The 144,179-nt window shown below is 36.0% G+C and overlaps 4 protein-coding genes, 3 non-coding genes and 3 pseudogenes across 13 annotated transcripts in view; 3 read left to right on the forward strand and 7 right to left on the reverse strand.

The window, feature by feature from the left end:
* Window positions 1-1,513: 1,513 nt before the first annotated feature.
* MSH4 (mutS homolog 4) lies at window positions 1,514-99,670 on the reverse strand. Of its 3 annotated transcripts, none has more exons than XM_025872040.2 (20): window positions 99,381-99,670; window positions 89,747-89,929; window positions 85,250-85,410; window positions 83,607-83,717; window positions 81,581-81,696; window positions 80,343-80,516; window positions 75,857-76,029; window positions 69,094-69,161; window positions 44,315-44,389; window positions 31,562-31,626; window positions 30,234-30,403; window positions 27,847-27,983; window positions 26,747-26,850; window positions 25,276-25,400; window positions 23,183-23,383; window positions 18,005-18,123; window positions 16,532-16,660; window positions 9,087-9,261; window positions 7,640-7,728; window positions 1,514-1,900 (listed from the first exon to the last, which is right to left on the reverse strand). In XM_025872040.2, the coding sequence occupies exons 1-20, from the start codon at window positions 99,613-99,615 to the stop codon at window positions 1,709-1,711; spliced, it is 2,802 nt and encodes a 933-aa protein (XP_025727825.2). In that variant the 5' UTR covers window positions 99,616-99,670; the 3' UTR covers window positions 1,514-1,708. The 3 variants fall into 3 exon arrangements, with proteins under 3 accessions (XP_025727825.2, XP_073752594.1, XP_073752595.1); XM_073896493.1 differs by lacking the exon at window positions 99,381-99,670 and adding an exon at window positions 90,385-90,616; XM_073896494.1 differs by lacking the exons at window positions 44,315-44,389; window positions 99,381-99,670 and adding an exon at window positions 90,385-90,616.
* LOC112824255 (reactive oxygen species modulator 1-like) lies at window positions 10,392-10,819 on the forward strand. Its single transcript, XM_025872060.2, has one exon. The coding sequence runs from the start codon at window positions 10,421-10,423 to the stop codon at window positions 10,658-10,660; it is 240 nt and encodes a 79-aa protein (XP_025727845.1). The 5' UTR covers window positions 10,392-10,420; the 3' UTR covers window positions 10,661-10,819.
* Window positions 11,682-14,032, forward strand: LOC112824227 (endoplasmic reticulum membrane-associated RNA degradation protein-like; annotated as a pseudogene).
* LOC112824249 (chromobox protein homolog 3 pseudogene) lies at window positions 18,271-19,097 on the forward strand (annotated as a pseudogene).
* Window positions 42,800-44,305, reverse strand: LOC112824251 (large ribosomal subunit protein eL42-like; annotated as a pseudogene).
* Window positions 99,671-101,238: 1,568 nt separating the features above from the next.
* Window positions 101,239-109,532, reverse strand: RABGGTB (Rab geranylgeranyltransferase subunit beta). 5 transcript variants are annotated; one of them, XM_073896495.1, is made up of 9 exons: window positions 109,408-109,532; window positions 108,282-108,389; window positions 106,975-107,172; window positions 106,268-106,373; window positions 105,364-105,416; window positions 105,169-105,279; window positions 104,111-104,236; window positions 102,194-102,347; window positions 101,239-101,821 (listed from the first exon to the last, which is right to left on the reverse strand). In XM_073896495.1, the coding sequence occupies exons 1-9, from the start codon at window positions 109,474-109,476 to the stop codon at window positions 101,685-101,687; spliced, it is 1,062 nt and encodes a 353-aa protein (XP_073752596.1). In that variant the 5' UTR covers window positions 109,477-109,532; the 3' UTR covers window positions 101,239-101,684. The 5 variants fall into 5 exon arrangements, with proteins under 5 accessions (XP_073752596.1, XP_025727823.1, XP_025727824.1 ...); XM_025872038.2 differs by having other exon boundaries at window positions 101,239-101,825; window positions 102,198-102,347; window positions 109,408-109,531; XM_025872039.2 differs by lacking the exon at window positions 109,408-109,532 and adding an exon at window positions 109,367-109,403 and having other exon boundaries at window positions 101,239-101,825; window positions 102,198-102,347.
* Window positions 106,754-106,825, reverse strand: LOC112824242 (small nucleolar RNA SNORD45). The gene has a single exon (XR_003208377.1). It is a non-coding gene; the product is annotated as a small nucleolar RNA SNORD45 (small nucleolar RNA).
* Window positions 107,904-107,987, reverse strand: LOC112824241 (small nucleolar RNA SNORD45). Its single transcript, XR_003208376.1, has one exon. It is a non-coding gene; the product is annotated as a small nucleolar RNA SNORD45 (small nucleolar RNA).
* Window positions 108,586-108,664, reverse strand: LOC112824237 (small nucleolar RNA SNORD45). The gene has a single exon (XR_003208373.1). It is a non-coding gene; the product is annotated as a small nucleolar RNA SNORD45 (small nucleolar RNA).
* Window positions 109,533-124,546: 15,014 nt separating the features above from the next.
* Window positions 124,547-144,179, reverse strand: part of ACADM (acyl-CoA dehydrogenase medium chain) — a 22,862-nt gene continuing 3,229 nt past the window's right edge. Inside the window, exons 2-12 of the mRNA XM_025872052.2 lie at window positions 143,806-143,893; window positions 141,475-141,572; window positions 141,286-141,355; window positions 140,621-140,721; window positions 139,715-139,795; window positions 137,729-137,859; window positions 134,973-135,081; window positions 130,621-130,761; window positions 129,955-130,050; window positions 126,696-126,944; window positions 124,547-125,370 (exon numbers count right to left, since the gene is read on the reverse strand). Coding sequence (XP_025727837.1) covers window positions 125,299-125,370; window positions 126,696-126,944; window positions 129,955-130,050; window positions 130,621-130,761; window positions 134,973-135,081; window positions 137,729-137,859; window positions 139,715-139,795; window positions 140,621-140,721; window positions 141,286-141,355; window positions 141,475-141,572; window positions 143,806-143,893 — 1,236 coding nt within the window. The 3' untranslated portion in view covers window positions 124,547-125,298. The remainder of the gene's footprint in view (window positions 125,371-126,695; window positions 126,945-129,954; window positions 130,051-130,620; window positions 130,762-134,972; window positions 135,082-137,728; window positions 137,860-139,714; window positions 139,796-140,620; window positions 140,722-141,285; window positions 141,356-141,474; window positions 141,573-143,805; window positions 143,894-144,179) is intronic.

Below are 144,179 nucleotides of genomic sequence, written 5' to 3' on the forward strand. Positions count from 1 at the left end.
GAAAAAGTAATTTAATTTTAAGAAGACATAAATTTATTTTTATTTCAGTATTCTAAACCTAAAATAAAAGGGATTAATCAGTTGGCTACAGTTTGTGCATCAAAAGATCTAAATCATGAAAAATTTCTTAAAAGTCTGGTGGAATCTAATATTAGGATTAAACCTAAAGGGAAATTAATATATTTAAGGAAATGATATTCTACATATTTAATACTTTGCACTTATCTCTGCTTGCCTGTTTTTCTCCCACTGCATACTCCCCTTCTGCCTTTTATTGCTCCTTCCCTTTTCTTCCCAAACAATCTGCCACGCCCTTTTCATCCTCAGTTCCTTTTAGAAATTTGCTGCAAACCTAAATTATCTAACTGCTCTTAGGAATGCCTACATAAATATAATTCATTTCAAAGCCTGTGAATTAAAAAAATGGCTAATGGTCAAATATTGTGGTGCTCTCTTTCTAAAACATGACAACAGGGAATGTAAGTAGTCTAATGGGATGTTTAATATGTATCAAACTAAAATATGAACACTAATTTACATTGACATTTATAAAAGTATGTATGTCATTCAAATTATAACTTTTCCAATATATCTACTAAGAATTTAAAAAAGTAAAAAAGATTGGATTTTATAAAATATGCATACATTAACAAAAAATAGAGCCCTAACCAGTCTGTGAATATATTTTTTTGGCCAAATTACTATGAATTCTACAGTTTATTGAATGTATACCCTGAGTTCCAGATACTTAATTGTCCAAGAAAAGAATAACTTCCCCTTCTTGGGCCTTTGTGCTGAGATTATGTAAGATGGAATTGTAGAAATACGGTTTGGAGAAGACAACAGCCCTGCTCTTTACAGGTAATGACCAATTGATTGTCTTCCTTTTTTTTTTGTCCATTTATGAAACAGGAATGACCTTCGGGTAAATTCTGAAATGATGGTGTAAGCCACATGCCTACGGAAACAGTTCTATAAAATGCTCCCTGAGGCAAATCAATTAATATACCTTTCTGCTGCTTTGGTTACTCACCTAAAAAAGATGGCCAAAAATGCAAATTGGAAAAGAGGTTGGTGAGTAGAAAAGAAAATTTGGAAAACTGAAAGGGTAGGTGATGGCAACTCCCCCTTCCAAAAACATTCTCTGCATTACAAAATATCTATTTGTTTATTTTCACCCTTTAGAAGTATACTCAATGTCAAAAAAATACTTTAAAATTTCCAGTATCATTCTAACAAACTCCATAAGCATCCAGTGTTGGAATTTGGGGTACTAAGTAACTATTAAGTCATAGGGTCTTATTGCTTCAGAAGAGAGTGTAAAAGAACTCACATAAGTTTCCAGGCTGGAAAAAAAAGGCTTTTATTCCCACAAACTAAGGTATTTACAATAACATTTTAAACCATAACTTGTAAGTATAAATACACCTAAGACTTAATAACATGAATTTTCATAAATGAGAAAAAACTGTAATGTTATATTAACATTTTTCTAACATAAAAAACAGTCCTTTCAATGGTTTTCATATGTTAAGGTAACAAATATTTTCTTATAGACAATATATAGATGATAATTCTGAGGTTAGTATAATGCAATTTTCCATTAAGACATAAAATTTAGCAAATATTTTCTTTTGCTCTTAGGAAAAATGAATTCTAGTTTCCCCATATTAAGATACATTATTTTATTAGTACATGATGTGAATTATTATTCTTCAGTCTTTCCTGAAACTTGTTCAGCCCTGGAAAAATCTGTTTCATACTTCTTTTTGAGATTACTTAAATACATTCGTAAACTGTCTGGATCCAATTTAGAGTTTCGAGCAGTTTGAACAAGCCTAGTAGCTAGATGGTACACAGCTCTCTGTCTTTCCATCTCAGGGGTACTCCTTTGGTTTTGCTGTTATTGAAAAAATATAGATAAAAATTAAAATATGATTACTATGACTTTGTTTTAAAATTTTGGCAATTTTCTCTTTCTTTTCATAGAAATACAGAACCCAAAGGTAACTAATTCCCTTGGATAAGTCAGTTCCATTCAACTAGCAAAGAATGTACCAGAAAATATAAAGAAATATTGTTTTGAAAGAATAAAACTTTCCATGAGTATTTACTACTTTATGACAGATTCTTATATTCTTGAAAATCACTTTTCAATGAAAAAGAATCTGCTAAAAGGTAAATTTCTCACTCAACATAATCGATCATTGCTATGCAGTATTCATTTTAAATGTCACCCAGAGTACTACTCTGCTATCTCCTACTTTAATTCCCCAATAGATAAACTGGTAGACAGAATGGGTCAACAGTAAATTGCTTGTCTCTCAAGAGATTTCATATATAGAAACTGCTAGAGTCTAAGACATACATTGCCTGAGGAGTAAATTACATTTTGAAAATAAGTGCCATAAATAGCTACTTGAAATTATGCCAATTCTTAACAATCTATAGTTAGGATACCCAAGAAACAATGTTTAAAACAGGAATTTTCCAATATTTTAGAAGGCCTTTAGATATTCAGTCTTTGAATAGTACTTCAGGGATGGGAGTACAGCTGGAAAATTCTTCATCCACCTCATTTCCCGAGCTAGATAGAAGAATTAGCATTTTTGATCTTAACTGTTAATGTAAAGTCAGTGAATTTCCCTTTACTAAGGGAAATAAAATCCCTCTATCTCTTTCTCAATAGAAAGCAATTCAAGATATTTTTCTTCTTTCACTGTAAGAAAAATGAATCCAACTCCATGAGGTAAATTAAGATTATCATGTATTCACCTATTTGATACATTGAATGATCAACTATCAGTTTATTATCTAAATAATAAACACTGAATATCTATTATCATCTATATTCAGGCCCCAAACCTTGTGTTTATGTCTAAGGGGGATACAAAAATGTCTACCTGACATGACAATGGAACTCAAGAGGCTCAATGAAAGAGACATATTATACTGAAAGAGACATATTCATAAGCAACTGATTTAGGTAATTATGATAAGTCTCATGAGAGAGATTCAAAATTCAGAGGAAGGAGAACTCATTTCCAGCTCAGGTCAAGAAAAGCATAAGTAGGATGGAATATTTGAAATGACTCTTGATGGATAGAAGAACACAGAAGTAAGGGCATTCTGGATGGAGGAAACAGCTAGAGCAGACACATTAGAAATCCTGGTACACAGGTCAAAATGATGAAATGACTAGTAATTCAATGTGGCAGAAATGTAGGTTTTAGTTAAATTGAGAAATGTTATCTAAGGTTGGGGTAATAAACAAAGGAAGACCATAAAGCAGCAGTTAACAAATTTCAGTGTGTTTAAGAATCATCAGAAGACTGGTTAAAAATGTAAATTCCTAAGCCATAGGAAATCTTCAAAAATCTAGGATGGGCCCTGATATCACAGGTGATTCTAATGTAGGTAATTCTAAGACTGTATTTTGAGAAATAATCATAGAAAATGTTTAACAGTAGGGTAAGGAGTTTCACTTTAATTTGGTAAGAAACAACCAAAAGTTTCTGAACAGGGAAACATGATAAAAGTTACGCTTAAGAGACAATCTGGTGAGCGCTGTGAATTGTGTAAGACTGTTGAATCACAGACCTGTACCTCTGAAACAAATAATACATTATATGTTAAAAAAAAAAGAAGAAGAAGATAGTAGGAAGGGAGAAATGAAGGGGGGGAAATTGGAGGGGGAGATGAACCATGAGAGAGTATGGACTCTGAGAAACAAACTGAGAGTTCTAGAGGGGAGGGGGGTGGAGGATGGGTTAGCCTGGTGATGGGTATTAAAGAGGGAACGTATTGAATGGAGCACTGGGTGTTATATGCAAACAGTGAATCATGGAACACTACATCAAAAACTAATGATGTAATGTATGGTGATTAACATAACATAATAAAAAAAAGTAAACAATGCCAAAAAAAAAAAGACAATCTGGTAGATGTAGGTAGGATGGATTGAAAAAGAGAGTGAATCTACTGCATAGTCCTAATGACAGGTGATTAAGAAGGATTCAAAGATTATTCTAATGGGTCACTGGGAAATTTGGAAGCAAAGAAATGAGATTTTTCATATGATTAATTTTGGTCCTATGAAAGAGTGAAAACGTAAGTTGAGATTTCAAGAAGAAATATGGAGAAAAATATACAGATTCAAGGTCAAAAAGAAGTGAAAAGGGAAGCTAAGGAAAGGATGAGCTCACCAAGAATATAGTTCTAAACACAGAAGGAAGGGCAAAATCTTAGGAAAACTTTCATTTAATAAGTGGGAATGATAGAAAGCACTGGTCAAATACACAAAAATAAATTCAAAATGGATGAAAGACCTAAATGTGAAACAGGAAACCATCAAAATCCTAGAGAAGAACACAGGCAGCAGTCTCTTTGACCTGGGCTGCAGCAACTTCTTGCTAGACATGTCTTCAAAGGCAAGGGAAACAAAGGCAAAAATGAGCTACTGGGACTTCATTAGGATAAAAAGCTTCTGCACAGCCAAGGAAACAATCAACAAAACTAAAAGGCAGCCTACAGAATGGGAGAAGATATTTGCCAATGACATATCTGATAATAGGTCAACATCCAAAATCTATAAAGAACTTACTAAACTCAACACCAGAAAAACAAATAATCCAGTTAAGAATTGGGCAGAAGACATGAATAGACATTTCTCCAAAGAAGACAACCAGATGGCTAACAGACACATGAAAAGATGCTCAACATCACTCATCATCAGGGAAATACAAATCAAAACCACAATGAGATACCACCTCACACCAGTCAGAATGGCTAAAATTAACAACACAGGAAACAACAGATGTTGGCAAGGATGCAGAGAAAAGGGAATCCTCTTGCACTGTTGGTGGAAATGCAAACTGGTGCAGCCACTCTAGAAACAGTATGGAGGTTCCTCAAAAAGTTAAAAATAGAAGTACCCTATGACCCAGCAATTACACTACTAGGTATTTACCCAAGGGATACAAAAACACAGATTCGAAGGGCTACATGCATTATCAATAATAGCCAACTATGGAAAGAGCCCATATGTCCATCAACAGAAGAATGGATAAAGAAGAATTGGTATATATATATACAATGGAATATTACTCAGCCAAGAATGAAATCTTGCCATTTGCAAGATGGATGGATGGATTAAATCAGTCAGAGAAAGACAAATACCATACGATTTCACTCATATGTGGAATTAAAGAAACAAAACAAATGAATATATGGGAGGGAGGGGAAAAAAAGAGAAGGAAACAAACCATAAGAGACTAGTCACAATAGAGTACAAACTGACAGCTGATTGAGGGAGGTGGGGGCGGTGGGCTAGATGGGTGATGGGTATTAGGAGGGTGCTTGTTATAATGAGCACTGGGTATTGTATCTAAGTGATGAATCACTGAATTCTACTCCTGAAACCAATATTGAACTGTATAATTAACTAGAATTTAAATACAAATTTGAAAAAAAAAAGCACTGGTAAAGAAAGAAAAAAAAGGGTAATCAGAGGTAGGAAAATGAAGACATCCAGGTGAGGACAATTTCACAGTAGCCAAGACAGGGAAGAATTATGAAATGCTAAAGAAGGGTAGTATCAAATACCACGGAGAGACCAGGGAAGATGAGAAGTGAAAAAGAGGTCATAAGAGTTTATCATTAGTTGGTATTTTACAAAGAAAGTTTCAGTGGCATGATGACAAGATCTAGTTTGCAAGTGGAAAATGGAAGAAGTAGTTACTACTCTTAAGAAGTTGGCAGTAAAAAAAAAAAGAGAGAGAGAAATATCTTTTGAGAAGTAAGGAAATAAAGAAGGATTTCTTAGGAAAAACCTAAGCATATTCATAGGAAAAAGAAAAGCCAGTGAATAAACACTAAGGATGCAAAGAGAAGAATGGGAACAAGGGGTGCCTGGCTGGCTCAGTTGGTAGAGCATATGACTCTTGATCTCAGGGTTGTAAGCTCAAGCCCCACGTTCAGTATAGAAATTACTTTAAAAAAAATCTGAAAAAAAATGGAGCACCTGACTGGCTCAGTCAGTAGAACATGTGACTCTTGCCCTCAGGGTTGTGAGTTCGAGCACCATGTTGGGTGTAGAGTTTATTTAAAAAATAAAATCTTTTAAAAAAGAGAGAAAAAAAGAGAGAGAGAAGAAAGGAAACTTATGAAGTTATATCTTATTGGAGATGGAAAGAAGGTAGAAAAGTTAACCACAAATAAGTTGAAAGGTAATCTCTTCCTCTGAGATAGAAAGGAAGAGAACTGAGTGAAAAACAGAAATCCCAAAATAGAGTTTTTAAGGAGAAAAAGTTCAAGGATTCATCATGATAACCTCAAGTCTCTCAAAAAATATAGGAAGTGAATTTTCTGTAGAGTGAGGACATTGAGGGTTTAGGAAGAGTAGAAATGTTTTGAAAGAGTTAAAGAAACTATACAGATCAATAAAAGGGGAAAAAACTATCCAGTAAAATATTTGACTAAAGGTAGAATATATGAATTGACAGTAGATAAGATTAGCTTGTCTTGAATATATTTTGAGAATCATTATTAGGAAAGCCAAAGCCTGGAAGGCAACTGGAGAAGGCTTGCCATAATTGGAATTTGGCAAGATGAAGTCTGAGGAACTAGGTAATGAGAGAATCTTCAGAAGCACGACACAGCCAAAATTGTTGAAGAGATTCAAATGGAGGATTAGGCAAGTAAAGTCATATAGTCTAGAAGCTCAAGAGACTGAAGGGATACAATAAAAATTAAAAGCAGGTTAAGAAAGAGGGAAAGACAAAGGAAACCATTACTCTGAAGAAAATTTCATAATGCACCTAGCTTAGTTTACTGAACACACTGTGTTCTTAAAACATAAAGCAACCTTATATTAAAAAAAGACTTCCAAATTTTGAATCAACATGAGTTCAGAGATAAATCTACTGCTTCCTAGCAAAACACTTAACCTCTGTGAACCTCAGCTGTAAAAACAGAGTAAAAATAACAGCTTTATTATTAATCTTATATTAGAAAGACCTAACTACTTCATGAAGAGTTATGAGGCTTATATATGATAATGGATAAGAGTTTTAAAAACTATTTTAAAAGATATGAAAGTGTGCTGCATAGTAATTTTTGCATTTTTATTTATTTTTTAGAGAGAACAAACATGAGTGGGGTTGGGGGGAGAGGAAGAGAGAGAATCTTAAGCAGGCTCTATACCCAGCACAGAGCATAGAGCCCAACTCGGGGCTTGATCTCACGACCCTGAAATCACAACCTAAATCAAAATCAAGAGTCAGACACTTAACTGACTGAGCCACCCAGGCAATATGTGATTTTTATTTGTAATGCTTACTTTATATAGACTTATTTTCTCATCATAAAGTTAGTGTAGCATAAGTATTATAGGAACGGAACTGTTTAACCTTTGTCTACTATCTTATTAGTTGATTTGTTGGGAAAGGTTGAAATAGACCAAACCAAAAAAATTGTGAAAAATAAAAAAAGATTTGCCTTATTTAGAATTAGGTTTTTATTTAAATGTTTTAATTATTAATATTATTATATACTTAGATATAACACCATTATAAAAATGTACATTAAAAGTATTTTCTTGAATTGGAAAACCAATTCTTATTGCTAAGAAATTTCTTACCAAAATTTGTCTGGTAATTTGAGTTGTGATTTCTTTGGCATCCAAGACAATTGATGGTGGGAGTGATGACACTTCTGCAGCTTTTAATCCTAAAATTAATACAATGGGGCTTCAATGTTGTTATAGCAGGTATTATGTTTATTTTAAGCAGTAATAATCCTTTCTTCACAGATTTAGACTTCTATTCTACAGGCATTTCTGAACAACTTAGCAATTCTCAAAATTAAGTTTTCCAAAGTTCTGGATGACAATTTACCAATTATAAGATTTAATTACTTGTCCAAGACATATGACAAATTAGAATATCAATTAGCTCTCAAGATACATCTGAGACAGTCAGGAAAACATGATAGGGAAAAGAAAAGGGGTAACTAGAAAACTTAATAATAACAATGAAATTCCAACTACAAATGCAGTTGGTTAATAGAAGGTCAAAGAATATGAGCTTTGCAAGGGAGGAGAGATAACCCTAGTCACAGAGATAACCGTACAGCTGAATGTTCATCTGTCTAGTAGATCACCTCACAAGATATAACTATAGATGACTATTGCTCATGCAAATTCAAAGTACTATCTAGTATTCTCCCCTGAGCCTAATTTTGTTGTATAAATGCCACATAGGCTTTCCACTGTGTGCTAATAGTTTATTGTATGTACTATTTTAGAGGCAATAGAACAACACTAACACATTTACTGAGAAGTTACTAATTGGTAGGTACTATATTAAACAGTTCATACTTGATAATTCATTTAATCTTCATAATCCCTACATATATGGAAAATTATCCCCATTTACTAGATGAAATTAAAGCTTATAAAAATTAAATATCTGATACAAATTAAGTTATGCAGTTGATTTCTCATTTCAAATAGCAAAACAAAGATGCTTTCCCCCCCTCAAAGGGTCACATTCATAGCTAAAATAATTTTAGGAACTTATATGTATAGATCAATTAAAAATTTCTGAATTCACGAGATTTTATAATGTCACATAATGATTTAGATAGAAAATATCTAATCAAGTTTACAAGTATCATATGGTTTGATAATACATTCCCTTTTAAGACTTTAGATTATGAAGTTCCCTGCATCTGAAGAAAATAGATGTTACTGAAAAAGTATGTAAGAAATATACAATTTTCAATTCATTTATAACTTGCAAATATAAGCTAAATTACATTTTTCTAAGAATAGAAACTAATGCTTCTGGCACTTTCATGTGTTGTAATTCTACATAAGTACTGATTGATATAACTTTAAATATAAGCTTAATATACGTAAAATGTGAGCTTGACATAGAAAATACAGTCTTAGAGCATAAGCACTCAAAAGAATTCTTTGACAGGAAAAGCTGTTTAGATTGACAGCCAAGTAAAGGGGAGAAGAATTATGAGACTATGTAGTGTTTCAATAGATATTATATAGATATAATTTCCATATGCAATACCATAATTTTTTTCTTCTGTGAGTCCCTTACAAATTTTGTAGGTATACAAGATTGCTTCTTTATTTCTTGAAGTATTCTTTACATGCTGAACTTCAAAATGCATGTTTTCTACATTAGGATACAGGACCTCTATATGACATAGTTCCAGGAAATGTGTAGCAAACAGTGTAAATGCCTAGAATATATAATAATGAATGTCAGTATTTTTAAAATGAACTAGAAAAAAATTTTAGTTTGATTTCCCAAGTAGCTTGGCAGAGGTGTAGGAATGAAACTAATAATGGTCAATTCATTTCAAAATGTTTTGCAAATTTATATTCAATGAAAGAAACATGTTTATTAGTTTACACATCACATGTATGTTACATTATAGGAAAGAGAACAAATTTAAAAATAAAATCTTAAAAAAAATCTGAAGATATTCAAAAGATGAGGTTTACCAGAAATAAAGCTGTTAAATGAGGTAATCATTTATTAGAAAAGTAATCTACAAACAAAATCATAACAATTCCCTCAGCTTTTAAAAAAATTTTACTTTAAAAGCAGCTTCCCTCCATATAACTATTTTTTGGAAAGTGGAATCAATGGTTTGTCTTAGGTATTCGAAATCACAAAGGATTTTAGTTTTTAGATTTGCCTTGTGTTTGGGTTAGGTACTTAAAGGGAAGAAAGAAAAGATGGAGAATAATGTTTAGAACAATGATTCTCAAACTTTAGTAATCCCCTGGGGAGCTTGTTAAAGATGCAAATTCTTGGTACGTAGACCCCCAAAATTCTCAATCAGTAGTTGTAATGTGGAGTGCCAGGAAACTCCATTTTCTAGAAGTATTTTAGGTTATATTGATGCAAATGGTTCTAGTGACTTATGACCAGCACGTGGTTTCCAGTTGTGAGTTACTAAGCTAGACAGAGATTTGAATAATTGGTTATGTTCTTAAGATATTACCAGGAAAAAGTATAAATATGTGATTAATGGAAAAATAAAATGTTAAGACATTAAATAGAAAATATTTGGGCTGGCAAATGGCATCAACCATGTAAGGGGGATGGGAAGAGGTACAGGACAGAAAAATGAAAAAAACTCAACTACTTACTCAATAAATCAAAAGGGGTATAAAACCAAATTTATAAAGTAACAGAAAAATATTTAGAAGTCCAGTAAACTATTTAGAAGCTAAGGACCATGTTCATAAACATTAATGTCCTCAAAATTTATGTATCAAACCAACCTATTACTCTTCACTACTAGAAATAGAGTTGTTAGTATCTTTAAAACTAATCATATTAGAGGTGAGGTGGGGGCACCATGGTGCAGGGACTTGAATGCTGAGAGGATGCCAGTGGCTGTGGGGCCATACAGACAGTCCCAGCCAAGCTGCTTCAACCACGTGAAGATGGGCTTCATGATGGGCTATGCAGTGGGCATGGCAGCTGGGATGCTCTTGGGTACTTTTTCCTGTCTCAGGATTGGAATGTGGTGTTGGGAGCTGATGGGTGGCATCAGGAAAACCATGATGCAGAGTGGTGGCATCTTTAACATATTCGTGGCCATCAGGATGGGCATCCAATACTAATCAGGGCCATGGTTCCCCACTACATCTACCCTTCCCATCAGTCCCAGCCCATTTACTATAATAAAACCAGTCTTTGAGTTAAATAATAAAAACAAAATAAAATAAATCTAATCAAAGAGTCAATTCCAGAAACCCCAGAACCAATTCAGAAAACTCATCCTTAAAATTCTGTTGCTCTAGAACCACTCTCAATACCAAAATCTGTAATAGTCAGGCTTCTCCAGGGAAATAGAATTGGGTGTGTGTATGTGTGTGTAGAGAAAGAGAGAGAGAGAGAACTTGATTTATTATTAGGAATTGGCTCATATGATTATGGAGATTGAAGAATCCCCAGGTCTGCAATCAGCAAGCTGGAGACCCAGGAGAGCTGATGCTGTAGTTCCAGTCTGAGTCTAAAGGCCTGGGAACCAGGAGAGCAAATGTTGTCATTCCAGTCCAAATGCTGGCAGGCTCAAGATCCAAAAAGAGCTGATGTTTCAATTCTAGTCCAAAGGCAGGAAAAATGATTCTAGGTTGAAGGAAGTAACCCTCTCACTCCCAGTGGGGGCAGCTTTTTTGTTCTATTCAGGTATTCAACTGGGTCCCACTCAAAGCTGATTGAATGGGAGGAGCTGGAAGTCATGGAGGTAGAGCAGATGGGAGCCAGGGTGCCTATGCACATGTGAGCACGCTCCTGGTGTGCTCAGGCCCACTACAGTAAGAGCTGGAGGAGGCGCAGCATTGGGCACACTCTTCTGGCAGCCCTGGCGGTGTGCTGGAAGGCATGCCCTGATGTGGGCTCTAGGACACCATTCCTGAGCCTCCACTGTGACTGCGTCACTGCAGAAGCAGGTCAGCCCTACCAGACCCTAGTGAGCAACTAGAGAAGATGGGCACCTGACCCTGACCCCAAAGACTCACCCTTTGCCCTCCCTCTCCTTGGGGCTGTATTTATCCCCAGATTGTTCCAGGGGCCAGTTTCCTTACCTCCCAGGTCCCAGGCTGAAATTCCCAAATACATAGTATGCTAACAGAGGATCCTATTACCACTTGTCTTTCTCCCTGAGTCCTATGATATGATCTGTAAACTCAGGTTTGAAGTCAGAGAAAACTGTGATATCAATGGCACTATAACTCAGAGGGGTGAAGTATGCTGGAAGACAATCACAGACTGTGTGACTTACACAGAATCAGCCCAGAATCTGGATTACGGGGGGAAGCACGAGGCTACTGCGCCCTGTGTGTGAGGCTGTCCACTCACATTTGTTATCTCTGACCAAGGGGCAGTTTGAAATTCAATATACACCATCGCTGCAGTGGACAGCTTTTTCAGAGTTATTTCCTGAAATATTTGATGTTTTGGAAAGTCTTCAATCTCCTGATATTTCTTTTAGCTTAATGAAACTGACAGCGTGTCTAGAACAGACTTCGGGCAATATATTTTTACAGGATGGGAAGGAATGCCCCTTTTATTTTATTTTTAAGAGAGAGAGGGCGTACAACAGGGCGTGCGGGGGAGGAGAGTAGGGGCAGAGGGAGAGGGAAAGAATCCCAAGCACATGCGGGGCTCTACCCCAGGACCTTAAGATCATGACCTGAGCCAAAATCAAGTCAGATGCTCAATGACCCAGGTACCCCAGGAAAGCCCCTTTCTTTTGAGATCGGCTTGCATCTAAGGAGCTTGCTAGTATGTGGTAGACATACTAAAAGTCTTCACTGGATCTCCATGTGGACTCAATCTACATAATATCTTATGGCATGTGTTTGTGTCCCCTCAAGAAATCCCTCCAAACTACTGTTCAATGATGATACTGTTGACAGCAGTACTGGGTCAGCTGTTGAAGAGTTATTTGCAACAAACTAAATTTGCATTGGCACGCCGACCTTTCAGAGCTCTTACAAACCTTGAGGATTTGGCTCTTTTCCTGCTGTTACTTCTGAGGTACTTTCAGTATTAGAAGAAGTAATGAAGAAATACAGTGTTATATTAAAAGTCATGTTCCTATACTGAGAAGTTGCATTAATCAAGTTCAAGTCACACAGATTTGCCAGCTGTGCCATGTTGTTATTGACACAGCTAGAGACAGGACTTAGGAGAGTTTTGCCATTAACAAATGTCCACAAAGACTTTTGACTGTTGAGTCAACAGCTCTTTATACCACATGTGAAGAAATATTGGCAAAACACTTGAATGATGGTAAAAATCAATCAAATTCCTCTTTTCCTTGGAGAGCCTGCAATAGAATTTCTTTGGGATTTCCTGAACCATCAGGAGATTTCCCATATAAGAGATCATTTAAGCCATGGGGAAATCAGCTTATCTAAATTTCCAAAAGAAGCAACAAATCAGTAACTTGCATTTTCCATTGTACTTTTACTCAGATTCATTGACGAAGATCTGTTATCAATGGTTAAGGAAAAAGCAGTAATAAAATCATTGGTTGGTCTTGCAGAAGGCTACAGTGTTCCCTTCCACCCAGTTTCTCAACTTAAAAAAAACTTTCTGAGCTGTGAGAAGAGCATCATAAGGGTTTGGTCCCTCCTGCCTTTGACTGAAGAAGCTGAGGAGGCAGCCAAATTAGAAGTAATTCTGAAACAAATGCTTGCAGCTCTTTACAAAAATCATATATGATGGGGCACCTGGGTGGCTTAGTCATTAAGTGTCTGCCTTCAGCTTGGGTCATGGTCTCAGGATCCTGGGATCGAGCCCCGTGTCGGGCTCCCTGCTCAGCGGGAGGCCTGCTTCTCCCTCTCCCGCTCCCCCTGCTTGTGTTCCCTCTCTCACTGTCTCTCTCTGTCAAATAAATAAATAACATCTTTTTAAAAAAATCATGTTTGAGCTGCATTACCACCTACCTGAGAATCACTGTGTTGTTAGTGACTTGGGACAATTTTCCTGCTGAGAAGTGGCCCCAGGTAATCTGTGAACTCTGTGGCACCCCCATCCTAACTCTGTTCTGTCCCAGAACCATTCTGGAAGTGCTCATCATGCTTCGAAACATCAGCACACATTGCACCCGCATGTCCAGCCAGGTTGCTGCCTCCATGGAGTTGAGACACTAGCAATGGGTAGACAGAATGTTGTGTTCCAGGCAAAGGAAGTAGTATTAAGTTTCTGTCTCCTGTGCTTTACCCAATTTTATCACAGATTGTACTGGAATTGGTCAACATTCATGTGGTTCATGGAAAAAAGTCTTATGAGTATCTAAAGTTCTTAAAGTTGTTCTTGCAGTACGCAGAGAACCTGGTGGCTTACATCAGCCAACAGAAGAACAAATGGAACAAAACTATCAATCTTACATGGACAGCCACGTTGAAAATTTGACTTTTAGGAAGAAGAAACAAAAGTTAATACATTTAGCCAAGAAATCCACAAGTAAAAGAGTCTTATGAATAAGTCAAGATGCTTTTGGCTACATCCAAAAACCTAGCCTGAATAGGCTTTACCAACATGGAAATTGAAAATCCAAACGTAGGGTGGATTCCAAGGTCTGTGTGACAAAGGATCAAGTTCCATTTCTCTGTAGCCTTCTCATTTGCTGTTCCTGAGTTTGTGTGGACCTCAGGCTGGGTCCTCAAGTGGCCACAGCAGTTTGGTCCCTCCACCATGACATAGTGTCCAGAGGAAGGGGAAATTTTCACCTGGTTGTCACCCAGAAAGTTCTTGAAAACTGTCACTGTGGCCAGGACCCTCCTCCTGTACTCACTGGCCAGCCTGGGGAGGCATACACTCCTGAGCCACCACTGGGGCATGGAGAGAGCTTGGATCAGTCTGGGCTCATCCCTGAAACTGAGAATAAGATTGGATGATCTAGATCCCATGGGACAGAGTTGAAGAGGAACAGCTCCTAGAAGGTATGGTGGGCAGACATGGTGCCAGGCAGCAGGTTTGCTGGTCAGTGTGTAGCCAGGAAAGCAGGAGCCCTGGCACATGTCTGGATATGGAGGGTTATGTATGGGAGCAGGGAGAGCTAGAGGAGTGAGGGTCAGGGATGCAGCTGCCTCAGTCCAGCTCGGAGAGCCAAAGTCTGTGATTCTCAAGAGCTCACTGGACCACTGCAATTGTCTAGAACATCTGGGAAGGCCCTGACATCTGTCTCAGATGGCAGCAACAAAGCCAGCAGCTCTCAGGAATCCCTCTGAGGCTGTCCTGGACCCCAGGACTGTGTATGTGCTTGGCTGCACACAGTGAATTATGGCCCCTTCTCCACCTTCCAAACCTCCCTGGCAGGTTCTAGCCCACAGCCCTCCAAGGAAGCACATTCACCATGTGTGTTTCTGGCTTCTCTGCTGTCAGAGGACAGTGCCAAGGAGACCTCAAAGGGAAGGGGTAGCGCTGTGGGATGACAGACATTCCAGCACATTCCAAACATCCCTTTGCCAACTCAACACTCACCACCCCCTATTAAACTAAACTCTTGGGTAAAAACAGAGCACCAAGCTTCTGCCCCTGTGATGTAGCATTCTCTCATGCAAGCATAGACCCCCATTCTCACATGTCGTGTTTCTGCTCCTGGGACATGTTCTTTGGCAGTGTCTCCCTTGGACTCTAATTTATATGATGATTTATAGGATTAATTACTCTTAACCCTTCTTTTGTTGGAGCTGGAATGCAATAGAGGAAATAAAAGAACTGATATTTACCAAGCCCATGAAAACAAACAAACAAACAAACAAACAAACAAACAAAAAAACTGATTGGATGGGACCCACCCCCACTAGGGAGGGCAATCTGCTTTACTTAGTCTACCAGTTCAAATACAAATCTCATTCAGAAACCCTCATAGATGCACCCAAAATACTGCTTGACCTAATGTCCAGTACTCTGTAGTCCAGTCAGGCTGACATATAAAATTAACTATCACAGATACTAATTAGCTTTTAATCCTAACAAGTAATATATATATCTTATTTTTAGGAGAAATTCTGATCAACTGACATAGGTTCAGTATTACAAAGACTAATGTTATCTCTTAACATTATTTTTGATTTATCACATACCTATCACAAAAATAAGATTTTTCTTTCTTTATAGTAAATTATGGACTGTCATTTAAGGTAAAGAACATCATCTTAGGGATATTTCAAGGTACTTTAAATATGGAAAAATATTTTTAAGTTTTTTCATACCTGTATAATATTCTGAGTGATCATCTAAAGAGATATTTGACAAATTAGCTTAATAATAGAACAAAAATCATAGTCTGTTTTACTTGATTTGTGAAAACCTGTTTTCTTTAAAGGAATGAAATCTTAGTCGGGTAAGTAAAATAATTTTCCATAAAGTGACCTCGGATGCCTAGTTTTTCACTTCATGCTGTGACATCACAGTCAATGTTATTATCAGTCGAGACAATTATTGAAATGCTTTCATGTTTTGACTTTTAATTTGATTAAATTAAAGCCAAGTGACTACTTTTGATATTATTTGTATTTCTTGATTTCCTTCTTTCCTTGTCTACATCATGACTATCATACTAGCTGTTCCTGTTTCCATCAGAAATGAATGAAGAAAAATATAAATGCTATGGTACACTTTTATTACCTAAAATTGTTTAAGGAGCTATTTGTAGGTACCTGTAAAATCCAGTCATGATAAATATACAAAGGATACATAAGGGGCGCCTGGGTGGCTCAGTTAGTTGAGCATTGGACTTTTGGTTTCCACTCGGGTCATGATCTCACAGCTGTGAGATCAAGCCCCATATAACAGTTCTGTGCTCAGCGGGGAGTCTGCAGGAGATTTCTCTCTCCCTCTCCCTCTCCCTTTCCCTCTCTTCCCCTCCTCTGCTCAGGAGTGTGTGAGCTCTCTCTCGCCCTCTCTCTCTCAAATAAATCTTTAAGAAAAAAAGGACTCAAAATTAATACACTTAAAAGAATAGAGAAGAATACCTTTAAGTTCAGCAGATATTCACAAACAGCATAACAAATGCCAATACCTTCTTCTGTATTAGTACCTCTGCCAAGTTCATCAATTAATATGAGTGATTTGTTATTAGCATTATGTAGAATATAAGCTATCTGAAAAATATAATTTTAATATTATTTATTGTAACCAAACAGCTGTCATTACCATTTTAAAAAATGCGGAAAAATCCAGTCTCTTTATTAGTTCATCCGAAACGTATTTTTATAAAGATATCGTGCTGAGTAGAAACTAACACATTGCTTTTCTTCTAAAAATTCTCATGACTAATAATTTCAGTAGAACAGCTGATATGTATATAAATAGACACATGAATATGTGTATGAGACAACAAAGAGAAAATAACCATTATCTAAAATAGTAATGTTTTAGATACAGTGAAATAAAACTAAGCAATGAATTAAATGTTTAAATAATGCACAAAGATGGTCATTTTCTTCTCCACAAATGACTAATCAATTGTCATAAAATACTCAAAACTATTTCTCAAGTTTATTTTAACATAGATAGCCAGTAAACATAGAAAAAAAAATGAGGGAAAAGTATCCAAGTCCATTGATTCCTATTTAAACAAATAAATGTAAATCCACGCGCCACAAAGACCAAGACTTTAATTGACAGAAATCCTCCTTCCCCACTGAAGAGTATTAGCCTCTTTCCCAAAAATTATAATTACACCCACATTATGTACTGACACAATAGTAAATGTTATGGCCTTTTACCTTTCTATAGGACTAAGCTTCTTGAGAGCTGGGACCATTTAAAAATACACCTCGAGCACCTAGTACATTGCTATATTCTCCCACAGATACTCAATACATACTAAATAATTATGTAAAAGTCACATACAGTAGCACAGATAATAACTATTCTCCCCCTATTTATGAAAATTATCCAACTCTACAGTGATCCATTAATTCCTACCTCCTGAAGATAGCTCAAGAGCTATACTGAATACCTTTAGCCCTTCAAGTCTATTTGATATTTGCTCAGATCAGAAAAAGGTGATGACACATACTTTGTTACAGAAAGTGAAAATTCTAAAGGGGCACACAAGAGGATGATTTTTAAAAGCATTCTAACACAGTGATCTATTATTTTAAAATCAAACCTAATAAGAGCAATAGATACAATGCAAAATGGTCCTGAACAGGTCATTGTTTTCTGACAGTCTTTTATATATCCCATACAAAAACATGAAATTATGTTTTTTGTTCAATACTAGCTTTTTCTTTAAAACTGTTTTTTTCAATAAAACCTTCTCTTCCATTTCCACATAAGACAGAATTAGAAGCTGTCTTTGACTGCCCTCTGGCTCTTGTAGAGGAATATAAGCACATCTGCATGTTTTAGAATAAGGATATTTTCATACATAGTAATTGACCATTAGTGGAAGAATTTAACATATGTTTAACATAAGGAAACGTTAGTTTGGGTACCTCTTTCATTTCCTTCATGAATGTTGATGAATTTGTTTCAATATCATCGTCAGTACTGATTCTTGTAAATATCTGTTCAGCAATTCTAAAGGAAGAATATTCTGCTGGAACATATGATCCTGTAAAATATAAAGTAAACGTAAATTGAGGTGCCACCCCCCACCCCTCCTCCAGCGGCTGCCTGGCGCGCAGCAACCCAGCCCCCTCCTCCTCGGATGTGGCTGGAGCTTGAGGCGCGCAGGGCCAGAGACGCCGCAGACCCGGGACCCGGGACCCGGAGCAGCTCGGAGGCGGTGAATAATATCTCTTCAAGTCTGCAATAAAAAATGGCCTCCAATAAAACTACATTGCAAAAAATAGGAAAGAAACAAAATGGAAAGAGTAAAAAAGTAGAAGAGGCAGAGCCTGAAGAATTTGTGGTGGAAAAAGTACTGGACCGACATGTAGTGAATGGGAAGGTAGAGTATTTCCTGAAGTGGAAGGGATCTACAGATGCTGACAATACTTGGGAACCTGAAGAAAATTTAGATTGTTCAGAGTTAATTGAAGCATTTCTTAATTCTCAAAAAGCTGGTAAAGAAAAAGATGGTACAAAAAGAAAATCTTTATCTGACAGTGAATCTGATGATAGCAAATCAAAGAAGAAAAGAGATGCTGCTGATAAACCAAGAGGCTTTGCCAGAGGTCTTGATCCTGAACGAATAATTGGTGCCAAGGACAGCAGTGGAGAATTAATGTTTCTCATGAAGTGGAAAGATTCAGATGAGGCAGACTTGGTGCTGGCAAAAGAGGCAAATATGAAGTGTCCTCAGATTGTAATTGCTTTTTATGAAGAGAGACTAACTTGGCATTCTTGTCCAGAAGATGAAGCTCAATAATTGTTTGCATTGCTTTTTATATATATATATATATATATAAAATCCGGGTCTTTGTTTTTTGATTTATTAGTGTGAAGAAATAACATTCTAATGAAAATCAAGTTCGATATGTTTGTTTTGAAGTAGTATTGGGGGAGTTGTTGGGGTTTTTTTTTGCATCTATAGCACTGGTTACTTTGAACAAATAAAAGCTTTCTGTAGTTGCTTCCTTTATCAGAAAAAAAATATTTGAGACCATGGTATATTATCCCCCTGCATTAGAGAACACCTTTTCTAAATGCTGGGGGAAATCTCATAGTCGTTACTCAGTCAAGAATTTGTGTTTAATTCCTATATGCCTAAGGACCATTCTGGATTTTTTGTTTATTTAGGGGGTTTTTGTGTGTATACTTAAAATACATACATAAATGGTTTTCGTTTTTTAACATTCACCAAAACAAAAACAGCATTTATAACCATGGATAAGCCCGTGTTTCTGGGATGCTATCATTTTAAGCAACTTAAGAAGTAAATCACTTAAAGTTAAACTGAAGTTTTTCCTGAAGCCTTAACCTTTCAGATTTTTAAATTGGACAATTTAAAAGCAGCCATATCAGAATCTGTATTCATATCTACAGTCATAAATGCAAGTTCATTTGTAAGATCCCTGAAAGGAAAATTTTATCACCACCAACAACCTCCCCACCCAAATGACAAAACTAGACAAGTCCTGGTGTGTTTTAATTAGGTAAGCAAAACTTAGTTAAATGGACATTTAAAGGTTCCTTCTAGTGAACCATTCCTTTTCAAGAAGTTGAAATCTCTGTGCTGTATTGACTAAAAGATCATGATTCATGGAATGTCTAAGACTTTGTTCATGGAAACCTAATCATAATCAGATGGTTAGAGATGTTGGCAATTTAGCACCTGTTGGAATAAATGGGTGGACAGACTTTTATAATCCAAATTCTTAACCTGCATGTATTTTCTTTACCCCAACTCGTTCCTGACATGTAGGCTCAGTCTTCTCAGTATTTGAGTTACTGGTTCAGCAGAAACCAGGAAAAACAGTAACTTTGTAGTCAGAATGTTATCCAACTGTATTATTTACTTTATTGTAAATACTGGTAAACAGTGGTCAATAAATAGTTTTATATTAAAAAAACGTAAATTGAAATGCTTTTATAAAATGTAAGTACTAATATTTTGCACTTTTCACCAACTCAGATTATTTATTAACCTAGCTAAGGATTATGTAGTGGAAAGATCACTGGATATACAGTTAGACAACATGGCCCCAGCTCTGTCACTTACCATATATCCTTGGGCAGCAATTAGACTCTCCCAGTCTCATCTTTCTCACGTATAAACGTAAGACAGCATAAATTCAAGTACATTAGAAAGATTATAAACTTCACAAAAATGTTAAATAATACAGTTATATAAAAAAATTCAAAATAGGAAAATTTGGAGGAAATGATTATGAAGCTCAAGTTGATAAAATTGTTACAGAAAGAAGTATTAGGAAATATCTGTTATTAGAAATGTATAGAAATACCCAGAATTAGAATGAAAGCAAGACATTTAATTTTTTTTAAAGGTGAGTTTTCATCCCTGAGACTTTTTCTGCCTGAGAATTTATCATGCTAAATAATCTAAAATATTCACCTTTTGAAAGCAAATCAATCTGATTAATGCAACTACCTCTATATGGAATGGGACATAAAAGGCATTCTAAAATCATAAAAGGATAAAAATATACAAATAGTTGAATGGGAAAAGTATCAAGCATATAGAACAAAATGGTGAAATAAAGGGAGTGAAGAAACAAACTCCTGATTATTCCATGATTTAAAACCAAGATAAGGATGAAGAATAGCATCAATCTCTAAGGAAAAAGGACTAGCAGGAAAAGAAGGCAAAAGTCAGGATAATACTAACAAAAATAAAAGTAACAATAATAACAATAGAGACAGAGAGACAAACCAAGAAACAGACTTTTAACTATAGAGAACAAATTGGTGGTTGCCAGAGGGGAGGTGGGTGAAGGGGTGGGTAAAATAGGTGAAGGGGATTAAGAGCACACTTATCATGATGAGCTCTGAGCAGTGTATAGAATTGTTGAATAACTATACTGTACACCTGAAACTTATAGAGCACTGTATGTCATCTATACCGGAATTAAAATTGAAAACAATAAAAAATAAATAAATAAATAACAATAGTAATTATAATGATCGCACCTCAAAAGCAGATCTCTTAAATACAACTTTCTCACAGGATTTCTGGAAGGATTAAATGGGAAAATAAATGTGAAAGTACCAAGGAGAGGATATAGCATACATGGTATATGTTCATACTTTCTCCTTAGTCCATTTGTATTTACCTCCACCAAAAAGGCTAACATTCTTAGGTCTAAAAATTACTACAGAAGCTCCCCACTGATATTTTGCTTCTGGTCTGGCTCTCTTCCAACAATACATCAGCCAGAATGATCTATGTGAAAGGCAAATCCAATCATGTGATTCTCTTACTTAAATTTCAATAGTTCCCTACAGATTTCTGGATAAAGTTTAATCTCTTCAGTGAGTACCTAAGACCCTTCATGATTTGGCTCTTGCCCAGTCTCTAGCTTTATATCCTACACTCCTCACAGCTACTGTTTGCTCTACAAAGGAATCTGGACTTCTTGTACTTCCTTGGGCACATCATACTGTTTTTTTTTTGTTTTGTTTTTTTGCTTTAGAATATGTTCTTACCTCTGCCTGGAAAGTCTCTTTCTTTCTCATACCTTTCCCTACATCCATAGTATTTTACATACATTATTCTCACTTAATCTTTACAACAATTCTTAGAATTAGGTACTATTAGAATTTTCATTTACAGATAAGAAAACCAAGGAAGTTAAGTGATTTGCCTTAGATCACAGAGCTAGTAACTAGACAAGCTAGGTCTAGCTCCAAAGCCTATGTTCTTTATTTCCACGCCTTTCAAATTTGTTTCCTTTATGATCAAATTATATGAGATACTGTATATACTTTTGGGTATTTTAGAGGTTTAAAATAAGTGATGGGAAGTAGAATAATTTTCCTCTAATATTTGAGGGGCTATCATCAAAAGAGATTAATATAAGAATTAGGACTAATGAATAGAAGTTATAGAAAATCAGATTTCAAGTCAGTATAATGAATGCTCTAACAATTACAGATGTCCAACAATTGCACAGCCTGTTTTTTTAAAGGACAGTGCTCCTCATAACTATTCAAATAGAAATAAAATTATCACATATGAATCAGTTTCTTTATAAAAGGAGGGAAATTAGCTAAGACATCCCTTTCATTGCAATACAACTATAAACCCAATATTTACTCTTCACTATTCACCTCTGATTTTCTTTCCCAGTAGTAAGGATAAATCCGTACTGTATCACCAGTATTATTATTGCTGTATTCTCCTTACAATTTATTACATTAGGCCAGGGTTTCTCAACCACCACACTAACATCTTGGGCTGGATAATCTTTCTTACATGTGTCAGGGGGAGGGAAGAATGTCTTGTGCATTGCAGGATGTTCAGCAACATCTATGGACTCTACACTCCCTTCAGTTGTGACAATCAAAAATGTCTCCAGATATTGCCAAATTTGGGGGCCAGGAGTACAGTGGGGGAGGGACCAAAATCATCCCTGGTTGAGAACCACTGTATTAGGACAAATCATGTCATTTCTGATTCATAGAGTTCTCAAGGAAACCTAGTTTTCAGAGCTAAGTTGTACCTTTACACCAAGAAATACATGACATTGTTGGGCCAATGACAGCCATTTATATGTGTATGTATGAACACATATATGTGTTACTGTATCAAGTGCTGTGTCTGAGTTACTGGTAGCCCTTAAATTAAGTAAAAGATGTTTTTTTCCCCAATGTTATAATTTGGGAAAAATCTTACATGAGTTACTAAAGGCAGCAGCTTATCCTACTTATTTCACTTTTTCTCACAACAAAGTTTGGTTTTGAATCAGAAATAATATAACTCAGTTTAGTAATAATTGATACATTAATCATTATAGTAAGGTAGTTTTTACTTCTGTTACGTTGTACAAAATTTTTAGTACAATGCAATCCAAATTGGACGGAGCTTAATCAATACCAAATAGTAAAAGTTATGGTCTACATAATAAACACTATTATACTTTTAGGTAAGAAAACCTACTCCAAACTCTTTTGGGGTTAATTAGGCACCTGGATCTAAAATATTAGGCACAAAACATTTTAAATGGGAGCAGAAGAATTGCTAAGTATGAAATAAAGCCATAACTTACCAATCTGGGCCATAATCTGACAAAGAGCAATCTGTTTTAAATACGTGGATTTCCCACTCATATTAGGTCCAGTTATGATCAAAAAATTACTTCCTTCTGTAATATAGGTATTGTTGGCAATAGGTTTTTCCACAGATATTTTTTCAAGAATGGGATGCCATCCCTGTTTGATTGCTAAAGTATCAGTAAATTCTGGCCGAACTAAAAAAAGAAAGAAAGGTTTGGTGAGATTAATATATTTATGTTTAATGGTCTGCATGGTGTATATGTGTGATTTTACTAGGGTCAATTTGGGACAAAGTATTAAGGTATTATTTTATCCTAAATCCCTACAAAATCCCTCTAGATTGTAATTGATGCATTCTAATCACCATCACAACTTTTATTCACTTCCAGGGAACCCTAGGATTTAGTTCTTTGTCATTGTCCTGAGCTCCTTTAACAGTCTGTAACATTTTCAGATTTATACAGATTAAAAAGAGTCAACTAGCCATTGATAATACTTTTTTTTTTTTTAGAGAAAGAAAGAGAGTGTGAGGTGGGGGTAGGGGGAGAGGGAGAGAGAGAATCTCAAGCACACTCCCCACTGAGTGTGGAGCCCAACAAGGGGCTCAATCTCATGACCCTAAGATTATGGTCTGAGCCGAAATCAAGAGTTGGACGCTTATCAACTGAGCCACCCAGGTACCTCAATAATACCTTAAAAAACAATTAATTACCAGTACTACAAAATTGTACATTTACTTAATTCCCACCTTAAGCTTTATTTCAAATTTGGCATACTTAGCTTTTCAAATGACATATGGATATAAAGTAGAACCAAATACAATTTTATGTCCAGAAACTTACAGAAATTTTGTCTAAAAAGAATACCCAGATGATAGACAAAACAGACACAAAATATATTGTTAATTTATAGAAACAAATAATGATCAGGTCTCTATGAATACCTTCCAAGGGAAAGGGAGGAAGACAGGGCATGGGGACAAGTAAACACTAAACTCCTACATGCCTCCAGAATAAACGCATTCAAAACCATTCATTATAAAAGAGGTTGGTTAGAAAATAATTTTTAAACTACTTTCAAAGCATTTTTAACACCAAAAGTCATTATTTATAGGTTTGGAGTTTCAGGATGATCCCTCTCAAATTAAAATGGAGCAACATCAAATATCTTAATAGCTAAGAAAACTATTAAAATAGCTGATCCCTAAGGTATGGTTTTGACCCCAGAGGAGATCTAAAAGATTGAAACCTTTTGGCTTATAAAATACCAATTGAAAGAGTTAACCTTTCCATAAGAAATATAAAAATAAGAAAAAAAATCTTCATAAAATACTTATTTCCCATCAAAAAAATAAATTTACATAGTATTTGGGGAATTCTAGTGATTTTAACTAGAAATTTCAATGTTATTAATGATACTAAGTCCATAATTACTCAAACTTTTTTATCACGTACTAGGTTCCATAAATTTGTATATGGGAGTGTGGTTATTACTGATAAGTTGGATAAGAAATTTCAAGGGGTTAATCTGAAGTATTCACTTCACTTAATATTAGAAAATTACTTAATATTTATATTCAAGATCTTGGGTTACAAAAGATTTGTGATACAAAAATATATGATATAATACCTGATCTTTTTTTTTTTATATAATCCTTGATCTTGAAATGCTTATATCTAAGGAGCTAGTTTAGAAAATGTTCACTTTGGAGATTTCATTTCTCTCATCTGCTTCTGTCACACTGTTTTGAGTGAGTCTTCAGATTTGAACTCTATCAATTTGGATCATTGTCATTTCCACCAAGGAGGAAGCTTTTCAGTCTTTCCTATTTGGGGAAACTTTAAAGTTTCTTGCAGTATTTTCTTTCTCATTTGTCAATTTCTCAGTAAACAATTTTCTGACATTTAAAACAAATTTTAAGAGTAATTTTACTTTTTCTATTTTAAGTCTTAGTCTAAGACCATAGGCAAGAGACCATATATTTCAGGTAAAAAAATGTAAAACATTCATAATTGTTATATAAAATTGCTTGGATGGAATACAAATTTCAGTACGCAACATATTTATTCCAAAGAAAGTAACTTACCATAGTCAGAAAGAGTGCAGGCATGAGCAAATGACAGGAGCATATCCAGCATTGAGACAGTGTCAGATAGTTTATATAAGCAATGAATATGTTCATAAATCTCACTAAGCAGTTTGCACACTATCCTGAAAGTACATGTTTGGAAGTCAGGTAATGCTTTTAAAGAGGGACATACAATATAATTGTAAAATAATATCAAATTCATTGCCTAAGGTAAAATAACATTCACAGTTCAGTTGTATTCTACAAGTAAAGTCTATTGTTCTTTTGCCTCATTCTAGAGATTAGGAAATTGAAGTTCTTTGAGTTCAAGGAACTTGTAGCAAGAATGCATCTTCTGGTATGTTAACACCATGTTTTTGAAATGACTGCTGTTATTAAATACTAATAAAATTAATTTTCATTAATAAAATTATTTTTATAGGTCAAACAAGACCTCACTATGCTTCAATAGATCCCATCTGCTAATAGTTTTGTTTTTTGCAAATGTTAAATTCAACACAAAATTTAATATGTTCTTTCTTTCACACACACACCTTAACATAATTATTGAAGCTTTTACATAGCAGAGGTATTACACTGTGACATAATAAAAAAGGTTTTCCTTGGAGCACCTGGCTGGCTCAGTTGGTAGAACATGTGACTCTTGGTCTCTGAGTTGTGAGTTCATGCCCTACATTGGGTATAGAGATTACTTAAAAAATAAAATCTTAAGGGGTGCCTGGGTGGCTCAGCTGGTTAAGCACCTGACTCTTGATCCTAGCTCAAGGTCTTGGTTTTTTCCCTTATGAGGAGAAATATGTCCCCCAAACCTATCATATCTCATAATCTCTGTGGTCTATGCCCTGAAATTGTTTTGAAAGTCTAACATTTGTCTTTATCATCTCAGCTCATCGATTATGAATGATTTTTTTTTTTGCCGGGCCCCCCTTCACCCCGCCCATGAATGACCTATTTCTTATTTCCAGCTGTACTGCTACAGTTTCATGACCAGCAAAAGATTGGCATTATTGTAATGATATGCTCATATATATATATATGTGATATGACGTACACATATCACATACACACTTAATGATATATGAGCATATCATTACCATAAATATATGCCATGAGAAGTTGAGGGCTTACATACCATAAGAAAAGAATAAACTGAATGAATCCCAAGATGTGCCAAATTCTACATCATGGTGGAATGTATACTACAGAAATATCAGGTATAATGATGTTTTTTTGTTTTTGTTTCTGTTTTTGTTTTTGTAATTAGATTTGCCCTGAATCTTCTGTGAGGCTGAGCAATTCCAATCACAATGACAGACTTTAAAAGCTTTCATTTTCTTCCATGAAATGTTCTTTCTTTGCTAACATTCATAATTTTATCATTTTCTGCAGACAAAAAGCCAATTAGTGAAATTTATTATAATGCTTCAAATTGAACCAATTTAATATTCAAAATTTTAAATGTGCTTACATATAAGTCATGTGATAGATTTCTCTCAAAGATTCTTGACATCTTTCATTCATTTTAATTAAGTCTGCTGATGTAAAGGTGTAAGAACTTTTCACTTTAGATATCTGTTAGGAAATTAACAAACAAAATTAACAAAATGTCAAGATGGGTGTACACTCCTATAAAATCAAACATAAAGATTTTAAACAGCATAGATATTTAGGTTAATTTTGGAGATAAAGCATCACAAATAAAGTCTCAAATAATGTCTGCAAAAAAGAAAAGATCACTTCTAAAATTAAAGCACTTAAAGTTAACCTACGGTATTCTGGCACAACTATTTGAACAGGTCTTAAAATAGCTCTGTAGAAATGTCAGACAGTACATCTTATTACCCAGTAATATGCATGACAGATATCAGTAATTTCTGACCCATCTTAGCCCTTGTCCCATATCTGAAACTCACTCAATTTCTAATCCCATTATTATGTCTCAACCAATTCTTTTCTTTTTCCATCCCCCATCACCTGGTAATACAGTGTGTATTTAAAAACCCTAAGTGTTAAATGGTTTTTTGTTGTTGTTGTTGAAAGCTACCCTCTGAGAGCAGAGAAAGCAAAATTAGATGGGGTTAGACTTTCCCAAACTGGTATATCATGAAGATGTTAATAAGTATTTAAGAAAAAATATTTCTCTGGTCCAAAGGTTTGGGAATATTGGATTTTAAAAAGTTAACAGATTTCTTTATTTCAGGACTTTTAAACCTTTAATAGGCAAATGTACATAGAGAACTACCTAAAACAGGAGATGGTACAGTATTTTCCAAATTCCTTGGATCAAAAATACCTTTTGGACTTTTTTTTTTCCATTGCCTTTTTTTTACACATACCAAGCTTCCAGAACAATGGGATGCACTGTTTGGTGTTTCTCCAAAAAAATAAAAAAATAAAAAATTTCTACCTCACTCTTAGATTATTATAACTATTAGGTAGGTTGATAGGAATAGGAAAGAAATATACAGAACAATTAGAAATTTGGCATGTAAAATTCAAGGAATGTCTGAAAAAATGTAAAATGTAATTCAGAAATAATAATTTCCAAACCAGAACTCTAAAATGAACCTTAATAAATTCTGAAGGAAGTTGATTATTGGGTAAGGCTGTACAATCAGTAGTCATCTGGATGAAAAATCCTCGAGCAGAGCTAAAACTTGTCCTTAAAGGAAGACTGTATTTTTCTGCGAGCTGCGATATCATTCCTAGCGACCAGAAATAAGAAAAACAAAAATAATTTTAATGAGAAAATTACTCTTTCTGTTTAAAAAAAAAATCAGTATTTTTTTTTGTTGTTGTTATTTTATACATAAATAGTAAGGTCTAACACATATGATGGTCAAGTATCCTTTTAAGAAAAGAACTGGTAGGGGCGTCTGGGTGGGTCAGTCCTTAAACGTCTGCCTTCGGCTCAGGTAATGATCCCAGGGTCCTGGGATAGAGCCCCGCTGGGATCGAGCCCCACTGGGATGGAGCCCTGCATCAGGTTCCCTGCTCCGCGGGAAGCCTGCTTCTCCCTCTCCCAGTCCCCCTGCTTGTGTTCCCTCTCTCACTGTGTCTCTGTCAAATAAATAAAATCTTAAAAAAAAAAAAAAATTGGTAGTACAAAGATAGTCATTTCAATAGGTAGTTTGAAAGTAAAAAAAACTGTAAAAATTAATATAAACTAAATTAAGACTATTTTATACTCTATTGGAATATTAGTTTTCATTTGTTATTCATTCAACTTTTTTGAAATCGTATAAATTATTATAATCAATAGTTCAGAATAATTCTCTCTACAAGACATATATTTTGCAAAACAAAATATTCCAAAAAGAAAATGGGGATACAACAAATACCTAAAAAATCCAAATTTTCCTATCAACTTCAAACTTACTACAGAGTTCTAAATTTTTATTTTTAACTTGATGATCATTAATGCTTTGAACATTACTTGTGAAAATCAACATCTTTATTCCTCGAAATAGTTCCTCCAACAATTTTCCTGCTTCTCTCAGTGATACCACCACTCTCAGGCTAGAAATTTCAATTAGCACCAATACCTACGTTTCCCTTTACCATGGCCATAACTACTCTATTATTAACTCATCATTTCTTCCTTCAACCTTTGCTTTCTCTCTTCTCATATACATTGCTATCACTCAAATGCTTTAACTTGTAATAGTTTAAAATGGTTTCCTTGTCTCCAGTGCTCTACTCAAATTCATTCAATCATCTTGATCAATTTCACTCCACAGAGAAAAATATCTCAGTGCCTCTGCATTCTCTTAGGGAAAAAAAATCCAAACTCCCAGCCTTCAAAGACTAAATTCTGGTCCCCAGTCTACATTTCCAATCTTACCTCTTACAAGTTCTGTCAGGGAATGCCCTATTCTATCCTAACCAATTTCCTTCTTCGCCCAGTGAGGTTTCCTTAGCCTTTGTGCTTCGGTCTGTACCATTGCCAGTATGTGGAATTCCTTTCTAGGCTATTCTATCTACTAAAAACATTCCCATCCTCTATGGTTCCACACCCAATCACTCTCTGACCCCTATAACCTGCTATATTTTTCATCATATATCTTATACCCATGTGATATTATATGATCTATGTGATCGATATACACATCTATCTACCTCTCTATACCTATAAACACACACACACACGTTTCTTTTTTGTCTGTCTTCCCTACTATAACATAAGCTCCACGAGGACAGGGACTTTGTCTTGTTCACTATATATTACTAGTACCCAAAACAGTGTCTATATTTACAAGAAACTCCATAAATTTGTTAAATCAATTACTGTACTTGCTCAAATGCTACCTCTTCTCGACAAATATATTTCTTCTTCTGAAATCACTTAGTACTGATAACTGCATTTTGCATCTAATTTATATACAATATTATATGAAGGTAAACAAACATCTCCGGACCTTCAGGTAACTCTAAGTTTGAAGAAACTCTATATTTAAGTTGGGAGAAAAAAATAGACACATTATAACATTTAGAGATATTTTTTATTTTTAAAATCATATTTTAATATATTTTTTATTATTTTATGTTAATTACCATACATTCCATCATTAGTTTTTGATATTTAATCTATTTTAAATGACAGTATGTGTTAACCTTATCTCTTTTGGTAACAAAAATTTAATTAAAAATATGCATGGCTAGTTATCAAGCAAAAAAGCACATGTTCTAAAAAGGTTTAATTTTGGGGTGCCTGGGTGGCTCAGTCATTAAGCGTCTGCCTTCGGCTCAGGTCATGATCCCAGGGTCCTGGGATCAAGCCCCACATCGGGTTCCTGGCTCAGTGGGAAGCCTGCTTCTCCCTCTCCCTCTCCCCTTGCTTGTGGTTCCCTCTCTCACTGTCTCTGTCAAATAAGTAAAATCTTTTATTAAATAAATACATAAAAAGGCTTAATCTAAAAAAAAACCAGAAAAATACACTGAAGTAATTAAATTACCTGCTATGTCATCTACAATCTCTGTATATGTTCTTCTAGCTATGTCAAGGAATTCATTTATGTTGGATCTCACTGCATAGCACTTCTGAGTCCTCATGTTCAGGCATCCTTTCATGTATCTTGCATCATCATTAATTATGGTTTTAATCTTTTCAAGTATGATTCCAAACCTAAAAAAGAACAGTATAGGCAATAAGTCAACAATTATTTTAATTTGTAATCTGAGTCACAGTAAATGATATATTTTCTTAGAATATAATTTTAAATATAACAAATAACTTTTTCTTGAAATTTATTGAAAATTATTTTGAAAATAAATAATTTAGCAATATTTATATATTTTACATTACATAAATTAGAACTGTGACTATATCAATTTTAAAATATTTTGTCAATCAGGACTAGTCTCTTAAAGTAACATGAAGCCACCAAGAACGATTCTGTAACTGCTAATTAAAAGATCTCCCAAATTATACCCTCTGACTGTGCCTATGAGTATAAAATATCTCTCTGAAAAACTGTTATAAAAATTCTGGCTTCATGTTCATTGACTCAATCAACATTTACTTATACCATGTATGATCACTGTGTTAGGTGCACAGATCTAAAGAAGGATTAAATGTATGGTTCTTGCCTTCAGGTGGGGCCAGACAAACTAAACGCATACTGTAAAACAGTGGTAAAAAAAACCTCCCAATAATCAGTAATTAAGTACAGTGATCATGTAAAATGAAAGTCTGGTAACACCTATTTTCATAAACTTGTTTTATTCTGTTCTGTATTTTATTTGTAATTCTGTTTTATTATTAACCTCAACTTGTGGCTCACAAAAGATGTGAATCCTGAATCAATAAACTAACAGTTCTTAAGCATCACAAGTTTTGTTGGTTAAAAATCAAGGTGCCATTGCTAAAAACAATATTAAAATTAAACTGTATTTAGATCTCTTATTCAATATTTATACCTACTATTTTTTGGTTTTATTAGGCCCTTTATGATTTACAAAAGAGAAATATATGCTTTTATATTTGCAAGTCTTTCCATGAGGAATGGCTAAAAAAAGAAATATTAAAATTGTGTATGATTTCAATTTTTAATACTATTCTAATTGCCTATTAACACAAAAATTCAATGTGCTGTTACCCTATTTATGGGTATTTATAAGATGTAATGTATAATTAGGACTTTGATGAATAGTTTAAACGTTGTTAACCAGAGTCCAAGTAATTGTTCTATTGATTACAGTTAAGAGTACTTAAAATCATTTATGATCAGGGAGAAAGGAATAATTAGCAGGGTTATTTTATTCACAGTTGAGTGACAAAGACCTCTTATCTTCCAATGAACCACAGTAAGCTCTTAATAAAGGTGTGCTACAGTTCCTCAAAGCAATCTGTTAAAAAATAAAATAAAGTTAGTTAAAAATAATAAACTATAACACTATTCAAATATAGCATTTTACATTTATTTAATACTTTACAGTTTACCCAGGGTTTTCTTGCTTCATCTTCTCATTTGTATACTCATAAAAGATATTTTAGGTATATAGGTGAGGACAGATGGTACCTTTGCCATTTTCCAGATAAACAGCACTTGGCTAATAAAGGACATCCACTGCTTTATTATTATGACTTTAATTTTTCTTGTGTCTCAAATAATTGTTAGCATTCAACTACTTATTAGAGGTAGGTACTTAAATAGCTATCATTGTACATTTAGAGTACTCTACATATAATTCCAAAATTTGGGTTTTAAATATGCATTAAACTAAGAAAGTGCTTTGCATATTTATAAATAGAGCAATTTCTCCATTCTTATATGCAAAAATAGAGGTTTAATTTTGCTTAATGGAAACTATGAGTGGTCACTATTTCAATAAATAGAAAAAAGAGGAAAACACAGTTTACCTAACTTTTTTTAACAAACTTTTTTCATTTATTTAAAATCAATTAAAATATACAGTGTATTATTAGTTTCAGAGGTAGAGTTTAGTGATTCATCAGTTGCATATAACACCCAGTGCTCATTACATCAAGTGCCCTCCTTAATGCCCATCACCCAATTATTCCTTCCCCCCACACACCTCCCCTCCAGTAACCCTTGGTTTGTTTCCTATAGTTAAGAGTCTCTTATGGTTTGCTTCACTCTCCTTTTTCATCTTATTTTATTTTTCCTTCCCTTCCACTATTTTCATGTTTTGTTTCTTAAATTCCACATATGAGTGAAATTATATGATATTTGTCCTTCTCTGACTTATTTCACTTAGTGTAATACCCTCTAATTCCATCCACATGGTTGCAAATGGCAAGATTTCATTCTTTCTGATGGCTAAGTAATATTCATGTGTGTGTGTGTGTGTGTGTGTGTGTGTGTTGTGTGTGTGTACACACCACCTCTTCTTTATCCATTTATCTGTCAATGGACATCTGGGCTCTTTCCATAGTTTGGCTATTGTGGACATTGCTGCTATAAACATCAGGTGCATGGGCCCCTTTGAATCACTGTTTGTATCCTTTGGAAAAATACCTAGTGATACAATTGCTGGGTCATAGGGTAGCTCTATTTTTAACACCTCAAGGAACCTCCATACTGTTTTCCAGAGTGGCTGTACCAGCTTGCATTCCCACCAACAGTGTAAGAGAGTTCCCCTTTCTCTGCATTCTCACCAACATCTGTAGTTTCTTGGCTTGTTAATTTTAGCCATCCTGACTGGTGTGAGGTGGTATCTCATTGTGGTTTTGATTTGTATTTCCCTGATGCCGAGTGATGTGGAACATATTTTCATGTGTCTGTGGGCCATTTGTATGTCTTCTTTGGAGATGTCTGTTCATGTCTTCTGCCCATTTCTTGACTGGATTATTTGGGTTTTGGGTGTTGAATTTGATAAGTTCTTTATAGATCTTGGATACTAGACCTTTATCTGATATGTCATTTGCAAACATCTTCTCCCATTCTGAAGGCTGTCTTTTGGTTTTGTTGACTGTTTCCTTTGCTGTGCAAAAGCTTTTTATCTTGATGAAGTCCTAATAGTTCATTTTTGCCTTTGTTTTCCTTGCCTTTGGAGACATGTCTAGCAAGAAGTTGCTGCAGCCGAGGTCAAAGAGACTGCTGCCTGTGTTCTCCTCTAGGATTCTGATGGATTCCTGTCTCACACGTAGGTGTTTCATCCATTTTGAGTTTATTTTTGTGTATGGTGTACGAAAATGGCCCAGTTTCATTCTTTTGCATGTGGCTGTCCAATTTTCCCAACACCATTTGTTGAAGAGACTGTCTTTTTTGCATTGGACATTCTTTCCTGCTTTGTCGAAGATTAGTTGACCATAGAGTAGAAGGCCCATTTCTAGGTTTTCTATTCTGTTCCATCGATCTATGTATCTGTTTTTGTGCCAGTTCCATACTGTCTTGATCACTACGTGATCAAGCTTTGTAATACAGCTTGAAGTCTAGAAATGTAATGGCACCAGCTTTGGTTTTCTTTTTCAACATTCCTTTGGCTATCTGGGACCTTTTTGGTTCCATACAAATTTTAGGATTATTTGTTCCAGCCTGTGAAAAATGTTTGATAGTATCTTGATAGGGATTGCACTGAATGTGTAGATTACTTTGGGTAGCACAGATATTTTAACAATATTTGTTCTTCCAATCCATGAGCCAGGGAATGTTTTTCCATTTCTTTGTGTCTTCTTCAATTTCTTTCATAAATGTTCTATAGTTTTCAGAGTACAGATCTTTGGTTAGGTTTATTCCTAGGTATCTTATGATTTTTGGTGCAGTTGTAAATGGGATCAGTTCCTTGATTTCTCTTTCTTCTGCCTCATTGTTAGTGTATAGAAATGCAACTAACTTCTGTGCATTGATTTTATATCCTGTGACTTTGCTGAATTCATATATGAGGTTCTAGTGATTTTTGGGTGGAGTCTTCTGGGTTTTCAACATAGAGTATCATGTCATCTGCAAAGAGTGAAAGTTTGACTTCTTCTTTGACAATTTGGATGCCTTTCACTTCTTTTTGTTGTCTTAGCTGAGGCTATGACTTCCAGTGCCATGTTGAACAACAGTAATGAGAGTGGACGTCCCTCTCATGTTGCTGACCTTAGGGGAAAAGCTTTTAGTTTTTCCCCGTTGAGAATGATATTCATTCATTGTGGGTTTTTCATATATACAGTTAACCTGACTTTTACGTGCTATTTTAGTTTGCTATGAGGCAATGGCAATAATATTTTTTTCTTATGAGTAGAAAATATTTAAATATGAATAAAAGTATAAATTCATAAAAGCATAAAGAAAAACATTTAAATTGCTTAAAATTCTACCACCCTCCCAAATAAATTATCTAAATATTATGGTATATTTCCTGTCACTTCCTCAAATCCAAAAAATTTTTTTATCATTGCATATTTTTTCTCTCCTACTTAATACATCACAAGCATTAGAAACTTTTAATAGCATAAATTTTTAATATGTCATAATATTTTACCCTCTAGAAAACAAATAGTTTCTTCCCTTATTAGAGGTCTAGACTACTTAGAATTTCTCACTAATATAAATAACACTGCAAAGACCATAACTGGGGATAAATCTTGGTAGTATTTCTTAAGACTTCTTTTGGACAGATTTCTAGTAACATAACACTGTCAAAAGATAGATGTTGTAAAACTTCCCTGTGAAGTATGTGCAATTTGTACTCCTACCAGCGGTCTCTGAGGTTGTCTCTCTCACTGTTCTCTCATTAGCAGTAAGTTGTGTCCGTTAAGGGAAAAAAAAAAAACAAAAAACTTTGCTTCTTTTATATATAAAAAAATGACTTTAATTTGTATTTCTTTGACTAATAGTAAGGCTGAATATTTATGGTATTATTTATTAACCTCTTTCCATTTTGGGGGCATTTTCCATATTTCTATTGGTATTCCAACAGTGTCTTATGAAATTACAGAAGTTTTATGACAGAAGTTAATATTTTATCTATCAAATGCTATAAATTTCCCTAATTTTCTTTGGCCTTTATTTTGCCTCTGACATTGAAATTTGTCTTATCGAATCTATCAATTTTGGGGGATGATTTATTATACCTTTTTCATTCTAAGAAGATGACACTTTTTACATCTTTTGCCAAATTGCTTTCATTATATATATTTATTACAATGAACTCTAAAACAAAATTCTTCCAGATTTTTCATTACATTTTTTTTCAATGTGGACTTTGAGAAACTTTTTTTTCATTTATTATTATGTTAATCACCATACATTACATCATTAGTTTTTGATGTAGTGTTCCATGATTCATTGTTTGTGCATAACACCCAGTGCTCCACGCAGAATGTGCCCTCCTTTATACCCATCACCAGAGTAACCCATCCCCCCACCCCCCTCCCCTCTAGAACCCTCAGTTTGTTTCTCAGAGTCCATTGTCTCTCATGGTTCGTCTCCCCATCCGACTTACTCCCCTTCATTCTTCCCCTCCTGCTATCTTCTGTTTCTTTTTTAACATATATTGCATTATTTGTTTCAGAAGTACAGATCTGTGATTCAACAGTCTTGCACAATTCACAGCGCTCATCATAGCACATACCCTCCCAACTGTCTATCACCCAGCCACCCCATCCTCCCACCCCCCACCACTCCAGCATCCTCAGTTTGTTTCCTGAGATTAAGAATTCCTCATATCAGTGATATCATATGATACACGTCCTTCTCTGATTGACTTATTTCACTCAGCATAACACCCTCCAGTTCCATCCACGTCATTGCAAATGGCAAGATCTCATTCCTTTTGATGGCTGCATAATATTCCATTGTGTATATATACCACACCTTCTTTATCCATTCATCTGTCGATGGACATCTTGGCTCTTTCCACGGTTTGGCTATTGTGGACATTGCTGCTATAAACATGGGGGTGGAAGTACCCCTTCAGATCCCTACATTTGTATCTTTGGGGTAAACACCCAGAAGTGCAATTGCTGGATCATATGGTAGCTCTATTTTCAACTGTTTGAGGAACCTCCATACTGTTTTCCAGAGTGGTTGCACCAGCTTGCATTCCCACCAACAGTGTAGGAGGGTTCCCCTTTCTCGGCATCCCTGCCAACATCTGTCGTTTCCTGACTTGTTAATTTTAGCCATTCTGACTGGTGTGAGGTGGTATCTCATTGAGGTTTTGATTTGGATTTCCCTGATGCCGAGCGATGTTGAGCACTTTTTCATGTGTCTGTTGGCCATTTGGATGTCTTCTTTGGAAAAATGTCTGTTCATGTCTTCTGCCCATTTCTTGATTGGATCATTTGTTCTTTGGGTGTTGAGTTTGATAAATTCTTTATAGATTTTAGATACTAGCCCTTTATCTAATATGTCATTTGCAAATATCTTCTTCCATTCTGTCGGTTGTCTTTTGGTTTTGTGGACTGTTTCTTTTGCTGTGCAAAAGCTTTTTATCTTGATGAAATCCCAAGAGTTCATTTTTGCCCTTGTTTCCCTTGCCTTTGGGGATGTTTCTAGGAAGAAGTTGCTGCAGCTGAGGTCGAAGAGGTTGCTGCCTGTGTTCTCCTTCAGGATTTTGATGGACTCCTGTGTCAGGTTTAGGTCTTTCAACCATTTGGAGTCTATTTTTGTGTGTGGTGGAAGGAAATGCTCCAGTTTCATTCTTCTGCATGTGGCTGTCCAATTTTCCCAACACCATTTGTTGAAGAGACTGTCTTTTTTCCATTGGACATTCTTTCCTGCTTTGTCAAAGATGAGTTGACCATAGAGTTGAGGGTCCATTTCTGGGCTCTCTATTCTGTTCCATTGAACTATATGTCTGTTTTTGTGCCAGTACCATACTGTCTTGATGATGACAGCTTTGTAATAGAGCTGGAAGTCCGGAATTGTGATGCCGCCAGCTTTGCTTTTCATTTTCAACATTCTTATGGCTATCCAGGGTCTCTTCTGGTTCCAAACAAATTTTAAAATTATTTATTCCATTTCTTTGAAAAATGTGGATGGTATTTTGATGGGGATTGCATTGAATGTGTAGATTGCTCTAGGTAGCATTGACATCTTCACAATGTTTGTTCTTCCAATCCATGAGCATGGAACATTTTTCCATTTCTTTGTGTCTTCCTCAATTACTTTCATGAGTATTTTATAGTTTTCTGAGTACAGATCCTTTGCCTCTTTGGTTAAATTTATTCCTAGGTATCTTATGGTTTTGGGTGCAGTTGTAAATAGGATTGACTCCTTGATTTGTCTCTCTTCTGTCTTGTTGTTGGTGTATAGGAATGCCACTGATTTCTGTGCACTGATTTTATATCCTGCTACTTTACTGAATTCCTGTATGAGTTCTAGCAGTTTTGGGGTGGAGTCTTTTGGGTTTTGCACATACAGTATCATATCATCTGCAAAGAGTGAGAGTTTGACTTCTTCTTTGGTGATTTGGATGCCTTTGATTTCTTTTTGTTGTCTGCTGTGGCTAGGACTTCTAATACTATGTTGAATAGCAGTGGTGATAGTGGACAAACCTGCCGCGTTCCTGACCTTGGGGGAAAAGCTCTCAGCTTTTCCCTATTGAGAATGATATTCACTGTAGGTTTTTCATAGATGGCTTTTATGATATTGAGGTATGTACCCTCTATCCCGATACTCTGAAGAGTTTTGATCAAGAAAGGATGCTGTACCTTGTCAAATGCTTTTTCTGCATCTATGAGAGGATCATATGATTCTTGTTCTTTCTTTTGTTAATATGTTCTATCACGCTGATTGATTTGTGGATGTTGAACCAAACTGGCAGCCCAGGGATAAATCCCACTTGGTCATGGTGAATAATCCTTTTAATGTACTGTTGGATCCTATTCGCTAGGATTTCGGTGAGAATTTTTGCATCCATGTTCATCAAGGATATTGGTCTGTAATTCTCCTTTTTGATGGGTTCTTTGTCTGGTTTTGGGATCAAGGTAATGCTGGCCTCATAAAATGAGTTTGGAAGTTTTCCTTCCATTTCTATTTTTTGGAACGGTTTCAGGAGAATAGGTATTAATTCTTCTTTAAATGTTTGATAGAATTCCCCTGGGAAGCCATCTGGCCCTGGGCTTTTGTTTGTTGGGAGATTTTTGATGACTGTTTCAATTTCCTTAGTGGTTATAGGTCTGTTCAGGTTTTCTATTTCTTCCTGGTTCAATTTTGGTAGTTGATACATCTCTAAGAATGTACCCATTTCTTTCAGGGTATCTAATTTGCTGGCATAGAGTTGCTCATAATATGTTCTTATAATTGTTTGTATGTCTTTGGTGTTGGTTGTGATCTCTCCTCTTTCATTCATGATTTTGTTGATTTGAGTCATTTCTCTTTCTTTTTGATAAGTCTCGCCAGGGGTTTATCAATCTTGTTAATTCTTTCAAAGAATCAGCTCCCAGTTTTGTTGATCTGTTCTACTGTTCTTTTGGTTTCTATTTCATTGATTTCTGCTCTGATCTTTATTATTTCTCTTCTCCTGCTGGGTTTAGACTTTATTTGCTCTTTTTTTGTCTAGCTCCTTTAGGTGTAGGGTTAGGTTGTGTATTTGAGACCTTTCTTGTTTCTTGAGAAAGGCTTGTATTGCTATATACTTTCCTCTCAGGACTGCCTTTGCTGTATCCCAAAGATTTTGAACTGTTGTGTTTTCATTTTCATTGGTTTCCATGAATTTTTTAATTCTTCTTTAATTTCCTGGTTGACCCATTCATTCTTTAGTAGGATGCTCTTTAGCCTCCATGTATTTGAGTTCTTTCCGACTTTCCTCTTGTGATTGAGTTCTAGTTTCAAAGCACTGTGGTCTGAAAATATGCAGGGAATAATTCCAATCTTTTGGTAGCGGTTGAGACCTGATTTGTGACCTAGGATGTGATCAATTCTGGAGAATGTTCCATGGGCACTAGAGAAGAATGTGTATTCCGTTCCTTTGGGATGGAATGTTCTGAATATGTCTGTGAAGTCCATTTGGTCCAGTTTTTCATTTAAAGTCTTTATTTCCTTGTTGATTTTTTGCTTAGATGATCTGTCCATTTCAGTCAGGGGGGTGTTAAAGTCCCCCACTATTATTGTATTGTTTTCAATGTGTTTCTTTGCTTTTGTTATTAAATGCCTTATATAATTGGCTGCTCTCATGTTAGGGGCATAAATATTTACAATTGTTAGATCTTCTTGTTGGATAGACCCTTTAAGTAGGATATAGTGTCCTTCTTCATCTCTTATTGCAGTCTTTGTTTTAAAATCTAATTTGTCTGATATAAGGATTGCCACCCCAGCTTTCTTTTGGTGTCCATTAGCATGGTAAATGGTTTTCCACCCCCTCACTTTCAATCTGGGGGTGTCTTTGGGTCAAAAATGAGTCTCTTGCAGACAGCATATCGATGGGTCTTGTTTTTTAATCCAATCTGATAGCCTGTGTCTTTTGATTGGGGCATTGAGCCCATTTACATTCAGGGTAGCTATTGAAAGATATGAATTTAGTGCCACTGTATTGCCTGTAAGGTGACAAAGACTGTATATTGTCTCTGTTCCTTTCTGATCTATGCTGCTTTTAGGCTCTCTCTTTGCTTAGAGGACCCCTTTCAATATTTCTTGGAGGGCTGGTTTCGTGTTTGCAAATTCCTTTAGTTTTTGTTTGTCCTGGAAGCTTTTTATCTCTCCTTCTATTTTCAATGACAGCCTAGCTGGATATAGTATTCTTGGCTGCATATTTTTCTCATTTAGTGCTCTGAAGATATCATGCCAGTCCTTTCTGGCCTGCCAGGTCTCTGTGGATAGGTCTGTTGCCAATCTAATATTTCTACCATTGTAGGTTACATATCTCTTCTCCCGAGCTGCTCTCAGGATTTTCTCTTTGTCTCTGAGACTCATAAGTTTTACTATTAGAATTCGGGGTGTTGACCTATTTTTATTCATTTTGAGAGGGATTCTCTGTGCCTCCTGGATTTTGATGCCTGTTTCCTTCCTCACATTAGGGAAGTTCTCTGCTATTATTTGCTCCAATATACCTTCTGCCCCTCTCTCTCTTTCTTCTTCTTCTGGGATCCCAATTATTCTAATGTGTTTCGTCTTATTGTATCGCTTATCTCTTGAATTCTGCCCTCGTGATCCTGTAGTTGTTTCTCTCTCTTTTTCTCAGCCTCTTTATTTTCCATCATTTGGTCTTCTACATCACTGATTCTCTCTTCTGCCTCATTTATCCTAGCAGTTAGTGCCCCCATTTTTGATTGCACCTCATTAATAGCCTTTTTGATTTCGACTTGGTTAGATTTAATTCATTTATCCAGAAAGGGTTTCTCTAATAATTTCCATGCTTTTTTCAAGCCTAGCTAGTATCTTTAAAGTCATGATTCTGAACTCTAGGTCTGACATCGTACTAATGTCCGTATTGAGTAGTCCCTGGCAGATGGTACTACCTCTTGTTCTTTTTGCTGAGGTGATTTTTTTCATCTTGTCATTTTGTCCAGAGGAGAATAGATGAATGAGATAACAAAATGCTAACAGGTTAACAATATCCCCAGCAAATATACTCTATACAAATCAGAAAAGACCTGAAACCAGGGGAAAAGAAAGGGAAAGAGAGAAAAAAGAAAAAGAAAAAAGAAAAAGATAAAAACAAACAACAGAACAAAACAAAACAAAAAAACAGAATATGATTAAATATGATCAGACTAGTGTATAGATCAGTGCCACACACTAGATTTTGGGCATATTTTGGTCTGTTAGAAGAAAGTGCCTCCTAATATTTTAAAGGAAGAAAGACTTATATATGCACAAAATAAGGGTTGATACAATGAAGGGATGGAAGATGAGTGTAAAGATGAAAATTATAAAAGATTTTATAAAAGGAATTGATAAGATAAGTTGTTTAAAAAAAGAAAGAAGAAGATCAAGAAACAAAGAAGAAAAAGAAAAAAGAAAAGGGAGAGAATGTGATCAGGCAGGAGACTAGAACAAAGCCATACACTAGTGATTTAGGGTATATTTTGATCTGTTAGAAGAAACTGTATCTCAAAATTTTAAAGAGAGAACAACTTATATATATATGCCAAAAATAAGGGTAACTACTATGAAGGGATAAAATATGACTCTAAAAAATGAAAAATAAAAAAATATTTTTAAAAAAAGGGATTGATAAGATGTTGGTTGAAAAAAGGAAAATGAAAAATTCAAAAAAAGAAAAAAACAGTTAAAAAAATCAACTTTGAAAAACTAATGAATCATGGTAAAAAAGCCATGAGTTCTATGTGCAGTATTCCCCTAGCGCTGGGGAGTTCTCCCGTTCTCCTTGATCGGTAAACTTGGTCTTGGCTTGCTGGCTGTTCCTGCTGATCTTCTGGGGGAGGGGACTGTTGCCGTGGTTCCCAAATGTCTTTGCCAGAGGCGGAATTGCCCCACCCTTGTTGGTCCAGGCTAAGGAATCTGCCCAGGTTTGCTGCTCTCCGATGCTTTTGTTCCCTCCAAGCTCTCGGTACAGCTTTGGAGGACCAGAGTGAAAATGGTGGCCTCCCAAAATCTGCCTGGAGGAGCTGAGAACTTGGGGCCCCACTCCTCAGTGCACCCCCCAAAGAAAAGCAGTCACTCTCATGTCCCCAGTCTCCGGCCGCACTCCGTGCTCACCCAGCCTGTGACCGAGTGTTTCTATCCCTGGCACCCGACCCCATGTGGAGTCTCCAAACCCAGCAGATTCCTGCAGTGAGCTCCCGCGCCGCTCCTCCCAGGGAAGGAAGGGGAGTCTCCCCGGCTTTGCTGCTTGTTGGGTCCCTGCTGGAGGAGCAGTGGCCCGACTGGGTCACGGATCACCGTTTATGGCAACCACGAGCTGAGAGCCCATGCCTCGACTCCGTCTCTGCAGCCGGCTTCCCCGCTCCAATCCCTGGGAGCTCTGCTGCACTCAGGCACCCCCGGTCTTTCTGTGACCCCAAGGATCCTGAGATCACATTGTCCCACAAGGGTTCCACCCCCCACTTAGCCGCTGGAGTGACGTCCCTCAGCAGAGCCGACTTCTGAAAGTTCCGATTTTGTGCTCCGCGGCTCTATCACTTGCTAGAACCGGCCGACGGAGTCCCCCTCCCCCGCCGTCTCTCCTCCCGAATATCGCCTCGGATTCACTTCTCCGCACGTCCTACCTTCCAGTAAGTGGTTGCTTTTCTGTTCAGAGAGTTGTTGCTATTCTTCTCTTCGATCTCCTTTTGAGTTCGTAGGTGTTCAAAATGGTTTGATCCCTATCCAGCTGAATTCCTGAGACCAGACGAAACCCAGGTCTCCTACTCCTCTGCCATCTTGCTCCCTTAGTCTCTCATTACTTTTTTTTTTTAAGATTTTTATTTATTTATTTGACAGAGAGGGTGAGAGAGCACAAGCAGGGGGAACAGTAGAGGGAGAGGGAGAAATAGGCTCCAGGCCAAGCAGGGAGACCGATGCGGGACTCGATCCCAGGACCCTGAGATCATGACCTGAGTCGAAGGTAGATGCTTAACCATCTGAGCCACCCAGGCACCCCTTTTTCTTTTAAAAAAGCAGTTCTTCTTTGTCACTTTTTTTTTTAAGTGAACATAACCTCAAGATTTTGTCTTCATAATATTAACAAAATATAAAGCTTAGAACTGGATCACTTGGCCCTTCCTCTTCTTATCTTCTCCCAGTTCAAAATGCTTGCATCTCTTAATAGCCAGCATTCTCTTAGATCTGCAGTTGAGCTCAACACATTCAAGCCTCAGCACAATCTTCTTTGTAGTTTTAGCCTTTTTCCGGAAAATTGGCTTAGTCTGCCCACGATAGCCACTCTGCTTCCTGTCATAATGCTGCTTTCCCTGGGCATAAAGAGAATCTTTGCCCTTCTTGTACTGTGTCACTTTGTGGGGCTGGTGCTTCCACACTTCTTGCAGAAAGTCCAGCAGGTTTTAGGAACGTTCACCCTGTTTGCGAGAGCACTATCAGCACAGAAAAAGCTGTCACCTTAAGTTTTAAAAATGTTTTGCACAGGGGTTCCTGGTTGGCTCAGTCAGCAGAGCATGGGACTCTTGATCTCAGGGTTGTGAGTTGGAGCTCCATGTTGGGTATAGAGATTACTTAAATAAATAAATGTTTTTAAAAAAGTTTTGCGCAGTAGAGTATTTAAAAATATATTAGAAAATCACATCAGAGATATTTCAGGTAAGAGTCATCAATGAATATTTAAATCATTGAGTGAAGGTTTAATGAGGAGCAGGATATTTACACAAAGTATCTCTCCACAGATTATTTAATAACTTTACAGTGAAGAGATTGATCAAAGTTAATATCACCAGAATGGGAAATGACATAATGTGCCTCCTGATGTGATGTACTGAAAAAGATACAATATTGCTCATAGAGTATTACTGCTAAATAAGGTGAATTTAATCATGAGAAAATAAACTGAGGAATATTCTATAAAACAACACTCTTCACGATGTTAATATCATGAAAGACAAAGAAAGGATGAGAAACTAAGTTGAAAAGTGGTATAAAGAAACATGACATTAGGGACACCAGGGTGGCTCAGTTAAGCATCTGCCTTCTGCTTAGATCATGATCCCAGGGTCCTGGGACTGGGTTTCCAGCTCAGCAGGGAGTCTGATTCTCCTTCTCCCTCTGCCCCTCCCCCTGCTCATGCTCTCTCTCGCTCATTCTCTCTCTCAAATAAATAAAATCTTTTAAAAAAAAATGACATTAAATACAATGTATGGTCCTGGACTGGACCCTGTATCAAGAAAAAAAAATCTATAAAAGACATTAGTAAAACAATTAGAAAATTTTGAGTATGGACTACAGATAATAGTACTGGATCAATGTTAAATATCCTCAATTTTTAAATTATATTGTGGTTATGTAAAAGAACAGCTTTGTTCTTAGGATATACACACATTAGTCTTTAGGTACTGCAATTTTCAAATAGTTTAGTAAGAGTAAAAATAAGGATATAATACATAGTGTGTGCTGTGTGTATTCAGAGAATTTGGGAATTCATTATACTATTCCTGTAACTTTATCTAAATTTGATATTTTTTTGAAACAAAAAAGTTTTTTAAAAATTGATGCTAGACATGTTTTGTACAATATATACCCATATAAATTACCTTTAAAGGATCCACAAGTTCCAAGGTATGTTTTAGGTATATTAAATTTGTTATCTTTGATTCAGCTGCATTAACCTGTTAAAATAAAGACCCAAATGTAGACACCATAAATATACAAGAATGGATTTTCTCTTAAAATTCTACACTTACCATATCCATACATTTTTATTTATCAACCTACCCAGAATAGACAATAGTTACAACTACTGACCCATCATAATAAGCCTAGTGCACTAGTTTTCTGAAAGTCTGACAATGAGAAGAGTTCACCTCATTGTGTCCAACTTCCATTTCTACTTCAGCCACTCGGGTCCAGCTTAACCTACAGTAGTGATAGGAGATACAGTTCAATCCTGAGCAGTACTAACAGACTAACATTTACTGAAAAAGGCACAAATGGTATTTGTGAAAGATGATATTTGAAAAGCTGAGTCCAAACCTCCCAGATAGTTACAGAAAAACAAAAATTTCCCTCATTGGTTCCTCTTTGTGCGAGTAAAACAATTTTCATAATTCCAGTTGTCCAAATTAACTATAGTTTTTCAAAATAAAGCAACATCAACATTCAAAATTTTATAAATAAACTTTTTAAAATTAAATTATACTATCTCTAGAACCAAACAATGGTATTAAACCTTGAGAAATGAAGAATGTTTTGTGAATGGACAAATTTACCAATATTGACAAAGAGTTTTAGGATATTACATTATGATATAATGTATTTGATATAGTGCTCTTTCTTTTGGAAGTCGCCTGACCTATATCCCTATTGCACAATACCTGGACTGTTTGTTGACTACATGAGCCAATTTAGAAGAAATACTAAAATGAATGTTGTTGGCCCCAAAACAAGTTACTGCAGGCTCTCACAATGGATCTCTGAAACTGGAAGATTAAAAATAAATAATATTCACCAAACAGAAGACAACTATCATCCCTGTTACCAAAGGAGAATTTCTTCAAAAATACCAATTTACCCTTGAAGAAGAAGAAGGTAGAAGGAATAACTCTAATGAATAACAGCCTAAAATAAAGTTGGAGTAATTAAGAAACTTTAGCATCAGCACAAGGACAGACAGAGCAACCAATGGAACAGAATAAGGAATCTAGAAACAGACTCAAACATATGATTTAACCCAAACATTTCATTTATGACAAAGGTTGACTACAGAGTAATAGGGAAAGGACAGTTTTTTCTATAAATGGTGCCAATAAGATTATGAATCTGTATGAAAAAAAGGAAATGTGGCCCCTTCCTCACACCACATACAAATATCAATTCCATATGGATTATAGGTCTAAATATAAGAAGTAAAACAATAAAACATCTGGAATATTACAAAGAAGGTATCTTCACTACCCTGTTCTAACCAACTTCTATAAATTTGATAATTAATGATCTGACATACATTAATCATAGGGCCAAACTAATGGCCAAAGTTGTTTATATTTCCCCCATGGTCTGGCTTTTGTGGGTGAACATATTATCATATTACAAACCCTGCAACCACAAACTCTTAATATCTGTGTTTTGCTTCCTACTCAGTAGGGGACATTCCCACCTAATACTACCCACTACAGTAGTAACGAAGGCTTCTGTGATGTTTTCTCCTCACTCCTTCTGGCTCCTGACCATGTGACCCTGTGTGGCATGATCTCTCCTCTCAGAAATTTTAAGTAATACAAATCTTTAAATGGCCTTAGCCCCTCCATGTCATCACTTAGTCATCTCCATAAATTAAAATCCCATGGGTACAATCAAGACATTGGGGTAGGTAAAGACTTCCTATGTAGGATACAACAACCACTATAAAGGAAAAAACATAAACTAAGCTACATTTAAATTAAGAACTTCTAATAAGGCAGAGAAAGACAATGAGGATCTCACTTATATGTAGAATCTAAAAACAAAAAATCAAGCTCATAGATACAGAGAACAGAATGGGAGCTGCCAGAAGCAGGGTTAGGGGGTGGGTAAAATGGAAGAAGGAGGTCAAACCTCCAGTTATAAAATAAAAAAGTCATGAGGATGTAATGGACAGCATGGTGACTACAGTTAATAATACTGTATTGCATATTTGAAAGTTGCTGAGAATAGATCTTAAAAGTCTTCATCACTAGGGGAAAAATTAAGTGTGTATGAGGATGGATGTTAACTAGACTTATTGTGGTGATCATTTTGCAATACATACAAATACCAAATCATAAAAAAAAAATAACTTCTATTCATCAAAAGGCACCACTGACCTAGGACAGGTTCTCCAAAAGCCAACTCTGAGAAATTAGAATTTGAGGACAAATAATTTATTTGAAAAGGCAAGAGAATAGGAAAGGGCAGCAATACAGGATACACTGATGATCAGGGTATCTCTGCTTGGTACTGTGGCTCATTCCTGATGGAGACCTCTCAGAAACAGTGTAGAGTAAGCTTCAGAAGCTGTCTCCAGAGGTAAGGAAAATGGTGTATTTATTAATCTGGTTAAGACCTATTGCTGGGCAGTCACTTCCTGATTACCCTCCAGTTTCTCATGTGGCTAGATAAAGTTCTCAGGCAGAAAGTTTCAGCTGCTTGCAGTAAGAAGCCTTCCCTGTACAAAAGTGAATGGCAAGGGATGCAGGTGGCACAGCAACAGCATCTACTCCACAATACTGAGTAAGAAAGCCACCCAAAGTGGGAAAAGATAGAATACAGAGGCCAGTAAAAGAATTATTTGGTCCAAATTATTCGGTCAATCATATCTAGGTTGAGAAATTCTGCTACAGAGGAGCTGTCTTGCTACAAGTATATAGGTACTCACTTACCCTCTTACATCACTGGTGATTTCCTCCCTATTTATTCCTTCTCTGTATCCCTCTCTCCAATCTCTCTATACCTTGCCAGCTTTGAAGAAATAAACTGCCACGAATTCTCCAGTTGCAAGAAACTAAATGTTGCCAACACCATGAGTGGGGAGGCAGATCCTTCCCTAGTTGAGTACTCCACATGAGTATTCAGCCCTGGATAACATTTACCTGGACTTTGGGAGACCCAAAGCAGAGAATCAAGCTAGAATGTTCACAGACTCCTGACTCACAGGAACTGTGAGATAATAAATATGTGCAGTTTTAAGCTGCTATGGTCGTGGTAATTTATTATGCAGCAATAGACAACTAATATAGAATCTCTTTGCAACTTGCTTCTTCAAAGCAATTTGGGAGATAATTCTCTACTGGCCTTTTGCATTTTTGCACATCTTCTGGGAAGAGGCACTGACTGCCTTTGTTCTGGATAGTCTTTTCAAAGATGTTAGTATAGTGAATAGCCTTGAAAAATATGGTGTCTCCTAGAGCAAAGTGTGAGTATGCTTACAGTTTTGGAGGCTAAGAAGTCCAAGATCAAGGTGACAGCCAATTCAGTTCTTGGTGAGAACCCTGTTCTTGCTTTGCAGGCTCTCTCCTTCTTGTTATGTGCTCCCATGATAGAGAAAGAAAGATCTCTGCTCTCATCCTCCTCTTATAAGGGCACTAATCCCATAATGGGAGCCTCACTTACATGACCTCATCTAAACCTAATCATCTCCCAAAGGCCACTCCCCCACCTCCTAATACCATCACATCCAGGGTTAGGACTTCAACATATGAATTTGGAAAGGGAGGGGCACACAATCATTCAGTTCATAGCAGAGGCTATGTTTTCAAATTCATCCTTCTCTTGACGAGGGGCTCTGTCACGATCTTGAGATGAACAACCTGGTAGAACTCCCTGTGAAAAGAAACCCCAACTAGTACATACTCTGTTTCTCACGTGCCAGGCACAATGCTGAGCATCTTACATTAAGATGGTATCTCCCTCCAGAACAGCAGGCAAACATACTTATTGTCCAATATAAAAGATTCAAGTTCCCTAAGCTCTGCAATTCTCTCCTGCAACACACTGCATGTGCAGGTTTCACCTGGTCCTCTTCACAACACCCTGTGGGAAATGGAGTTTGGGGAATCAGTCTAAGAAAATGCTAATAATCTAGCTGCTGCTTGTTCTAAACACTAAAGTCCTGTCTCTCTGACCCAGGAGTCTTGTGTCTTCTATTAGTATTTATGAAATTGGCAGGCTAATTTGTTAGCTTGCAAGTAGGGTAGAATATAAGATCCCTTGGAGTTTCTGCAATACTATGCTGTAATTGGTTATTTTTTTTTTACCCAAATCTCACACTGGATTATAAATTCCTTTGGATTAGAGACTTATTTCTTACTATATCCTTACCACTTGTCACAATGATTAGTAAAATAACTTGGTAAATGAATTAAAGGAATAGCCATGTACTAGATACTCTATATGGCAGTCTGGAAATCAATGGGAAAAAAATTAAAAGTTATTCAAAATAAAGCAAAGAGGGGTACCTGGGTGACTCAGTCATTTGAGTGACCGACTCTTGGTTTCATTTAGGTCACGATCTCATGGGTTGTGAGATTGAGCCCCACAGTGAGCTCCACGCTCAGCGGGTAGTCATCTGCTTGAAGATTCTCTCCCTCTACCCCTCCCCACTTGCACATGTGCTCTCTCTCTCCCTCTCTCTCTAAAATAAATAAATAAATTTTTAAAACAAAACAAATCAAAGAAATTGGGGTAAAAGCTTAGAAAAACTTTTTTTTGTTTGTTTTAAAAGGGTTTAAACTTTTTTTTTAATTAAGTGAGCTCTATATCCAATGTGGGGCTTGAACCCATAACCCTGAGATCAAGAGTGGTATGCTCTGACTGAACAAGCCAGATGCCCCAGAAAAACCTGTTTAATAAAATTTTCAAATGTTGGGGGATGTATTTTGAATGCTTATTAATAGAAAACATAAGTATTCTTAATGCAACATATTAAAAGTAAGGTTATAAATATACATAAAGAAAGATTAATCAAAATAAGAAATTTAAGTTTTATTCTCAGAGAAAATTTATGATCTAGAAAACATCATTTCCTAAAATCAATATTCTTAAGAAGAAAGTATAAGAACTCATCTTAGGCAAACAATTCCATACTGGAAATTTTCAGAGAAAATTTAGTTCATTTAGAAGTTTGAGATAGCCATATAATTCAGCCAACAGAACATTTAGTACATTCACAAGTTTTAGCAAATCATGCAATTTAACCAGCACAAGTCTGAACTAATTTAGTAAATACTGTGTTTAATTAAGAGATATATATTTATATCAAATGAGGAAAGAGCCCAATTTAAAGTATAACTCCAGATGGTTAAGAAAAGAGCAACTAAGAAACAGTACCAGGAATTCTGAAATTCATGAATCATGTATGAAGTCAGTATATTGCTTAGGGTTCCTCAAAAGTTAGTAAATCTGAAAAGTATTTTAAAAGCCTCCACAAAAGACAGATGTGCTAACCAGGAAAGTATTTACAGCTATGACTAGTCCCTCCAAAACTAAAAAGGATGAGAAGTTCATAGACTATCAGCTATGGATCAGTTATGACTGATCCTTAAAAACCTTATGGAACTAGCTATAGATCATCTTTTCTGGACAGGAAAAAGGATTCCAAATTTTCAGCTTATAGAATTACCTTAAACCTGGCCCAGATGACTTTTCTAAAGTCTGAGAGTCAAAGTGATTACAGAAGCTGGCTAATCACAGATATTTCTGGAGAGCTAATTGGCCAAACTGATGTTTCCTTCTCAATATAACCAGAAAAAGTCTAATGCAAAAAACATGTATGTTACTAATTCTTATAGCTAGTGACACTAAATTATGAAGCTGTATAACTATATAATACTAAACATTACACGGCTTGACAACAGAGACTGCTCTCAGGTGTAATCTCATGATTCTTTCCTATAATAAAAGTGAAAGAAAGTCTTAACATACCGTTAAGGGTTGAACTGTATCCCCCCAAAAATATTTGTTGAAGTCTAAACACTCAGTACTTAAAAATGTGATCTTATTTGCAAATAGGGTCATTGCAGAGGTAATTAGTTAAGATGATATCATACTGTAGTAGGGTAGACTCCTAATTCAATATGACTGGTGTCATGTAAAGATAGCCATGTGAAGACAGAGACACACAGGGAGACTGCATGTTATGCAGCAGCAAGCCAAGGAACATTAAAGACTGCCAACAAACCACCAAAAGCTAGGAAGAGGCAAGAAAGGATTCCCCTACAGGTTTCAGAGGAAACATGGCCCAATCAGTATCTTGATTTCAGACTTCTAGCATCCAGAACTGTGAGACAATATATTTATCTTGTTTTAAGCCACACAGTGCATAGTATTTTGTTTCAGAAGCAGTAGGGAACTATTACACATACTAATTATCAGTATAGAGTGGCCATGTCCTATTCCTATACTGCATTGCATTTTTCTGTGTAAAACATGTCATTCATAAGTAAAACTATTCCTCAAGTTATTTAAGGTATTTTTCATTTGAAAACATCATTCAAGGGGTGACGGGGTGGCTCAGTCATTAAGTGTCTGCCTTCGGCTCAGGTCATGATCCCAGGATCCTGGGATCGAGCCCCATATCTGGCTCCCTGCTCAGCGGGAAGCCTGCTTCTCCCTCTCCCTCTGCTTCTGCTTGCCACTCTGCCTACTTGTGCTCTCTGTCAAATAAATAAATAAATAATGTTTAAAAAAATATGAAACCAGGAGTCCATAGAGATTAAATAAATAAAATGAAAATTTGATAAGAAATAGTATATTTACATGCTCTCAAATCACATCCCCAGGGAATACTTATTAATTACATAAGGAAAAGAGTAATTTTATAGTAGAGAAGCCTAGAGAACCCCACTTTAATCAAGTGCACAAAGTTAACATCATCATAATGGGACAAATCAAAATCATGAGCCATCTGATAAGATGTAATAAGAACACTGCCTCATTTCTGTGATATTCCTACCAAAGATACATTACCAGAATATAATGACGAGGAAAAACATCAGATAAATCCAAACTGAAAGAAAATAAGACAGACCTGTACTTTTCAAATGTCAAGGTCATGACTGAAGACTAAATAGATACAAAAACTAAAGGTGGTGCTTGATTCTCAACTGAATCATTTTTCTATAAAGGATTATTGGCACAACTGGCTAAACTTGAATGGGATCTGAGGATTAAATGGTATTATCATTGCTAATTTCCTCACTTTGAAGGTTTATTGTGGTTGAATAGAAGAATATCCTTGTTTGTAAGAAATCCTAATTTTGGGGAGTGATAGAGCATCATGTTGGTAACTTACTCTTAAAAAAAAAAAAAATAGGGGCACCTGGGTGGCTCACTTGTTAAGCGTCTGCCTTTGGCTCAGGCCAGGGTCCTGGGTTTGAACCTGATTCTCCCTCTCCCACTACCCCTGCTTGTGTTCCCTCTCTCGCTGTCTCTCTCTCTCTGTCAAATAAATAAATAAAATCTTTAAAAAAAATAAGTTCTTTGTAATATACTTGCAAGTGTTCTGAAGGTTTGAGATTTCATTTAATTTTTATTTTCACTTTTTTAAAAGGTTGAAACCAAAAGATCTTACATGCTTCCAGAGAATGGAGGGGCGGGGAAAGTCAGTCATATCTAAAATTCAGGAAATCTCTATGGTTTCAGCTTCTCAACAGGAACATTACAAGCTACAAGACAGTGGAGAAGTGCCTCCCAAATTCTGAAGGAAAATTCTTTCCTTTCAGCTAAGCTATCCATCAATTATGAGAGACTAATAAAACATTTCAGAAATGCAGTCTTACTCTTTCTCAGAAAGTTACTAGAAAATGTGCTCCACAAAAAGAAGAGAGTAAGCCAAAACAGAAGATGACTAGGGACAGAAAAAATAAGAGATCCAACATAAGAGAGACAAGGAAAAATGCTGAAGAGAAACCTGGAGTCACAGCTGTATACTAAACAAAGAGGGGCAAACAATCCAGATTGGAACAGGTCAGAAGCTTATGGGAGAAACATCTTCAAGAGGTTGAATTTGATTATCTGCAGTGAATAAATATACTGAGAGCATATTTTAAATATACTGAGAGGATATTTAGATAATTGGTGGAAATATCTATGCCTGAATTAGTGAAAGCACACAGTAAACCATACAAATAGAAAAACACACTGGGGAAAAAAACATACAAAAAGTTGTGCAAGCTCAACTCTGTGTAGCATGAATAATCATAATAATTTTGATCTAACTAAAATTATATTGTAACTCTACTGGGTGATGAGAGGTAAGGAAATGTCCATGTTTATGGGAGAAGAGAAGAAAGAGAGCTAAATATTCATCCTTCTGCCAGGAAATTAACACAAAATGTCAAAGGATTATCATCAAGAAAGTAAAAAAAAAAAAAAATCTAAAGAATGACAGAAAACATTTGCTAATCATATATCCCAAAATAAGGGACTTGTATCTAGAATATATAAAGAACTCTTACAACTCAATACTAAAAAGACAACCCAATTAAAATTTGGAAAAGTGGGGTGTCTGCGTGGCTCAGCCGGTTGAGTGTCCAACTCTTGATTTTTGGCTTGGGTCATGATTTCTGGCCGGGTCATGATCTCAGGGTCATGAAATCGAGCCCCACATCAGGCTCCAGGCTCAGCACAGAGCCTGTTTGAGATTCTCTCCTTCTCCCTCTGCCCCTCCCTGCACCCTCTCTCTCTAAAATAAATACATAAATAAGTAAATAAAATATTTTTAAAAATTGGAAAAGGATATGAATAAACAATTCTCCAAGGAACATATACAAATGGCCAACAAGCACACAAAAAGAGGCTCAACATCATTAATCATTAGGGAAATGAAAATAAAAAATGAGAGATATTACTTTACACCCAATAGGATGCCTAGAATCAAAAAGTCAGATAATAACAAGTGTGGACAGGATGTGGAGACATCAGAAACCTCATAGACTGCTTGGTGGGAATACACAATGATATGGTCATTTTAGAAAACAGTCTGGCAGTTGTTCAAACAATTAAACAGAGAGTTATCATATGACCCAGCAATTCCATTCCTATGTATATACCCACAATAAATGAAAACTTACATCCAAACAGAAGCTTGTACATAAATATTCATAACAATGTATTCATGATAATCAAAAGGAGAAAGAACTCAAATGTTCAACTGATGAATAGATAAATGAAATGTGTTATATCTATACAATGGAATATCATTTGTCAATAAAAATAATCAAGTATTAATATATATTACAATGTGAATTAACCTAAAAACATTATGCTAAATTAAATAGCCAGTCACAAAAGACTACATATTGTAGGATTCCATTTATATGAAATGTCCAGAATGAACAAATCTGTAGGGACAGATAGATTAGTAAAAGCCAAGAAATGGGCAGGGAAGAAGTTTGAGAGGAACGGGAAGTAACTGCTAATGGATCCAGTGTTGCTTTTTAGGGTGATGAAGATGTTCGAAAATTGACTGTAGTAATTGTGATACAACTCTGTGAACATACTAAAAATGACTGAATTTTAAACTTTAAATCGGTGAAGTATATGCTTTGTGAATTCTAAATAAAGCTGTTATATTTTAAAAAATAATGAACTACGTGATATTTGTAGAAGTAAAATGTATGACAACAAGAGCCCAATGAGAAGGGAGAAAGGCAGCATACTACTGTAAAGTTCTTTTCATTTCAGCTTTATTAAGGAATAATTAACATACAAAATTGTAAGATATTTAAAGTATACATTGTGGTGATTTGGTACTCACATACATTGCAAGAATTCCCCCCAATTAGTTAATTAACACATCCATCTCCTCAATTTTTTTTTGTGAGAACTTTTAATCTACTCTTTTAACAAATATAAATTATACAAGATAGTGTTACCAGCTACATTCACCATGTTTTATATTAGATCCTCAGACCTTATTCATCTTATAGTTGAAAGTTTATACTTTACCAACTTCTCCCTATTTCCCCCACACCCCAGTCCCTGGCAATCACCTTTCTAGTCTCTGTATCTGTGAGTTCGGTCTTTGCGTTTGTGTGTGCCATACACATGTATGTATGTACCTATGAATGCATGTATGTATATACATATTCAGATTTCATATGTAACCGATACCATGCAATTAAATTTCCCTACCTATAATTGATACTATGCAGTATTTATCTTTTTCTGTCTGGCTTATTTCACTTAGCATAATGCCCTCAAGGTCCATCCACGTTGCTACAAGTGGCAGGGTTTCCTTCTTTCTCGTGGTTGCATAATATTCCATTATCTGTATGTGTACGCGCATGTGTATGTATGTGTGTGTGTGTGTGTGTGTGTGTGTGTGTATTACATTTTCTCTATCCATTCATACATCAGTGAACACTTAGGTTGTTTCTGTATCTTGAATAACACTAAAATGAACATGGGAATTATCTCTTTGAGAGCCTGTTTTCATTTTCTCTAGGTATATACCTAAAAGTGGGACTGCTGGATCATATGGTAGTGTTATTTTTAATTTTTTGAAGAACCTCCATATTGTTTTCCATGTTGGCTGTACCAATTTACATTCCTACCAAGAGTACACAAGGTTTCCCTTTTCTCTGCATCCTCATCAACACTTGTTATTTCTTGTCTTTTTGATGACAGCCATTCTAACAAGTTTGAGGTGATATCCCACTAGAGTAAATTTGCATTTTCCTGATGATTATTGATGTTGGGCACCTTTTCATGTACCTATTGGCCATTTGCATGTCTGCTTTGTCAGTTCTTCTGCCCATTTTAAAATCAGATTGTTTGTTTTCTTGCTATTGAGTTGTAAGAGTTCTTTACATATTTTGAATATTATCTCCTTATCAGATATATGAGTTGCAAATATTTTCTCCAATTCTGTAGTTGCCTTTTCATTTTGTTGATCATTCCTTTGCTGTGAAAAAGATTTTTAGTTTATTTTTGCTTTTGCTGCCAATAGTGTATGGTTTTTATACCATATGTGAATATTATTTGAAGGTGTACTGAATTCAGCTGTAAGTCCTAAAGCAACCATTAAAATACCAAAATAATGAATTCTATCTAATAAATCAACAAAGGATACAAAATGGGGTCATAAAAAATAATCCAAAAGAAGGCAGAAAAAAAGGAAAAAGGGAACAGATAAGTAGAAAAAGAAGTAATATAATAGCAGATTTAATAAAAACATAATAATCTGAGTGTAAATGAAATAAACACCCCAATTAAAAATAAGATATTTTCTGATTGTATACAAAAAACAAGAGCCAAATATATGTTGTCTATAAGAAACCCACTTTAAATATAAAGACACAAAGGGCGCCTGGGTGGCTCAGTTGGTTAAGCGACTGCCTTCGGCTCAGGTCATGATCCTGGAGTCCCGGGATCGAGTCCCACATCGGGCTCCCTGCTCAGCAGGGAGTCTGCTTCTCCCTCTGACCCTCTTCCCTCTCGTGCTCTCTATCTCTCATTCTCTCTCTCTCAAATAAATAAATAAAATCTTTTAAAAAAATAAAAAATAAATACAAAGACACAAAGAAGTTAAAAGAATAGTAAAAGCTATATCATGCCAACTCATCAAAAAGAAAGCTGGAGTGGATATATTAATATTAAACACAGATTTCAAGCAAAATAATATTACTAGGGAAAAAGGGCCATTTTATAATGATAAAGCCGAAGACACAGCAATCTTAAATGTTTATGTACCCAATAACAGAGCTCCAAAACACTTTATTTTTTTATTTAAATTCAATTAGCCAACATATAGTACATCAATTAATTTCAAATGTAGAGTTCAATAACTCATCAGTTGCATATAACACCCAGTGCTCATCACATCACCTGCCTTCTTAATGCCCATCACACAATTACCCCATCCCCCTACCCAACTCCCCTCCAGGAACCTTTAGTTTGTTTCCTATAGTTAAGACTTTCTCATGATTTTTCTCCCTCTCTGATGACTTCCCTTTCAGTCTTCCCTCCATTCCTCTATGATCCTCTGTGCTGCTTGTTATATTCCACATATGAGTGATATATAAACATATGATAATTGTCTTTCCCTGGATTTTTCCCCTCAGCATAATACCCTCAAGTTCCATCCATGTTGATGTAAATAGTTAAGTATTCATCCTTTCTGATGGCTGAGTAATACTCCATTGTGTATATACACCACATCTTCTTTATCCATTCATCTGTCGATGGACACCTGGGCTCTTTCCATAGTTTGACTATTGTGGACATTGCTGCTATGAACACTGGGGGTACATGTGCCCTTCAGATTCTACATTTGTATCTTTGGGGTAAATACCTAATAGTGTAATTGCTGAGTCATAGGGTAGCTCTATTTTTCACATCTTGAGGAACCTCCATACTGTTTTCGAGAGTGACCCTTGCCAACACTTGTTTTTCCTGACTTGTTAATTTTAGCCATTCTGACTGGTGTGAGGTGGTATCTCATTGTGGTTTTGATTTATATTTCCCTGATCCTGAGGGATGTTGAGCATTTTTTCATGTGTCTGTTGGGCATTTGGAAGTCTTCTTTGGAGAAATGTCTGTTCATGTCTTCTGCCTATTTCTTGACTAGATTATTTGATTTTTCAGTGTTGAGTGTGATAAATTCTTTATAGATATTGGATACTAACCCTTTATCAAATATGTCATTTGCAAATATCTTCTCCCATTCTGTAAGTTGTCTTTTAGTTTTGTTGACTGCTTCCTTTGCTTTTTATCTTGACTAAATCCCAAAACTACATTTTTGCCTTTGTTTCCCTTGCCTCAGGAGATATAACTAGCAAGAAGTTGCTATGGTCAAGGTCAAAGAGGTTGCTGCCTGTGTTCTCCTCTAGGATTTTGATGGATTCCTGTCTCACATTTAGGTCTTTCATCCATTCTGAGTTTATCTTTGTGTATGGTGTAAGAAAGTGGCCCAGTTTCATTCTTTTGCATGTGGCTGTCCAGTTTTCCCAACATCATTTGTTGAAGAGACTTTTTCCATTGGATATACTTTACTGCTTTGCTGAAGCTTGGTTGACCATAGAGTTCAGAGTCACTTCTGGGTTCTCTATTCTGTTCCAGTGATCTATGTGTCTGTTTTTGTGCCAGTTCCATACCATTTTGATCACTACAGCTTTGTAATATAGCTTGAAGTCCAGATTTGTGATGCCACCAGCTTTGGTTTTCTTTTTCAACATTCCTTTGGCTATTTGGGGTCTTTGTGTTTCCATACAAATTTTAGGATTGTTCTAGTTCTGTGAAAAATGTTGATAGTATTCTGACAGGGATTGCATCAAATGTGTAGATTGCTCTGGGTACTATAGTCATTATAAAATATTTATTCTTTCAATCCATGAGCATGGAATGTTTTTCCATTTCTTTGTGTCTTCCTCAATTTCCTTCATAGGTATTCTGTAGTTTTTAGAGTACAGATACTTTATCTCTTTCATTAGGTTTATTCCAAAGCTCTTAGTTTTCCCCCATTGAGGACGATATTAGCCGTGGGTTTTTTGTATATGGCCTTTATTATGTTGAGGTATGTTCCCTCTATTCCTACTTTGTTGAGAGTTTTTATCATGAATGGATGTTATTCTTTTTTTTTAAATTTTATTATGCTTTGTTAGTCATCATACAATACATCATTAGTTTTTGATGTGGTGATCCACAATCCATTGTTTTCGTATAACACCCAGTGCTCCATGCAGTACATGCCCTCCTGAATACCTATCACCGGGCTAACCCCTCCCCTCTCCCCCCTCCCCTCTAAAACCCTGTTTGTTTCTCAGAGTCCATCGTCTCTCATGGTTCATCTCTCCCTTCAATTTCCTCCCCCTTAATTTTTCCCTTCCTTCTGCTAATGTCCTCCATGCTATTCCTTATGTTCCACAAATAACTGAAACCATATGATAATTGACTTTCTCTGCTTGACTTATTTCACTTAGCGTAATCTCCTCCAGTCCCATCCATGTTGATGTAAAAGTTGGGTATTCATCCTTTCTGATGGCTGAGTAATATTCCACTGTATATATGGGCCACATCTTTAACCATTCATCTGTTGAAGGGCATCTCAGCTCTTTCCACAGTTTGGCTATTGCAGACATTGCTGCTATGAACATTGGGGTGCATATGGCCCTTCTTTTCACTACATCTGTGTCTTTGGGGTAAATACCCAGGAGTACAATTGCTGGGTCATAGGGTAGCTCTATTTTTAAATTTTTGAGGCACCTCCACACTGTTTTCCAAAGTGGCTGTACCAACTTGCATTCGACCAACAGTGTAAGAGGGTTCCCCTTTCTCCCCAACCTCTCCAACATTTGTTGTTTCTTTCCCTGTCCATTTTTGCCATTCTAACTGGTGTAGGTAGTATCTCAGTGTGGTTTTGATTTGAATTTCCCTGATGGCTATGACACAATGTCCCATGTGTGCTTTTTTCATGTGTCTGTTAGCCTATTAGTTTTCTCTATGACAAACCCACAGCAGATATTATCCTCAATGGGGAAAAGCTGAGAGCCTTTCCCTTAAGATCAGGAACACGTCAGGGATGCCCACTCTTGCCATTACTATTATTCAACATAGTACTACAAGTCCTAGCAACAGCAATCAGACAAAAAAAAAGAAATAAAAGTATTCAAATTGGGAAAAGAAGAAGTCAAACTCTCTCTTTGCAGATGACATGATACTTTATGTGGAAAACCCAAAAGACCACCCCCAAATTACTAGAACTCATACAGCAATTCAGTAATGTGGCAGGATACAAATCAATGCACAGAAATCAGCTGCTTTCTTATACACTAACAATGCAACTGTAGAAAGAGGAATTAGAGAAACAATTCCATTTACAATAGCACCAAAAACCGTAAGATACCTCAGAATAAACCTAACCAAAGAGGTAAAGGATCTATACTCTAGGAACTACAGAACACTCATGAAAGAAATTGAAGAAGACACAAAAAGATGGAAAAACATTCCATGCTCATGGATCGGAAGAATAAACATTATTAAAATGTCTATGCTACCCAGAGCAATCTATACCTTCAATGCCATCCCGATCAAAATTCCAATGACATTTTCAAAGTGCTGGAACATACAATCCTAAAATTTGTATGGAATCAGAAAAGACCCCGAATTGCCAAGGAGATGTTGAAAGAGAAAAAGAAAGCTGGGGGCATCACATTGCCCAATTTCAAGCTATATTACAAAGCTGTGATCACCAAGAAGGCATGGTACTGGCACAAAAACAGACATAAAGACCAGTAGAACAGAATAGAGAACCCAGATATGGACCCTCCACTCTATGGTCAAATAATCCTCGACAAAGCAGGAAAAAGCATGCAATGGAAAAAAGACAGTCTCTTCAATAAATGGTGTTGGGAAAATTGGACAGCCACATGCAGAAGAATGAAACTCGACCATTCTCTAACACCATGAATGGATGTTATTCTTTGTCAGATGTTTTTTCTGAATCAACTGAGAGGACCATATGGTTCTTATCCTTTATTAATGTGGCATATCATGTTGATTGATTTGCAAATATTGAACCACCCTTGAAAGCCAGGAGTAAATCCCCCTTGATAGTGGTTAGTGATTCTTTTAACATACTGTTGGATTCAATTTGGTAGTATTTTATTGAGGATTTTTGCATCTGTATTCATCAGGCATATTGGCCTATAGTTCTCTTTTTTAGTGGAGTCTTTGTCTGGTTTTGGAATCAAGATAATGCTGACCTCATAAAATGAGTTTGGAAGTTCTCCTTCCATTTCTATTTTTTGGAATTGTTTGATAATAGGTATTAACTCTTCTTTAAATGTTTGACAGAATTCCTCTGTGAAGCCAGCTGGCCCTAGACTTTTGCTTGTTGGGAGATTTTTGATTACTGGTTCAATTTCTTTGCTGGTTATCAGTCTGTTGAAGTTTTCTATTTCTTCCTGTTTCAGTTTTGGTAGTTTATACATTTCTAGGAATTTATCCATTTCTTCCAGATTGTCCAATTTGTTGGCATGTAATTTTTCATAATATTATAATTTCTGTGGTGTTGGTTGTGATCTCTCCTCCTTCATTTGTGATTTTATTTATTTGGGTCATTTCTCTTTTCTTTCTAACAAGTCTGGCTGAGTACTTATTAATTTTATTAATTCATTCAAAGAACTAGCTCTTAGCTTTGTTGATCTGTTCTATTTTTTTCTATATCATTTATTTCTCCTCTAATATTTATTATTTCCCTTCTTCCGTTGGCTCTAGGCTTCATTTGTTGTTCTTTGTCAACCTCCTTTAGGCGTAAAGTTAGGTTGTTTGAGATTTTGCTTGCTTCTTGAAGCACGCCTGTATTGCTATATACTTCCATCTCATGACCACTTTTGCTGCATCCCAAAGGCTTTGTGTTTTCATTTTCATTTGTTTCCATGTATTTTTTAATTTCTTCTTTAATTTCCTGGTTGACCCATTCATTCTTTAGTAGGATGTTCTTTAACCTCCATGTGTTTGTGGTCTTTCCAAATATTTTCTTGTGGTTGACTTCAAGGTTCATAGCATTTTGGTCAGAAAACATGCATTATATGGTCTCTTATCTTTTTGTACTTGTTGAGGCCTGATTTGTGACCTAGTGTGTGATCTCTTCTGGAGAATGTCCCATGTGTGCTTGAAAAGAATGTGTATTCTGCTGCTTTAGGATGAAACGTTCTGAATATATTTGTTAAGTTCATCTGGCCCAGTGTGTCATTCAAAGCCATTGTTTCCTTGTTTATTTTTTTTGCTTAAATGATCTGTCCATTGATGTAAGTGGGGTGTGAAAGTCCCCTACTATTATTGTATATTATCAATGAGTTCCTTTATGTTTGTTATTAATGGTTTTGTATATTTGGGTGCTCCCAAGTTGAGGGCATAAATGTTTACAATTGTTAGATATTCTTGTTGGGGAATAGACCCCTTTATTATGATATAGTGTCCTTCTTCATCTCTTGTTACAGTCTTTGGCTGAAAATCTAGTTTGTCTGATATAAGTATGGCTACTCTGACTTTTTTTGACATCCATTTGTGTGATAAATGTTTCTCCATCCCCTCACTTTCAATATGCAGATGTTTTTAGATCTTAAATGAGTCTCTTGTAGGCAACACATAGATGGATTTTGTTTTTTTATCCGTTCTGACACACTATGTCTTCTGATTGGAGCATTTAGTCCATTTACATTCAGAGTAATTATTGACAGATATGTATTTAGTGCATTTTATTATTTGTTTTGTTGTTGTTTCCGGAAATTTTCTCCGTTCTTTTCTAGTCTTCATTGTTTTTGTCCTTTCCTTCCCACTCAGAGTCCCCTTTAATATTTCTTATGAGGCTGGTCTAGTGGTAACAAACTCCTTCAGTTTTTATTTGTCTGGGAAACTGTCTATCCTTCTATTCTGAATGACAGCCTTGTGAGACAGAGTATTCTTGGCTGCATATTTTTCCCATTGAGCACATTGAATATATCATGTCACTCCCTTCTTGCCTGCCAGGTTTCTGTAGAAGACATGTTGATAACCTTATTGGTCTTCCCTTGTAAGTTAGGGACTTCTTTTCTTATGTCTTGCTGCTTTTAGGGTTTTTTCTTTATTAGTATATTTTGCAAATTTAACTACAATGTGTCTTGGTGTTGGCCTGCTTTTGTTAATTCTGATGGGAGTCTCTGTGCCTCGTGGATTTGGATGTCTGCTTCCTTCCCCAGATTAGGGAAGTTTTCAGCTATAATTTCTTCAAATAAACCTTCTGCTCCCTTTCCTCTCTCTTCTTCTTCTGGGACTCCTTTGATATGAATGTTATTACGTTTGATGGAGTCACTGAGTTTCCTACATCTACTTTCGTTATCAAAAATTTTTTTCTCTTTTGTTCAGCTTCATTACTTTCCATAATTCTATATCATATTCTATTTCCACTAGAACTGAAGCTTTGCAGAGCTTTTGTAGTCAGTAGACATGGTGTGTGTGGAGGTTTGAGCTGGTCTTCTGGGGGAGGGTTGTTAGGCACACTTGCCTGAGAAAAACAGTCCCAGCAGAGCGCAGTGGGGTAGGACTTGGGGTAAGCAGGTTAGGCAGCCGTTGTTGGTGCTGTGCTGTTTACTGAAGTTGGTTTATGCTGAAGGGCTGGTGGTGGGAAATGGTGCCAATCTGCTCCTTTGTCTTTGGAGAGAGGAGTCCATGCTTACTGCTTTCAGAGGAGCAAGTAATTTCCCCTTGTGTGTCATGGGTATTTTTTAGATCACTGATTTCACACTGTCAGTCTTTGGGTCACTTGCCTGCCTGGAGCAGCCCAGCACACCTTGGCTCTACCCTAGCCAGGCCTGCTGAATTTTAAAATTCCAAACTTCAGGTACAGAGATCTTCACTTTTCCTGTGGGAAAAGGTCTCACCGTGGTGGGACTGACCCTGAAGGGCAGTTATGCCAGAGTGCAGGAGTGTGGATTTTGGAGTAAAGCACAGCAAAGAGCCAGTGTCGAGGTTAGGCACCCTCAGCAGGTGCCTCTGCACCTATGCTTAAGGATGGGAGAGGAAAATGGTGCCTGCTGGTTCTTTTGTCCCCAGAGAAGCAATGCTGCCTCTCACAGATGCTCTCCAAAAAGTACAAGCAATCTCTCCCCAGACTCCTTAGGCACTCCTCAGATTATGCACTTTGTCCCTGGGTTGTTTGCATGCCTCTTCTCTAGGACTAGGACAGCTTCCTCGGGTCTCTATCCCACCCAAAACGGGGAACCTCTAAAACTCCAGTCTTTGAGCCCTGCTAGTGGCAAAAACTCATGAAATTCAGCCCCTTTCGTTTTCCCAGCCAATGGCTTTGGGGAAGTGTTCTCTTTGTGTTTATCCCTGTGCACTCCACTGTCTCTTAACTTTTTGTGACAAGGACTCCCTTCCCTCCACAGCACCTGCGATCTTTTTCTCCCCCAAACAATGGTTCCGTACTTCCTACCTTCCTCGAAGGAGCTTCTTCCCTCCATCCAGTTGTGCAGTATGTTCTATCAGTCCTCAGATCGATTGCTGGAGTATTCAGAATGATTTGATAGATATGTAGTTGTGTTCGAAGGACAAGGAAAGCCTAGGGTCCTCCTACTACATTGCCATTTTAATTCATTATCCCTTCTCTTTGAAGTTCTAACAGTTTTTATCTAAAGTGTTTTGGACTCACCAAGATACTAGCCAATAGGATCCAACAGTATATTAAAAGGATTATTCACCATGACCAAGTGGGATTTATTTCCGAGATGCAACGGTGGTTTGATATCCCCAAATCAATCAAATCAATCAACAACATTAATAAAAGAAAGGACAAGAACCATATGATCTTCTCGATAGATGCAGAAAAAGCATTTGACGAAGTACAGCATTCCTTCTTGATTAAAACTCTCTACAGTGTAGGGATGGAGAGAGAACATACCTCAATATCATAAAAGCCATATAATGAAAAGCCCACAGTGAATATCATTCTCAATGGGGAAAAAAATGAGAGCTTTTCCGCTATGACCAGGAACATGACAGAGATGCCCATTCTCACCTGTTGTTCAACATAGTACTAGAAGCCCTAGCCTCAGCAATCAGACAAGAAGAATAAATAAAATGCATCAAATTGGCAAAAAAGAAGTCCAACTCTCACTCTTCACAGACAATATGATTCTCTATCATGTAGAAAACCCAAACATCCAAAAGACTCCACCCAAAAATTACTAGAACTCATATAAGAATTCAGCAAAGTCACAGGATATAAAATCAATGCACAGAAGTTAGTTGCATTTCTATACACTAACAGTGAGGCAGAAGAAAGAGAAATCAAGGAACTGATCCCATTTACAACTGCACCAAAAACCATAAGATACCCAGGAATAAACCTAACCAAAAGGTAAAGGATTGTACTCTGAAAACTATGAAACACTGATGAAAGACACATAGAATTGGAAAAACATTCCCTGGCTCATGGATTGGAAGAATAAATATTGTTAAAATGTCTATACTACCAAAGCAATCTACACATTTAATGCAATTCCTATCAAAATACTATTAACATTTTTCACAGAGCTAGAACAAACAATCCTAAAATTTGTATGGAAACACAAAGACCCCAAATAGCCAAGGGAATGTTGAAAAAGAAAACCAAAGCTGGTGGCATCACCATTCTGGACTTCAAGCTGTATTACAAAGTTGTAGTGATCAAGATGGTATGGAACTGGCACAAAAACAGACACATAGATCACTGGAACAGAATAGAGAACCCATGGGTGCCTGGGTGGCTCAGTCGTTGGGCATCTGCCTTCAGCTCAGGTAATGATCCCAGGGTCCTGGGATCAAGTCCCGCATCGGACTCCCTGCTTAGTGGGAAGCCTGCTTCTCCCTCTCCCACTCCCCCTGCTTGTGTTCCTGCTCTCACTGTCTCTCTCTGTCAAATAAATAATTAAATAAATCTTAAAAAAAAAAAAAAGAAAGAATAGAGAACCCAGAAGTGGACTCTGAACTCTCTTGTCAACCAAGCTTCAGCAAAGCAGGAAAGAATATGTTTATAGCTGCAATGTCCACAATAGCCGAACTGTGGAAAGAGCCAAGATGTCCATTGACAGATGAATGGATAAAGAAGATGTGGTATATATATGCAATGGAATGTTATGCAGCCATCAAAAGGAATGAAATCTTGCCATTTGCAACAATGTGGATGGAACTGGAGGATATTATGCTGAGTGAAATAAGTCAATCAGAGAAAGACATGTATCATATGACCTCACTAATATGAGGAATTCTTAATCTCAGGAAACAAACTGAGTGTTGCTGGAGTGGTGGGGGGTGGGAGGGATGGAGTGGCTGGCTGGGTGATAGACATTGGGGAGGATATGTGCTATGGTGAGTGCTGTGAATTGTTCAAGACTGCTGAATCACAGACCTGTACCTCTGAAACAAATAATACATTATATGTTAAAAAAAAAAAAGAAGAAGAAGAAGATAACAGGAGGGGAAGAATGAAGAGGGGGAAATCGGAGGGGGAGATGAACCATTAGAGACTATGGACTCTGAAAAACAAACTGAGGGTTCTAGAGGGGAGGGGGGTGGAGGGATAGGTTAGCTTGGTGATGGGTATTAAAGAGGGCACGTTCTGCATGTAGCACTGGGTGTTATACATAAACAATGAATCATGGAACACTACATCAAAAAGTAATGATGTAATGTATGGTGATTAACATAACATAATAATAAAAAAAAAGAAGAGTTGGTATATATATGTGTATATATATACACATACACAGTAGAATATTACTCAGCCATAAAAAAAGAAGAAAATCTTGCCATTTACAACAACACGGTTGGAGCTAGAGTGTATTATGCTAAGTGAAATAGAGAAAGACAAATACTGTATGACTTCACTCTTATGTGAAATTTAAGAAACAAAACAGATGAACACAGAGAGGAAAAAAAAAGAGAGGCAAACCATAAAACAGATGCTTAACTATAGAGAAAAAACTGAGAGTTACTAGAGGGGAGGTAGGCAGGGGGATGAGTTAAATGGGTGGTGGGTATTAAGGAAGGCACTTGTGATAAGCACTAGGTATTGTATGTAAGTGATGAATCATTAAATTCAACACCTGAAACTAATACTACACTGTATGTTAACTAACTGGAATTTAAATAAAAACTTGAGGAAAAAGAAAAAAAAATGAATGAGGGAGGAGGAAAATGATTTTGAACTTTATGTATGCAAATGATTTTGAACTTATGTATGCCAATTAGTATACACACAGTGTCCACTATTAAAAAGAGAACTTCTAAGAGAAATAGACAAATCCACAATTATAGTTGGAATTGTCAGCATCCCTCTTTCAATAATTGATAGAATAAATAGACAAGAAAACAATAAAAATATAGAAGACTTGAAGAGGGGCACCTGGATGGCTCAGTCGGTTAAATGTCTGACTCTTGATTTTGGCTCAAGTCACGATCTCAGGGTTGTCAGACTGAGACCCACAACCGGCTCTGCGCTCAGCAGGAAATGTGCTTGAGATTCTCTCTCCCTCTCCCTTGCCCCTCCCCTCATTCGTACTCTCTTGCTCTCTCTCTCTCTAAAATAAATAAAATGGGGCTCCTGGCTGGCTCAGGTGGTTAAGTGACCAACTCTTGATTTCAGCTCAGGTCATGATCTTGGGGTCGTGGGATTGAGCCCCTCACTGGGCTCTGTGCTCAGTAGGGAGTCTGCTTCTCTCCCCCTCCCCCAACTCATGCACTCTCTCTCCGGCCCCCTCTCTAAACTAAATAAATAAATCTTTAAAAATAATTAAATAAATAAATAAATCTTAAAAGAAATAAAAAGACTTGAAGAATATTATCAATCAACTTAAACTAACTGATATTCATGGAAAATTCCATGCAACAACAGTAAAATATACATTGTTTTCAAGTATACATGGAACATTTCCAAGATAGATCATATTCTGGACCATAAAAACAAGAGTCAATACAGCTCAAAGGATCCATATCAGACAACATATGTCCTTGACCATAATGGAATTAAATTAGAGATTTGTAATAGAAAGATATCTGGAAAATTCCCTAATACTGGAAACTAAGTAACACACTTCTAAATAACCCAGGTCAAAGAAGAAATTAAAAATGAAATTAGAAGGTATTTTTAACTTTTTTGAATGACAAACACAACATATCGAAAATTGTGAAATATAGGGGTGCTTGAGTGGCTCAGTCAGTTAAGCATCTTCCTTCGGCTCAAGTCATGATCCCAGGGTCCTGGGATGGAGCCCCACATTGGGCTCTCTGCTCAGTGGGGAGTCTACTTTTGCCCTTCCCCCTGTTTGTGCTCTCTCTCTCTCTCTCTTTCATTTGCTCATTCTCTCTCAAATAAATTAGTTTTAAAAAATTGTGTAATATAGCTAAAGCATTACTCAGAGGGAAATTTATAGCACTAAATGACTATATTAGAAAAGAAAAAAGGTCTCAAATCGATCATCTCAGATTCTACCTTCAGAATCCTGAGAAAGAAGAGCAAACTAAGCACAGAGTAAGCAGAAGAAAGAAAGAGAGAGAGAGAGAGAGAGAGAGAGAAGCAAACCAGAAAACAGACTCTTAACTATAGAGACCTGAGGATTACTGGAGGGGAGGTTGGTGGGTAATGGGTTAAATGGGTGATGGGGATTAAGGAGTGCACTTGTGATGAGCACTGGGGGTTGTACAGAAGTGTTGAATCATTATATTGCACACCTGAAACTAATATCACACTGTATATTAACTGGAATTGAAATAAAAACTTGGAAGACAACAAGCAAACAAATATTTGCTCAAAAAAAAAAAGACTGATAAAAGCAGAAATTCATGAAATGGAGAACAAGAAAAGACAAAATCAATTAAATCAAAAATTGGTTTCTTGAAAACACCAATAAAATTGATAACCTCTAGCCAGAATGACTAAGAAAAAAAGAGAATATTCAATTACCAACATCAAGAATAAGAATATATCACTGCAAACTTTACAAATATAAAAAGAATAATAAGGAGGTCATTAGGAACAATGTAATGTCAATAAATTCAAGTTGGGTGAAATGACAAATTCTTTGAAAGACCCATCTACCAAAGCTCATTCAACAAGAAAGAGGTAATCTGAATAGTACCATATCTGTTTAATAAGGTGGATTTACAGTCAAAAACCTTCCTAGAAAGAAAATCCCACATTCTAATGGCTTCATTTGTGAATTCTACCAAACATTTAAGGGATAAATAAAACCAGTTCTACACAAACTGTTCTAGCAAGTTAAAGAGGAGGGAATACTTTCAAACTCATGTTAAGAACGTAATTAATTTTGTTCCAGACATCAGTTATTTTTGGCTAATTCCCACTTGTATATATTGAATTACTATAAGGTATTTCAATTATTTAAGAAAATTTCTAGTTCTGTGCCTATCCAACAGCCAAAGCTTTTCCATCCATTGGATGATGTTTTTATTATAAATGAACCTAAAGAGTGTTATCTCTACAATAAAGAGTTCTGAAACATAGATTTCAATGGATTTGCAAAGTAATCAAATTTTAAATCAAACTCTACTGATGTACAAAACTCTTTTCCTTTTTAAGCATATGAGCAAAAATATGTATTTCATTAAAGTAAATATTTTTCAATTCACCTTAAAGAGAAGAATAAAAACCATCTATCACTTTTTTTTTACAGGATGTGCCTATAAGCACTAAGTATTTAATTTTGAAAAATATCCAAAGACACTGTTTCATCTTAAAGTTCAAGCATATTTGGGCGCCTGGGTGGCTCAGTTGGTTAAGCGACTGCCTTCGGCTCAGGTCACGATCCTGGAGTCCCGGGATCAAGTCCCGCATCGGGCTCCCTGCTCGGCGGGGAGCCTGCTTCTCCCTCTGACCTTCTTCCCTCTCATGCTCTCTCTCTACCATTCTCTCTCTCTCTCTCAATAAATAAATAAAATCTTTAAAAAACATAAAAAAAAAATAAAAACCAAATGCTCCATTAAAAAAAAAAAAGTTCAAGCATATTTGAAGGCTAATAAAACTTTACATAATGTTCACCTTTAAGAAGCACCCATAATCTTTGGATCTAACATAATTTTTATCTAGTTATTTATTAAGCAAAAATTAATTATAGTCTAAGTTTTAAAAAGATTATAAACTTTTTAAGTAAATATTTGATTAATGAAAATATGCCAATTCCTCAATTAAGAAACTTCATTTTTACTATAACATAGAATAGGAAATTGGGAAAAAATGTTTCCTTTAAAAGGCATAAAAATGTTCCAGGTATTAATAATGAAGTACTTTTCCAAAATATTTTTATATTTTCCAATTGTTATATCACATTAAGACAAATTATATCATATAAAGTATAATAATATATAATATATACATACATACCGTGTCTTGCTTTGGAATTTGGACTAAAACAGAAAGAAGCTGCTCTGTATCAAGAAATCTTGATATAACTGAAACAAACAAAAAACATGTGCATTTAAACTTTGTGTTACAGTTCAAAATATAAACTATGTAAAGTATTATTCTCAAATAATAAAATAGAACAGTTCTACCTACAAACATTACTTGTTTTAATCGTCTTTATCTATCTTACATGTGTCAGGAATAAAACAATGAATTTTAATGGTCTTTTCTTAATTTTATTATTTATAATCTGTCTTCAAAATCTGACACTGTTGATCATCCTTTCCTTCTAAAACCTTACTTCTCTGGCTTTTAGATGTTATTATAATTTTCTTCCCACCTTTTTGATCTATAACTTTTCTTCCTGATACTTAAGATTAGTTTAAAAACCCAGTTCAACCACTAACCATGTAGCGTACTAGAATTTACCTGTCTTCTCTGAACTTTGTTTTCATTTTTTAAATGTGGATAGTAACATCTACCTCCTAGGATTATTGTGAGGAGTAAGTGAGATAATATGTGTAAAGTACCTTGCACACACTAGAGCTCAAAACCGTTCTTTTGTTCTTCTCAACTCATTTTCCATCTTAAAGTTTTCTACAAAAATAAATTCATAGATAATTGTAATCTATCCCTTTTAAATATCTCCAGTTTTTTTTTAATTTTGCCATTTAACAGACCTTTTAAGGATGAACTCATTTCCTCACACTTAAAATACAGTAAACAATAGTAATTGTTTTTTAATAACTCATGACTATTATCATCACTGAAATATGTGACCTCAAAGCTTTTGTGTAGACTTACTGATACTTTCACAAAATGGATCCAACCTGCTACACTTTAAAAAAAAAACAACAAAAAGACAAAAATCTTATGTCACTTTCTTCCTGTTCAAACTGCCAAGTATCTTGTGGTATTTTTCAGTTTGCCTACCTCTGCAACACTGTCCCCTTCTAATTTGCTGCTTCTACAGTAATTAGCTATATTAAAACTATGTTTAAAAATCACAGTAGATTGTAATATAAATTATACTATTCAATAAGACATAATACTATTGTGACATTTTACATGTGATTCCACTAACCAGACTCTCCTAAGCCCTCATATAGATTGGCCTCTTTCTTTTTGGTCTCTTCTTCTTCCCTTCCCTAAGTCTATCATAACAACCAGAATAATGTTTCTAAAATAAGGGTTTGATCATATTACTCTCCTGATTTAAAATCATCAACTCCCTATTATTTGCAGGATAAAATCCCAAATGTCTTACCGTTATATAAAAGCCCTTCACAAGCTAGCCCCAAATCATAAGTAACTACTGGCCATGCCTTAAATACAGCAAACTCTTTCATATCAACATTAAATAAAACTGCAGAAGCTTATGTTAACTCTATCTTCCCCAACTTCCCAGAAAAACAAGAGTTCCCTAGAAAATAATGACTGCTCAAGATCACAGCCAATGGCACTCATATCAGATATTTATCCCAGCCACTACAACCAAAAAAATAGTGTTGTCGCCCTATGTGCATCAGTGTACCTTGCACAGGCATGTTCCCTTTGTCTCAAATATCATTTTTAGGATTCTCCTGTTGTCAAAATCCTACCCATTTCCTTAATATAGAACTGAAATATTATCAGCGCACACAGCTGGCTCAGTCGGCAGAGCATGCAACTCTTGATCTTGGGGTCATGAGTTCAAGCCCCACACTGAGTGCAGAGATCACATAAATAATAAATAAATGTAAAAAAAAAAGAACTGAAATATTATCCGTGGATCCTGTACTAATTATAAAACCAGGAAGGTAAGTCATATAAGGAGTCTGCTTTTCCCTCTCCCTCTGCCTGCCGCTCCCCCTGCTTGTGCTCTGTCATATAAATAAATAAAATCTTTTTTAAAAATTAAAAAAAAAAAGAATGACTTCCAGATATCTGGCTTGGTAAAGAGGTTGAATGTAGAGCTCTTCACTGGAATCAGGAAGACTGACTTAGAAGGGAAGATAGCACAGTTTGGGAACACTGAATTTGAAATGGTTGAGGAACATCTAAAAAGTGTTCAGTAGGCAATAAGATAGATGGGGCTAAAGGTCTGTAGAGATATCTGGGTATGAGATGTAGATTAGGAAGTCATGAATATGTGAGTGATAATTATAAAAGCAGGAAGGTAAGTCATATAAGAATATAGAGGGTGAAAAGACAACCTAGAATATGTCTTTGAAGAGGCTTAGCATTTAGGGACTAAGCAAAGGAATAGAAAGCTTAAAGAAGACTCAGAAGGAAAAAAAAAAAAGACTCAGAAGTCTTTTCCTTTTCCATGTGAAAGAAAGGACTCTGAAGTTTTTACTCTTACCTGGTCAGTGACAGATCTTTCTGAGGACATTCCAAGATTGTATACAGTCCTGAGGTCTATTTGGAAATCCATATAGATAACATTTCAAGGGAGATAACCAGTTGGTTCTGACTGGATATTCATGTAAACTTTTTTTTTATTATGTTAAATTAGCCAACATATAATACATCATTAGTTTTTTTTTTAATGTAGTGTTCAACGATTCATTAGTTGCGTATAACACCCAGTGCTCATATCACATGCCCTCCTTAATACCCATCACCTGGTTACCCCATCCCCTCAACCCCCCTCCCTTCTCTAACCCTCAGTTTGTTTCCTGGAGTCCAGAGTCTCTCGTGATTTGTCCCCCTCTATGATTTCTCCCCCTTCAGATTTCCCTCCCTTCCCCTGTGGTCCTCTGTGCTCTTCCTTATGTTCCACATACGAGTGAAACCATGTGATAATTGACTTTCTCTGCTTGACTTATTTCACTTAGCATAATCCCCTCCAGTCCCATCCATGTCAGTGCAAATGGTGGGTATTCCTCCTTTCTGATGGCTGAGTAATACTCCATTGTATACATGGACCACATCTTCTTTATCCATTCATCTGTTGAAGGGCATCTCGGCTCCTTCCACAGTCTGGCTATTATGGACATTGCTGCTAAGAACATTGGGGTGAATGTGCCCCTTCTTTTCACTACATCTGTATCTTTGGGGTAAATGCCTAGTAGTGCAATTGTAGGTCGTAGGGTAGCTCTATTTTTAACATCCTGAGGAACCACCATACTGTTTTCCAGAGTGGCTGTAGCAGCTTGCATTTCCATCAAGAGTGTAAAAGGGTTCCCCTTTCTCCACATCCTCACCAACATTTGTTGTTTCCTGTCCTGTAAATTTTTTAAAGAAATGAGTTTCAGAGCTAAAAAGGAAGGAAAACTCCAAAGAAGCAGGAAGAAAATCAGGAGATTTTGTAATTGCAAAAACAAAGAAAGACAGTAATTCAATAAGAAGAGATATCTAGCAGTATCATATAAGTTGGAGTTCAAATAAGAGAACTAATATGTGTCCATTAAATTTAACAACAATGATCCTGTAGGTGACTGTATTAGGCTGGGTTCTTCAGAAGCAGATCCTGACATGAGGACTGATGTGCAAGTGATTTATTAAGAATGTGCTTCCAGGGGTATCTGGGTGGCTCAGTTGCTTAAGCGTCCAACTCCTGATCTCAACTCAGGTCTTGATCTCAGGGTCATAAGTTCAAGCCCCACACTGGGCTCCACGGGATGTGGAGCCTACTTAAGAAAAAAAAAATGTGTTCCCAAATTTAAGAAACAAAATAGATGAACATATGGGAGGGGGGAAGAGAGAGAGGGAAACCAACCATAAAAGATTCTTTTAAAGATTTTATTTATTTGAAAGAGAGAGAGCACAAGCGGGGAGGGGCGGGGAGCAGCAGAGGGAGAGGGAGAAGCAGATTCCCCAGTGATGAGAAGGGAGCCTGATGCAGGGCTCCATCCCAGGACCCTGAGATCATTACCTGAGCTGAGGCAGACACTTAACCAAGTGAGCCACCCAGGCACCCAAGAGATTCTTTTTTTTTTTTTTTTTTTTTTTTAAGAGAGGGAGAAGCAGGCTCCCCACTGAGCAGGGAGCTGGATGCGGGACTCAATCCCAGGACCCTGGGATCATGACCTGAGCCGAAGGCAGATGCTTAAATGACTGAGCCACTCAGGCACCCCACCCAAGAGATTCTTAATGATAGAGAAAAACTGACAGATGATGGAGGGAGGTAGGTGGAGGGATGGGCTAGATGGTGATGGGTATTAAAGAGGGCACTTGTGATGAGCACTGGGTTTTGTACGTAAGTGATGAATCACTGAATTCTACTCCTGAAACCAATATTGCATTGTACATGAACTAAAATTTAAATAAATTTTTTAAAAATATGTTTCCAAGAGAAAATAGGAAAAGAGAGAAGGATGGGAAAGGGAAAAAAAGACAAGCCAAGTATAATTTCAGGCAAAGTCCTATAGAAGGTAAATTCAACTGATCCTATAGAAGAATCCTAGACTTTAAGTTATATTCAGGGTTTTCGCCAAACCAATATGAAAAGGGCAGGGTTTTATCTCATTGTGGTTTTGATTTGTATTTCCTGATGCCAAGAGATGTGGAGCATTTTTTCATGTGTCTATTGGCCATTTGGATGTCTTCTTTGGAGAAATGTCTGTTCATGTCTTCTGCCCATTTCTTGACTGGATTTTTTGGTCTTTGGGTGTTGAGTTTGATAAGTTCTTTAAAGATTTTGGATACTAGCCCTTTATCTGATATGTCATTTGCAAATATCTTCTCCCATTCGTAGGTTGCCTTTTAGTTTTGTTGACTGTTTCCTTTACTGTGCAAAAGTTTTTATCCTGATGAAGTCCCAATAGTTTTTGTTTTCATTTCCCTTGCCTTCAGAGACAGGTCTAGTAAGAAGTTACTGTGGTTGAGGTCAAAGAGGTTGCTGCCTGTGTTCTCCTCTAGGATTTTGATGGATTCCTGTCTCACATTTAGATCTTTCATCCATTTTGAGTGGGTGATGGGCATTAAGGAGGGCACTTGATGTAATGTAATACCCCAGTGGGGTACTATATCCAATTGATGTATCACTAAATTCTACCCACAAAACTAATAATATAATATATGTTAACTAAATAGAGTTTTAATAAAAATTTTTCAAAAAGAGCAGGGTTTTCATACTCCTACTTCATTCAGTGATTTAAGGGCTGCAAGGCACTTCTGGCACGCTGCTTGAGAGCAAAATGCTCTAACAGTCTGGGGCCAGGATTCCAATGAGATTCCAAGGGTGGGCCAGTAGAAGCAAAAGCCACACAGAGCAAGAAAAGGGGTACACAGAAAGGTAAAACAGACCCAAGAGGATCTTGACAAAGAACCAGTAACATTTGCTACAGTAACCTTGACTAGAGGAATCTCACACAGTAAGCACAGAAACAAGACTGAAGCAGACTGAAATGTTGTAAAGAGAAGAGAGTGACTACAGAAAATCTTTCAACCAGTTTACATATGAATTGGGAGAAGAGAGAAATAAGGTGGTAGCTGGAGAAGGTAAAGTCCAGCGAGATTTTTTTTTTTTTTTTTACAAAGATGGGAAAGACAGGAGGAAGAGAGAAAGGTATTAAAGATACAGGAGACAAATGAGTACAAAGACAGTATCCAGAACATAGGTGGAGCAATTAGCTATAGGCAGGAGAAGGGCAACTGCATATTTAGTAGCAGAAAGTTTAAAAAGATGACAATTATTGGAATTTGACTAACATTACATAATTAAATAACTTCATATTCTAGGCACTTATGTATTACATGGAATGCCAGGTATAGGTCGGCCAAAAAGATGTTGCTGTGAACAAGAAAAGGATTACAATTAAAAATGTCCTCTTTGTGGGGCACCTGGCTGGCTTAGTCAGGGAGCATGCAACTGTTGAGCTCAGGGCTGTGAGTTTGAACCCCATGTTGGGTGTAGAGATTACTAAAAAATAAATTTTAGGGTGCCTGGGTGGCTCAGTTGGTTAAGCAACTGCCTTCGGCTCAGGTCATGATCCTGGAGTCCCAGGATCGAGTCCCATATCGGGCTCCTTGCTCAGCAGGAAGTCTGCTTCTCCCTCTGACCCTCCCCCCTCATGTGCTCTCTCTCTCTCTCAAATAAATAAAATCTTTAAAAAAAATAAAATAAAATAAAATAAACTTAAAAAAAATGATTTCTTTGTAGCTTGCTCAAGGCCTCCTAGATTTTCATGTACCAGAACACCAGGTGGAATGGTTGGGAGAGCAAGGGTATGAAAGACAGATCGAACTGCTAGGAACCAGGAACTGGTCTAGGAACAGTACGTATCTACTGTCCTTCCACCTACAGATTTTTTTTTTAAAGAGTATTCTTTTATTTATTTATTTTTTAAGATTTTATTTATTTATTTGACAGAAAGAGACACAGTGAGAGAGGAACACAAGCAAGAGGGGGTGGGAGAGGGAGAAGCAGGCTCCCCACTGAGCAGGGAACCCGACGTGGGGCTCGATCCCAGGGGAGCCGAAGGCAGACACTTAACGACTGAACCACCCAGGCACTCCCTTCCACCTATAGATTTGAGAAGAGAACTGTATTGCCATGCGAGCGAACAGATAGCCAGATGCCAAAGGCAATTCTCTTACCTTATGTTATGGGGGTTGAATTATATCCCCAAAACATATTTTGAGTCCTAAACCCTGGTATCTGAATGTGGTCTTATTTGGAAATTAGATCTTTGCAGATGTAAGTTAAGATAATGTTATTAGGATGAGCCTTAATCCAATATGACTAGTATTCTTATAAAAAGACAGTGTATTTTTTAATAATTTGTATTCATAAAATTAGATGATATTCATTTACCTGACTGAAGTCCAAAAAAGAGTTCCTCATCTTGAAGTAGCTCTTGAACACAATCTAATCTCATGTTAATGGTTTCAATATCAACTAGAGGTTCTAATATATTAGAACGAAGTCTTCTACTTCCTCCAGGAGTCTTAGTATAATTTAGAACACCAAAGAGTGTGTGATTATTCCTTTGAAAATACAAATTGGGAAAATTTCATTAAGTATACAAGGGAAAATCAAAAAAAGTTACCATTTAACTTCCTAAATAATCCTATAATCTACAGTAGTGATTCTGAAACTTTAATGCGCATACAAATCACACAGGGAATTCTAAGTCTGAGATGAGTAAATCTGAGATGAGGCCTGAGAATATATATTTTGAATAAGCTCCCAAGTATGCTATCAATGAACAAGGCTTTAATTAACAGTATCTTCTTGCATTTAGTTAATGACTTTTTTCATAGGTCAGCTAGAATATTCAGACTAATATAAAATGTTCTAGTCGATGGCATTCCATCAATAATAGCAAGATATCAGTAATATATCTTTTACAGGGGAAAAGAGCTTTCACATTTAAAACAGTGAATATTTAATATAATTACTTTGTTCTAATTTAAGAAGTTAGAGAATTACAAATAAAAGAGAAAGAAAATAATTTCAGGTACAGAAAGTGTTAAACAGAACAGGACTGCGTAGAGAATGACCAGGAGGGTTGCTTTAGTTAAGCTGGTTGAGAGAGACCTATATATGCATTTGGTAGTTGAATTCAAAAGGTATCCATGTAAAGATGATGATGGGATGCAGATGATGATGACAATGATGGTGAGCATAGGTAACATATACTGAACGCTAAGTATGTGCCAGGCAATATTCTAAGCACTTTACATATATTAACTTATTTAATTCTAATAACCACAGTGTGAAGTAGATGCTAGATTTAACCACATTTTACAAGGGAAGGAACTGAAGTGCAAAGAAACTGTCTAAGATTTCCTAATAATTAAATAACAAAAAAAGAGTTATCAGTTAAAAAGGGCCAAGCAGAACAGTAATTTAAGCCCAGGAAGTCTTTTTGGATCTAGAACCAGAAAGAAGATCAAGTGTGATGGAACTTTGCAAGTGAAAGAAAATGGAGGGAGATGAAGAAGCTGACAGAGACCAGGACATAGAAGTCCTTGTAGGCCATGGTAAAGAGTCTGGACTCTATTCTAAATGTAATGGGAGTCACTGGAAGATTTTCAGCAGCAGAGTTCCAACATCTGATTTCTAGTTTAAAAGGATCACAGTCTGCCCACTAGATCAAGAATAGACTAAGTGTAGGAGAGTAAAAAGAAGGCAGAGGAACAAGTTAGGGGTAATTATAGTAGTACAGGCTAAAATGATGGAGGTAATGGTTAGGATTGTAGCCTTGGAAATGGTAAGATGTGATCCAGAATTGGTATGTAGTCTAAAGGTTGAGTCAAGGGGATTTACTAGTGGACTGAATCTGGGTTGAGAGAGGATAGAAAACAAGAATGACTTAATTTAGTCATCAGGCTAGCAGATTTTTGGTATATCAACTTTTTTTTAAGTAAACTTTACCCCCAATGTAGGCTTGAAGTCACAACCTTGAGACCAAATATGCTCTACTAACTGAGCCAGCCAGGTGCCCTGGTATATCAATTTAAACAAATTTTTAGAGAACTACTCAAATCAAGTCCTAGTCAGGTGTGGGAGTAGAGTCATCAGAGGCATTTACTTTTTGAGAAATGGGCTTCTACAAGAACCAAGGGAGTGAGCAGCATACCCAAACCTGCCATTTGCTATAGAAATCAAAGAGTGAAACTGCTCTGAACAGGTGACCAAGTCTACAGAAGCGTTAGAGCTATTCCAATAGTTCAGCAGGTAGAATATCCATCTTTTAACCTGATATTCTTTGCTTCAAGTCTATGAAAAGGCTTCTCAACTTCTTCTTTTCAACTATAATATGAACTCCTAGAGGTCAAATATCCTATCATGTAATATATAGCAGGAACTCAAGCAATGTTTGACAATGATAATGATAAATAATGATGAATTATTAAATGTGACAAAGTATAAACACTTTGTAGTAATTACAAGTCTTGGTTATTGACTCTCTATGTTACTCTATGTTATTATAACAGAAAGTAAATGACAGAGTAATTTTTCCAAATAATATTATTTTAATCCTTTTTAAGTAGCAAGAAGAAAAAAAATTCCTTATTCACTAAATTGAAAAGGAATAATAGCTACAATTAACCATAAATTCTTTAAGGTTGTAATTTCAGACCATCATTAACCAATGGAACTGCAAAGGAACTGAGGCTACCATACTGATGGATAACTAAAAGTGTTACATATAGTACTACTCTTACTAAAAGTAGTATCAACAGTACCTAGATAGATTTAAACTGCTCTTGATGATTAGAGTATAAGTAATTAACAAAATTAGACAGCCTATGTTTCTAAGTTTGCAACAACAAATAATGTCTGGCAATTTCACATAATGGAAAGTGAAGCCAGGATAAGAATATACAAAGTAATAGAGATATTTAAACAACTATGGCTCTAAATTTACACTGAGCACCTTAAGGTTTCAATTGTCTAAAGTACTCTTTATTCCCTTCAATACTCTTAATACTAAATATCATAACCATTTTAAGTTTATCCCTTTCATTGATGTCTAATGTTATATTTAACTACCAAAAGCTGATTATTTAACTACTCCAAGCTTACTTACTCCGAACTTGCACTTTACCAATCAGTAATATTAAATAGCTTTAGTTTCCTTGCCCATACCATATTGTTATAATGAAAATCATGCTTTCGAGACTTGCTATCTTACCACCTTTTCTACTTCATCTGGATTACTTCTATTTATGTTTATATTTCAAAACTTACCTCAGGTATTATCTCCTCTAGAAAGCCTTTCCTAACTACTTCCCTTTTACCCTTAATCCAAGCCCAATTAACTCTCTCTCTGCTATGATCCCATCATTTTTATGCAAATTTTATCACCATACTTAGTACATGTTAATAATACTATCTGTGTTTCCACCTCTAGACTGTAATTCCTCATTAATTCTTTGTACCAAACCGACCCTGTATTAATGCATTCCTGCCTCACCATCACCATGTTGATTATATTTTCTATTAATGTGTTAATTCTAGTTGAAGTACCCTACTATGAAATCTATAAACACTGTGTGTGTGTGTGTCTGTGCCTCTCCCTATCTCTCTCTCTCATGCTCATCATTCATATTCCTGGTACTCTGAAGTTAATAATAAGCCAGTAAAACCAGCAATCTAGTCATACACCATAGACCAAGTTGATTCAACTATTTTTACCTTCTCAAATAATTATATAGCCCTTTAAATTTCCTGTACTTGATGTTTTTAAAGCTGGTCATTCAAATTTTGTGGTAATCTGGATACAATTTCTTTTTATTGTGGTAAAACACACATAACATAAATTTTACCATTTTAATCATTTTAAGTACACAATTCAGTGTTGTTAGATACACCCACAATATTGTACAACTGCCATTACCCATTTCCAGAACTTTTTCATCATCCCAAGCAGAAACTCTGAATCCACCAAACAGTAACTACCCACTCCCTACTGTTCCAAGTCCCTGATAATTTTTGTCTACTTTCTGTCTCTATGAATTTGCCTAGTCTAGGTATCTAAGTGGAATTATAAAATATTTTTCCTTTTGTGTTTGGCTTATTTCACTTAGTACAATGTCTTCAAGGTTCACACATCTTGTGGCATATATCAGAATTTCACTCATTTTTAAGGCTGAAGGATATTCCATTGTACATTATGTATTTACCTTCTTTTGTTTATCTAGTCAGTCAGTCACTGATGGACATTTGGTTTATTTCCACCTTTTGGCTACTGTGAATAATGCTGCTGTGAACACTTGTGTGCAAGTATCTCTTTGAGTCTCTGCTTTCACGTCTTCTCGGTATGCACACTTAGAAGTAGAATGCTGAATCATATGGTAATTTTATGTTTAACTTTTTTTGAGGCATCAACATACTGTTTCCAAAAATGACTGTATCATTTTATATTCTCATGATAAATGTACCAGGGTTCCAATTTCTCCACATCTTTGCCAACACTTATTTTCTACTTACTTGATAATAACCATCTTAATGAGTGTGAAGTATTAACTGTGGTTCTGATTTGCATTTCCATAATGACTGTGCTTATTGGCCATTTGGATATCTTCTTTGGAGAAATGTCCTTTCAAGTCCTTTGCCTAGTTTTGAAATGGGTTGTTTTTTGTTGTCTCATACAAATATCTTTTTAAAATTTGACTTTCGTGAAACATCTGAGCAGTTCAGCAACAATGGTACAATGATTAAAGGTGTGTTTATTCAATATTTCTATATCAAACAATTTACAGAAATGTAAAATAACTATTCATAGAAAAATAGGACATAATAAAATACACTGATATATTTTGTAAGAAAAAAATTTAGATGATCTTACCTACAGTCTTGATTATTAATTAGTAATTCAAGGTTTTGGGCTGATGATGAATCTATCATGGCTGTCTGTTCACTACCCTGGAAACAAATCTTCAGCGATTTTGGTGCATAAACTGAATTTTGAATAAATTCTACATATTTTAATAAAGCTGCAACAGCTGCAAGGCAGTAATACCTGAAAGGTGACCAATGACACTTCACTATAAATCTTTAGAATAAAACAAAGTATTGCTATAGAACATTTATTTCACCTCATTATTAGGAAAATTATAAATATTTACATAGCACTGCTTAAATTCAAAGGGAAAAAGCACACCCAGTGCTCTTTATTTTTTTTTCAGTGCTCTTGACTTTTGAAAACTAACAAAATAACCTCTAAAACATAAAAGTTGATAGAAACACAATTTTCTGAAGCCTGACACTTAAGAACTCCAATAAATCACAGGCTGGAAGACAATACTCAGTAGTAATTTGCATCAATGTAACATTCCAAGAACTCAAATAATGTTGAAAAGGTCTGACAGAGTTAGGAGGTTCCTATGTATAGAAAAGTATGTTATGATCTTGGTGAGCTTAGTTACTGTGATTAACTGAATAAACAACTAGTCCAAACTAGCTCAAAGAAAGTATCTATTTAGGTATGTTCTAAAAAATACCCTTTCTAGGGTGCCTGGGTGGCTCAGTCTGTTAAGCATCTGCTTTCAGCTCAGGTCATGATCTCAGGGTCCTGGGATAGAGCCCCACGTTGGACTCCCTGCTCAAGGAGGAGTCTGCTTCTCCCTCTCCCTCTGCCTGCAGCTGCCCCTGCTTGTGTTCTCTCTCTGTCTCTATCAAATAAGTAAAATCTTTTTTTAAAAAATCCTTTTTTTAAAAATATCATTCCCTGTCCTAGCTGAATCTCTTAGGAGTACATGTATGAGATAACAGGAGTACAGCTCAGTGTCTCACATTTCTAGGTTACTGTAGCTACTTGAGCAATTCACTCCAAAGTAAAGTGAGCAGCAACCATAATGGCAACAGATTATGACCAATTTGGAAAAATTCTATATAAATTAAGTTAGCAAAATATGCCTTGTATATAAATTTTAGTTAACTATTTTACTATTTCAATAATTATGGAGTATGTATTGTAAGTCAGGCACTTTTCTAGGGATACAGCAGAAAACAAAACAAACAAAAGACCTTGCCCTCATTGAACTTACACTACAGACTTATTACTTTCCTTAAGTCATAACTTACTTGGACTGAACCTCCATTAGGACAGTGCTGAATTCTGTTATGCATAACTGTTCAATGTACTCTAGTCCTTTTGTTTCATTGAAGTATTTCCTTTGGATAGTAGTAAAATTAACATTCTGAAAAGAAGTTTTAATTTCAAAATAAATTTTAAGTTTCAGGCAGTTGCCCCAAAACTGCTTACGTAGCTTCAATACCATATAAAGTTTATTTTTTATTATTTATTATTTTCCAGAGTTAAATAGGATATTTTCTTAATGATTTACAAAAAAAGAATGATTATCTATTTTGCTAAGTGAATTATAGCAGTCTATAGCTCTTATTAGACCATATTCACATGACATTTAACTGAATGTGGTAGGTACAATAATAAAAAATAAACATGAGAGCCTCTGCCTTCTATTAATTTTATTTTACAGCAACATCACCACCCAGGTTTTACATTTGGTGTTACATATTCTACCATAATTGAGATAGAGTAGATCCTTATAATGTATTAGCTGCAGAGGAAGAAAATATCAGTTCTAGCTACCAAATCTATGAGATGTTATATACATAAGGTGAATTTATTTAGAAGAAAAGGAGATAATGAAACTTTTTTAAAGGAGTAGGAAAAAAAGCATGAAATTGTAGAGTAAAAGGTTTACCTCCTCTGAATAAAAACAATATGTAAGAAAGATAATATAGTAACAATGGACTATGAAAGAGCTGTAAGACAGGAAAAAAAAATTCATGAGGAGATAGGGAATTTGTTATGCACCAAGACTGTTTTAAGTTATATCAGTTAATCTTCACAATAACTCTACGATCTAAGTCTTGTTTTAACTACAATTTTCTTACAAGTAAAATTCTAAAAAGTCAAGTAGTTTTTCTAACATCATACATTTGATACGTGCCAGAACTGAGACTTGAATTTAGATTTCTCTGGCTACAAAGTCCTTCCACTTCATAGTGCTTCTCTTCTAATGAACGTTTTTTTTATGGTAAGTGTGGTAATAATGACAATAACAATAATACTGGTTTTTCCCCTCTGCTTATACTTTTACCCCAAATACTTCTATGGTTCTGTCTCTCACTTCCTCTAGGGCTTTGCCCAAAAGTAACCTTAATCAATGAGGTCATTTCTCTAATTATGTTATATAAAATACCAATTCTCTAGGAGGTAGATTATTGTCCCTATTTTACTGATGAAAAAAATTTAAGTAACTTAACTTGCACAAGATCATGTAGAGTCAAGATCTGAAACAAGCACAGTCTGACTCCTATATCCTTTTTTTTAAAGACTTTATTTTTATTTATTTATTTAATAAATAAAGAGAGAATGAGAGATAGAGAGCACGAGAAGGAAGAGGGTCAGAGGGAGAAGCAGACTCCCCGCTGAGCGGGGAGCCCAATGCGGGACTCAATCCCGGGACTTCAGGATCATGACCTGAGCCGAACTATGCCATACTGCCCTACATCTCAAGTGTAGTGAATATATGCTGTTTTTGCCTTTGAAGGACTCATATCTATTTTACATTCCATGTGGGTTTGGTAACTGTCAATTACAGAGCTCTGTATCCCCACAGAAAGCAAATGACCAGGGATTAATCAATCATAGTGCTTCTACCCTGAAAAACAGTAATTAGTTTAACATGTGGGAATATGAACAAAGCAGGACCCATTAGGGTCCTTCCCTGGAATTTATATATGGATACTGGAAGAAAGAATGTATTTTTTCTCTGAATTGGATAAGCTAAGATCACATCAATCTGTAGCCATCATAATTATCTTAAACCTCACAGAAGTAACCTACCTACAATTAAAAAAAAAGATGGTGTTTAAGGTAGATCAAGGGTGCCAAATCAAATAAGTGGATGCCCTGTCATTTTCATTTTATGTGTTAATTGTCCGTTAGTTTAGGACTTGTATTTGGTGAGTACTTTAGGGTAAATATAAAGTTGTTCAAATTATCGTTCTCCAGAATGCTATTATAGAATGGATTTTAAATAAGATTTGAATGTTACTATTGAGAATAAAAATCACTCACCTTGAAATTTTCTGTGATCAGAGTAAACAACTTAGTTGAATTCCCCACAACACAAGCGGTATTTGACATTATTATTTCCAAAGGTGATAAAATGCTGAGTTTAGTGATCACCTAAAATCATTTGAATAAATAATTTCTTAAATGTAAGCTTAGGATTCTCTAAAACCAAACAAGTGGCATATTTTTCTGAGAGATAAGTACTTAAAATTAATTCACAGATACACAAAATTACAACTGTTCTAATTATATATGTCAGTTAAGATATATTTCTAATAGTGATATATTACACATATGCTATATGTATATAAATATATATATATCATATATATAAAATATAAACATAGGCTATATTTTACTTCACAATAATTTGTAACAGCTCTAAGCTCAAAAATTAATTTGAACTTAACAGATATATATTCCTAATATAAGATGTTTTAAAATTAATTCTTCTATTTGGTATTTTATCCCTCTCCATAAAAAACATAAACACATTCAAAAGTGTAACTATGGTGATTCAATCATTATGACCACACTGGTACAGCTTAGAAGTTGAACAGTATAGAAACACAGATGAGAAACGTATGTTTTACAACTTATTCTTTTCACAATACAGATGCATTTCTTAGAACTATCCCAGACACAGAAATTCTTTTTTTTTTTTAAGATTTTATTTATTTATTTGAGAGAGAGAGAGCAAACACGAGTGAGGGAGAGGGGCAGAAGGAGAAGGAGAAGCAGACTCCCCGCTAAGTGGGGGTTTGATGTGGGGCTCGATCCCAGGGTCCTGGGATCATGACCTGAGCCAAAAGCAGATGCTTAAACAACTGAGCCACCCAGTGCCCCCACACACAGAAATTCTTAATCAATTTGCCGAACATTTCTGTTTTTAAAAAAGCTTTTTCCTATGTTTTTTTTAAATTGCATAAAAATGTGAAACACCCAGAGATAAAGTTACATGCATTACTAGTATCATGTAGGTTGTTAGCTATGTTAAAACAATTAATTATTAGGTAGGAAAAGGAAATCTATGTACCGAGAAACCATAAAGAGGAATTAGGAAAAGGAAAAAAAATAATAAAATGCTAAAAATAACATAGCATATATATATTTAATAACAGAAATTGGGTCAACTAACTTTTTAGAATATAGAGATTAGAAGCAGATTACTTCTACCTGGTAAATGACAGAAATTTCCATGACGATAGGCCAGTGGCCCAAATTAATGATAAGTGATAGGAAGTGAAGGCAAGAAGAGGCTAAATTATGACTGACCTAAAAGACCAGTTTCCCTGAACTATGGAAAATAAAATTCAAATACTGTTCAGTGGAAACAACCCTTGGCAATAGCATTATTAATATATAATCTTTGGAATGAGTCCAGGAACTATTAATTTGAGGTTAATTTTAGAAATTAACAGTAATTTGAAATGTTCATATAACAGCAAAGCACATTATTTTTAGGACAAAATACATTAAAAAATTAAAATCAGATGTAAAACAATTTTAATTCAGAGTAGCCTACATTAGAACAATTGTGAATAAACTTTATTCCATGAAAAAGTAAACTAATTAGGAAAGCAGTGACTTGAAAATCTACATAGTGCTCACTAGGTCAACCATTTTCTAACAGTATAAATACTTACCTTCGCATATGTTGTATTGTCTGCAAACTGAGATAATATAATTTGTGGGCTTTTTAAATCAATACTTGCCATTCCTATTTCACCTCTGGCAAGTCCTCTACCTTCTACAACAGCTACAATAACTGATGGGGAGTGTGTTGAAACTGCAGATGACGATGTAGCTGTTAAATTTTTTTAAAAAGAAAATGTATAAACATTAATAATAGTATGTTCTCATTCTTTCCTTTTTTTTATTATGTTCAGTTAACCAACATAAAGTAGTACATCATTAGTTTTTGATGTAATGTTCAACAATTCATTAGTTGCATATAATATCCAGTGCTCATCACCACACACACTCTCCTTAATACCCATCACTCTGTTACCCCAACCCCCGAACCCCCTCCCCTCCGCACCCCTCAGTTTGTTTCCCGGAGTCCAGAGTCTCTCATGGTTTGTCTCCCTCTCTGATTTCTTCCCAGTTTTCCCTCCCTTCCCCGTGTCCTCCACGCTTGTTCTCATTCTTTCTAGTAAGATCTCAAAGCACCGAGTTTAGTACATGGCTCTTAATATCCAAGGAAATAACCTTTTTTTCCTCATCAAAAAACAGCTTTTCATATCCAGACCAAATAAAAATGTTAATTATCAAAGTATTTTGCCAAAACTTAACTTCAAAATTAGAACTAATTTATACATTGCCCTATTTTGCATTTCATTGGAATGGAGTTATGAAGGAACACTGAGTTTGGGATGAGAAAACCTAGATTATTTATCCTATTCTATCATCTAAAAGCTATATGAATTTGAGCAAATTACTTCATAATAAATAATCAAAAATCACAAAATTAATAACTGCCCTGCCTAACTAAAGAGCTGGTATGAAAGGATCAAATGGGATTATATATATGAATGCATTTTATAAAGCATAAAATATTATAGGGACGCCTGGGTGGCTCAGTGGGTTAAGCGTCTGCCTTCAGCTCAGGTCCTGATCCTGGGGTCCTGGGATCTAGTCCTGCATCTGGCTCCCTGCTCCACAGGGAACCTGTTTCTCCCTCTGCCTCTGTCTCTCATGAATAAATAAAATCTTAAAAAAAATATTATATAACTATAAACTCCAATTATATGTAACTATATGTGTAATGTTGGATACTTTATTAATGTGCCAAAAATTCTTTATTTGAATTAACTCATTTAATTGTCACAATTCCATCAAATAGATATCATTATTTACTCCATTTACCTTCAAGGAGACTGAAGCATGGATGGAACTAATAAAGCCAGAATTTGTACACAGGCAGCCTGACTCCAGATCTGGTGCTCCTAACCTTTACATATTATTACTGATTTTGAGATCTGTACCTTACAAACAATGAATATTCAGGTAAGTTGTTTAACCTTTATAAAGCTACCATTTATTCATTCATCTTGAAAGTAGAAATACCAAACCTTTTTCACAAAGTATAAAAATTAAATGCAATAGGGGTGCCTGGGTGGCTCAGTCGGTTGAGTGACGGCCTTTGGCTCGGGTCATGATCCCAGGGTACTGGGATCGCCATGTTCGGCTCCCTGCTCAGCAGGGAGTCTGCTTATCCCTCCCCATCTGCCCCCCCACTTGTGATCTCTCTCTCTCTCAAATAAATAAAATCTTTAAAAAAAAGAATTAAATGCAATAATATAAAAGGCTTTTTTTGTAAAGTATATGAAATTATTTAAATATGAGGCATTATTCATGGATGAAAAGATGGCAGGCTAAAAATATCTAAAATTTTATTGTCAAAAAGCAAACTTATTTTTGATTCCCTTGTCAATCTTTCAAGAGAACCCATTTCCTTGGGGCGCTTGGGTGGCTCAGTCTTTAAGAGTCTGCCCTTTGCTTAGGTCATGATCTCAGGGTCCTGGGATCGAGCCCCACATCAGGCTCCCTGCTCAGAGGGAAGCCTGCTTCTCCCTCTCCCACTCCCCGTGCTTATGTTCCCTCTCTCACTGTGTCTCTCTCTGTCAAATAAATAAATAAAATCTTTAAAAAAATCATTTCCTCTCTCTTTTCCCTCCCTGACCTAGATTCATTTTTTCTACTCTTCTATTATAATGCCTACAAAATTAAACAATTATGTAATCTTAGTTAGCAGTCAATTTAAGAGTTCATTTAAAAATGTATTATGTCTAGATCTCCAAACCCTCTTTGCCATGAAAGCCATCTTATTCATACATTATGATTGAGTTTATATTAGATCTATTAAGGCAGTTTAAATTCTGCAATAAAATATGACCTTCCTATTTTTAATTGGAAAATAAATACCAATTTCCAGTGGAAATTTAGTACACTCAGAAGATATCTCCCTTAAACTTCTAAAAGAACATTTATACTGTTATCTCTTTTGTAAGTAATAATATAATGAGCATTCTAGTGCCTAAAGCTTTTTTGTGGGTCTATTGTTTCCTTAAAGTAGATCCTTAGAAGTCAATTACTGGAACAAGGGAAAACCACCATTTGTTAAGAATCTCATATATATTGCCAAATTTCTTTCAGAATTGTACCAATTTTTTTTAAAGTTTATTTAAGTAATCTCTGCACCCAACGTGGAGCTCAAACCAACAAGCCTGAGATTAAGAGACACATGATCTACTGACTAAGCCAGCCAGGTGCCCCTATATCAATTCTTTTTTTTCCAATTTTTTATTCCATCAGCAGTATATGAGAAAAACCAGTTTTACTGTGTCTTTACCATTACTAACTTCTGAAATGTATAATTATTTCTAATTTTTTATTATTTTTTTATTATTATGTTCAATGATTCATTAGTTGCGTATAACACCCAGTGCTCATCACCACATGTGTTCTCCTTAATACTCAGTTACCCCATCATCCCACCCCCTCCCTTCTGTAACCTTCAGTTTAGTTCCCGGAGTCCAGAGTCTCTCTTGGTTTGTCTCCCTCTCTGATTTCTGTGGTCCTAATTTAATGTATTGACATTTGAATTTGTATTCAAATTTGTATTCAAATTTGTATTCAAAGCTTAGACTTGAGGAATAAATAAGAGTTGACTGTATGAAGAGGGGAAGAAAGTGTTCCTAAGTATAGGAAATACCATGTACAAAGGCCTGAGGGTAAAAGTTTGGAAGTCAAAAATTTTTTAAATACATATCATATAAACAGTAACCTAAAGAAAAGGAATTGTTGTATTAATAGCAGACAAAATATGTTAAAGCAAAAAGTATATTTAGAGATGAAGAGTCATTTCCTACTACAACAAAGCAATGCTAAATTTTTAGGCTCTTACTAAAATAGCTTCAAAATATGCAAAACAAAGACCTAACAGAACTACTAGAGAAATAGACAAGTCCACAATCATAATGGGAGTTTTTAATATACCTCTACAAAGAAGTCTTTAGAGATACATACTTAAACAACACAATTAAAGAAATGACCTAATGGGCACCTCGTTGGCTCAGTGGGTAGAGCATGTGACTCTTAATCTCAGGGTCATGAGTTTAAGCCCCAAAATCAGTGTAGTTTATTAAAAAAGAAAGAAAGGAAGGAAAAGACCTAATAAACATATATAAAACACAACTGTAAAGATAAAAAGAAAAAAACAAGTGCAGCAGAACATTTACTAAAAATGTATAAAATTAAAAACTTCTGTTCATCAAAGAACATCATAAAAAAAGAAGATATACACAATATATGTACTCATCAAAAGAATATATACTCTGAATATATATTCAGAATATATAAAGAATTTCTATAAATCTAGAAAAATAAATCTAAAGAAAAATAGGTAAAACACATGAACAGTCACTTCACAAAAAAGTGAAAGCTATATGGTCAAAAAGCACACAAAAGGTAATCAACCTCATTAATAACCAGGAAAATACAAATTCATACTACAATTAGTATCTTACAACTGCTAGACTGGTAAATATTAAGAAGTCTGACAATACCAACTGTTGGAGAGGATCAGATCAAGAAGAACTCTCACATGTTGCTAGTAATAGTATACACTGGTAGAAGCATTTAGAAAAACAATTTGTTATTATCTTGTAAATGTATACATTCACATGTCCTGTATCGAAGAAATTCCACTGCATGTACCTTAAGAACACTTACACATGAAGAACTATTTCATTCATTTCCCCTCAAGAAAAACTAGATTTAGATAAAAACTAAAATTTAAGTATGAAAAAAAAAAACCCTGCACAATAAAGTGATCAGGATCAACTGCTAGATTTAAATAAGTATTACGTATAAAAGGGAAAGTTTTCTCTTTCTCTTACTTTTTTGTCAGAATAGTTAAAATAATGCAAACCTGCATTTATTAACAAATAGTATCAAAAACTACATAGCATTAACTTAACCTCAAATTATGGATATGGGTAAACTGAAGTATTTTTCTTTCAGTCATCTATATCAGTTACAAATAACGTCAAATGAACTTAACCACCCTAATTTATAATTTACAAACCTTAATAGTTTCAAAGTCATCTAGGTCAATATTCCACTCATTTTCATTTTACCTGAATATCCCATTTGTGGTGTCCAACTTTTATAACCTGATCTCTGGGGATTTCCAGCAGACAATGGAGTTTTCAGTATTTGAGGATAATTACTATCTTGTGCAGAAGCCGAGCTTGTACCAAAAGTAAAATCTGATGCAAATGGGTTTTCTGCATTAGATCTTTTGTTTCCAAAGTATGAACCTAAATTCAAAAAATTAAATATCAGTTCTAAAAGATTCAGAATTATGCAATATTTTAATCACTATAATTTATATCTTGTTCACTTTCTATAAAACTATCTGATGACTTTTAAAAATACAGCAAATTATGACAAATTTAATGGCATTACTGATAAATAGTCTTATACTAAAATATAAGGAAAAGTACTTGCTAATATGCTTCTATAAGTGGAGACTACTCTTGATAAAAATCATAAACTACCTTCAAATATATATGTTTACTTTATATAACAATTACAAGACCTCTTTTCCTCGTTTGATTTAACTTCATTGAAACTCCCTCCTTCCATGCAAATAGTATAAAAAGAGCTTTAGACTCACTTGGATTCATTTCCCTGTTCAGGCACTTTCCTATTGATATATTACCTACTAAACAGAACTGCCATAAAATTAGAAAGAACATCATGAACAGCCTACCTTAGGGTCCTGGCACATAAAACTTCTTAAAAATATATTGGGGCTCTGTGATTCAACAGTCTTACACAATTCACAGCGCTCACCATAGCACATACCCTCCCCAATGTCTATCATCCACAGACCTGTACTTCTGAAACAAATAATACATGTTAAAAAGTAAAAGAAAATAAGATAGCAGGAGAGAAAGAATGAAGGGCGGGGATCAAAGAGGGAGAAGAATCATGAGAGACTATGAACTCTGAGAAACAAACTGAGGGTTCTAGAGGGGAGGAGGGTGGGGGGATGGGTTAGCCTGGTGATGGGTATTAAAGAGGGCACATTCCGCATGGAGCACTGGGTGTTATACACAAACAATGACTCATGGAACACTACATCAAAAACTAATGATGTAATGTATAGTGATTAACATAATAAAAAATATATATATATTGGGGCTCTTTTCTCCTATTCCCCTTCACTTCCATGACAACTCTGATTCTCCTTAAACCAGTAGTTTCCTTTGCCAGATTCTTTTTCCTCTGTCTGCCTCTTTACTTTTGGCTTCTCAGGGTTCTACACTTTTTTACCTTCTCTCACATATTAGCATTATCCATCTTTTCTGGGCATCTCATCTATTATATTGGTCTCTATTAATATCTATTTCTAGTTATCTATAACCCTCAACCTTCATGTAGAGACCTAACTGCTCTTAGAATGTAAAGCACAGTTTGGCAAACATTTTTAATAAAAGGCCAGATGGTAAATATTTTAGGCTTTTTGGGCAATACTGTCTGTAGTAATTACTCAACTCAGACACTATATTCAGAAAGCAGCCACAGACAACAGTAAATGAATGAGCATGGCTATGTTTCAATAAAACTTTACTTCCAGAGGGGGCAGGAAAAGATGGCGGAGGAGTAGGGGACCCTATTCCAACCGGTCCCCTGAATTGAGCTGGGTATCTACCAGACCGCTCTGAACACCCACGAAATCAGCCTGAGATGTAAGAAGATAGGTCTGGATCTCTACAAACAGAATATCGTAGGCAGTTGGTTTCAAGGTATGAAGCGGGGAGCCCTGATTCCACGGGCAGATAGAGGAAAATAAATGGAAGGGGGAGGGAGCCAACAGGATCCTGCATCGCAGGTTCACAAAAGCCTCCTGTGCTGGGGACGGGGCACAAACTCGCAGACCAGTAGTGGTGGGAAAAGGACTGAAACCCAGAGCGGCAGGGCATGCGTGTGAACTAGGGGCACTGACGGTTTTAGAAGCACAAAGGGCAGAGACTGTCCCAACCTGGAGGCAAGGACTGGGAGTGCTGCTGAGGGGCACACAACCCAAATAGCTGCAGTTTTTAGCACCATAGACAGAAATGGAGATAGTATGGCCTGGAGAGGTCACTGAAGAACAGACTGCGAACTCTCTGTTCTGAGGCAGAGGGTTGGAAATGGTCTCCTTCTGCTCTACTATTGGAAGAGACATGGAAAGCTGCCAGGGAAAGCCACCAGAGAACAAAAGCCCCCAAAAACCTGTTTTCACTGAGCCCATCCCTCCCACAGGGGTTAGGGCAACTCTGCCCAAACAGGGTTGCCTGAGTAACACTGCAGCAGGCCCCTCCCCCAGAAAACAGACTGGGAAAACAAGAGGCCAACAACCCTAGGGTCCTATAAACAGGTGCATTTTGCTTGGGTTGTGGTCAATAATTTGGACTCTATACATTCCCTCAACCACCCATCAACAGAATGACTAGGAGGAGGAACCCCCAAAATAGGAAAGACTCAGAGACTGTGACTTCTGCCACAGATTTACAAATGGATACAGATATAACCAAGATGTCAGAAACAGACTTCAAAGTAACAGTTATGAAGACGGTAGCTAGAACGGAGAAATTGGTTAATGGTAACATATAGTCTCTAAGGGCAGAAATGAAAGCTGAACTGGCAGAACTTAAAAATGCTATCAGTGAGATCCCATCTAATCTAGATACTCGAACAGCTAGGGTAAACGAGGCAGAAGCACTAATTAGTGATCAAGAAGACAAACTGATAGAAAAGAAAGAAAAAGAGAAAGTCTGGGAGAAACAACTTAAAATCCATGATAACAGAATTAGAGAAATAAGTGACACCATGAAACTTTCCAATGTCAGAATTATTGGGATGCCTGAGGGGGTGGAGAGAGAGAGAGGACTAGAAGATATATTTGAGCAAATCATAGCTGAGAACTTCCCTAATCTGGGAATGAAACAAACATTCATGTCCTAGAGGCACAGAGGACCCCTCCCAAGATCAAGGAAAACAGACCAACACCCCGGCATGTAATAGTAAAACTCGCATATCTGAGAACCAAGGAAACCATCTTAAGGGCAGTTAGGGGGAAGAGATTCCTTACATACAAAGGGAGGAACATCAGAATAACGTCAGACCTATCCACAGAGACCTGCCAAGCCAGAAAGGCCTGGCAAGACATATTCAGGGTACTAAATGAGAAGAACATGCAGCCAAGAATACTTTATCCAAGAAGGCTGTCATTTAGAATGGATGGAGAGATGCCGAACTTCCAAGACTGGCAGAAACTGAAAGAATATGTGACCACTAAGCCAGCCCTGCAAGAAATATTAAGGGGGTTCTCTAAAAGGAGAAAGACCCCAAGAGTGATATCCAACAGAAATTTACAATCTATAGAAACAAAGACTTCACAGGCAACATGATGACAATAAATTCATTATCTTTCAATAATCACTCTCAACGTGAACAGCCTAAGTGGTCCCATAAAACAGCACAGGGTTGCAGATTCGATAAAAAGACAGGACTATCCATGTGCTGTCTGCAAGAGACTCATTTTGAACCTAAAGATACATCCAGACTGAAAGTGAAGGGATGGAGATCTACCTTCCAAGCCAACAGACCTCAAAAGAAAGCTGGGGTAGCAATTCTTATTATCACACAAATTAGATTTTAAACTAAAGACTGTAGTTAGAGACACAGAAGGACACTTTATCATTCTTAAAGGGTCTATCCAACAAGAAGATCTAACAGTTGTAAATATCTACGTCCCCACCATGGGAGCAGCCAACTACATAAGCCAACTGTTAACCAAAATAAAGAGTCATATTGATAATAATATGTTAATTGTAAGAGACCTCAATACTCCACTCTCAGCAATAGACAGATCATCTAAGCAGAAAATCAACAAAGAAACAAGAGCTTTGAATGACACACTGGACCAGATGGACCTCATAGATATATACAGAACATTCTACCCTAAAACAACAGAATACTCATTCTTCTCAAGCGCACATGGAACTTTCCCCAGAATAGACCACATACGGGGTCACAAATCAGGTCTCAACCAATATCAAAAGATTGAGATCATTCCCTGCATATTCTCAGACCACAGTGCTTTAAAACTGGACCTCAATCACAAGAAAAAATTTGGAAGAAATTCAAACACTTGGAAGCTAAAGACCACTCTGCTCAGGAATGTTTGGCTCAACCAGGAAATCAGAGAAGAACTTAAACAATTCATGGAAACCAATAAGAATGAAAACATATCCATCCAAAACCTATGGGATACTGCAAAGGCTGTCCTAACAGGGAAACACATAGCCATTCAAGCCTCACTCAAAAAAACAGAAAAATCCTGAATTCGCCAACTAACTCTACACCTTAAAGAACTGGAGAAAAAGCAACAAAGGATGCCTAAGCCACACATTAGAAGAGAAATAATTAAGATTAGAGCAGAGATCAATGAATTAGAAATCAGAAACACAGGAGATCAGATCAACGAAACTAGAAGCTGGTTCTTTGAAAGAATTAATAAGATTGAAAAACCACTGACCAGACTTAACCAACAGAAAAGAGAAAGGTCCCAAATTAATAAATTATGAATGAAGGGGAAGAGAGCATGACTAACACCAAGGAAATAGAAACAATTACTAGAAATTATTATCAAGAACCATATGCCAATAAACTAAGCAACGTGGGAGAAATGGAGTCCTTCCTGGAAACCTATAAGCTCCCAAGACTGAAACAAGAAGAAATTGACAACCTGAATAGGCCAATAACCAGTAACGAGATTGAAGCAGTGATCAAAAACCTCCCAAAAAACAAGAATCCAGGGCCTGATGGATTCCCTGGGGAATTCTACCAAACATTCAAAGAAGAAATTATACCTATTCTCCTGAAGCCGTTTCAAAAAATAGAAACAGAAGGAAAGCTTCCAGACTCATTCTATGAGGCAAGCATTACCTTGATCCCCAAACCAGGCAAAGACCCCATCAAAAAGGAGAATTTCAGACCAATATCCCTGATGAATATGGATTCCAAAAATCTCAACAAAATCCCAGCTAATAGGATCCAACAGTACGTTAAAAGGATCACCCACCACGACCAAGTGGGACTGATCCCAGGGATGCAAGGGTGGTTCCACATTCGCAAATCAATCAGTGTGACAGAACACATTAATAAGAGGAGAGAGAACCATATGGTCCTCTCAATTGATGCAGAAAAAGCATTTGACAAAATACAGCATCTTTTCCTGATTAAAACTCTTCAGAGTACAGGGATAGAGGGAACATTCCTCAAGTTCATAAAATCCATCTATGAAAACCACACGGCGAATATCATCCTCAATGAGGAAAAGCTGAGAGCCTTTCCCCTAAGATCAGGAACACGACAAGGATGCCCACTCTCGCCACTATTGTTCAACATAATACTACAAGTCCTAACAATAGCAATCAGACAACAAAAAAAAAATAAAAGGTATTCAAATTGGCAAAGAAGAAGTCAAACTCTCTCTCTTTGCAGATGACATGATACTTTATATGGAAAATCCAAAAGATTCTACCCCCAAATTACTAGAACTCACAGAAATTCAGTAATGTGGCAAGATATAAAATCAATGCACAGAAATCAGTTGCTTTCTTATACAATAACAATGCAACTGTAGAAAGAGAAATTAGAGAATCGATTCCATTTATAATAGCACCCAAAACCGTAAGATACCTCAGAATAAACCTAACCAAAGAGGTAAAGGATCTATACTCTAGAAACTACAGAACACTCATGAAAGAAATTGAAGAAGACACAAAAAGATGGAAAAACATCCCATGCTCATGGATCAGAAGAATAAACATTGTTAAAATGTCTATGCTGCCCAGAGCAATCTATACCTTCAACGTCATGCCAATCAAAATTCCAATGACATTTTTCAAAGTGCTGGAACAAACAATCCTAAAAATCGTATGGAATCAGAAAAGACCCTGAATCTCCAAGGAAATGTTGCAAAAGAAAAACAAAGCTGGGGGCATCACGCTGCCTGATTTGAAGCTATGTTACAAAGCTGTGATCACCAAGACAGCATGGTATTGGCACAAAAACAGACATATAGACCAATGGAACAGAATAGAGAGCCCAGATATGGACCCTCTACTCTATAGTCAAATAATGTTCGACAAGGAGGAAAAAATATGCAACGGAAAAAAGTCTCTTCAATGGAAAATTGGACAGCCATATACAGAAGACTGAAACTCGACCATTCTCTAACACCATACATAAAGATAAACTCAGAATGGATGAAAGACCTCAATGTGAGACAGGAATCCATCAAAATCCTAGAGGAGAACATAGGCAGTAACCTCTTCAACATCGGACACTGCAACTTCTTTCAAGATACATCCCCAAAGGCAAGTGAAACAAAAGCAAAAATAAACTTTTGGGACTTTATCAAGATAAAAAGCTTCTGCACAGCAAAGGAAACAATCAACAAAACTAAGAGGCAACCCATAGAATGGGAGAAGATATTTGCAAATGACACTACAGACAAAGGGCTGGTATCCAAATATAAAGAACTATCAAACTCAACACCCCAAAAACAAATAATCAAGTCGAAAAATGGGCAGAAGACATGAACAGACCCTTTTCAAAAGAAGACACAGAAAGGGCTAACAGACACATGAAAAATGTTCGTCATCATTAGCCATCAGGGAAATTCAAATCAAAACCACATTGAGATACCACCTTACACCAGTTAGAATGGCAAAAATTGACAAGGCAAGAAACAACAAATGTTGGAGAGATTGTGGAGGAAGGGGAATCCTCTTACACTGTTGGAAATGCAAGTTGGTACAGCCACTTTGGAAAATAGTGTGAAGGTTCCTCAAAAAATTAAAAATAGAGCAATTGCACTACTGGGTATTTACCCCAAAGACACAGATGTAGTGAAAAGAAGGGCCATATGCACCCCAATGTTCATAGCAGCAATGTCTGCAATAGCCAAACTGTGGAAAGAGCCGAGATGCCCTTCAACAATGAATGGATAAAGATGTGGTCCATATATACAATGGAATATTACTCAGGCATCAGAAAGGATGAATACCCAACTTATACATCAACATGGATAGGACTGGAGGAGAGTATACTAAGTGAAATAAGTCGAGCAGAGAAAGTCAATTATCACATGGTTTCACTTATTTGTGGAACATAAGGAATAGCTGGGTTAGCCCAGTGATGGGTATTAAGGAGAGCATGTATCGCATGGAGCTCTGGATATTATATGCAAACAATGAATCATGGAACGCTACATCAAAAACTGTACGGTGACTAACATAACATAATAATATTAAATTAAATTAAAAAAAAAAACTTTACTTCCAGACACTGAAATCTGAATTTCACATGATTTTCACATGCCACAAAATACTCTTCTTCTTTTAGTTTTCAACCCTTTAAAAATCCAAGAACCATTCTTAGGTCTATACCTGCATTGTTCAATGTAGTAGCTACTGACTGCATTTAACAATTTAAATAAAAATTAACAAAAAATAAAAATTCTATTCGCCATACTAGCCACATTTTAAATGCTCAAAAGCCACATTTGGCTATTGGCTACCATATTAGACAGCACAGATATGAAATATTTCTATCATCACAGAAAGTTCTATCAGTGTGGCTCTATGTCCCTAAATCTACCTTTTAGATGTAAACTTTTAGAGATCTTTTCAGAACTTTTAAATGTTCGAAAATATACTAATTATCTTTCCCTCAAAACTTATTTATAACCAGTTTTGGCCAACTATAACATCTTGTACCTTGTCACTCAAGTTATAAACTCAGAAATCGTTCTTAATTCCCCTTTCATCAATCCTAACACCCAATCAGCAAGTCTAGTAAATTTTTTTTTAATACCACTAAAATTTCTGTCTGTCTTTACTCCTATTAGCTCATTTTAAGCCCATATCTTCTTCAGGCCTTCTGCAAGTCTCTTAATTGATCTCCTTGCTTCTAGTATTATGCCTCTCTAATCCATTCTTCACAACATCACCAGTGATCTTTCTGAAAAAGAAATTTCACCATGTATCTCCTTTCTCACAATTTCTCAGTGTTTCCCCATACCCACCATAGGATAAAATCAGACTTCTTTACACAGGTACCGGTAGGAATTGGATGACACATTCAAACTAGGATACTTTGAGAAGTTTGATAAAGAAAATATTTGCAAAAGGGTGAATGCAGTATAAGGATATCACTGTACAGAAGTGTACAGAACCCATGTGTTGCACTACATAGACTTAAAGGAAATAAGGAAGGGAGTGGTTACCAGGAACTAGAGACAGAGAGGCCTGTTTCTTGTCCTCAGGTTACTTTTAGACTCTAACCTCCTTCTGGAAACTCACTCACTTGTCTTAGTTGCCCTCCAATTTCCTTGACCTCTGTTTTGCTCTATCTTCTTTATCTTCTCCCCTCTGGCCTCAAATATACTGGTAACTTTCAAATCTGAATCTCTCCTAAGTTTCTCTTCTTAATCCAAGATCCATATATTCAATTGCCTCAGTATGACCATATGGATATTCCAGAGGTTCTTCACATTTAACATGTCCATACAGAACACATCTTCCTTCTAAAAGTTGCTTCTCCTACAAAACCCACTTTATCAGGAAATAGTACTACCATTTATCCAGGCACAAAAGCCAGAGTTTGATGCAATAATTCACACATAAAATAATGAGAGCCTATAATGGCACAAAGACAACAGAGAGGAAAAGAACTATTTAAAAGATAAACATAGGACTTATTAACTGGATGTTGTGAGGAAATGAAGTCTTACGGGTTTAAGATTTAGACAATCCAATGATTGAGTTAAGTAAAAGAAACAGCTCAAGGAACTGTAGAGAGATGAATTCAATTAATAATATAGTGAGTCTGAGGTGTCCATTGGTCTCCCACTAGAAACTTCAGAAGACAGTCTGTAATAGGAATCTGGAGCATAGGGGAGATCTGAGCAGTGATAATCATAACCAAGAAGCGGCCCAGAAAAGAAAAAAAAAACCAAAACTCTAAGAACAAACCATAATTTGGGAACTGATAACAGTGAGCAAAGCCGTTCTCTGAAAGACAGGAGAAAAACGGGAGAGTAGAATTAGGGAAACCAAATTAAAAGTTCAAGAGAAGACTGGTCGAGAACATTAATCACAGGGGAACTGAAAAGTGACCACTGGATTTGGCATTTGTTACCTTACCATTATGCTGCAATGGTGTGTGAAAAAAAGTGATAGTTTTTCCATGAAGGGAGAGTTGTCCAAATATAAAAGGGTTGAACTCAAATTGAAAGACATTTTTAAATCCTTAAACATATTATTCAACTGAATTAGATAAAATGCTAAATTTAATCTATTTTTATCCTCTCTTAGTTCAGGAGCCAAGAGGAGCCACTCCTGTCACCAAACTGCTGCACAAATTCTGCCATTTGCCATATGCTTTTGGGAGCGCGGAAAAGGGGCATTATACCGGATGTTACTGCAGCCTTCCTCAGAACTGAGCCATTACCATCGCGGCCTCGTAATAAAACCAATTTGAAGAGTCCAGTCTTTGACTCACTCAGACCCATCAAATTCCTAGAGCACCCATTCTCAACCACATCACAACTCAAACTTCTGAGGTAACCACCCGCCACCGCTCCCCGAAACCTCCAGGAGCTGCGGACCTCTAGCTGACAGGTGAATCCACCCAACCACTCCTTGCCTTGGGCTGGCCGGGCGCGAGGCGGGTGGCTAGGGAGACTCGTGCTGCTGCTCCGGTCGCCGGCGGCTCCAGATGTGCCAGAAGGGGTGGACGCAGAGGCCTGCGCTGAAGGGCGGCTCGGAGGAGTCTCCTGGAGTCCGAAATTATAGCGAGGACCCTGAGACCGAGCCTCTCCCAATGAGGGGGAAGCCGCAGGGACAGAAGGCGAGACTGATAAGACCTCAGGCCTCAGCATCCTCACAAATCTTCCCGAGCAGAAGCCTGAGATTTCTGAGTGCGCCTTCAGCGATTCGAAGCACAGAAGCGTCGCGGAAAAAGGCCCGAGTACGGCGCGCAGAGGCACGGAGCGCCAGTGCGCAGGCGCAGTGAGCCCCAGCTTCCCCCATCCGCGCCTGAGGCCCTACTTCCACCGCTGCCCGGTCCCTTCACCCGCCACCGGCTTTGGCTTTGAGCTTAATCTGAGGTACAGCTCTCTTCAATCTGCAGGGATCAGCTGAACGGAATTCTTTAGAGCCTATCAATGACCATCCAATTTGGTAGCCCCACTATTCTCACAGCACTGTATTTTACTAAAGGTGTCTGGTGCTTTTCAACCACACCCCCACATACTACTGAGCTTTTTAAATTTACCAACTGTCCACCACTGGACACCGAGCGCCTATGATGGTGTAAACAGATGTGTTCAGCCCACCTAACTGCTCTTATGGAGAAACACAGAAAGGAGCCTTTGACCCTCTACAGCTTAAATATCCACAAGGCTGTTTTAGTTATCACAAAATACTCACCCAGTAAGCACATGACTGTATGCACAGTACCCTAAGAACCAGGTCAAGAATGGATGAGATCAGGGCGCCTGGGTGGCTCAGTTGTTAAGCGTCTGCCTTCTCATGATCCCAGGGTCTTGGGATGGAGGCCCGCATTGGGCTCCCTGCTCCGCGGGAACCTGCTTCTCCCTCCCCCACTCCCCCTGCTTGTGTTCCCTCTCTGGCTAGGTCTCTGTAAAATAAATAAAATCTTAAAAAAAAGAAAATACTTTGGATACTGCTATTGGAAGATATTCAAACATTACTGAACACAACAACTTGTGGAATCACTATGTTGTACACCTGAAACTAACACAACACTATCAACCATACTTCAATAAAAAAACTGAATTCATTCAACTGCTAAATTACCTAAGTCAGGTGTCTTAACAGCATAGTTCACCCAGATGCAATGATTGGAATCCTCAAAATTCCTTCAAATACTTCCAGTGATACCATTTACATAAGATTATATTCCACCCAGTTCCAAACTTCCAGAAAAATAGTGGCCAATTCAGCCTAAACTCTTTAGTGAACTGTCAAAATATTGGTAGACAAGAATCTCATGTAAGCACTTTTTCATCTAGATGTTACAACTGACAATGATGTCTAAGTGAACCACAACTACTCATTCTTGAGAAAACTCTACCCCAACTGTGGGGCTTGAACTGACTGCACGCTCTACCAACTGAGCCAGCCAAGAGCCCCACTAATCATTCTTAAAACAACTACTAGAGTATTGCCAACATGCTTGAGAAAATTTCAACTTCAATTTCAAGAAAAATGTTCATTGAAATACTTATTTTCATCAAGAATGTAAAACTCTCAGAATACTTGTGCTCATTTGTCTTTTGAAAAATTTTCAAAAACGTTGTGGAAACTATCAACTTCTATTTCCTTAAAGGCCAACAATGCCTTAGGTAAATCGCTGGCATTCGAACATAAAAATGTTTTAAAAATAAGAACCTAGTCCAGAATGCAGTCCTATTCTAAGATGGTGAAATGCACCATTTACCTAAATTACTGCGATCAATTCAGAGTAACCATAAACAGTCCCAAATTTCAACAGCCATTTATTCTGGTGCATCTTTTAATTCATATATGGATGGGTTTATCAATTATCAGTTAACATTCTCATGGATATAGATCAATTTACATTAGCCATTATATAATATGAAAGAAGCACATGGGAAAAACAAGTAGAACACAAGACTTAACTCAATAGTTCTTTAAACTGAATTTGCTGTTAAGGAAACATACAAATAAATACAAGGAAGCAGAAACAAAATACTGTACTCAGAATAGCATTGCAGAAGGAAATCTAAAGCTGAAGATAAAGATCTTTATTTTACATTATGTATAATTACATAATTTATTAAAATGAATACAATTGATATACAAAATAGTGACACAGTAGTCATTTTTAAGTTTGATCAGCACTTTACAGAAATGTTAAGATGGTAAAACTATACTAAGCAATGTCTCATGTCTCCATCAATGTCTAGCTCACTAGTTCAGGCTGAACATTAACTCTCCGAAGTACTTCTTCAGGCATGCAAAACACAGGACTAACAGGTTTAATTTGTTCTTCTCCCAAAAGCGACAATCCAGCAATTCCAAATAAAGTATGAAAAGGATCTACCTATTTAAAAAATAAGAATTTATAGAGTATTACAAAAATGAAAACTTCTAAAACCCTACTTCTGAACAAGTTATATTGGATTCCATTGTATTTACTTGAATAAATGCTTAGTTTTCTAATAAAAATGATGGCTTCAAATTGTTTTTTTTTTACATAGGACCTTTTACCATACAGTATTTTTTGACAATTAAGTGATGAGAAATTTCTGTAAACTTGTTATATCCTTCATATATTCTCAAATAAAAATTACCAGAAAAGTATCCTGCTTTAAAAGCGACACTTTAAATATCATCCATTTCTAAGTCTGGAAATGCCATAAAAGTAACTCAAAGCAATGTAACTATTGCATAAACATGTCAGAAATATACTTGCCATATCTCCTGGTCGGTCTGCAAATCCTCCTGTTTCTTCATCCTGACATGCTAAAATGAAACTTCGAAGTTTCTCTCTATCAATCCAATGAAGCCTTCCAATTATCTTTAGGGAAGCCAACACCCACCATGAATAGCATACATCTGGTAACTAGGAGGGAAAAAAAACACAAGCAGTTGCCACAATTTTATCCTCTAGTCCAAACATGGGGTGGTCGTGGAGATTAAGGGATATACTGACATGCAGTCAGAGATGCTAAAATCCATAAATACAATTAAAGATAATCACTGGCATAAAGACCAAACATTTCAATCCACAGACTCCTATGCTAAATGTTTCAGAGTTTAGGTATGCAGTGACAACTACCCCTGTACCTTTATTTTATCTGGAGTGAATGCCCCTTATCCAAGAAGCTGGTGATTAACGTTCACGAAATCCACGGTGACATATGTTTATTTCCCTAGGTAGAGCATTTTCAACAAATGCTGTCCAGGTAGATATATACTTGCTTAAAAATAACCTAAAGCCTAGCTCCTCAGAACATGGGTCACTTGGGTTTAAAGAATGCAGAATATCTCACCTCGATTCCAGAATTATTTCAACAAAATTGGGTGATTCATAGGCACATAAAAAACTGTCCTACACTGTTAAGTGCAGATTCCTGGCAATCCCAACCCTGACCCATTTTCTAACTGTTGAAAGTTGCACAGGTTTTTCACTGGATTTTAACTAGCTAGAAACCACCTGTGGATATTTCCCAACCCAACTTGTTCATAAATATTGAGCAAGCAAAGCTAAAACAAAAATACAATGACCCAGACAAAGGAACCACCATGCCCTATCATAATACTGTCAAGGATCCAGCAAGCTACAGCCCTTGAGTCAAACCTAGACTACAACCAAAGAATTTTTCTGTATCTGTAAATCGATTTTTAAAATATGCAGTCTAAAAATAAACCCCCCCAAAACAGGAAAACAAAATACACAGTCTTGTGATAGGAAAGTGATATGAAACTCAAATGTAACCACTGTTACTTTACTGAAACACAGCCATGCCCACTGGTTTCTTATGGTCTATGGCACCATCTGCTCTTTAGGGTAGTAATGTACTTGCCAAGAAGACTGTATATCCTACAGAACTGAAAACATTTACTACCTGGGCCCTTACAGACCCAATTTAGAACATCATATGTGAGAGCTACAGCGAACTGCGGATGTGCAAAGGAAAATTTGATTTCCTTTTCTCCAAATCAAAATGTCAAAAACTGGGTCTTTCTTAAAAAATGTAATAAGGTTTTTAAATAAAAATTTTGTAACATGATTTTTAAAAATCACTGATTTGGTAAATTGTCTTTTCACACTCATAAGTAGACATGGAGATTTCTGTACAAGATACATGTATTCATTTAACAGTACTCTTTGGGTCCCAGATATAAAGAAAGCTTTTAATACAGGACTTATTTTCCCTGGTATAGATCTAGAACTAAAAGTTTAAAAGAAATAGCTTCATTTCAATGCCTGAAAAATACAAGACCTTCAGGATAGGGAAAACGACACTTTAAGAATACATACTATGTCTGAATACAAATATATTTCAAAGCTATTTGACATTTTTTTGTTTTCCTTCAGATAACTCCAGAATCCACTTCAGGATAGGGAAAACCAGAAGACAGCTTTGTCATAAAAAGATCATCAGAAGGTAGCATACACATCTTTTCCTCAAGTCTTTTAAATGGATACCATAATTAATAAGTAGCTCCACTCCAGTTGTTTTACTTTTGCCAAGAGCATTTTTTTAGGAAGTACAACTGAAAAATTGCAATGGGGGGAGAGGTAAAAGCACATTATCAATTTACAAGAAGCTATAGTGGTTATAAAGCTATTAGAACACAGTATATCTTATGAAACAATACCTTCTCTGGCCTTCCATTGAGTCCACCTGATGGTAACTGTCGTTCACAAAGCCACCAACCGAGTAAATCAGAATTTACTTGATGCAACTGGCTAGTAATAGCCAGAAATCCTGTGCAACAATAGATCTAAAATTACAGACATAAAGTACATGTGTATAATAATTTTTCAACAGTAACGTAGTGATAAAAACTACTCAATTAAAATGCCATTTTATGTCTAGCTTTCTACTGATAAGTCAGAATTGCAGACACATAAATATCACATTAACTATGTGAACAAATCCAAACATACTAATTCTAGGATACAATTCTGCAATGAAATACTACTGTCAACATTTCCTCATGGCTAAAAGCCAAAAATTTTTAAAAGATTTTATTTTTAGAATACCCAACATGGGGTTCAAACTCACAACCCCAAGATCAAGAAATATTTTTTTTTTAAAGATTTTATTTATTTGACAGAGAGAGCGAGCGAGAGCAGGAACACAAGCAGGGGGAGTGGGAGAAGAAGCCAAGGCTTTTCGCGAAGCAGGGAGCCCAATGTGGGACTCGATCCCAGGACCCTGCTGGGATCATGACCTGAGCTGAAGGCAGACGCTTAACGACTGAGCCACCCAGGCGCCTGCAAGATCAAGAAATCTTATGCTCTACCAACAGAACCAGCTAGGTGGCTCTAAAAGCAAATTTTACTGGACAACTATTTACAGATACAATGTAAATACTAAATACTATTTAAAAATACAATTTGCCTCTCTGGCACAAGCAAATAGGTGTTCAGGATAGGAATAAGGGAAAATAAAAATATATCTTTCGTGATAACGAACCTACTTATGTTTGCCTGGGCCAGGGGCTTCCACCAACAGGGAATGTATCTAAAACTACTGTAAAAATGCCTTTATCTGCATTTAAGCAATTCTTATGTAATATCCCACATTACATTACATTTAAGTTAACTTCAGTCATATGTAACAGACACTGAAACTGCAATTAATCTATTTTCCCAGTTTATCACTTATCCCTTCAAAACTGTCATATTTTAATCTGCATTAATAAATTACCTGCCCAGCATGGGATTCAGAACCTGGCCTGCAACCAAATCCACCATCAAAGTTCATACACGATAAAACAAATTCAATTGCCTTTTCCACATTAATAGCATCTAGTTTCCCCTACAAACAGAAAAAAAATAAGCCTATTGAATTCCAGAATAATCATGGGCACTTAATTATTCCAATACAATATTCAAAACTTACCAACAGGGCCAAGGTTGCCACCGCACAAAAAGAAAATCTTGTATCAATTTCTCCTAAAAGAAAAAGGAAATCAAATAAATTAAGTGTTACCAGAGGCATCTGATCCTCATATATAATGCCAGTTAACTAAAAGCAAACTGTACAACTGCCATGTTTAAATTTCCATGAGTTCAAGCTTAACATTTACTTTTAAATCACCAGGAGGAAAGCTGAATCTGAAGTAAAATCACTTCTAAGGAATCCAAGAACTAGAAAGTTTTGTCAAAAATACAGCAAATTATCTTGTTGCTTAGAGCACCCCGAAAGGGAAGGTAACACAGAACCAAAATGACTATTCAATTTCTAATAATGACAATAAACTTACCCTACTATATAAAAGTAGATTTTCACATCCCATGAGGCAGCTGGTCTCTCTGGCCTGCACTGTATTCAGCCCTAAAGCAGAGATTATCTACATTTATCAAGTATAGTACTATCCCCTCCCTCCACTCAAATATCTAGTAAGTTTGTAAAGTTTTTTGAATATTTCTCCCTCTCGAGTAGTTTATATTAAAAAAAAAAAAAAAAAAAAAAAAAAAAACTTTACAAAGCCACCAAATATTGGGGGAAAAAATTTCACCTACCTCAAATTTTAGACTGGCCCCCTCTGTTCCAGTTCTCCTGTATGCTGATATAACTAGCACAGTGCATGCTGGAACTTCCAGCAGACCATTTAACTTCAGTTAAGACCAGCTGCTTCGTGGGACCTGAAAAGATCAAAACCTTAAAAATCTCCTTTAATTATTTGCAAAGCCTCCAATTCATTGTATTTAAAAACTTTCAACAAACCTTATCACTACAATAAACACCAAAACAGAGTTTTTAATATTGCTATTTTGGATAGCATGGATTAGACTGACATTACCCCAAGTATCTCCAGCAAACGAACCATCCTCTTTCTGTAGACTCTGAACATATTCCACAACTTTATTTACATCAATAACATTAACACTATCATACAGAGTAAGAATCTGTAACAAAAACAAAACAAATTAAATACTTCAACACGCTAAGTTTGTTGTAATGATGTTCTTCCTCAACTACCTTTTAAATTGTCAAGCAAGCATGTCCTTTTGTCTATGCATATTGTGGCCTTTTTGCAAACATGCAGACTATCTTCTACTATGCCACAGGCATAATCAACAAACCCAAACCAGTAACAGAATTTACTTCCTCCATGTAAATTGCAGCTTAGTATTCCAGAACTTTTAAATATACTAACTTACATATACAGAAGTAGACTTTAAAGCCACAATTGTGGATCTTCACTATTATCAAAATTAAAACACTTAATTCTACCTGGTGATTTTCAAATTATTTATATATACTGAAGACAAACATTTTATCATTCAAGGTCTCAGTGTAATTTTACAATTTACATCAACTTTGGATTCAGCTAATACATGCCATCACATCATTGACCTTGTAGAATACAGGCTTCATTTAAAAAGATTAGGGAAACTTTTTTGACAGACACCAATTTTATCATGTTCCTAATACCCAGTGTAATTTCTCCATTCTCAGGTTAAGAGAACACACTACCAAGACTGTTAAATTCTAATAAGTATTTACCTGGACAGCACTTAGAGTGTACAAAAGATGAGGGTCATGTCCGATACTAGCACTTATTCCACCACACTCGTGTTGACATGACTTAATAAATGTCAGAATTTCTTCTCTATTCATCCGATGTAGTTGTCCCATGAGATCCATTACAGTCAGACCCCAATAGATACCACTCATTCTCAAATACTCAGACATACAGTATTCCTAAAATACACAATTATTTTAATGTGCCAGTCTGAATTGACGCAGGGTTATTAAAGTGATAGAATACATAAAAACTAAATAGCCACACTTATCGTTTAATTCAATTGATTCTAACAACGGTATTTATTTTAAATTTGTGGCTATCAAATCTGGGGGTGGGGAGGGGGTAAGTATCTGAGATGCATATGATAAACTCACCTGCGACTAAAACAAATAGGATTTTAATCTCTCCTAAGAGCCAACCAGAAGAGTAAGTCAAAAATATACCAACTTTTTTCAAGTTTGGGGACAGAGTATTTCTTTCAGAGTACCTATATCATATTTATCAGACATCCACTCTATTAATATATGGACTATGTACAAAGCCTATCTACTACCTATTAATAAATGGTACAATGACCTGAAAACCAAAACAGCCAAGGCATGCAAAAATTAAGATGAAACAGCTAACAGTAGCTAATCAGACATAGAAACTGGTACAGAGACTAGATCAGAAATAAATTTTTGCTAATCACCAATGCATTACATGTTAAGGTTCTGAATCAGGTGAGTAGTCTTAGGGAATTTAACAAGTCACAAACTGATCAATACTAGAGGTTTCCCAAGATGGTAAATTCAGTTGTTTGGACACTACAGGGAAAAATATTTACTTTCAGTTTCATTACTTTTTTCTAAGATAGTCCCAGAGCGGAAAACTACTCAAGGTTTGAAACTTAAGGTTGAACTTTTTCAAGGTCTCAGCGTAATTCTAGAGCTAAAGTGTTATTACACATCAGCCATATATTCAGGTAATACATGCCAACACATCACTGACCTTGGAAGTAATACCTCAAGTACAAAAATACGAATCTCTTCTGTACCTCAAACCTCTTAAATATCGGGGCAGATGGGGAATCTGTTTTGTCTGTCAAAGCCTCTGAGAACCATGGTTAATTCTGCTAGACCCTCAACCTCAGCTGCACTTCATGGAAAGAACTTCGGTCCTTGGCATGGAGGAGTTATTTTTAAGAAACATGGACAAAAAACAAAACGGGCCACAAATACTGTTTATGCATAATAGCCTCATTTCTTCAAAATAAAACAAACTTTCAACATGAAATCATACATACATAATCATCTTTCTTTGAGCCATAGGACGCGATATAATCTGCATGCTTCTCTAACAATAGCGTATCAGGCGCATCTGACTTGATAATAACATCCTTCTGCGGTGTGCCCTTTCAAAATAAAAAAGCAGTTACTTCGTACTGTTCATTTCTTTAATGCTTGACCACAGTGTATATATTCAGTATACAACTGAACTTTTCACTTTGATTCCATCTTGCCACACAGAAACTTTCTACATAAAAACTGCCAAGTATCTGACCAGAAAGAAATTAAGCACTAAAGCCCTTGTAATATTCGGGTATTTTTCAGGTCTCAGAGTAATTCTAGAGCTACAGTAGTAATAATCAGCTTCAGATTCAGAATACATGCCAGCTCATCATTGACCCAAAAATTACCCTCATCTGTTGTCGCTTATCTTTCACTTAAAGTAAAATAAACACCACAGAAAATCCAATCTTACCAATTCAAAACTTAGTTTATATGCAGCAGAAAGTTGAAGCAATAAAACATTTATAAAATACAGCTAGCCCGTAATTTGCAGTAAAGTTCTTTAATGAAATCTTATTAATCCTAGATTATTCAATTTATCAGTAAGTTCCTTTAGCCTCATCTTCTCCAGCTTTAGTCTTGGTTTCTTCATTTGCAGGAAATGATGCTGCTTTAGTTCCCCCCATTTATTGTAATCGAGACAGCATTAAACTCATTTTAAGTAGGTCATGACGATTACCGGAATTTAGTGAATTTCCATCAGATACCACTTAAAATTCACTGCATCTTCAAAGACCACATATATTATAGATTTTGAGCCATAAAATACAGAAAGGAAAAAAGAACCACCGGCTGGCCCGGCTTTTTTGAGGAATTAAGAAATCGGGCCGTTGAACCTTGAGGCCTGCCTCTTGGGAAGAAGCCTAGATAAAATTAGAAGCCGTACGTGAGCCCGCGAGGTCTGCAGAAAACGCTGAGTAATACTTCATCCTCTCTAGGCCCTAAAGACACCGTCCAAGGCCAGTGTCTTAACCCAACCGTTCTCCAATACTTGCTAAAGAATTAGGGTGACTGAGCTGCTAAGTATTACTCCACCTACAAGGCATCCGGGCAGCCACAGCTCAGAACAACCTCACTCACCATGTCTGAGACCGAAAAAAGAACTTCGGGTCGTCCCTGGGTGGATTTAGACGGCCCGCGCCTGCGCATAAGCTCCCCCCAGGTCCCTTCCGATCACCGGCATAGCTGACCACACTCCCGCCTGTAGGAAGGAACGGTTGCTTGACTGCCCTAGGACCCCGCCAACTGCTGATAGCTGTCCTCGCTGCCTGAGCCCAAATTCTCTGGCGCTCATTTTCTCCTCCTGTATCTTAAAGTTTTAAGTAATATTTAAATATCTGAATTACTTTTTAAAAAAAAATAATTTGTTCTGAGGCTCTTTGAGCTCTGGAGTTCTTGGGGCACCTGGATGTCTTCGTCCTTAAGTGTCTGCCTTCAGCTCAGGTCATGATCTCAGGGTCCTGGAATCGAGCCCCGCATGGGGCTCACTACTCCGGGGGAACCCTGCTTCTCCCTCCCCCGCTCCCCGTGCTTGTGTTCCTGCTTTCGCCGTGTCTCTCTCTCTGTCAAATAAACAAATAAAATTTTAAAAAAAGAAGAAAACAACTCGAGTTCTGAAGTGGATGGTAATTAGTAGAATTCTTGCATGTAGGAAGTGTTCAGTAAATGTTTTTTGAGTGAATGTTAATAAAATATTCACATTTCCCTCCTGTTTGCCTTCTCGGTTCCGTGACTCTCTCACTCCCTTAACTTCTTCCGCAAGTGCTACTAGCTGGAAGTTTTGTAAATTATTTTTGAAAGAGAAACATCCATGTTCTTTTCACAAGCTTTCCACTAAGTTCAGATTTGTTATTACAGCTATTTTCATTTGTGCTTCCTTAGGTCCTTCATACTCAAGTTTTTGAGCACCCATTAGAAAATATTGGCACCCCATACCCTTACAATTTGTTATATTCAGTAACGATTTGGAGAAGGGTTCCTGACACAGTGACATATATGGGCTATCAATAATCAAGAGTGTTGAATCTGCTATTATGATAAATTTCATTTTTTTCTCCCTGTAATTGATATTCCCATTTATAGTTTGAAGCTACTTTATTAAATGCATGTAAGTTTAGCATCTATTTCTGGTGAGTTGATCCTTTTACCATTAAGTGATGACTGTCTCTAGCCCTAATACTTTTTGTCTTAAAAAAAAGTCTGCCCTAAACACCTGGATGACTCAGTGTGTTAAGGCTCTGACTTAAATTTATAATTACGTAAGAGATCATATTATATTTCTATTGGACAATGCTGCTGTAGTCACTGAGCTTCATGGGAGCTGTAGCTGTGTCTGCTTTGGTCACCATTACAGATTATGTAAATGAAAAAAGTTTTTCTTTACCTACAATTTTGTTCCAAGCCCATATTGTGACTATGAACATAGTTTCATTAGCATTCAGCATCTAAACTGTTTCTAGTCTGTTCTAACATCTTTATGTCCTGGAATAGCATTTCCAGGACAAACAATACCATATTTTACCTAAGATGTCATTGATTATAAGATACATCCCAACTGAAAAGATAACAGATGTGGACAAAAAACAGCCAATGGCTATTAACATAAACTTTATCTAGATTTTTGAGATGTTAAATATGAAAAAATGTGCATTTTGGAATCAATGAAATATAGTAACTGAATCATTCTGAAATATCAAATGTAGAAGCAAAATATTATATGCTCCATGCTCCATGCCCCATATCCCACTTATAGAAGTATATTACTTTCTAAATATTGTATGACATTTCTGATATCTCTACTCTTCCATTTTTTTATTCCGTTCAAGCAAATAAAATCTTGTCTACAGTTTTAGAGTTGCATGCCTTCCTAATTAAGTAGTATCAAAAGGAACTGGATAGGTAAGATGCAGGTATACAAGGAGTAGAATTCTGAAGCCATTTATTTTTTAAGATTTTCTTTCTTTATTTGAGAGACAGAGAGTTGGGGAGGAGGAGAGGGACAAGCAGACTTCATGCTGAGCTGGAAGCCAGCTCCGGGCTCAATCTCACAACCCTGAGATCGTGACCTGAACTGAAATCAAGAGTCGGATGCTTCTTTTAGGTGCAAAACAGTATCTTTATTTGCAACAAGAGTTGATATTTGTCTAGAATACATTATAATTTACTCTGTTTTGTAGTGAACTGCCATTTCCTTGTTCACTTGTGTTTTTCTCTTGCTAATAGGGTCTATGACGTGGTAAATATATGCTATTTATTAAAGTCTACTGAGACAGCTCAGTTATATATATGGTTTATATTTTTGTGATATGTGATTTTATGCACTACTACTTAGCTATTACAGTCTAATAAAAATATGGCCAATTAATTTTCCTTCTTAAAGCTCTGTACATTAAAATATGTCTGCTCTTTAAAAAAAAAAATAGAGTCAAATGTTTAAGCGACTGAGTCACCAGGTGCCCCTGAAACCATTTAGAAGAAACTTTTCAGATAAAGTTGGAGATGAAAAACTTTTACTAACACAAAATCCTGAGGTGGGGGAATGGGCTAAATGGGTGATGGGTATTAACAAGTCACTTGTTGTGAAGAGCACTGGGTGTTGTATGTAAGTGATGGATCACTAAATTCTATACCTGAAACTAATACTATACTGTATGTTCACTAACTACAATTTAAATAAAAACTTGAAACTAAACATAAAATATATATATAAAATCCTGTTAATTATGAACTGTAAAAATGACCTTGAAGTTTAGCTGTTTAAAACAATATTTGAGACATCTAGGTTTTAAGGTTTAAATTGGTTTTATTTACTTATTTTTATTTTTTAAATTTTATTTATTTATTTGACAGAGAAGAGAGAGAGGGATAGGGAGAGAGCACCAGCAGGCAGAGCGAGAGGGAGAAGCAGGTTCCCCACGGAGCCGGGAGCCCGATGTGGGGTTCAATTTCAGGACCCTGGGATCATGACTTGAGCCAAAGGCAGACACTTAACCAACTGAGCCACCCAGGCGCCCCTTAAATTAGTTTTAATGTCATATTGGTTCCCTCCCAGATTAATGACTTAAAATGTTTCACATGTGTTTATTTTATATCTATATGCATCATGATTTTACCATTCTGAAAATTATAACTTGTCAGTTTTAGGAGTCATCTACTTAGATTAGATATCCAGGTAGATCAACAGATACAGCCAAGTAAAGTGCCTTGCTTGAGCACAGCATATCAAGATCTACTTAAGCTGAGGCACAGCTTTTCTTGGCATTCAGAGTGATTCTCATGTGGCAATAAGGACCTTTTGACGCTATTTGCATAGGTTTTGCCCTCCTTACCGTTTTTGTGTTTTGTTTTCGTTTTTACGTCAGGCACGGCTCCTAAATTAATCTTCACGGTGGCAATGATTAGGGTTTTTATGATCCATTTGGTGATCTCTGTCAATGAGAGAAATTTATTCTCTCCTAGGTGAGAGATGACAGGGAATCTGGTTTGTTCATCCTTGTCTTTATATGAGAGAGCTCTAAAGAGTTAAGAATTTAATACCTGTTGGGAAGAGGAACAGCTCTTTGGGATCTGGATTGGCAAATTTGCTTTTGGACTGTGGCTAAAGCTGTTTTAGATCTGAAAGTTTTAAGTGCTCAGTGTGTCTACACGTCTCTAATTGAGAAAGGCTTTTGCTTCTCATTGTACACCTATGATATGCTTTCCTACTTCTGAAAAGTATAAATTAACAGATTAGATTGTGCCTCATATTAAAGAACTCTGTTCTGATTGGTTTATAAATAAGCACTCATATAAATGGAATAGTCCCCAAATTACCAGAAAATTTAAAAAATTAACTTCTTTTTTTAAAGATTTAATCTTATTTATCTGTTGTGAAGATTTATTTATTTATTTTAGAAAGAGAGAGAGTGTGTGAGCAGGAGGAGGAACAGAGGGAGAGGGACAAACACACTTCCATGATGAGCATGGAGCCTGATGTGGGGCTCAATCCCAGGACCCTGAGATCATGACCTGAGCCGAAATCAAGAGTCAGCCCCTTCACCAACCCAGCCATTCAGGCTCAGTTGGTGATAAATAAAATGAAAATTTTGATTTTTATAAAAATGATATTAAAGTGACATAAAAATAAAAATTTTATTTTTATTTAAACATTTTTAATTTTTTTATTAAGTAATCTCTATACCCAATGCGGGGCTCAAACTCACAATCCCGAGATCAAGAATCACATGTTCTACTGACTGAGCCAGTCAGGTGCCCCTAAAAATTAACTTCTAATACTTTGAATGAGCTAGAATTTTTTTAAGGATTTTATTTATTTACTTGAGAGAGAGTGCAAGAGAGAGAGAGCATGAGTCAGGGGGAGGGGTAGAAAGAGAAGGAGAAGCCGACCCTGGGATCGTGACCTGAGCCAAAGGCAGATGCTTAACTGACTGAGCCACCCAGGTGCCCCTGAGCTAGACTTTAAAGGAAAAAAAAAATCATTCTTATACAAACTGCTAGCCAGAAACATTTTTAAAAATTCAAGTTTACATGACTAAGATGAATCTTTGGGCAGATCAGAGAGGTTTAGTAATTTGGGTTGATGAAAAAACCAGCTATGTGTTGTTTTCTTTGCTTATCAGTGTTAAGTATAATACAAATATAGTACCATATGTATAAGTTTAGTTTAAAAATTTTTTTAACATGTAAACAGTTTTTTCAAATTTTTATTTATTAAGTAATCTCTACCCACAATGTGGGGCTTGAACTCATGACCTCAAGATCAACAGTCACATGCTCCACCAACTGAGCCAGCCAGGCACCCCAGTACAGTTTATTTTTTAATGAAGACACCAATTAGTCTGAATTTCCTAATCTTTTTATATTGGTTTATTGGTCAAATTGGCTAACCTAACTTCTACATATATTTTAAGATTTCTAAAATTATAAATTTGGCTTCCACTAAATTGAATCAGAATTCTAACAAACATTTTTTTCCAACAATAAGTATGTTTTCAATTATGTCAGATTAAAGATAATTTACAAGAACTTTAGGAAATTTAATCAGTTTGAGTTAATTAATAATCATGGCAAGCCTAGATTGTTTCTTGGATAGAATATTAAAACCTTGATTACTGAGCATAATTTTAAGTTTATATACTTTTGGTTCTTATTTCAATATGCTATGGAATAAGTGATATCTTTGAGTCAAGTTAATAAATGGTTCTTTTTGCCACTGTAAGTATAAGAAGATATGTATAGCTGTATAAAATTATGTTAATATTTATGATCTTTGGGGTGCCTGGGTGACTCAGTCAGTTAAACATCTGTCTGCAGCTCAGGTCATGATCCTGGGATCCTGGGATTGAGCCCCGTATCAGGCTTCTTGCTCAGCAGGGAGCCTGCTTCTCCCTCTCTCTCTGTCGCTCCCCCTGCTTATGCTCTCTCTCTCTCTGTCAAATAAATAATAAAATCTTTAAAAAAATATTCATGATCTTTGATGGTCTTCTAAAATGTTTATATGTGACAAACGGTTCTCAGGGACTTGCCTCCCAGCTTCCTCTAGGAGTTAGTTTTGCTTAGGAATTTGGTTTCTTTGATGAAGTCAGTTATAAGGATGATTGTGTAACTATAATAGGAGCAATAATGACAGAGAAATACAGCTACGTATTTTTATTTTTCAAGAGAAAAGAGTAGTTCCAAATTATCAGTTTGTTCTAGAATATGAAAAGGCATAGTGAAAGACAGAATTTCAGGAAAGTGAATTTTATTTGTCTTGATGTGTAATACCGGAATCTGAAAAGACACTGGACTATGCTACAATTTTGGCAAAGTTCAGTCAGTTTTAAGGGGCTTGTTTCCTTGGCTTACTCATCAATCCCTAATGTAAAAGGTTCATCTTTAACTTCTGCTTAGATAGCAGAGATTTTTGTCTTACCAGAATAAATTTTCTATGCTCCTAAATCTTGATTTTATCATATCTTTAATTATTAAAAAGAAACAAGGAACAAACATTCCTCATTTGAGAAACATCTTAAGTTTCTTATAATCATGTTACAGCACATTCTTCTGTATTTACTTTTATTTATTGTCCCTTTAATTAAATAGATAACCAAGCATTCTTTCTCAGGCACCTATAATTCTATCTTAATCAAATGATCAAATCATCTCTGACATCTCTTTCAATTCTGCCTTCCCAAGGTCAAATCTTGAATGTAGAAAAATAAAAATCTCAGGATCTATTTTACACCTGAATTTTTTAAAAAAAGACTTTATTTATTTATTTGACAAAGAGAGACACAGAGAGGAAACACAAGCAGGAGGAGTGGGAGAGGGAGAAGCAGACTTCCCATGCAGCGGGGAGCCCGATGCAGGACTCGATCCCAGGACCCTGGGATCATGACCTGAGCCGAAGGCAGACGCTTAACGACTGAGCCACCCAGGCATGCCTACACCTAAATTTATCTTCGAAATTTCCTGGGGGAGGGAGGACCAGGGTGGGGAAAACATTCTTTCAATTTATTAAAAGAACGATATTAAGGGCACCTGGGTGGCTCAGTTGGTTAAGCATCTGCCTCTGGCTCAGGTCATGATCTTAGGGTCCTGGGATTGAGCCCTGCATCAGGCTCCCTGCTCAGTGGGGAGCCTGCTTCTCCCTCTCCCTCTGCCACTACCCACTGCTTGTGCTCTATCTCTCTCTCTGTCAAATAAATAAATAAAATCTTTTAAAAAATTAAAAAATAAAAAGATATTAGAAATAATTAAGTTTACTTTATGTACTCCATAGTCCTTAATTATCAACACTATTGTATGAGCTTCAAATAAAAGTTGGTAAATGAATCAGATCAACTTAGCCTTCTTTAGCTTAAATTTGTATAGTTAAAATATTATTTAATATAAACATGGCCAAAGCTGTGTACTATATGAAGAGGACCTGAAGATTTGCCCATGTTGTTTCCCTCAGGGGAAATAATGGTTATATTCTTGTGAAAGAGTTATGTACTGTGCTTTCATAGAGATTTTTTTTTTACTTCCATTCTATTATTGGACATAGTAATTACCTATAACCTTCAGTCATAGTCATTGCAATGGAGTGAATGTTTCTGTCCCCCCCCAATTTATATGTTGAAATCCTAGTCCCCAATGTGATGGTATTAGGAAGTGAAGGTTTGGGGAAATTAAGTCATATAAAAGTGGAGTCCTTATGGATGGGATTAGTGCCCTGTAAAAAGGGACCCCAGAGAACTCTCTGACCCTATTTCTGCCACGTGAGGATATAAGAAGTTAACAGTCTACAACACGGAAGTGGGCAGGTGCTTTGATACTGGACTTTCCAGCCTCCAGAATTTTGAGAAATCAAACGTTGGTGGTTTAAGCCAGTCTCTTGTTTTGTTAGAGCAGCCTGAGCTAGGACAGTCATCTACAGATAGTTTGTGTTTTACTCTGATGCTACTCTTGAAGGCTCTACTATAAGCTACAGGCCAAAGTTTGTGCATTCAGGGAGAGTTTCAAAGCCTCATGGAAAGGATCTGGTACTTTGAACCATTAATAGATACTTTCAAGAATAGACTTTTGGGTACAGACTTCCAAGTGGACAAAACTTAGACAAATTTCACAGCATACCATTAGACTGAATCAGGATTTCTTAGGACTCTTTAGTCTGGAATGAGAAGCTTCTTGAAAGCAGTTTACTGACTCAAGATCCAACAGAACAATTATAGAGAACTGAATGAGCCAATGAGGGGAACTTAATCATGGTCACTTATTTTGGAATATTGTTCATGCAGTTGTAATATTGTTTCTATGGATATAAGAGGAAGCCCTTTTTAATTCTTAGGCTCTCCTCAATTTAGTGGACTGTGCTTTTGTAAATTGGAAGTTTAAAATGGTGTCTGATTCTCACAGAGTCCCTAGAATTGAGAAACATTTTCTGAATCTCCTTATACTTTATGGCAATATTCAAAATGAATCTGTACTCCTGTTTATTGTGTAACCAAGGCTATACTTGGAGTGTCATATTTGAGAATAATTCTCATTTAATCAGGTTTGACAAGTACATTATTAAAAAAACAAGTTGACTGTGTATATTGAGTCAATGTTTACAATACTGTCCCAGTAAAACTGGAATGGTACAGGGTTTCAGTCTTACAGGTGGTAAGGAAGGGCCCCCTCCTTTTTTAAGATTTTATTTATTTATTTGACAGAGAGAGAGACAGCTAGAGAGGAAACACAAGCAGGGGGAGTGGGAGAGGGATAAGCAGGCTCCCAGCCAAGCAGGGAGCCCGATGCGGGCCCTGATCGCAGGATACTGGGATCATGACCTGAGCCCAAGGCAGACACTTAACAAATGAGCCACCCAGGTGCCCAGGAAGGGCCCTTTTGGGCAAGCCAGGAACCTTAGTAAATTCTGGAGATGCTGAGAAGAGAAATTCACCCAAATTCTTAGGTACTACTAGAAAACTCTGGTGCAGTTTCTTGGGTTTGGTTCCATAGCCTTGAGATAGCAAATTATAGAGGCTTTTATTTTTTCTAATTTTTAAAAAGATTTATTGATTAGAGAGAGAATGAGAGCAAGAGCGAGAGAGAGAGAGAGAGAGAGAGAGAGAGAGAGAGAGAGAGTGGGGAAAGGGGCAAAAGGAGAGAATATCCAAGCAGATTCCTACTGAGTATACAGCCTGATGCAGGGCTCGATCTGATGACTCATGAGATCATGACCTGAGCTGAAACCAAGAGTTGGATGCTTAACTGACTGAGCCACCCAGGTGCCCCTATAGAGGCTTTTAAAAGTCTAATTTGAGTGTCCCTATGAAAACTTTCAGACAGAAGTTAATTCTGCAACTTTGGTAATTGTTCAGCACAGTATGTCTCTGGATTTGCAAAGTAAATTCAAGGACGCTTACATGGTTAATTAACACTGTGGCAATAATCTGGCCAAACATAATGAAACCTGTCTTTTTGTATCAAGAATAATCTTGGTAGGTTATTTATGATCACAAGGAAGAGGCTGTCAAGAAACATTGTCAAAAACATGGAAATGGATAAAAGGAATGACAAAGTGTCCTTTTAGTGGAATGCTAGGTATTATCTAATGGATCCTGAGGGTATTATCAGAAGGGGTATATACCTGTGATTGTCTTTCTATTGGCTAGGCTGTTCTACAACTCTGTAAACTTGAAAGTTAAATTATAGAAAATGAATAGTAATGCAAATGAACAATGAACTACAGTTGATTTCTGCTCCAAGAAAAAGATGACCTTTTTAAATTTTTTTGCCCTATAAGTCATTAAAGTTTTATATCTGTTAGCAAATTCTTTTAAGCATTTCTAACTGCCTATATGTCTGTTCTTCAAACTCTCCCTTATATCAGTTTTTACATCTTATTAGTTCCCTCATTCATTAATGAGTTAAATGAAATCTTTAAACATGTTAAAAAAAAAACGGTGGGGGGGCTTCCTGTAGGATTTAATCTTCAGTCTCCAAAGACCTTTTGTAGTATTTGATCATGGGTAATGCACTCAAATTAATGGACATCATTCCAGAGGCCATATAAACAGCCATTTTTTAAATCCAGAGGAGTCTTGGAATAATCTCTTCTCTTTTATGCAAATTGATGACTATGGCACATTCCTTAAATATTCATTAAAATTGCCAGAAACATAAGAGCTATGTTACAAATCATCAGTTCACAGATGTAGGCAATTAAGAATCATGTTTGTAGTCTAGGACTCTCCCCATGCTGGCTGTAATGGCCCTAGCCAGTCAGTTTATGTAAGTCACGAGAAATCAGATACATAAATATTAAGTCTTATTCTATCATTGATCACAGAAGCAGAGAAAGCTAGGCTACAAAGAGGAAAAAATGAAACATGACAGAGAGAAGTAGAGTTGAAAGCTAGAAAAACAGTATTTCATGGATTTCTAAAGACTGTTTGGTTCCTAGACACTTCCTAAAACCGACTCCATTCCTGCTCTTAGGATCCATGAGGCACTTCAATACACTTAAAAGACATTTCCTCACTTTTTTCATAAAGTAGCTTAAGTTCACTTGTGTTCCTTGCGACTAAAAAGTCTTATTTGATAGTTACATAATTGCTTAATACATATAATCAAGGGTATTTTAATAATTATTTTCATCATCATATGACTTTGGAATATATTTATGTATCTAGAAGGCTTATGTTTAGAATCCCTGGTAAATTTTTGGAGTTCTAATCTGCATTTGAAATATATTCTCTTTAACTCGTAATTTCTGTGTAATACTTTTTTTCATTTCAAATTTTTATTTAAATTCTAATTAGTAACATTTTGTGTAATATTGGTTTCAGGAGTAGAATTTAGTGATTCATCACTTACTCATACAACACCCAGTGCTCATCATAACAAGTGCCCTTTTTAATGCCCATCACACATTTCACTCATCCCTCATGCACCTCCCTCCATCAACACTCAGTTTGTTCTCTATCCTTAAGAGTCTCTTATGGTTTGCTTCCCATTATCTCTTTTTTTTTTCCTTCCCATATGTTCATCTGTTTTGTTTCTTAAATTCCACATATTAGTGAAATCCTATGGTATTTGTCTTTCTCTGACTGACTCATTTTGCTTAGCATAATACACTCTAGTTCCATCCACATCCTTGCAAATGGCAAGGTTTCATTCTTTTTTAATGGCTGAGTCATATTCCATTGTATCCATTCATCTGTCGATGGACACTTGGGGCTCTTTCCATAGTTTGGCTATTGTTGATAATGCTTCTATAAACATTAGGGTGAATGCAGCCCTTTGAATCTCTCTGTATCCTTGGGTCAATACCTAGTAATGTAATTGTTGAATTGTAGGGAAGGTCTATTTTTAACTTTTTGAGGAAACTCCATACTATTTTCCACAGCGGCTGCACCAGTTTGCATTCCCACCAACAGTGCAAGAGGGTTCCCCTTTCTCTGCATACTCGCCAACATCTGTTGTTTCCTGTGTTGTTAATGTTAGCCATTCTGACAGGTGTGCGGTGGTATCTCATCATGGTTTTGATTTGTATTTCCCTGATGATGAGTGATGTTGAGAATCTTTTCATGTGTCTACTAGCCATCTGGATGTCTTCCTTGGAGAAATATCTAACATGTCTTCTGCCCATTTCTTAATTGGATTATTTGTTTTTTGGGTGTTGAGTTTGAGAAGTTCTTTTTAATTTTGGATACTAACCCTTTATCAGATATGCCACTGGCAAGCCCCGATCATAGGCTGCCTTTTAGTTTTGTTATTTCCTTTGCTGTGCAGAGGATTTTTATTTTGATGATGTCCCCAATGATTCATTCTTCCTTTTGTTTCCCTTGTCTCCGGAAATGTATCTAGTAAAAAGTTGCTACTGCTGAGGTCAAAGAGGTTGCTGCCTGTGTTCTCCTCTAGGATTTTGATGGTTTTGTGTCTCACATTCGGGTCTTTCATCCATTTTGACTTTATTTTTGTATATGGTCTAAGAAAGTGGTCCAATTTCATTCTTTTGCATGTTGCTGTCCCAGTTTTCCCAATATCATTTTTTGAAGAGACTGTCATTTTCCATTGGATTTTGTTCCTGCTTTGTGATAGGGATTGCATTAAATGCGTAGATTGCTTTGGGTTGTATAGACATTTTAACAATAATTGTTCTTCCAATCCATGAGCATGGAATGTTTGTTTTTCCACTTTTTTGTGTCCTCTTCAATTTCTTTTATAAGTTTTCTATAGTTTTAGAGCACAGATCACTTTGGTTAGGTTTTGGTGCAATTGTAAATGGGATCAATTCCTTGATTTCTTTTTCTGTTGCTTCATTATTGGTGTATAGACAAGCAACATATTTCTTCTGTATGCTGATTTTATATCCTGTGACTTTGCTGAATTCATGTATTACTTCTAGCAATTTTTTTGGTGGAGTCTTTCGGGTTTTCTACATAGAGTATCATGTCCTCTGCAGAAAGTGAAAGTTTGACATCTTCCTTCCTGATTTGGATGCCTTTTATTTCTTTTTGTTGTCTAATTGCTGGGGCTAAGACTTCCAGTACTATGTTAAATAGTAATAGAGTGGACATCCCTGTCTTGTTCCTAACCATTGAGGAAAAGCTGTTTTTGTCCACTGAGGATATTAGCTGTGGGTTTTCATATATGGCCTTTATGATGTTGAGGTGTGTTCCAACTATACCTTTGTTGAGGGTTTTTTATTAAGAAAGGATGCTGTATTTTGTCAAGTCCTTTTTCTGCATCTATTGAGAGGATCATATGGTTCTTACTCTTTCTTTTAATGTGGTGTATCATGTTGATTGATTTGCAAATATCAAACCACCCCTGAAGCCAGGAATAAATCCCACTTGATGATGGTGAATAATCCTTTTAATGTACTGTTGAATTTGATTTGCTAGTATCTTGTTGAGAATTTTTGCATGCATGTTCATCAGGGATATTGGTCTGTAATTCTCCTTTATAGTGGGGTCTTTGGTTTTGGAATCAAGGTAATGCTGGACTTCTAAAATGAGTTTGAAAGTTTTCCTTCCATTTCTATTTTTGGATCATTTGATAATAAGTATTAACTCCCCTTTAAATGTCTGGTAGAGGGGCACCTGAGTGGCTCACTCAGTTGGGTGTCTGACTTTTAGTCTTGGCTCAGGTCTTCATCTCAGGGTTGTGAGTTTGAGCCCCACACTGGGCTACACGTTAGGTGTGGAACCTACTAAGGAAAAAAAAAAAAAGAAAAGAAAAAAGAAAAAAGAAAAAGAAAAAAAAAAAGCTCTGGTAAAATTCCCCTGGAAAGCCATCTGGCCCTGGGTTTTCATTTGTTGGTAGATTTTTGATTACAGATTTGGTATCATTGATGGTTATGGGTCTGTTCAAATTTTCAATTTCTTCCTGTTTCAGTTTTGGTAGTTGGTATGTTTCTAGGAATTAGTCTTCCGGATTGCTCAGTTTGTTGGCATTTTTCATACTCTCCTGTAATTGTTTGTATTTCTGTGGTGTTGGTTGTGATCTCTCCTCTTTTGTTGTGATTTTATTTCTCCTATTCATTTGTGATCTTTTCTTTTTGATAAGCCTGGCTAGGGTTTTATCAGTTTTATTAATTTTTTCAAAGAACCAGTTCTTATTTTCATTGGTCTGTTCTACTGTTTTTGGTTGCTTTGCCTTTTCTTTTTTGCTTCTATATTGTTTATTTCTGCTCTAATTTTTATTATTTCCCTTCTGCTGGTTTTAGGCTTTATTTGCTGTTCTTTTGCTAGCTCCTTTAGGTGTAAGCTTAGGCTGTATATTTGAGACTTTTCTTGCTTCTTGCAGTAGGCTTGTATCACAATATATTTTCCTCTTAGGATCACCTTTGCTGCATCCCAAAGGTTTTGGATTGTTGTGTTTTCATTTTCATTTGCTTCCATGTATTTTTTTGTTTTGTCTTTAATTTTCTGGTTAACCCATCCATTCTTTAGTAGGATGTTCTTTAATCCCCATGTATTTGTGGTCTTTCCAAATTTTTTCTTGTGGTTGACTTCAAGTTTCATAGTGTTGTAGTCTGAAAATACGCATGGTATGATCTCAATCCTTTTGTAGTTATTGAGGACTGATTTGTGATCTGGTATGTTATCTATTCTGGAGAATGTCCCATCTGCACTTGAAAAGAATGTGTATTCTGCTGCTTTAGGATGAAATGTTATGAATATATTTGTTAAGTTCATGTGTCCAGTGTGTCATTCAAAGCCATTGTCTCCTGTTTTTTCTGCTTAGAAGATATGTAGGGGTACTATTATTTTACTATCATCGAGTTTATGTTTGTTACTTTTTTTTAAAGATGTTATTTATTTGAGAGACACAGTGAGAGAGGGAGCACAAGTGGGGGAGTGGAAGAGAGCGAAGCAGGCTTCCCACTGAGCAGGGAGCCCAATGCAGGGCTTGATCCCAGAACCCTGGGATCATGACCTGAGCTGCGGGCAGACGCTTAATGCCTGAGCCACCCAGGCGCCCCTTTATGTTTGTTATTTATATATTTGGGTGCTCCCAAGTTGGGGGATAAATATTTACAACTGTTAGATCTTCTTGATGTGTTGACCCCTTAATTATGATTTTCTTCATCTCTTGTTACAGTCTTTAGATTAAAAATCTAGTTTGGCTGAAAACAAGTATGGCTACTCTGGCTTTCTCTTGATGTCCATTTACATGATAGTTTTCTCCATCTGCTCACTTTCAATCTTCAGGTGACTTTAGGTCTAAAATGAGTCTTTTAGGCCCCGTGTAGATGGGTCTTGTGTTTTTTTATCTTGTGATACCCTATTTCTTTTGATTGGAGCATGCAGTCCATTTACATTGAGTGACTACTGATTGATAGATACGAATTTAGCGCCATGTATTACCTGTAAAGTTGGTTATTTTTGGTGGTGTTCTCTGATCCTTTCTAGTCTTTGTTGCTTTTGGTGTTTGTTTTTTTCCCCCACTCAAAGAGCCCCCTTTAATATTTTTTGCAGGGCTGGTTTAGTGGTCATGAACTCCTTTGGTTTTTGTCTGGGATTTCTCTCTTTGTCTCTCCCTCTATTCTGAATGACAGCATTGCTGGATAATGAATGTTTCCTAAGTCAACATTCGTGATCCAATCTTTCTTTCCTTCTTCTTTTCAGCCTCATTATTTTCCATAATTTTATCTTCTATATCACTGATTCATTCATCCTCATCATTGCATCCAGTTTTGCATCTTGGTTATGGAATTTTTTATTTTGGCCTGACTAGTTTTTAGTTTTTTTATCTCTGCATTAAGGGATTCTCTAGTGTCTTCTTTGCTTTTCTCAAGCCCAGCTAGTATTCTTATAATTGTTGTTTTGGGATAGCCTGGGGACCCAGCACTTGTGACTGGTACCTGAAGTGATTGTTGTCTGGTGGGACTGAGCCCTTAAACCTGTGGAATCTGATGCTAATGATTTGGAGTTAATGTCAGAATAGGATTGAACCATAGGATGCCCAGTTGGTGTCAGAATCAAAATGGTGTCAGAAACACCATTTAGTATATAACATATTTTGGCAGTATTTAAGATTACAAAGAAATATTAAATTCACAAACTTTGTTTCTTATATTATTTTATATTTATATTTTTTGAGATGTCTAATAATATTATCTAGTGAAAAATGAGAAGGTAACTTCATGCAGTTCAAAATCAGAACATGACTTTTTTTTCATCACAGTAAATAAATCAAGCGTACACTATTACATGAAGTAATAAAACTTCCTGGAAAGAATACAAACATATACTAATTGGCACTCAAAATTTTTATTTTTATAATGTATGCACATGAAATGAGATTGTATACAAATCTGTAGACCAAAGCCTACCCAGGTACCAGGACTCATATAAAAATATTTTAAGGCAAATTTTGTTGATTTATTTCTAAATAAGGCAAGTGAAATGTAGATTCAGAATTAAACAAGATTTTCAATAACTTCTGGTCATTGTATGGTGAGAAAATATGAACATCAAATTTTTGAATATTATTGTACAAAACTGAAAACAAATGCTTTCCAAATTGTAGCAAAATGAACTCCCCCAATATAATACCATTAAGTCTACAAAGACACTAGCAAGTTATATGATGGCATCCAAATCCTATAATGCTTCCTCAATGTAAATTTTGGAACATTCTGAATACTTTTATAAGCCCACTTTTCAAAAATGTCATTGGAAAAATACTGAAATCCAAAGAACTTCTGTTACTTTAAGTGGTTAACCTAACAAAACAAATGTACTTTTCTAGGTTAATGTAATTCAAGTACAGTAGTACTAAAGGTAACACATAATTTTAATGAAACCTAATCTTTTTGAGGAAAAGCAAGTCATAAAGTTAAACAAAAGTGGAAAACTAGTATTAGAATCAGCTGCATCGGTTTAGTTAAGAGTACTTATTTTAAAGTTTTACCAGAAAAAATCTTAAAGCTCTTTCTCTTCTTTGGAGCTTAAACAGTAGATTGTATTCTAATCACTCAACAATTAATTTTCTATAGCTATCTCTTTAATTTTTATACCTGCCAATGTGTTCACGGGCTATAATAAGTCTTTGAATTTGTGCTGTACCTTCATAAATCTGCAAGAAAAAAGAATACATGTAGGTGAAATATCTTCATAAATACTTCGACTTACTCAGTATTTTGGACAGTACTATAAGCTCCACTGTAATACCAAATTGAATCAAACCATATATAGGGTCTGTAATCCAGAGATTCCGAAACCTGACTTTGTAAAGCCATGAAAATATAATTCTCTAAAGATTAAATTATAAAAAGTCATTTACCAAAATTTTGGGAGTCTTAAAAGATGTCAACATTTCAAAAAGTTTGGGAAATCTAAAGTTTAATGTTGCAAAAATATTTATCCAACTTTTCTGAACTGTAAAGCTAGTTGTCATCTTCAGTCATTTTCCATTTTTACTCTTACACCTGGTTTTCTCTCTTGCTGACTAAGGAACAGAGTTGCTAAAGAAAAAGACGCTGGAAGGATTTGGTTTTAACTTAGACATTCCTAGTAGCCAGTCCTTACTTCCAGTTTAAACCTCTAACCCTAGCAATTTATTATTATCAAATGGTTACTATCACTTTATCACTATCTCTTCTTGTTGTTTTACTCCCAAATATGTTTTTTTTTAAAGATTTTATTTATTTATTTGACAGAGAGAGAGAGGGAGCAAGCACAAGCAGGGCGAATGGCAGGCAGGGGAGAAGCAGGCTCCCCACTGAGCAAGGAGCCCGATGTGAGGCTCAATCCCAGGACCCTGGGATCATCACCTGAGCCAAAGGCAGCTGCTTAACCAACTGAGCCACCCAGGTGCCCCCCAAATATGGTTTCAATTAATTCAATAGTTGTCAAGCAAGATTCAAAATAAAATAATTTATTTTAAATGATACGCATACTTTTAGGAGAGCAAAGGGTGGATTACAATTGGCTAGGATGTTAAGACTCAAAGACGGCTGATCCAGACATATATGTACACGTCTGTACCATTTACTTTGTTAGCCTATTCTCTCTTAAGGCATATAGTTAAAGGTAACATTCTTCTGTGTTAATTAGTTTTAAAAACTTTGGTTTATAGCCATCTATGATAGTTTATAATTTTTTTAAGATTTTATTTATTTAGAGAGAGCACATTAGCGGGGAGGAGGAACAGAGGGAGAGGAAGAGAGAGAATCTCAAGTAGACTCCATGCCCTGAGTGGAGCCCAATGTGGGGCTCGATCCCATGACCCCGAGAGCATGACCTGAGCTGAAACAAGAGTCGGACACTTAACTGAGCCACCCAGGCGCCCCTATGATAGTTTATTATTCCTAATGGCATGAAATCCCTAAATAATTAGAAATCTGTCATCTATGAATATTCTTTTACCTAAAAAACAACAAAAACCATTTTTAACCTTACCTGATAGATCTTAGCATCCCTCATTAGTTTTTCTACAGGATATTCTGTATTAAATCCATTGCCTCCAAAAATCTGCACAGCATCAGTAGCTAACTGATTTGCAGTATCTGCAGCAAATGCCTTTGCTATAGAGGCATAGTAGGTATTTCGGCGACCAGAATCAATCTCCCAAGCTGCTCTCTGGTAACTCAGTCTAGAGAGTTCAACTTTCATTGCCATTTCAGCCAGCAAAAATGCTATTCCTTGGTGCTAGAATTAAAAAGAAAAAAGTTTAAGGATATCTATTAACTTTTCAAAAGTTTTTCTCCTAGAACTTTTTTTTTTAACTTTAAAACTAATTTTAGACTTAAAAGTTACACTCTGCTGCCTCCAATGTTAACATATTACATAACCACAGTATAATGATCAAGAATAGGACATTAACATTACTAAAGTATTATCAACTAAACTATAAACTTTATTCAAATTGGCCAAGTTTTCCACTAATGTCCTTTTTTCTGTTCAAAGATCCCATCCAAGATTTCAACTGTTATTTCTTCTTAGTCTTCCCCAGACTGTTAGATTCTTCAGTTTTTCCTTGTCTTTTATGACCTTAGCACTTCTGAAGAACACTGAGTGGTTATTTTTTTGTAGAATGTCCCTCAATTCGGGTTTGTGTGATGTTTTATCAGAGCTGGAATGAAGTTATGCATTTTTGGCAAAAATACCATAAAAATTATATGTATCCTCCTGGGACTTTTTTTTTTTTAATGTATGTATGTATTTTTAAATAAACTCTATGCCCAACATGGGGCTCAAACTCACAACTGCAAGATCAAGAGTTACATGTTCTACCTACTAAGCTAGCCAGATGTCCCTGCTGGGACTTTTTAAAGAAAATTATTATAGATAGATACAATGAAAAATAATGTCATACTGTATCAGATGCTGACAGAGGAAAGTAAGCACCATGACAAGAACAAATAAAAATGCTTCTTATCCTCCCTCTAGAAGTTCATAATCAAAGAGGAGACATAAAACAAACACCTTCAATAAAAGACAGTAAGTCTTCTATCAGTTGTACGGCCAAAGTGTTACAGGACAGAAATATGTTCACCATGTATCGGTAAGTGAAAATTTCACATATATAGTATGGTTACAGCTTTGGAAAAATATATTCATAAAAAAAAGAATACAGAGCAAAATGGTCACTGTAATTACCTCTGGACAATGGGATTATGGAGTTTTATTATTTAATTTTACTTATACTGTATCACATAAATTATTCTACAATCAACATGGAATGGAACATATGCTTTAAAATCATACACATTAAAAGAAGGCCTATAGGCATTTAGAAACAAGAACACTAAAATTATTAAAAAGATGCTTTGTATCGTAGGCAATATCAAAATGGGTTTTGAAGACTAAGAGGTAACAAAAACCACACAAGTTATGACTGTGTACAGACTAATATGCACCAAAGGTCACATAAAACAAAAAACTGAGCTGTTCAATTTCATATATTTACTGTATTTAAAAAAAAAAAGTTGCTTGAGAGTAGCATGGTAATTATGTCTTAAGAGAAGGCAATTATTACCCAATATAAATAATTCCTATGTGGAACAAGGAGAGTAATATCCTCCCTTATTTCTACCTGCTTGATTGTGCCCATTCTTCTAAGCCAATGATGCTTTCAAGTTGTTTTGTTTTAGTTTTCACTCTAGTTTTTGAATAGATAATACATCCACCAGTTTGAAGGTCAAACTTTCCTCCTGTCATCCCTGCTGTCCCCAGCCCCATTTAATTCCCCTTCTTGGAGGTAACCAGGTTAACTGTTTTTCATCTTCTGAGATATTATAAACATACCTAAGCAAATACATCTATAGTCTTTTCCTTTTTTACAAATATGGTGGCCTACCATGTTGATGGTTCTTCATTTTGTTTTGCTTATCAATAAATCTGAGGGCTTTCTATAGTAATATATAAAGAACTTCTTTATACTTTTTTATAGCTGCAAAATATTCCACTGTATCGATGTTCAACATTTTGGTTGTTTCTATATTTGGCTGTTTTTATACAATGCTAAAATGAATAAGCTATAGATATGTCATATTGCACATATGGGAGTAAACCTGAAAGATACAAATGAAATACAAGTGTAGAATAACCACTTTTGATATATATTGCCAAAATGTGGTTCATAAAACTTATAGTGAATTATATTCCCACTGGCAATAAATAGAAGCCCTTGTACCACCACAGCTTTGGCAACCTGGTATAAGATGTCCATGCTTCTCCTATGAGATTGTGATGAAACAACCGCGGTGAGTCTCATTCAGTTTCTTTTCAGTCCATGCTTTGAGAAATCCTGTTCTAAACATAGTTCACAATCCCTGTAATGTCTCTGGCCCATGCATGACAGTTTCTCCTTTTGGTTTCTCTAACCCTGTCTATAAGCTCTCACTTAGGGACTTAATCTTATACGGCTCTATATTATTTCTTAATATTTGTCTTAAGATACGTATCTTTGTCTTAAGATATGTATCCTATCTCCATAGTAAAGTTAAAGGTTCCTGAGTACAGAGGATACACCAAACTTCTTTTCTGTTCCTGGAAACAGAACATGAAGTATGCAAAAGGACACACTCTTTAAGTGACTACCTGGGTTCAAATCTTGGTCTCATTATATATTAGGCGGACCTAATGTTTTACATGCAATAAAGAGGACTAAGAGTCCCCACTCCACAGTAATGTGAAAATTAAAGGAGTTAATATATGTAAAACCCCTAGAACAGTGCTTGGAACAGAGAACATATCCGACTATTAGTATTTTAATATAGTAGGTGTTCAGTTACTATCTGTTGAATGGATGAAACAGAAGTTCAGAGTGGAAATGTATTCTAAGTGCTAGGAGTATAAGGGTTACCAAAACAGAAATTCATAGCCTGTGTGGCACTTACATTCAGATGGGAGAGTAAGGAGAGACTTATAATAGACAAACACATACATGATATAATGTTGAGTGGTGTTAAGAACTATGGACAAAACAAACCCAAGTGGGATTAGGATATAGAGTGTTGGAGGTGTTATTTTACATTGGGTGACAACTGTAGACTCATTAGTGAAATGAATGAGGAAGTGGGTATTTTGCGGGGGGAGGGGAGTAAAGTTGAAGATAACGGCAAAAGGCCAGCATGGCTGACAGAAGTCCACTGTAAAGACTCTGGATTTTAATCTGAGTATGATTTGAGCATAGCAAGTACAGTATTAAAATTACCTCTACAAGCAGCTTTCCAAAAGTTTTCCTCTCCAGGGCATACTTGGTAGCTTCATCCAAAGCTCTTTGTGCTAGCCCCACAGCACCAGCTGCTACCTAGTATTTTAACATTTTACAAAGCATAAGTTCATGTTGTCTTTAAAACACAGTTCAATGACTATTTGCCTAAAATTCTAAGTTAAGGATTATATAAACAGAAGATGACCTATAGGGGAGAACAAGCATTTCAATTTATATTTTTGTATGAATTAAAGGCATTTGTTAGGTAGAGGATCATAGCCTAGAAAGTCATTCCTTCTGTTTAACAAGGGAAAGCTTCTTCGGGGAAATATTCGTAATGACTAAGGGAAGAGGAAATGAGCACATATCAGCATGAATGATCAAGTATGGACTGCCTCTAACAACCTAGCAAGGACTACAGCAATTTTATATTTGCTAAAACAATTTCTGTAACAGGCAGCAAGACAGTTGAAGAATTCAAAAAAAATAAAGAAAAATGACAGTATCTCTCCATCCTTAATAAAAGTAGATATTAAAAAGGAAATACACACCCTCAAAAAAAGAAAAATGAGAAATACATACAAAATATACCATGTTAAAATAAAACTACTCAACGTAATAAATAAAAGATCCTCTAAAGATTGTCAAGTCATTGATATTACTTACTGGAGGTCTGGTTTTATCAAAAGCTCCCATTGCAATTTTGAAACCAGCTCCCTCACCAATTAAAACATTTTCTTTAGGCACTTTCACATCCTCAAAGACAATTCCTCTTGTATCTGAACATCGCTGACCCATATTTAATTCCTAATAAGGAAAACAATATATATTAAGGAACACTTTTTGAGCTAACATGAATTTTGTTTTAACCTCTGTTTTAGGATTTTCTGCAATTATCTAAAACAGGGGTTGACAAACGATGGTTTCTAATACCTTTTTTTGTAAAGAAAGCTTTATTGGACTACAGTCAATACCTACTTGTTTATATATCATCTATGGCTACTTTCTTGCTACAATAGCAGAACTGAGCAGTTAGGGACAGAAATCTTGTGCCCTCAAAATCTAAAATTGTTATAAACTGGATCTTTACAAAACAAGTTTGTCAACCCCTAGTCTAAAACAATGTTTCACAAACTTTGAAACCGACAATAGTCTAAAGGTCTACATGTACATATTACACTACAAAGACAAATTTCGTATGTATGAAGGCTATCTTTTTTACCGTGAATGTCAGGAAAAGCATTTAGCAAACATACTCTGATTTAGGATGTTTAATTTAGCTTAATGGAGCTAGCAAAGTAATATACCAACTCTTTCTTAAAATTAGGTTTACTGAAGTGGAATTTACATACAGAAAAATTCACCCTCTTTACATATAAATCTCTAACAGTTTTGACAAATGTATGTGTGGAACCACTACCACAATCAAGATACAGAATATTTCTGCACCCCCAATAACTCGCTTGTGCCCCTTTTAAGTCAACTCCCTTACTTTACTCCCAACCTGAAGCAACCACTGATCTGACTTCGGTCCATTAATTTTTCCTTTTCCAGAATGTCATGTTAAGTAGAATGAGAACAACAAGTAATAAGTGCCTTCTGTGTCTAACTTTTCACTTAGCAGAGTGCTTTTGAGATCTACCTATATTGCTATTGCTGAGTAATTTCTTTCTTTTACTGCTGAGTAGTATTCCACTATAGGGATGCACCATATACCCATTACCTATTCACTACTGATAGAAATTCCTGTCACTCCAGTTTTTAGCAGTTATATAAAGTTGCTATAAACATTTGTGTATAGACCTTTATTTTCATTTCTCTTGGGTAAATATCTAGGAGTGCTGGGTATGTGGTAAGTGCATATTTAATTTTATAAGAAACTGCCAAAGTAGCTATATTCCCTTAACTTTTCATTTTGAAAATTTTCAAACAAACAGAAGAGCTATCAGAGTAATGTAACAAATACCTACGTACCCTTTACTTCAATTCACCAATTATTTTGTCACATTGGCTTTATTTCTGTGCTTTGTGTGTGTAACTATTAGCATTATTTGCTGAATTATTTGGGAGGAAGTTGCAGATATGGTGACTCTTCTCCTTAAGGAAAAAATTTTAGGGCGCCTGGGTGGTTCAGTTGGTTAAGCGACTGCCTTCGGCTCAGGTCATGATCCTGGAGCCCCGGGATCGAGTCCCGCATCGGGCTCCCTGCTCAGCGGGGAGTCTGCTTCTCCCTCTGACCCTCTTCCCTCTCGTGCTATCTCTCATTCTCTCTCTCTCAAATAAATAAATAAATAAAATCTTTAAAAAAAATAAAAAAACGTTTTTTATAAAGTGTTCTTTCATTATATTGAGTGAGGGTCTAAGGCAGTAGAGCTTAAAGATTTTATTTATTTGAGAGAGAGAGAATGAGAGATAGAGAGCACGAGAGAGAAGAGGGTCAGAGGGAGAAGCAGACTCCCTGCTGAGCAGGGAGCCCGATGCGGGACTCGATCCCGGGGCTCCAGGATCATGACCTGAGCCGAAGGCAGTCGCTTAACCAACTGAGCCACCCAGGTGCCCTAATCTTGATTTTAATCAACAGCTTGAGAAGCAGAGGAAATGGGAGCACAGAGCTGTAAATAAACTCTTTAACTTGCTTGCCTTAATAGTCATAGTCTGCTTCTAGGCTTGAAAAAATGGTAACAATAATATATAGTTTTACCAAGAAAGAAACCAACATCTTTTTTTTTTTTGCCTTTATAAGTCAGTAAGCTCTACTGCCTTAGACCCTCACTCAATATAATGAGAAAACACTGTTTATAAAAAACGGTTTACTCTAGCCTATTTCCCAGACTCACTCCAAACACTAGAACATTTTTTTTTTTAAGATTTATTTTAAAGAGAGAGAGAGAGAGCTTGCGCTCCTGTGAGCTGGGGCGGGGGGGGGGGGTGGCGAGGGAGGGGAAGAGAGAGCGAGGGAGCAAACTTCCCCACTGAGTGTGGAGCTGGTGGGCCTCAATCCCAGGACCCTGAGATCATGACTCAAGCTGAAACCAAGAGTCTGATGCTCAACTGACTGAGCCACCCAGGCATCCCCAAACACTAAAACATTTAAAACCAAAATGCTTCCTGTATTTCCTCTTAAGCCAGATGACTTCTAAAACAACAGAACATTTTAAAAACATCAAATTTCACAAGTCTATAAAATGCCCATATATTTCAAAAAAAGATTTATGGAGGTTTAAATATATACAATATAATTATCTGTCTCTGTCACTAGAGGGTAAGCTCCCCAAGGGCAGGGATTTTTGTATTGATCCATATGGTATCCTCAGTATCAGAATAGTGCCTAGTATGTAGGATGAACTCAATAATAAATATTTATTGAATTAGAGATATTTTTTAAGTGAGAAAATTGGGGAAAAAAAGAGACTAGAAATAGCATGATAAAATCACAAGCGTGTTACAAGCGTGTTACTACTAAAAACAGTTTAAGCTGTTAGGTCCTTTACACTTTCTAAAATGGCCATAAATTTGGCCCTTAGTTTCCAGCAACCATCCCTAAAAAGGAGACACAAATAGAACATAAATAAAAACAAACCAATTGCTTGGAAGAAGCACATCCATTCTTACAACTTATATTCTGTTATATACAACAACTTCACTATAATTTCACTGGTGAAATATAGTCTACCTTTAATATCTACTCTTAAAAGAGAATATAGAAAAATAGGATTAGAAGCCACACTGGGCAAGTTCCTAGGATACTTTAGTAGTGATCTCAACTCCACCTCTAAGTATGTAACATTGAGTAAATCATTTACTGGGATCTCAGTTTCAACATTCAGTAAACAGACTGAAATAATGTGTACATCTTCCACCTTTAATATTCTGTGACCTCAAAGAGAAGTTACCCCTCTTCCATACTCTAGTAAATGCTTCCATTTTCAAGAGGCTTGAGTACAAGAGAGATATTCTGATGGCTTTTAATAAAACAGGATTATGTAACCTTTGGTAACTATTAATAAACTTCCATAATTTCTCCTTTTCCTTCAATATAGACATCATTTGGTCATTATTAGGTTTTCTTTTTCACAAACTCATTTTGCAAAGAGTTTTACAGTTGTAAAATTGAGTCTCCGCTTCCTAGTCCAAAATTATAATCTTAATCCTATTTCCTTAGCTCTCATTAACATGACTTTAATGACTTCATTTCTTCCTTCTTTGATTTGCTAAATCTTAAACTCTTCTCTTTAGTCTACTTTAAATGCTAGTGCTAAGTCATCTCCATGCATTCAAATTACAACCATTCTCAAATATGTCACATTACCTTTCCTTTTTTAAGTAAAATTTCTCACCTTCCCACAAGGCTCTTTACCATTCTCACTTTCCTCAGGCTCAGATTTTTCTCTTCGTGTTGTTATATGGTCTGGGGTATTGTTTTAATCAATACAATGGGCATAATGCCAGTTATCCTACCTAAAAGGCTGCTGTGAGGAAGGAAAAAGAGTGGGAAAATCTTCTGAAATATCTAAAACTCTATTATTGGGGAGGCCACATAAATGACAGCTTCATTTCTGCTTCATTATCCCTCACAGCTATTTATTAGCAGTCCCTACAGACTGGCACCATGAACAACCAATTTTTCAAATAATGAATCAAAAGGATTATTCTCAACTTAAAAACTTTCAGCTATAATATATAGACTATTTCACCTGATAACATCAAAACATAGCTTTATTTTTAGTGATGGGTTAAATAGGTGATGGGAATAAAGGAGCACACCTGTCTTGATGAGCACAGGGTGATGTATGGAAGTGTTGAATCACTATATTGTACACCTGAAACTAATACAACACTGTATGGTAACTGGAATTAAACCAAAAACTTGAAAGAAAAAAAAAGGGGGGGGGAAGCTTTATTTTTATTGCAACTTACTAAAAAGAAAATGTTTTCAATATAGGAAACTGAAATAGTAATTTTGAAATTTATAGTTAAAATAGTATGAGGCCTTAATCACTGATGAATACATATTTTACCTTTCTTCCAATCTGTACTCCTGGAGTATCTGCTTCCACAATAAATCCAGTAAAGGCTTTATTAGCAGGAGCCTTTGGATCCGGATCAGAACGAGCCAGCAAGAAATACCTAATATATACATAGATATGATATAGATATGATGACAGAGATAATGACATCAGCAGTTAACACATGGTGATGGCTATCTCATTTCATCCTCCTAACAATCCCAATTATTATTCTCCCGTTTTGCAGATGAGGAAATGAAGAATCAGAAGGCTCAAAAGCTTGCCCAAGTCACATAGTTATGATGTGGCAGAGCTAGTATTTTAACCCAGGTCCACTTCTTAACTAATATGGTATTTAACTTTTTTTTAGTAGTCTGAGTTGTAAGTAAAAATTCCTTGTATCAAATTATACAATATAAAAAGAAAAGTATGTGCCATACTGGAAATGGCATTTTTTCTTTCCCAAAACTAGTTTGATTCTTTAAGGGACAAGCTTTCTGGAAAAGGACAACAAATAGGGGTGCCTGTGAAAGGAATAATAAATGAGATAAAGACCCTTATATTCTGCCTACTGCCCTCTTTTTGCAGCAAAATCAGTGTTTTTTGTTATTGTTGAATTATTATGAATATTTGCTAGGTTTTTCCTCCAGAATTTTTCCCAGGAAGATTTTAAAATGAGACAGGAGGTATGCAAAAACATCTAAATGTAACCCATGTTCTTAAATAGCCTGACATAATTTTTTAAAAATTCCTTAAACAACAAATTTATTTTCTATGCTTAACACTAATAAATTATCATTCACTCTACATTTTACTTGATAATAGTAAAAAATAGTAAAAATTATTTTCTAGTTTCATATATTACCTAATTTGTCTTACTACATGGGAGTTATACTTAATGAATTCTTAAAATTATGAAAACTTCTAATTGCACTATTAGATTTCTCTCAACTTGTTAAATTTTAAAAGTTTCTTCATTTTTCCTATTACTTTCTGATATTATAATGACTTACTTAAAGATAATGATTTAGCCCTCCTTAATACTCGACGGTCATAAAGGGGTTGACAAATATGTTTAAAATAAACAAATAATTTCCTGGTAGGCTCATTCCCAGGAATAATGCTTTACCTGCCAGAAAACTGCACTGCAGAGCATACATATGTATTGAATCAGAATTTTTGCAGCCCATTTAGTTCATTATTCCAATCACCAGAGAATCCTTGTTCTAGGAAGTCTCTATCTATATACTTGCAGTGATGGGTAAATACAACATTTTCCATGACAACTCAACAAACATTGGACAGAACTGTTGTTGGAAAGCTTGTTCTTATGTTGAGCTATAGTCTACATTTTTCTAACTTTGACCCATTAATTCTAAACTGGCTTCCTGAAGCAAATATACAAGCCTGCTCTTGTGTGTGACATTATTTCAAAACTGTCAAAATTCTTCCAAAATAATCAAACTTAATTCCTTTACTCTTCACAGGACATGTTTTCTAGACTCTTCTTAATGAAGGATACTTACTTGCTTCTGAATTTATTCCATTTTGTCAATGCAGGTCTTAAAATGTGTCATACAGAGCCATTACCACTTTTTCCCTCATTTGTATTATACTTCTATCATTTCAGCAAGAAATTACATTACCTTTTTTTTATTTAGTAGAATGTTACTTTTTTTATTATGTTATGTTAATCACCCTACATTATATCACTAGTTTTTGATGTAGTGTTCCATGATTCATTGTTTGCGTATAACACCCAGTCCTCCATGTACATTACCTTCTTAAAGACAGTACATCACACTGTTGATTCCTACTGAATCTACAAGTATCCATTGTACTTTCTTCATCTTTTTTCCACAAATCATGGTATAGGTTCTTCAAGATTTTATATTTATGCAGGCGATTTTATGATCCTTTGTTGAACTTCATGTCATTGTTTTTGGACCTATACATTTGGGCTTTTAGATTTTACTAAAGTAATATTCTGTCTTCTCTAAAAGACAATCTGAGTTTTAAGACTGTCTTTGTCTGTTGTTCAGAATCAGAGAAGTGTACTATACCAATAGTTTTCCTTTTTCCTCAGTCTTCAGGGAACAGTTCCAGGAGATGCTAGTATGGGGTACATACAGTGGAGATAGTAAGCCAAGTAGATGGATTCACATTCAACCAAAGCAGGTGTTTTTGTTTTATTTTCTTTTACAAATTAAACTTCTGAAAAGTTAGTTTGAAGAAATAATTTAGGGCTTAAAAATAGTTTTTTAAAAATAACTGAACTACTTATGATCTTTTATGGACATTCCAGTTCCATGAATAAAACTTACCTTATTTTATTTTTTGAGATTTTATTTTTAGGGATGGGACAGAAAGAGAGAGCGTATGTAGTTACAATATAGTTAGTATTCATCTCCACTGTTATGGAAATCTTGAAGATAGGATGTCTTTGACAGAAAGAGAGAGAGAGTGAGCGCACAAGCAGGGGGAGCATGAGAGGGAGAGAGAGCGAGCGCAAAAGCAGGGGGAGAGGGAGAGGGAGAAGCAGGCTCCCTGCTAAGCAGGGAGCCTGACCGTGGGGCTCAGTACCAGGACCCTGGGATCATAACCTGAGCTGGAAGCAGTTGAGCCACCCAGGAGCCCCTAAAACTTACCTTAACTGTGGTGCTTTAATAATAAAGGAGAGAGTGGTGCTTTAATAATAAAGGAGAGAGGGAAGATTCTGATATGAAGTAATTAACAAGCAATATACAGAGATGTTTTAAACAACATACCAATTCGCTTTTCCTCCATTGGTTATCCACATCTTCTGACCATTAATAATATACTCATCTCCTTTCCTTTCTGCTTTGGTCTTTATACCAGCTACATCAGAGCCAGCTACAGGTTCTGTTACACAGTAAGCCTTAAATATATGGAAACAATAAAAATAATTTAAATTTTAATTATTAAATTATGAATGTTTAGAACCAGGAGTATATTTTATTTTTCAAGCCAGTATTTTAAATATGTTTAAATACCTAAAAATAAAATGTTCTCAGAGAATCAAATAAACTGCTCAAATGTAGAAACATTTAATATATAATTTAAAACTAGATGTAGGATATCAATAAACCATATCAATTAAAATGTAGATATCTTCAACCAAGTTAAATTCATTCATGTGTAATCATTCATTCAAATGTTTATTTAGTATCTACTATGTACCAGGTTATGAACCAGGAGATGGAAAAACCAGAGAGAAAAGACATCCTATCTTCAAGATTTCCACAACAGTGGAGATGAATACTAACTATATTGTAATTAAGTATCTGAATACTAAAGTCATACACAATGGTCTTGTGAATCTAGTTTAGCTTTAGGGTGTCAGGAAAAGCTTTCCAAAGGTGATAAAGCTTCTTTGGGGATAAAGAAGGAATGTGTATTCCAGGCAGAATAACATATGCAAATGGTACTGAATAAATGCAGGGTTACCCAGCATTTGTAATTCCAAAGTAGCAGAGTTCCATAACATGTACATTCTGTGTATGTAAGGAAATTGACTATTTTCATTTTCATTTTCACCCTTGACTTCATATTTTGGGTACATTTACTGCTATTATGCACTAGCAGGGGGAAAATGTACAGTAAACCTTTATTAATTCAGAAGTTAGAATAACTTAGGGACTACAGTAAATTTATTTTTATATATACTGAAGGTATTGATAAACAAAACAGCCAAAAAATGTTTAAAATACTTGAACTATTTTCAAAGATTTTTCTTAGAAATACCTATTTATAAGCAATAATTATAAATATTCTTATCAATGCATTAAGGTAGGTTCTCCTAAGCATCTCTATGCTAAAATTTTTTTAGCCTATTTCTAGTATTATATGTGCTACAGAAAAACAATCTAAATGTGTCACACAATTCTTAGACAATATTGAGAATTAGCCTACTAAACTCTCATTCGTTGAAAAGTTACCAATTAACTAAGAAATCTGTATAAATGTTTTTATTAAGAAGTTTGCCTAAAAATAAGGTACCTAAAATAAGAAACCCTGATTTTTAACTATTACTTTCTACTCTTTCAGACCAATTTTCACAATTAGTTCAAAACTAACAATTTACTGTATTTTGGTATCATAATCACACCCTAAGGTGAAATCTGTTCAACTGATAAAAAGAAGTCAAAATCCTTATGTAAAAACTTTCAGAATAGATCCTCAGTATGTGTATGTATATATGTATAAATACTTTTTTTTTTTAAGCAGGCTCCACACCCAATGTGGGGCTTGAACTCAAGATCCTGAGATCAAGAGTCATCTGCTCTACTGAATGAGCCAGGAGGGGGCCCCTATAACTATCTTTTTAAAATCTAATTTAAATATTTGTTGAGTAGTGCTCAGGGAATTATAATAAAATCTATAAGTATTCTTCCCAAGTCACTCATTCAACAAATAGAATGATAACTTTTCAGTCACATTAATTTCCTATTAGTTCAAAAGACTACTAGTTCAAACACCTAATGTCATACGTTCAATCTGAACTTCCTGACACAATCACTCAGGTCTTCAACTGCAGAGTGCTCCATTAAATAGCAAATCTTTCTTTCTTGGAAATAAGATAGGAGACCATGACACTTGCCTGGTACCCCAGAAACACCATTATGCCTAAATATGTTGCTAACTTTTGTCTTCATGTGTTATAGCCCAGTGTACACATTTGTATTGGGAAGAAATAGCACCCTTGTTCCCAAGCAGCAGCTGTGCATACTCACACACATCAATGGCTCCTCAGTCAGCCTCCCCAGATACTTCTTTTGTTGTTGGTCATTTCCAGCAATAAGAAGAGGCATTTGCTACCAAAGAAAAGTGACATTGAAAAAAGCAAGATATTTTTATTAGGTAGGTACATTCAGAGATACTATAATTCAAAGCAAGAGAACTACTTTCTCCCAAGGGGTAAGTCCAAAGAACTGGCCTTTATTCTTCTTTAAGGAAGCTAAACCCATGAGGAATTACATCTGTGAATCCAGGATTTTCAAAAATTAAGTTATGTAGGACTTGTTGGTAATATGTAAAAATCCACTGTAGTAACATGCACAAAGAATTACATTTTGGATAAATGATGTGGTATGTACGATCAGGCCTCTTTAAGAATTGCTAACTAAATTTAGCACTGACAGCAGTGGCAGCAAGCCATCGCAATCCTTCTCTCCTGAATGCTTGTTTTTGGCCTTGCCCTTACCTAAGAATTGCCACTAAAGCAGCAAAGCATACAGTTTCCCTACAAGGACAGCTAGGACTCCAATTACTGGAGACAACAGGGACAGAATGATCAACTTAAGCAATAAGAACTCAAGTCTTCACTGCAGAATCTTGTGTTCTTTTTATTTATCTTTTTTTTAAAAAAGATTTTATTTGACAGAGAGAGACACAGTGAGAGAGGGAACACAAGCAGGGGGAGTGGGAGAGGGAGAAGCAGGCTTCCTGCGGAGCAGGGAGCCCGATGTAGAGCTCGAGGGATCATGACTGGAACTGAAGGCAGACGCTTAACGACTGAGCCACCCAGGCGCCCCTCTTGTGTTCCTTTTAAAGAAAATTGTGTTGTACCAACTAACGTAACCTAGCAGTACTGTCTCATTAATGGTTCACTTAGGCAATTAATTTTCTAAGAAACTTACCCCCAAAGAATTTGCTTCAATAGCAGTCTGAACCCCTGTACATCCATAAGCCAATTCTTCAGTAATTAAACAAGCATCAAAAATTCCAAGTCCAAGACCTCCTATAGTATCAAAATATTTTAAGACCCATTATAATATATAATATATCTTGTTAGAAATAAAGGTGAGCTATTTTAATTAACAAACTAAATAGTCTTCTGGTTAGCACAGTAACAAATTATACTTCTCTAAAATAAGTTTTAAATATTTCAAAAAATTTTCTATTTGTAATCTGGACCTGTCTTCCTGTTTCTACTTGGTTTTGTAAAAATTTGTTTCAACTGTGCGAAAACTTTGACTCTTTCACCTGAAGGAGTGACAATCTCACAGGAAAAAAGTCTAAACAAAATGTAAAATCCAAGGTAAAACCAAAATGCAACAAATTGACTAACTAAAGAGAAATTACCAATGTCTAGGATGAAGAAGGTTGAAACGAGTTATAAAGGGAAAATGCCTTGAAGTGCTAATACAAGGTTTCCAAGAACAGGCAAATACTGAAGTCTGAATAGAAAGATAAAGGTAGAAAGCCCTTTATTATAAATGACAGCTGAAAATGACTGAGTAGAGTTTTACCATCTTCCCTGTTCATATGCATTGTAAGGATTAAAAATGTGAAGAAAGCTTACCACAACTCTCTGGAATGTGTGTATTCATTAAACCAAGTTCCCATGCTCTTTTAATTAGGGGTACAGGGTACTAAAAGGAAAGAAAAAGGTTAAAAAAAAACCCCAATTATATTAAAATCTACATAGTTCAATTATATAATCTTATAAAAAAATATAAAAAACTTTTCTCTTTAAAATGCATAAACCTACCTCGCCAGTTTTATCATAGTCTGCAGCAACCGGGATTATTTCTTCCCTGGCAAATTTACGAGCAGTAGCTTGAAACTCTTTTTGCTGTTCAGTGAGCTCTAAGAGCGTCATTTAGAAAACATTAAAACAAGATAATGAGCTGAGGAAAAAGTCCTATGAAATCAGTATGTGAAAATTTATAATGGCGTCTTTAACTCTTGATTAACCAGAAAGTCCACAAATAAACCACAAAAACCACAATACACTTTTGGACTAGCAAGATTTCACTGTACAATATAAATAAACCTATGTCAATACAAGTACCAAAGGAGGTAGGTAAGATTTCTAGCTTTTACAAATGAGGAACAGACACAAACTTGTTTTTCTCTTCCAATTGGTGAGAGTAAAAAAAATTTTGTTTTTACTTGTCATTAGTTCCTAAGCAGATTTATCAAATGTTTAGTAATACTGAAATGAAACTAAATATAAGACACTTCCTGATCTCAAGAATCAGTCTAACTAGGAAGATGAGACATGCTCATTGACCATAAGCCAATAAAACTTATTCCAAAATATCACATAAGAATACCAATACTACAATTTTACTCTTCCTTTAAACTCAGATAATTTCAGGTTATAAATTAGCACAAAGGAACTGGTAAAGTGGTGGGATGGTTTCTCAAAAGTTAACAGTAGCATAAAACTCTAAGTCAATTATATAAAATACAAGGTTCTGTTGTTATAAAACTAGTGAAATGAATATGGCGGCTGGACTGAGGACAGGAGCCGATCACTTGGAGTTTTTTCAAATCCACACTATCATTGGGTTTTAATGTGGTTGTGTCCAATGTCAAAGGATAGGTAAGATTTAAAAGAAATACAGGGTATTTTGGGTAAGAACAATAAGAAAAAAAGCAAAGAGATAAGAATGAGCAAGCATACTCAAAACTATAATAATCATTTGTATAGGGATGTGAGAAATAAAACGTAAAAGACGTGAGAATTTTGGTGTTGGATCAAACAGCCTAAAATCGAATCTCTCATTTTATAGGTAAGGAAACAAAAGCTCAGAATGAGGACAAGATAGTCTCACAGTCTTACAATGAATTAGCAGTAAAAGTATACTTAGACTTTTGGTCACTGTTCCTCTACATCACAATTTACTTCAAATATTGGGACCAGCAGATACCAAAGTCGTGGGTGAGTAAAGGACAGGGAAGGCAGGGACCCAGTTTGAATTATTCATTGAGAACCTACCTAAATCCAGTCACTGTGTACTAGGGACTTTATATATATCATATATCAATCTTCAGATAAATTCCGTGTTGTAGATATTATCTCCACTTTAGAAAGAGCCAGATACAACTGCCCACAGATGTTATCCCTAGTCCTTTACTTAAGCGTTACAACCTCCCTCCTTCCTCCTTCCAACACTTGTTATCTATCTCATCCTGTTATTCAAAAACCGTTTCTCCTGCTGGTTTCTTACTACTAAATACCAATCTCTATCTGACAAACTGTAACTAAATACCAGTTATACCTAACCTATGTTAATCACACAATAAAAGAAAATCCAATGCCCCAATGCTATCCTCACATGGCCTGAAATTTTCCATTTAATTCTCTTTAAAAAACGATAGAAAGCTCTGAGTTTGTCATTTTTATCTGGGTATGAGTTTATTATCTGAGCTGCCTTATAACTATTTTCTGAGATCAAGAAACCGAGAAAATGGATTTTTAACTAAAGGAAAGGTAATAATTTTGAAGCAAGAAGCACTTTAGGAGGTGATGGATACTAAAAATAGGGATTATTATTTCAATTTTTTTTTGTTCAGGATCTTAATTTTAGAGAGCAAAGGGAAAGAGAGATCTTATTCCTTTTCCTTCCAATACCACATGACTCCCTGATCCCAGGACTTTAAACCCTATCCATTAACACCAAAACTGCAATTCAGATATATTAGGGTCAAAATAGGCTTTGGCTTATTAGCAGGTACCTAGCGCTATGTAGCTAAGTGTTCAAAACATATTTTTTGCATTCAAATTTCTAACTTGACGACTGTATGTATCAGTAAATTTATTATTCATTTTAGGGTTACATACTTAGGAAAAAGGGCACAGATATTTATGTCTGCTGCTAACACAGACCTCTACATAGGATTTTATGCTGGAAAAAAAAGAGATCAGGAAGAATGGGTGTGACTGGAAATCTGTGGATGGTAATTGGTTCTATTCATTGACAGACATTACTAAGATGATTTACAAATATATTCCAAATACATATATAATGCAATATAAATGCATGTATATAACAAATATGTTTAAAGTCAAAAGACAGAACAAAACATATACCAAAATTAAATCCCAATCTTGGTTCATGCTGTAGGGCAGCTTTTGTATGTTGTGATCTCCAGTCAAAACGAGAAAGACTTTTTAGGACCTGTAAAGGACAATTTTATTAAAATAAATTTGATAAATTAAACATCAAATAAGAGAATACTGGCAATTACAAGTAAGTACAGCAACTTGTTTGACTATACTCAAGAGCAGTTTTTTAAGTCATTACTTAAATACCTTCAACTGTAATTTGATTTCTTTATTAAATAAGCCAAGTACTAGATGTATGAACACTTATTACGAAGGGAATTTTTATTTTTTTAAAGAAATGAAAATAACACAATCAGCAGCATTTGTACCACTGAAGTGGAGTGTCTCCGAGACAAACA

Source organism: Callorhinus ursinus, unplaced genomic scaffold (assembly GCF_003265705.2).
Source record: "Callorhinus ursinus isolate GAN/ISIS: 27379988/994484 unplaced genomic scaffold, GSC_fseal_2.0 scaffold9, whole genome shotgun sequence".
Lineage (NCBI taxonomy): Eukaryota > Metazoa > Chordata > Mammalia > Carnivora > Otariidae > Callorhinus > Callorhinus ursinus.

What these genes read in the sequence shown, in the direction of transcription:
- MSH4 (XM_025872040.2), bottom strand. Translation starts at nt 99,615, where the DNA reads ATGCTGAGGCCTGAGGTCTTATCAGTCTCGCCTTCTGTCCCTGCGGCT. An exon ending in CTAATGGAGGTTCAGTCCAA is followed by an intron (nt 80,517 to 81,580) that starts GTAAGTTATGAC and finishes GTCACCTTTCAG; the next exon opens with GTATTACTGCCTTGCAGCTG. An exon ending in AAATTCCAAAGCAAGACACG is followed by an intron (nt 44,390 to 69,093) that starts GTATGTATGTAT and finishes TTATTTTAACAG; the next exon opens with GTTAATGCAGCTGAATCAAA.
- LOC112824255 (XM_025872060.2), top strand. Translation starts at nt 10,421, where the DNA reads ATGCCAGTGGCTGTGGGGCCATACAGACAGTCCCAGCCAAGCTGCTTC.
- RABGGTB (XM_073896495.1), bottom strand. Translation starts at nt 109,476, where the DNA reads ATGCGCAGGCGCGGGCCGTCTAAATCCACCCAGGGACGACCCGAAGTT. An exon ending in TTTTTTCGGTCTCAGACATG is followed by an intron (nt 108,390 to 109,407) that starts GTGAGTGAGGTT and finishes TTATTTTGAAAG; the next exon opens with GGCACACCGCAGAAGGATGT. An exon ending in CCGACCAGGAGATATGGCAA is followed by an intron (nt 101,822 to 102,193) that starts GTATATTTCTGA and finishes TTAAATAGGTAG; the next exon opens with ATCCTTTTCATACTTTATTT.